We start from the raw sequence: 118527 nt of genomic DNA, 5'->3' as shown, positions 1-118527 counted from the left end.
AGTTGGTACTTTTTACGTAGAATATTTGTAAATAATCATAATTTAAAATGATACTGCCTTTGTTATTATCTAATGGTACAATTAAGCGGACCTTGCGCAGTAAACCTCACTGATGAGTTAAATGGATGTTTTCGACCCAAAAGATATTGAATTGAAATACCACATTTCCACATGCAATGTAGCAGGTTTGCCACAAGATGACAGTAACAGGGCTATACTGTCCTCAACTGAGGAACATCCACAAGGCTTTGCATCCAGACCGTGCCTCTGATCTCGCCTCTTGATTTTGATGAAGGCCTATAATGGAATTTACCCGTATCCAAAACAAGACTTATGTATTGTGCTGTGTGGATATTCATTTTTAATTTGCCTAATAAACAATGTGAAAAAAGTATTATAATAATAAACACATGCTCTCTGACAGTGCTATAGAAGAGTTAGGGTTGTCTGTCTGTACTGTGGCCACCTCAATATTGATTGAATAAGCCCTTTGGTCTACTAAACAGCAGGCTTACATAGATTGCAGACGGTAATTAACTGAAATTTATAGATCTTACATTGAATTGCGCTATAGTAGTAGAATAGTAATTATTCGCAAAATTGTATTAATGTGTTATTAGAGTATTTTACCAATTGCTGTGTAATTACATGGTTATGACATTTCAAAGTGTTCTTTCTTTTCCTTAAAATAAATCTTCCAAATTTCATCAGTTGGGTCCACAGAGACCTCCCCAGTACCCATTACCTTGTCCTTGCTCCAAAGTGAATAACATGCAACCTAAAGAGACAAAAAATATGTTGGTTATTTGTTGGTTGTTACATAAGTGGAAGTAGGAACAGTCCCTGGTCCACGTTTGTTACAACAGAAATGCTCATGATGACTATGATCGCATGTGACCAACGCATAAATCTGATATCAGTGGTTTTCACAGGTTCCCTCACGTTTGATGGACATGCGTAACTTGTTTTTGTGAGAATCATTCATTGACGTCAGTGGGAGATTTGGGCAATATGTTGCGTTACAGGCACAAATCTAAGGTTAGCATTTAGGCATAATAGCATAATGTAATGTCATTATAATGAGGGCTCTGAAACCAATATGTTAACAAGAGCGTCTGAACTCTTGTGAAATTAGAATTATTCAACTCATCCACAAGGCTGCTCAGAGACAGGCCTATTACACATTTGACTCAGAAGACAAGAAAAGCCCCTTTTGCCAGCTTTAACATCACTTAATCTTAGTCAATTATATAAGGAAATGCAACAGAAATTATCGGTTTTAACATAGAATTAAGACTAATCATTGGATCATTTAAAACATCCTCTAGTCTCCGAATTGTTTGCCATTAGCCTGTCATTAGCCTCCTGACCTTAAATAGACATGTACATGTACAGTGTGTGTTTTTGGAAGGCTTGCCATTGCTCCATATTGCCATCGGGTTTGGGATGTGTACCCTGCTTACCTGAAATGCCCTACCATCCCAGCTACAGGGGTGAAAACACATTTCCTTGTGATGACCCCGCGTCTTGGGGGCCACATCCACTGTATGCGCATAATTTGGGCAGGTGTAGTGGCAACCATGAATACATAATGAGAAACTGAAACTTCGATACATCGTTAGGTTTATAAGCTCGAGAAATATTAATGGTAAACGTCCTGTTTCTGTAATTACACTACAACAGACGGAGACATTTGGCATCTTGCATCTGGTAATCAGGTTCTGTCATATTTATTGCATTAAAGCACATTACAGCAGATACAGCTTTTCACAAACAACAATCCATGAAATAATGTCCAAGAAAGATTGGAAAATTAAAACATCGTTTTCCCCCCAATGTAGTAAAAATGCTTACACTAGACATTTATAACGTTTATTTCCACATCTATTAGGCAATTCATTCTAATTTGATCTTAATATGGTTACGTCGTCAAATGTCTAATATCTGGATACGGTGATAGACAAAATGGGCTACAGAAATCATTACCAAGCTCCCGCTGCCAACAGCGAAATTATGCTACACAACGAAATATACAGTAGACTCTCAATAGTTTTAACTAACACGTTTTATGAGATCACTTGACTACGCTATTTGCGTTTTAAACACAACCAATTATTTTTCATATAAATATCAAAAAAATGAATCCAATAGTTTACATTCATATCACACAATATCACTAAATGGCTAAATATTATGTACAATATGTTCATAATTACAATGGTTGTGGATTAAAAAGCTTTAAAACTACATAAATAAAGTTTGTTAAAACAACATTAACATTAACATGTTAATGTGAGGAAAATAATTTCCCCTCAATAGGTCAATAGGTCCACCTCAAATCTTTTGTCAATGTTGGTCCAAGACAGGGTGTGCAACTGATAGATAGATAGATAGATAGATAGATAGATAGATAGATAGATAGATAGATAGATAGATAGATAGATAGATAGATAGAAAGAAAACACATTGACATGTTTCATGCTTTTTGAGTTATCTTATTTTCTAACTGTGTGGATAGAAACTATAGTAACCAATGTCCTTGGCGCAATTTTTCTCACACTCTCTTGGTGCCAGCATCTCTGATTTCAGCGGGGACACTGTCTCCGAAACCGGTGTGGCAGACGGTGAAATTCTTCTCCGTTTGGCCTGCTCAAAGATTCCAGAATCACTTGAATCTATCGACTTTATTGAAGACGGCGTCTCTATCCAGCTGGATTCGGACAAGTCTTTCGGTTTTGTCTCCTCTGGCACTCCGATTGGAGACCTCTCCGTAGGGATGGTGTCCCCATCCTCCGTCAGGTAATTGGACGTGCCTGTTCTGCTTCCAACAGCATTTGTGGGCCAGCACGAGAGCACTGAGCTGGATTTACTACAGTACTGAGGTGGTGTGCGGGTGCCCCAGCCTGATGGGTCGGCATAATAACCCAAAGGTCTATTTGAACACCCAGCAGTGGGCAGGGGAAGTGCTTTTACTCCAGCCGCTGCGTAGGACAGCAAGGTGGCCGCGTTACCGGCAAAATCAGCAGCCGCGGCGGCATCGTATGCCGAGGCGGCAAAGTCCAGTCGGTTATTGGCAGGGGTGACAAACCATCGCTGCGGGGAAGCAACTGTGTGCTCTTCGGTTTGTTGCGGGGATAGCAAGCTGTTACTAAGTGGGACGCTGCGGTCTGTGCCAGGACCAGTCCCTACGCCAGGGTGAAAGCGAGATTTGGCATACGTGCTGACAAATTGGTCCTGTAGGAAAGAACCAGTCATGGCATATCTCGCACCAGGCATGATCTGAGAGCGAGGCGAGTCACCCGGTGATGGCGTTAAGCGGTCAATGTCGCAACCTGTGTAGACACTGCAAAGACAAGAGAACAGACAAACACATGATAAGACACGTGAAATAGTTACGACTATCAGAGGCAACTGACGCCTGACATATGCACAGTTAGATTAAATGCATTTGCATTAGAATGGCGCAAGTAACAATAATCTAATAATATTGTTTGCTGTAGACTAAACCAATCCCATGCCTATCTCTAAAAAGAGATGGCCAAAATATTTCAAAACAACAGCCAAAATATGTCAAAACGTCATTAAATTATCATTGAAGCACGATTATAAAGTCAAATTGGTGTTGAATAAAATTTGTGCCCAAAATAATGTTCCTTATTGTTAAACGTAGCCTAAATTTAAACCTTGAATTATTAGGATAGTTGAAATGTCGGTCAGGTTTAGGTTAAATTAATTTAACAATTAAGCATTAAACATATTATAATCCTAGTTCCAAAGTATCAAGAATATTTCTATTTTTTTTCTCTCTAGAATTGATAATTATTTTGCCATTCGTTCTTAGTTCATATTTTAAATGTTTGAAGAATACGTTTTATATTTGAATTTAACATTACCAATTGCGTAGTAGGGCCAATAGGAATTGCACTTCTGTGATATTAACACAACCCATCACTTGTTCTCAATCTGTCATTCATTAGGTTACAGATATAGGCCTTACATCTGTAGGCATAATCTGGAAGAAGTGGAGCCCCAAAGGAAAATATTCCCTTTCATTATAAAACAGGTGACAAACATCCTGACAAATAGCCTTACGTGTCGTAGTTGTCCCGAAACCCTTTAGCAAATGGATTGTGGTCGATTTTCAATTGCGTAATCTGAAAAAATAAGGCAGATCGTGAGAACAGCAGTTGTTTGTTGGCTAGCTGTTTTCAACAGTTGCAAATCCTGCCAGATTCATGATATTTCAGTAGGCTACAACTCGAATTTCATTATCATCAATTTTCTTACATCGGTATTCTGGTACGCTGTGACGGCGATGAACACCGTTTCAGGGAAGGTGAAAGTCTGGACTCTTCCAGGTTGGCTCGAGTCCTCTGTTCCATCTTCGTTTACTTCCACCACATGGAGCCTGGGCTGGTACTTGTGGAGGGACTGTAGAACCACCATCTGGAGGTAAAAAGAAAAAAGATGTTTAATAACTTACCAATCAATTTGGAACTAGGCTTAGAGTAGGCCTATTGGAGCACTGTTTCCTGGTGTAAATAACCAAAACTGAAAACGGCAAAGTCATTCGTTTTTTGTTTACGATAAATTAATAAATGTGTGTATTATTTGCTGATAATAACCAACATGAGAAAAATAGAATAACAGTATTATGCCATGAGTGTGAATATTCCTTGCGCGTAATGACTTCAGTGCATTGTTAATATACGAGGGTCTTCAATGGCTTCTGAGAATTATATTTAATTGTGCTCTCATAGCATTATCTAAAAGACAGTATTTCGAAAAGATGTGTGCAGCTGACCTGTCCCGTGTTGTTTGAGGCTCCTTTATTGTTCGTTAATTTCAGCTTTCCAAATGATATTTCTTGGCGCATCCAGTGTGCACCGGTGTTTGGTGAGTCGGGGTGCATGTACACCCTATTTCCTGTAGAAAATGAACAAATGCAACGCATTGAAATGAATTATCATTTGGGCAGGTGTATTATCATTATAAAACAAAGTAAATAAACAAAATATAGTTTTTAATTTCAATAAATTTGCTGATGTGTCTGTAGGCTACTTTATTCGGTTGCGGCTTGGAATTAAGACAATCGGCTAAAAACAACAACACCCTTTTTATTATTAGAATATTATTATGTTAGGCTACTCTTATAAACATGAATGTGCAGGAACGTACCTGTCACATTTGTGTCCGCTTTGCCACATGGTACCCACTTGCCACCTTGAAATCGCCAGTGATTGGGATCAGCAAGAATAACATCCACAAATATGTTGTAGTGCGCCGTAGGATCGAGACCAGAAATGTTGAAACTTAAGAAGGGGAACATTCGTCTGTAATAATAGAAAAATATGATTTAGATAATGTCATACATAGAAATAGCAACACCAAAGATGCAAAGATGCTTTCACCTTCCCAGAGCAACACCAAAAATGCATACGGTACTTAATGTTATGCGCAACAGACCTTGCAAAACTTTTTGCAGTGTATCAATAGACGTATGTGAAAACATCATTAAAAATAAAAATCTAGTCAATTCAATATTTTCATACATACATCTATACCCCAAATATGCCTCTCATTATGAAAAATGGGTCATGCGTATAACGATGGGCTGCTCCACAACCGTTGCCTTAAACAACAGGAGTGTAAACAGGATGAAGTTATAAACACTTATCTTTGACAATGTAGCTACGGATACATACCGTCCTTGTTTGGTGATGATCATCTCAGTTTGATGTCTGTGAAACTTGAGCCATAGGGCCCTGTTGCACAGATACACCTGCGCTTTCCCAGGCACGAGCCCAGCCTGCGCCGAGGAGAACTGGTAGAACGCCGCTCCTTGGTAAGTGTGTCCATACTGTTGCGCGTAAGGGTAACCTGCTGTTGGGTAGCCTTGCGGAGAGCTGTTGGTCAGAAGGCTGTTGTATGCTCCATTAGTTATTACTGGATGATGGGCCATATAACGACTCGGACTCCCAATAGAAAAAGCCGGGTGCGTTGGTCCATGCTGACTTGGATATGGGAACATAGCACTTGGAGTTGCTGAGACTGACTGAGGTTGGCTAGATTGAGAAATGATATACCTTTCTCCTGCAGATCCATCGAAATTATGACGAATTTCAGAGACTCCGTGAAGACCAGGAGAGAGTTTGCCTCTCTGGACGTCCCCTGATGCGTCCTTGGAGTCGGGGAAATTGTCTGCCTCTGACTGATTCGTCATCCCCCTGGAGTTTTTTTTCAGAGGTGAACTTCTCTCCAGGTTGTCACTTGCAGATATAATAGGATGGTCCTGCAATGAGAGCTCAGATCCATCAGAATTGGAGTAGCCACTGCCCACATTCATAAATTTCTTGGAGAGAATACTTGCTGGCGAAATGCAATTCTCGAGCTGCATAGCTCAATGGCAAACTGCTCTTAACGCAATCTATATGAAATCACAGGCTTTTGCCCACGCCTAAGTAATCTAACTCGCAAAAAACCGCCTTCCTATGGTTTGAGGTACATTGAGTAAGGCAGTAAATGAGCCAATTGACACCATCCTGCAATCAGGAAGGATTTGCTTTTCATCACTCTCACTGCATTGCTAATGAAACAAGTACTGCCATTGGTTAGCTCAAGACAGTAATTTAATTAGACAGTTCTCAATAAGGATAATCATAAGGGCTGCGTGCGCATACCTGATTTGCTTGTAGAGACAATCAAGACATATCATGTCATCATCTGATACAAGCTATGCCTTTATGTGATAGATGTGTGCTATTATCATACATTTTGATTTTATGATACATACCACTTGCATTTCGGCCTTATAAACTGTATCAACATGATTAGACGTAGGCCTATCGGTAACATACATTTGAAAAGAGACTTGTGTATCCCTGTAGCATTCCCACAATAATACATCAGCGTTATTTACCTATTAATGCGATAAGAGTGGTAAAGTGTGTTTACCGGAGAAACGAAAATATATTATTAACATACCAAAAATGACATGCAATGACAGGCAGTGCACTCGATGCTTTAAAATGTTTGTGATATAGCGTGAAATCATAACGTCCTTCTGAAGATGTGTTTATGAGTCCCATGCCAGGTAAATATTTCATTGCAGTGGTCTAAAGTTATAAATCAAAGCACTCATGACAGCGAATGCACTACCAAAAAAACATGCACATAGGCATGAAGACATTTCAAAATGACCAATTATGAAAAGTAATTATAGGTCTAAAGAATTGATCAAAAAACTGTATTGTTGAGGGAAGTTATACTATTAAAAACTATCAAATTCACAATCCTTACAATTCATGTGATTGATTGAATGATAGATAGATAGATAGATTGATTGATAGATAGATAGATAGATAGATAGATAGATAGATAGATAGATAGATAGATAGATAGATAGATAGATAGATAGATAGAAGATAGATAGATATCATTGCAGTACTTGAAATAGCGCACTTTTATTTGACTTTTATTGCGTTCATACTCTTGAAATGCGGGCGGCAGCCTTATACATTAATACGACAGGGGAAACGTAAGTTACTTTGCATAAACGTATAGCCTATAAGTTATGAGAGGAAAATATTCTCCAAAAAGAGTCAAACGTTCTCAGCATGTCTTGAGCAATTATTTTTCAATATGGATAGCCCTCTTGATATGGGACAATATGACACCGTCATTGGGCACCATCCAAGCGTGCCATGAATAGTGTGGTCCTTAGCCAAGACCATATTTTGCTGTATACTCGGGTGGCAACAACTCAACTCTTTACTTCTCTCGACTGAGAGACAATAAAATACAATAACAAAATACAGATTAACTTTTGATAAATACCACCTGCAAAATTATATATTGCTTTTTATTATAATTTCGTTTGCAAACCTAATCTTAAATGAGATAAAATAGTGTAGTCTTTAATTCTTAAATGAGATAAAATAGTGTAGTCTTTATCTGCAATGTCCAATATCAGCACTGGCAGATACAATTGGGAAATATTGTACAATTTCCATAATATTCATCCAATTAAAATCAAAATGATGTACCTCCCTTTGACTTCAGTATACACAGCCAATGAACACCTCAAGGTACAGCAGTAGGCTCCTTTAAACTCTTCCTACAAGTTCAATACGTGGAATAATCCAATGCCTAGCTTGATTGAAAGATGCAACAATTTGTTTCCACTGCACAATAACAAGAACATTAATTGACATGTTCTTCCAAGTTTGAGTATTATGCAGCCCATGGTGTAGAGGTCGTATGTAACAAGCAGGGGTATATTCCAACTTCAGAGCCAGCTGTTCGGCTGCCATCTTGTCCTCCTCTTCAACATCTAGAGATGGAGAACTCAAATCAGTGATGGTCACAGCTATGTCTTTAACTCAGCAAAGCAAATGGTTTAGCGCGTATCACTGTTGATACATCATTGTATTTATAAATGAGTCCCGGCATCCCTGTCACAATAGTACAGTTCAGCCTTCTTGGTAGTCTTGCTGTAGTTTGGCATCTGAATGTATGTATCCCATCTCGTTCATGATTAGTGAGAAAAACAACACAAAGTCAAATGGAGTGTTGTGGAACTATAGTTCCATGTCATGCTTCCAAGCAGAGGCTCTGACTGGTGAAATTGGGAGGCTAAGCAACTAACTTAGCCCAGCTGAAAACCTATGGACCACTGGGAATAGCACACTGTACACTACAGTATGAATGGACATAAACATTAAAACAACAATGAACTAAACACTTCAAGGAAGATCATGTGTTTTCGAGACATAAAAATTATATTTCAGAGCATAAAGCAAATGTGTTATCTGGCAAAATATGCTTATCAAATTGTGCATTGTGTTTCAATAAAGTTGCATAAAGTGTATGTTATAACCTCAAAACAAGCAAATTTAAGGGTGCCAAACAAAACCTATCTCTGAGTCTGGTGTTTAGAGAGAGGTGAAAGGCTTTGCATTCTAATGAAGAGGTTTGCATCTGTGAGGTTAACAAGAGAGGTCATTACAGCAGGGCAATAGGGTCCAGTAATCTATTCCTGTGAAACATACAAGCATGGGCTTGCCTGTGCCCAAGCAGGAGCGCAGGCCTTTCCTCTCCTCATTACAGGATTATGGTTCACTTCCATCAATGATCTTTAATAAGCAAACCGGGCTCCGCTTTTCTGAACAAACCAATTGTTGAATCAACCGTGCAGCGCAGCACCCTAGTTTGTTTCCCCCCTGTGATCGACTCCCTTTTGTTGTTTATTAGCACCATTACTTTGCTCTTATTATCCCAGCTAGTGGCCATAACCACAGAGGGACTAGCCTGATTAGCCAGACCATGTACCATCTAGTCCCCCAGGATGTCATTGTGCAGGTTAGAGAGGAGCTCTATCTTAGGCTTGGCACAAACGCTCTGCTGACCAGATAGTATGAATTCATACTGTAATATGGGTATATGTTTTAAGCTCTCTTGAACAACACCCACAATGATACTAATGATACTAATTCAAATTTGTGATTTAGATGTCCAGGTGCAATTGTTCATTGCCAATTTAATTCACTTGAGAAACAATGTTTTGTAAGATACCTATATGGACAGTTTGTGTAATAGTTTTGCCCTTGGTTATGTCTACAAATCATCAAAATGATTTTGATCAATTAAAGGTATAAATGTAAGGATACAGTAGATAACATCAGATCAGATCAAACATCAGATCAGATCAAACATCAGATCATCTCATATTATGTACTGAAAGATGACCGTTGAACCAACTAATCTGCCTGGCAGGCCACAAAGCTTTGAAAAAATCATTTAAAATATGAAAACAGTTTACAATAACAGATGTACTGCACCAACACACCCGCATGGCGGGCAGCCTGGGCTGTTTCTAAGCCACAAAGCTTTGACAAATCATTTAACATATTAAAACAGTTCACAACAACAGAAAAGTTCTAACTTTAAATAGCGTCAGGAGCTAAACAGGGCACTTTTTAAAGAAAGGTATCAACATTTTCATTGTTGTGCCAAAGGAAATCTGTTTGCCACCTGGGTCTAATCTAATCAATGTGAATGACAGGGAGAGAAAAAGCCTGAAAGTGAGCACCAGCTCAGGGACTTTACCTAATGCCCGGCACTGTCACATCAATGATGTGATCACAGCACATGAAATGACAACAAAATTATAGCCAGCAAGGATATGGGGACAGAGTGTGCTGCCCCAGTCAGGTGCAATTGCTTCTACTGACTATAAAATAGCTTGTCTCTTGTCGGATGGGTAAACATTTCCCTGTCAGGATAGTAATAAGGGATGAAGCACACTGGGATGAACTAAGAGGATAGGAACCAAGGTTATTTGTGATTCATGACAGGTAGTGGCTTATATTACAGTGGCCCTAAAAATTTAATGGGAATGCATTTAAGATGGCCTTTAAGTTATTTATATGTTGTTTGCTAGACGTCACATTGGAATTTCCATCAATAAATCAAGTTGAAGTATTTCTATTTTTTTCTGGCTTTTTTTAATAATAATAAAAAAAAAAAAAAGGAAGGAAATATTTTTTATTGCAAAACTTTAATTAGCCGGACTAATTTGTCTTAAAGGTGTGTGTGCTTTGTTTGTTTGACGTTAACATGACTGTTGTCCCCTGTGGTCTCTGGCGGCCAGACCCCTACTGTCAGAAGGAATCAGGGTGCTCTCTTGAAAAGACGACAGCTGGTGGTCTGCTAAGGGGCGGCGTGGACAGTTGTGGCTTTTAAACCCTTATTAGGCCTCCTCCCTGGACACAGCGAGACACTCGTCCATGTCATCCCAGAAGTGCACTCCTACACCCCTCATTATTGATGTCCTTTTAGGTCCTCAAGCCAGAGATCCCTCAGATTTGTCTTGACCACAAACCTGGCAGTAAATTATGTAAAGGGCAGATGACATATTGTAAGGGTTTAAAGATCTCCCTAGAACTGCCATTGATAGTGAAGTTCATAAAGTGTTAACTAATGCAGGGTTTAGAATATCTATTGATTATCAGATAATTGTTCAAACATGTATGATTCTCAGCGACTTCCTGTCTGATTTTACAAACCAGGATAACTCAAATATAATAACTCACATCCAGTAAAGTATTCAATATCTATCAAACAAAATGACAAAAGAGGTTTGTGTTTGGGTTTGTCATTTTGACAACCTTAAGCCAGTATCAGAGGCTATACGGTTTGAATGAGGCCTGGTCCTGAAATCATCAGCTTGCAACCCTTACACTAAGCCTCTTCTGCAATTCTCTTATGTCCCATTTAGACTATTAAACCAGTGCAGTAATGCTGTTTATTAGATCTGAATAAAAATATGTTTTTGTGGATTTTAAATGGTTTCAAATATTTGAACTTGAGATTGTAAGCCACAGTGGAAGCAATGGAATAGTCTCAGAAGTGCAAACCCTGCATGCAATGCTAGCTAGATCAAGCACACCTACATTTAGTCAAATATTTGAAGCCATTACAAATACGTATTTTGCCCAGGTCTGGTAATTACTCTAGTAACAACAGGTATGACCATGTTGTTACATCGTAATAAAGTAATTCCATTGTAATTGTACAGAAATTGTTGAGTGAGTTTATTATTACAGTGGAATAAGAAACAGCCCCTGTTCTTTGTTTGATAACAAAACTGCTCAAACCTATTACCATACATTTCCATAGCAATTACTAAATGACAATCTAACAACATGTTAATGCTATATTGTCACAAAGGTAATTCAAGTGTTAATACAGGTACACAGATATAGGAGCAATAATGTAATGTGTCACAGTTGATCAGACTGATAGAAGGCTCAACCTTTTACTGCAACTATGATTGGTCACTAATCACCAGGTTACCTCAGGACATTATCAAAGTAACATGTTTGAAGGAAAAGTGTGAATGAAATAATTGTATTTGTATTACACTTTTATATATGGCCCTAAATCTAGACAGAAGTCAATGGACACATGGTCCTGTTGGTTGTTTATGAACTGCTCAAGACCATGACTTTTATTGCAATTATCACATCGTCAAGGTGTGAGTATATTATTTCATACTGAGCATGCTGAAATGTATATTAGTATAAACAATACATAGTCTTTAGGGAAAAAATAGACACTGTAACATAATCCATATATCCAGATTTCAGCACATAGGAAAGATAGCTCTCTGGGTGGATCACTACAAAACAGCTTTGAAATAAGGACAAAATAATGACATGAAATCTCAGTCTTGTAGGGCTTTTTGTGGCATGACAATAGAAAAGTGAAATACGCTGGAAAGATGTAAGCTATTCCTCCGGGTGCCCTGGCCCCTACAGTGCATCTCCACAATTGCTTTGCAAAGCTAAATCACTGATGTGTATTATCTGGGTTATCAAATGGCAGGGATATAATGTCAGAAATCACAAAGTGTAGAAAAGGGCTAATGTCCCAACTAAAACTTCTTTTATCACCTGCGAGTGACCTGTTATCAACTGTTCAGTTTGCTGCTAGTCTCTTTAAAAATTAAGTGGACTGGGTGACCCTGGGAGTGCATCTGGGGTTTGTGACCATTTTGTTATTTCTGCTGCCATGCACTGTCAGATGTCTACAAATGAAGAACATCAGCCACTGTCCCTAGTAGGCCCACTGCATAAAAAATTCAGGCTAACTCTTCTTTTTAAGCCATTTCTGATGAAAAGCACACAGGAATGAAACTGACTTATGCCAAATGAATATCACTGGATCGCTGTGATTGTGGGGCTGATGTTTGTAACATTGAAATTATTTATAAAACATCAATTTCATCTTAAGAGTAGCGATGCCATGAACTGTGCACATATTCCTCTTCCTCCTCAGTGAGTTTCCATCCACCAGGCCTAAATCCTAATGATGAAAAAATATCTCCTCCAGATCCTCAACATTGCCCTTCTAAGACTGTAGATAATAGTAGATAGACAAGCTATCTACAGTTTTTCATACCAATACATTCTACAACTTGGATCTTCAAGAGAGAGTGTTAATTATCTTGTGATAATACTGGAAGTTACCCTGCAATGAATCAACATCAACATTGGTTTGACATTTTCTAAAAATGCAAAATGTAAATGTTTAGCATTTTCTTTAATGAAAAACAAACTAAACCACAACTGCAAATCCCATTCATGGCAAATTAGAGCACATTGTGTAACAGATCTTGTGTACGATTTTAAATTATATAACATTAACAACAACAATTCCCCTCTCTACAAAAAAGACAGTATTCTCAGGTAAGTGGTGAAGAAAGGATATTTGGAAAATGGGAGCAAACAGGCGATTGTCGTGTTACAAGAATAATCTTCATTAAAGTCGCAGGCAACAACAGCAGGCCAACATGCAGCTCATTGGAAATGCAGTGTGAAAATAGAGGCCCACAGATTATCGCTGTAACTCATGTTTAATTTATCCTGGAGCAATACAGTCAGGCTCCCTCCCTTTTCAAAGGAGTAGTGGCTGATAAAAGATGATATAAAACCTCAAAAAGGCAAGCCCAGAAATAACACATAGCCACACAGTCACTCACCGCACAAAATGGCTGAGTGAACACTTGAGAGTGAGAGCTTTGGAGGCATCTTCAGTATGTTTAGCACTGCTTCACAGCAGCGTAATATCACTGGTTTATGTCCATTAATATTTCAGGATGCCCACCTCTCTAAGTGAAGTTAACAATGAGGTGTTCACTCAACTACCAGACATGATATGTCTTAATCTTTGTGGTAATTTCAAACTTTAGAATGAATATCTACACCGGCACTACATACAATACAGTACATTGATGATGATGGGGGGGGGGGGGAGAATAATGTCATGATTTGCTTAAAATCTAAGCAAAAAAGCAGAAAAACAGTGTATTTGCCATTCAACTATGAGAAGTAGCCCTCAGCCAATTTCTCTGTGCTGTGTGATGTGCCTCTCTCCTCCTCCCCATGGCAAAGTGAAATGGAATTGCCTCTCACATTCAAAGACAGCTCTGTGGAGGTGATAATAGAGCTACTCCCTGCTGTCTGCAGGCAGGAAATAGGAAAGTGGCATATGGGGCCAGGAACCAAATAGAGTGGAGATGTAACCAGGCAAGGGAAAGAACCAAAGGAAAGGTTAATGATCATCCCTGAATTCTACAGGGAAAGACTATGCTCCACGTTGAGAGGATAGAAATGTGACATGATTTACGTCTCTGCGACTTACATCTTCTTTCAGCACACAAACAAACACAGGTGAAGAGCATTATTATCTTCATGACACTTTATGACAAACTACGACAACGCTGTAGGTTGATGCTCAACAGACATCTGATGGGAGTGAGAAATGAAATTACCTGTAACTGAAAGATCAACAGAGAATCAAATGTAGCATTCTCCTACTGCTGCTCACTACCTATCACTATGTTTAAAAGGCATACATCATATTGTAGAAATGAAACAGACAAAAAAGGAAAAATGAGACCCCGAAACATCGTTTCTCAGGTGGACAGGTGAGGAAAATGACCATACCTCGTACACTCTGGATGAAATCCACCGTCACACCAGCGTGCCCCAACATGACTCTAAACACTCAGCTTCTGTAGGTGTTAATATGGACCCCAGACAACCAGCAATTACAGGCCTCCTGGCTTTGACACCAGCCGACCACCATCTCAAGCTTGCAGCACAACCTAGAGTTATGAGGAGCTCCGCAACTTGTGAAATGACTAGGCACCTTCACTAGAATGGGTATAAATTGGGCAGAGGGGTGAGAGGAATCACAGGTGAGGAAAAAAATAAAACAAAGGTAACTAGAGAGTGAAAACATGAAAATGAACGCTGTGAGTGAATTATGGAAGGTGTGTTAACATTAAGGGAGATGTACAGTAGCAGAGGAAAAACTTGCTTTCAATTTTTCACCCTGTTACCACACCTTGGCTGAGGCAGTTTGTACCCTTTCAGCACTTAAGACTGGATATCCACCCTTTAAGTATCAATTAAATCAGCAGTGGGACTAAAGAATCCATCATGAAGCAATTTGCACTGTGTTGCCTGGCTGCTGAGCTTTTGTTCACATTCATTTAATGTTTTTTTCTTACATCAAAGGTATTTGGAGGAGAGGATGATAACTGTTCAAGGGAACATAATTCTGAATTACAACAGAAATTGTGGGAGATATGCTTTTGTTTTTTTCTCTCATACAATGCATAGTGCTCAAACAAATACATTATACTCACACACATAAACATAGATTGTCCAACCATGGAAAAATGCATACACATAAACACACTTTGATAATCAAATATAAGGTAACTTACTTGTGTGTAAGTTGTGTGTACAGCCAATCCAGGCTGTTTCACGCTAGAGCACCACATCCGCTTACAGTAGCAAAGTAAAGTGAAATGATATACTGTACGTATCGACAATGATAAAAATGTCATGCAGTATTTCAAACTCAAATTTAAATTCTGATGGATTATTGGTGCACTGCAGTAACAGATGAGTTTCAGTGACACAAAAAGACGTCACAGAGATATCTTTTTCTGAATCTGACGGGGGGATCATTTGAACCTGACATGATAACACTTAAGCACAAAGGTGATATGACAGTGTCTTCAGAGCCAGATGGATCAATACTATAGTTAGCTTGGGTCATGGGGATTTGAGCAGTTGTACTGCAATATATTTCCACTTCAATATCAATGAGTAATATAAAATAACAATGTGGTTTAGTAGCAGTTTATGCCAGTGGCAGATTACATTAATATTCTCCTAATTTATCAATACTAGTATGATTATTGTTTAATCACCAAACATGTAAAGTCCCATGTAGACAGCCATTGGGGTACTTATAGGGGCAGCCTTAAGCCATTACTTAAATAAAGTTCTTCTAGAAACGTTGAATAATGTGTTCAGATGATGACCAGATTACAAGTGACTTTACGTGGCCTGCGTGATTGCACATCACCAGTACATGTGTAGGATTACTTGCACAGATGAATGTGAGACAGACAGAGCTGTACAGTAGCATACAGAAACTGGTCATTCTGGGGAAAAAATACATAATGTGTAAATGAAGTGCATGGAAATATTGTGACACATGACCAACATGATGCAGTCCATAAATAAAAAGCGAACAAACTAGAAAACAGAAACTCTTTTATATTGAAGCACTGTGCAGCTCTGTCGAGAGGGGAGCAAAATGTCTCTGGACAACTCAAGATAGCACAAATGGTGAAAACCATCCTGCATTGTCTCTACTGATACTGTCACTGTCTCCCTTCTTTCCCCATCTAAATCTATATTCTTAAATAAGAAATAAAATATTCCTTTCAAATATTCAACGGTCCCTTTTTCCCTCAGAGAGGTATGGGAGTATAGTTTAATAATGCAGCCAGACAGGGATCTCCCAGTGCAGGTCTCCACAGACATGGCAGAGTAGCTCTGAGTCCTGTAGTGGAGAGAGTGTTCCTGGACGACGTCGTTGTCTTGCACACGGATGGTGAGATAAGGCAGTAGTATCCGATCCCACAGCTTGAAACCACTCCAAACTAAGCAGTTATGTTGCACATACTTACAGTAGCTAGATCAATCTATTGGCCATCTGTTGATTCTAAATCATGGTTTAACTGCCAGTTCTAAATGGAACATGATCAGTGGGCTTGTATTGTTTGATACAGTAGCAAACACATTTGTTGAGAGAGAATAGCCTGAAAGACACCCACATGCTCTCCCGTATCTTGAGTGATTCTATTGGGTTTGTGTAAATGTAAAAACCACAGGGACAAGCAGCGGAAGAAGAAAAAAACAACAACATCTCCATACAACAGCTGCACAGGGTCCATAACTTGCAGATTAGGGCACAGGGATCACTTTGCAGGTTGTTGTCACAAGCATGACGAGGGAGAATTGCGCTTACTATCCCCAGGTCGAAAAAGGTGTGAACAAAATATGCAGCCAATTTGTCTTGCACTGAATTAAAAGAGAGAATAACATGTTCTGGATCATCCACATTTGTCAAACATTAAGATTGGCTACATTGGCTACATAGTTTGCAACCTTTTATGATTTTTTTTATTTTTGACTTTTGTATAACTGCATACACATTTCACACACCTAAGGGAAAATACAACAATTATCATTCTGTGTTGAAGTAAGCCTGTGTTCTTTTTTCTTTTTTAAATTATTATTATGTCAACCAATATATCGCTAACACAAATCCAGCTTCCACAAAACACAAGATCAAGCATATATAATAAATAAATCAAATTCATGAAGTTCAATCAAATCCCAAGGACAAAGAGAGAGTGTGAACATTGGCACAGGAACGGCTGATCTCAGGGGAATTGGCAGGGCTAACAGAAAGCAGGAGCATTACATATGGTGTGCCATTTTCACAGCTTTGACAAAGAGAAAGCAAGAAGTGCTATCTCTCACAACCAGAGACTCATCAACAATGAACTGAATGTACTTGTGATTAACGTTGTAATAAATGCTCCAGGTAATACGAAGCACTCCTCCGAAAGAGCACATTACTGTATGTAACGAGAGCAGGATGATTCAACAGGGTTGCAATGTGCAGTTTTCGTCTGTGAAGAAGAGCAGAGAGACCGGGCATTAATGAAGCCGTCCTCCCACTAATGCTATGAGGTGTCAGTCAGGGAACTGGCCTGCCAGAATGACTTTCAATTCTACCCAAGCCAGATGGTTTCTTAACACTGAATAAATAAATGGATTTGTGTGTAGCCCTCTATAGCAGGGTTCATGTACATATATACAGGACAACAGGATGGTCATCAGACAGATAAGAAAGCTATGATCTGATAACCTTGAGGGAACACAACATGTGTTACAGAGAAAAGGTTCTCAGTGATTCCTGCCTCTCTCGAAGTTGACTATCGTGTTCACAGTATCTAAAGCTGTTATGTTGACAAAGTGTTAAGACAGGGCCTTTGTCATCATAACTGTACACAGCTCACACCTAAAAGTGTTATGCACCAAGTCCTCCTCCACTACAATTAGTTAACATCATTAGATAGATCACTCCACCTTTCCCTATGGTGTGAACTGGTATCAATTATTTAGCTGTCTTTCAATTATTATATATTGTTAAAATACCTGCTAATGAATTGTGAAAGCAAGTGTAATGGTGTGATTGTGGCTTCACTATAACTATTCATTGTACATTTATGGTCATATGCACTAGGCACCTTTTTCAATTATTACATCTTTAGTCGTTTTTATTCATTAGGCCAATGGCTGGTGTGAGGACATAGACAAAGGTGTTTCTGAGTTTGCTGTTTGCCCCCATCATTACAGTCCCGATGCAACGCCACCTCTACCTGTAAAAGGACTCGAAGGAAAACAAAAGAGTGCCCGCTGTGATTTTCACCAGGGGCTTGAAAATTCACACCCATATGAGGTGTTGTTTAGAAGTCTGATAAACATGTGTGAAACTTAAGGCGTGGACTGGTATGAATACACCATCCAAAAACAGTCAAGATTTTCTGACATCAAGAGAATATTGTAATCAAGAGAATACTAAACCTCTAGTGTAAAACCAAAAGCGGAAAGAGAAAATAAATACCATAGAGCAGTGTATCTTAGCTACCAGAGTCGTGAGTCTAATTGAAGCTGCACCATGGCCATATGGGCAAGTGCGAAAATAGAATGTCCAAGAAGTACATAAGGATTTATGTGGCACATGAAAAAATACAGCATATCCAATATCTATCCAAAGTCTGATAGTCAATGGCCAAATATCTCATCAACTGATGACAGAATTATCATGGCAGCTAATACAGTACAACTATAGTTTGGCAGAGCATTTATTCAGAATCTTTGTGTAAAGACAATTAAAAAGGAGAAATGGTGCGGTGGGCAAATGATTTTTCAGTACATGCCGAATTCCAAGTACAAAATATTACAGGATCAGAGGCTGAAAAACAAAGTGCATGTGAGCTGCTCCTCCTCTCCCCGCTTTGGTGATGTTCAGAGGCAGCCTATTATTGGAGGTGTTAATTGGCAAATTCAGTACAAGTCAAGAGCATGTTCCCTGTCGTCATCGCCCAGCAAGGCTAGGTCATTAAACCGAGAATGGATTCTTTCATGCTGCCTTAACCCTTGAAAAGCAAGTTATCGTTTTATTCCACCCTCCCGCTCCCCTCCCCCCAAGCTCCACCTCTCCCCCAAGTGTTATGATGAAAAACAACCTACATCGATGAGGCAAAGGAGTATTAAAAGAGAAGGCGTTTACTCTAGGCTATAGGCTTTCAGGCTCTGGGCTATGATGCCAAATAATCAACCACTCTGCAGACTCAGACTAAAGTTAATCACTCTAGGCCATGAGGCCTTTATTTTGTATATACTGTATGTAGCAACATACAAAAGTATATTGTTTTAAGAACTGCCATGACTGTTTAAGCTGTAAACATGATGTTTAAACGTGAAAGATTACACTTAAATCACAGAGTCACAGAGCAGTGTGTATGTGTGTTTTTGAACAACTACAGCATGATCAAAATTACACTGATCACTGCTTCTGCAAACTGTGTACCATCCAGCCTCCAGGTCCCCTGAAATGGGAGGCTCCTCTGGGGTTCTGGGTGCGATCTCACCACTGCCTCTGTCATCACTTGCTGTGACTGCCAAATCTCTTCTCCAGAAATCAGGGCTCTCAAACCAGCACAGAAACAAACACACCATGGAGAGAGGGGCTGTTCTGAGACTTTCCAAAGGCAGCGAAGGCTTCAACACATTTAATCTAACACAAGTAAATCCTAACAAAGAGCAAGAGCAGCCCAGCGCATGGCAGGAAAGCTGTGAGGTGATACTCTCGGCTCCCTATGCCATGAGACTTGGCAGTCTCAAGTGCCATTGTGACCAGACCAGAGATAACTGAATATGTTTCTCTCATAAGTTGTTAATTGTGAGCATGACATTGATGTTGAGACGATGTTCTGGCTAGGTGGCCTTATTACAGTGGCTATACAGCAGGCAAGCTTGGACAGACATCTAGACTGCAATCTGAAATACATCAGGCTTTTATGGCTTAACATCTTAAAATGTTTACACTATTCTATGACCTGTGTAGTTACACTGTAATTACTCTAGTTACATTTGATCAACATCTTGTTACATCATAAATTAGTGATTGCTTTGCAAGGGCATTGTCAAGTGGTTCCCTCTTCCATTTGTGAAATAACAAAAAGTTCATTAATATGCAATTATAAAGCACTTACTAAATGACTATGTAAAAACATGTTAGTACAATGTTAATTATGTAATTATAACTTGATATTGCCTTATAAAATACCACATGTCTACCAGAGGGAAAAGTAAGTATGTTAAACAATCTACCCAACTGGTAGACAGCACATTCCAAGAACAGCATACTACATATTTTCAGCATATTAATGGTATTGTTCAGTGACAAGAGAGAGTCCAAGACTAGATAGAAGAGTGCACCTTTCATTGCATTCCCACCCCTAGTGCGCCAATATGTCCATCCACGTCTGTGAAGAGAGCAAATCCAGAACAAAGCCTTTGTAAACAGTATTACAATTCTATTCATTAAAGTTCCTTAGTGGTAATTACAATAGTTGATGCACATTATCAAACTTCCTGTTAATCAACACTTCATAATAATTCTACAATCTGTCTTCCTGTCTTTTTTAACAGAGCTGGTGAGTCCACAGTAAGCTTTACAGAGTGACTATATCATATGTACTATGGTTCAATCAAGTGACAATATCAACATTTTTCATGGTGATGTTTCACAATCAAATATATTTTCTATCCTTGTGCAACATCTGTACATAATGATGAAGAAACATTGCCCAATATTGTTGATTAGACCTGCTTGTCCTCATTGTAATCTGATTAATAATCTGATAATGATTATCCAGTGACAATATAGGTAGATAAGGGTGTACACTTAATGACCACAATGTCAGGTAGGTCTTCTCTAACACTCAGTGCTTTCGGATTCAGTATTCAGACCCCTTCACTTTTTACACATTTTGTTGTGTTATAGACTCAATTTAAAATGGATTCAATTTCAAAGAATTTGCCATCAATCCACACACAATACCCCAGAATGACAAAGCGAAAACACGTTTTTTGAAATTTCAGTACATTTATTAAAATTGAAACACAGAAATACCTCATGTACATAAGTATTCAGACCCTTTGCAATGACACTCTAAACAAAAATAAAATTAGCTAAAATGCAAAAATGTCATCAACAAATCACTCAGTAAGTTGAATTGAGTCCATTTTAATGCAAGGATAATAGTTAATGTAATTTTGGAATAAATATCTTTGTTTTTATAGGGTCTCTGATTTGCATAGGAATCAATTACACACTACGTACGTAGATTAGGATGTCACTACCAACTCAGCAAATTTCATAATTTTCTCTTGATCCTGACAAACTCCCCAGTCCCTGCCAGTGACAAACATACCCATAACTTGATGCAGCTACCACTATTCTTCACACGAGAGACGGTGCAGAAACTGCATTGCATGTGCTGGATTTGCACCAAACGTAATGCTTTGTAGTAAAACCAAATCAACACATTTCCAGCCACTTTCTTTGCTGTATCACTTGAATTCATTGTTCCAACCACAATTATGGATATGAGATAGATTATTTTCCATTAAGGGATTCTTTTTGGCCACTTGGTTATAGACTAATTTTGTACAGTGACTGAGATGATGTCCCATCGACTGTGCTTTTTCCATTCAACCACCATTCAACTTTGTAGATTTTTTTAAGTCTCCCCAGGCCTCAGGGTTGCATTCCTGACAAGTTTTGTTCCTCTCCATTTGCTGAGTTTGTAATGACAACCTATATAATAATAATATATATGCCATTTAGCTACATGATACATGTAGACTGTGCTGCATTTCAGTGTAGATCATTGAATTGAACATGGATGGATTGAGCACATGAAGCCACAATACCAGTACCATTCTATCCAGATACAGGACCATTCTATCCAGATACAGGACCATTCTATCCAGATACAGGACCATTCTATCCAGATACAGGACCATTCTATCCAGATACAGTACCATTCTATCCAGATACAGGACCATCCTATCCTCAATGATGTGTTAGTGTGGTGTTAAACTTGATGGTAGACTGACATACGGTCTCAGAAGGGCCATGTTTTATTTGTTTCAAGCTTAGTTTACTTCTCACCTTAAACAGGTGTGAGAGCCCTTAAGTAATGTCATGATTGCATTTCTATCTACTTTCCTCCCATCAATATTCAACTTTGGCACTAGGGGAATTTGTTTCACAATGAAACATCATTTTACAGTAATGAGGATTAAATTGTTCTATACATACACAAACTGTATAATTAAAATCTACAGCAACATATATAAAAAACATATGGAAGAACTTATTTAATATAAGCCATTTTAATATGTAGACAAAATTGCTGACATTGTAGACAATTGCATTTCTAATGGCAATAACCAATGTGTTTTTTTATCCTTATTGCTCGATGTTAGTGCAACATATTCATGCTGTGACTATCTTTTTATAGTCATTATACACTCACCGGCCACTTTATTAGGTACACTTGTTCAACTGCTTGTGAACGCAAATATCACATGGCAGCAACTCAATGCATCTAGGCATGTAGACATGGTCAAGACGACCTGCTGAAGTTCAAACTGAGCATCAGAATGGGGAAGAAAGGTGATTTAAGTGACTTTGAACGTGGCATGGTTGTTGGTGCCAGACGGGCTGGTCTGAGTATTTCAGAAACTGCTGATCTACTGGGATTTTCACGCACAACTATCTCTAGGGTTTAAAGAGAATGGTATCCAGTGAGCGGCAGTTCTCTGGGCGAAAATGCCTTGTTGATGCCAGAGGTCAGAGGAGAATAGCCAGACTGGTTCGGGATGATAGAAAGGCAACAGTAACTCAAAGGTTGGTGGTGGTGTTGTAATGGTGTGGGGGATATTTTCTTGGCACACTTTGGGCCCCTTAGTACCAATTGAGCATCGTTTAAAAGCCACAGCCTACCTGAGTATTGTTGCTGACCATGTCCATCCCTTTATGACCACAGTGTACCCATCTTCTGATGGCTACTTCCAGCAGGATAACGCGCCATGTCACAAAGCTCACATCATCTCAAACTTGTTTCTTGAACATGACAATAAGTTCACTGTACTCCAATGGCCTCCACAATCACCAGATCTCAATCCAATAGAGCACCTTTGGGATGTGGTGGAACGGGAGATTCCACCACAGATCATGGACGTGCAGCCCACAAATCTGCAGCAACTGCGTGATGCTATCATGTCAATATGGACCAAAATCTCTGAGGAATGTTTCCAGCACCTTATTGAATCTATGCCACAAAGAATTTAGGCAGTTCTGAAGGCAAAAGGGGGTCCAACCCGGTACCAGCAACGTGTACCTAATAAAGTGGCCGGTGAGTGTATGTAATAACAATACAACTGCATGTATAGAACAAACAGGTGAGATTCATCTATCTCTATACTTGCTTCGGAAGACACACAGTAAGGTGACAAAATGTATGTTTGTGGTGCAGTTGAAGTGCAAGTTAAACTGCAACAGATGTTTCACATGCCACTCTTACTGTATGTGCAATTATTTGATTTAATCTCATTGTTGTTGGATTTAAGATGACAATGAATATGTACACTCACTGAACACTTTATTAGGAACACTATACTAATACTAGTAGGGCCTCCCTTTGCTCTCAAAACAGCCTCAATTCTTTGTGGCATTGATTCCACAAGATGTTAGAAACATTCCTTTGAGATTCTGGTCCATGATGACATGATTGCATCACGCAATTCCTCCAGATTTTTCAGGTGCACTTTCAAGCTGTGAATCTCCCGTTCTACCACATCCCAAAGGTGTTCTATTGGATTCAGATCCGGTGACTGGGAAGGCCACTGAAGAACACTGAACTCATTGTCATGTTCATGAAACCAGTTAGAGACGACTTTTGCTTTGTGACTTGGTGCATTATCATGCTGGAAGTAGCCATTGGAAGATGGGTAAATTGTAGCCATGACGGGATGCACATGGTCAGCAACAATACTCAAATAGGCTGTAGCATTCAAGTGATGATTGATTGGTATTAACGGGCCCAAAGTATGCCAAGAAAACATTCCCCACACCATTCCACCACCTCCACCATGAGAAGGTGTACAGGTGTTCCTAATAAAGTGTAGTGCACACTGTATTGAGAATATTAACAATCAACATTGGGCTATGTATTTATATCTATATACTACATTTATATTAAACAAAAAAGTGAAATTGAATAATGTGATTAATGTCAATTACCCAAGACACAAAATTCTTGGATACACTGTTTTGTAATGTATTGTTGTATTGCATTGTATTGTACAAGATCAACACTTTACTCTTACACTGGTAATGTACAGTAAATGGCAGGAACACCTTCTACGGAGGTTCAATCTGTAGATTCATTTTCTAAGGTCATTACCACAGAGATGTGAATGATGATGCAGGCGTACAGATCACCTACTGCCTATGTCCTAGGACCTTTTGGCTCGCTCATGCATTGAAAGAACTGGTGCCAGCTCAAATATGTCATCCCCCTCTCTTCTCCAGTTGGAAATGACTGCAGTCCCCTGAAGTGACTTCCTATTTTCCCCTGAACTCTCTGCAGTTCAGAGTGGTGGTGCAGCAGCACTGCTGATTAGCATGCAGTAATGATGGTGAGCTGGGCTCCATTGTTCTAACACCTCCCCTCTCCTCCGCACCAATCTGTCACCGTTCAGCAGGCTAGCGCTGCCTCAAATGCTGCTCTCCACAAATGAGATGGATAATTAGTTGCCCCTCACGAATGCTGCACTCTTCTCACCCCTGACTGCTTTCACCATTTTGCTCCTGGCAATTTTTACACCTCGTAATCAGCCTGCTGCTTCTCCCTTTCAATCCATATCCTTCTTCCTCCTCCTCTTCTTCTTTTTTTTTTTCTTTTTTTTTTAAATATTTCTCAAATGTTCCCCTCCCAAATATACCTGCCACATCAGAAAAAAATCCTTACATTAAACAGGATGGCCTATATTGCTCAAGATGGAAGCCACAAGGTGGCAAACAATGGACTCCCAAGAGCAGAAATGCAGTTTTCATCTTTTGCTGTTCACATTACTTTATTAACAATTGAGTAAACATGTAAAAGAGAAAAAAAACATAGACCTAGCTGTCAGTACAGCTTCCCTCTTCCAAATAACAAGCAATGACAACATAATTATGTGCAAGCAGCTGTCGATGATTCCAGAGAGAGAACCATGCAGTCTGATTTACAAGGGAGAATCATTAGGGAGATTGGTTATTTGTATTTGCTACATTTTTCAGAATAAATTCTCTCTCTCTCACTGTCCATAATTTGATGTGAGATGTTTTGCAGTTTATACTGATCCAAGTTAGATGTACATTATGCTTGACACATTGTACATGATGAAAATGTAATATTCAGTTTTGTAAATACAACAATGACATGATGCTTTCTCCCCCTCTCTCAGATGATGGGTTGTGTTTGCGTATTTGTGTCACTTGTCTTTCTCTGTCCTCTGTTGTCCTCTTGAACACCAACAAATTGATCTAATAACCCATTAGCATAGGTCAAGGAGTATGCATAACATGTGAGGCTCTCCTCTCTCTTTTGATATAAAATCCACCTATGCCACTGTTAATCCTAATGATAAAGAGAATTACATTTTTGGAAGAACCAAGCTTAAGCTTATCAGTTAGGCATGTCAATGTTCTTACAAGTGTAATAATAAAGTATTCATATTGGTGCTTGTTTTTGCAACTATTTCTTCTGGCAAATGTTAATTGTCATTACGTCACTGATCACAACGTTGTGTTTGTGTACAAGGAGATAGGGCATAATTTATTTATCTAATTATAAAAAAAAAAAAAAAAAAAATGAAATGTCTATTGAAGTATTTACTGGACTCATGCAAACCATGCAGGATGGGAATTATTCAAACATCCTGTTTGCAATGTTCACACCAGCTCATCTACCCAGCATAAGTGTTACCAGCCTGTATCTGAAGGGGCTGCAAGGTTCTCACTACTGTTTTCTAATACACATAGTGCCCCCATTTCCTTAACACATCATCACACAACACAATGAAAATTATTGCAATTGTTTGCAAAGCTGTGAATTAATATTGCCGAAGTCAAACGCTGTTTGTTTTGCAGGCAAGACGCTACTACATTGATGCTCAAGCATGGAAAAGCTTGTGTAATTAATGTGCTGCAGCTGGCTGCTGTAACTGCTAAAATAATGAAATACTTACTTGCGAGAACTTTTACAAATAACATCACTATTTTTCTTTAAAAACCTCGAGGGATAGAAGAGGAGTGGGGGAGTACGAAATAAACAATGTTAATTTGTCTATTCATCTGCTAATAAACCACTACCAATCACCTAAATATGTATAAGACGAATGTTTACCAAGGCTGAAAACATTAAACTACAAATAGTAAGATAATTGTGCATGTAATTGAACACCAAGCATGTACCTGATGTTATGTGTAGTAACATTAAGTTTTAATTAACCTGAAATACCTGCACAAACCTGCTTTCAATGACCAGATGGTGTTATAACTTAAAACATGATTTAATTAACTGGAATGATTTCACATTATGGTACTACACAAACTATACAGCTGCTCAAATTATAATGTCAGATTTAGCCCATTAGTATAAGTCTAAGACTGAGATACTTTTAATGAAAATTGCTGGGACCAATATTTCACTCATCAGCATGCATTATCTTTTAAATGATGCAACAACAAAAAAAACCTAACTTTAAGTTGATTTCTGACACGTTATGTTTGCTTTATACATTTTTTCATGAAAAATACATTGCTTCTCAATAAACCCCAGTCAATGAAATGGCAGTTTGCTTGTACAGAATGTAGTCATATGTATTCTACACTGAAGGGGGTTGGACATGCAGGGTATTGCTCATTATCTCACATCAGTAAAGTTTCTGCACCACAAAAAAACATGCTAACTACTTAGCACAGGCACAACTCACCTACAGCATGTCCAGATAAGCTCAGGTAGGGCATGTTAGAGACTCCTCTTCAAAGCTGATTCAGTGTTCCCCTGAAAATAAACATCAATGTTACTGCTTTGGGGAAACATTAGGAAGAATTACATATATTTATCAAAAACATAGTGACTCAGGGTTGAAAAATAAAATTATAATATGGACATTCATATTCTGAAATCTCTGAAGCAATCTCATCAACACTGTCTTTCAGTCTTCAATGAGCCGCTATCAGAGGATCACAATGTATAGATGGTGCTTTTGTATGTGTACAGATTGACTGTATTACAGTATGTGTGACTCTTGCACCAGACCTATGTCCATAGTCCCTGGGTTCAATAAGACAATAATGTACAATAGTAAATCACACAATAACATAAATGAAAAAAAGCCTGACACGATTAAATGATTGCTTTATTACACTTAGACCTGTATACTGTACAATATCATTCCATATGTCTAGATTACAATTTCAAAGTAATGTTTTTAAGATAGAAAGACAGTAAAATGTACCATTCAACTCTTACAAATTAAATAAATGTCTGAGAGTGGATTCAAGTCGCATCACAATTGCCAGTGTCGTTTGACATCCAGCACAGCGCATGTACTTCATGGCAGGCAACAAAGACATGAATAAACCATGAATGAATGAATCAATCCTAGAGGCGTTGTTGCATTGGGCAGCCAGTGTCTGCTTTTAGTGTCTATCGCTGGCTTTACAATGAGAATAAAGATGGCTTGTCATGATGTCTTGAGGAACTACGGCGTTGCAGAAAGCACAGTTATCTGGACTGTTATCTGGGTTGCTGCTCTGTGACGCCTCCTCACTCACTGCCTGTGCTGCAGTGTCACACAGCTCAGGGCTCCACAGTGGCTGTACGGAAGGACAAACACATAACACTGTATTGTATTAATCACAATACATACACTTAGCATTGCTTAAACTTGCCCACTTAAAAGTATACTGCATGGTTTGGTCTTCTTATACGGCATGCTTTGGAAAAATAGGCTCAATCTGTTGCTCAAGGGAATACAAGTAAATCATTGTCCTACTTGAACCCACTTTCTTAATATCCATAGCTCCTGCCCGACTATGTTTCTATGATTGAATACTTGTTACTAGCATTGTTTGTGTCAGCGACAACCCGTGAAAGTGTTATTAACAAAGGAATCAAATCAAATCAGAAGGTTGAAATTATTCCTACTACTATTACAGGCAGTGTTTGGTATGCTATTTATTAATCTAGTGTCTAATCATAAGCAATGCTTTGAGGCCTACTGGGTTACAAAATGATGAACTCATTATTACTTTATTTACTCTTTAAGGGACAATTCACCCCAAATTACAAAATCACACATTTCAAAGTAATTTAAATGATGTCATTGAGTCTTGTCAGAGAATTTGGGATGACTTGGGCATGACATTTCGAACAACTTTTAATTTAGGGTCCATTGACTTCCATTGGTTTTTGTAAAAAAACGCTAACAGTTAGCGGTTAGTAGGAGAGCCGAGATAAACAGAGGAAGTGTGGATTGAAGTCTTTCCTTGTTCATAGACTCCTTTCTGTGACTCTGGAAAAGGTGTTTGTTTCATGGAAATTAAAGAGATGCTACAGGATTTTGACTTCACGTCAAAAATGTTTACTGTATGATTCATGATCTAAGGTTAATCGATTCCTTATCTCATTAGATGACACATTCCTTGGTCTAAGGTCAACAAACTTTGGCAAAATAAGCTTTGCTCATGGTACAGCACTGGGGAGGTGTACCTCTCTCTGTCCAATCAGGTCATTCTTCAGAATTTTTTTTTTCTATTTCTGGGACCCATTTTTGGCTCGTGAGGGCTCATTTTAGAACTAGCAGTTAAAAATATACAAATATCCTGTTGCATCTCTTCAATGCTCCTGTAGTACAAAAGGACAACACAAAGAACAAAAAGGTAAAATGAAATGTATTGAATTGAAAAACATTGAGAGGAATGGAATCGTAGGAATTAATGTTCTTCTCTGCTCACAAAATGGCTCAACTCTCACAAAATAAGCATTAGTACAAAAATAGCGCAATTCAAATTAGTTCCATTGCAGTTGTATACAGTAGGTCGAGGACATACTGTATGTGGAATTTTGTTACATTCAGTAATACGGATCTGAGATGGTCGAAATTCATCTGGACATAGTGGTGTTTTATGAAAAGCCTTAACAAATACAGGAATACAGAAAGTAAGAGGAAAAAATACTGTTACTATCTATAGATGTACTGTTAATGGTAGTCATAACAGATCAATTCTGACATCAACTTACATAACAGATTTAAATATTGCATGGCCAAAAAGCATTTTCATCCATAATCATTGGTGTGTTTTATGATCATATGTTGATTCTTTATCTGTGGATTTTATGTGAATGACAAATGGTGTCATAGGAGCACTGTAAAAAGCATGATTGTACACATACTGTATTGTAGATTTAGAATATCACAACTCAGTGGTGAATAGTTTCATCAGACTTGGACCCTGTAATTTCATCTTGGACATCCTCTCCTTAAAAAACACTCTTTGGCAGATCGAAATTTACGAAAATGTAACCAATTAAAGGCATTTCCATTCAAAATCAAATTTTGGCTACCACTCTTGTCTCGTGATCAGGGAAGAATAATTGCCTCTTATCATGATTAACAACACCGAGAGACTTGTCTCACTGTGCCAATGTGTCAGGTTTTCTTCTACTACTTTTACACTGACTCGACCATCGATTTGCATGAACTTATCAAGCACTGAGAATTTGCCAGTTTTACCTCCAAATAAAGGGAGCATTTCTTGTCAATCTCACCTGTTGGGGTCCACACACACTCTCTGGTGAGAGAGGGACTGATGGGGAGCTGGGGTGGGAGGGAGACGTAGGGTAGGGGAATGGGATGGCCAGCTTTGCAGACATCTCCTCTGTGACCACAGCAGGGAAACAGCCCATGGGCCGTTTCTTAGGCATGACCAGTTCAATGTGTTTCTCCGGAGCGCTGTTCAGAAACTCATATTCACTGTCTGTAGAGGGGGGGAACTTGACGCTCAGTTTGGTGAGGGAGTCCACTAAGTCCTCTGGGCTGGCCCCACGGGACGCCAGAGACGTGGGAGGGTTCTGGACAGTGTCGACCCCTGACCTTAAGGCCGAGGGGAAGGTCCTCTCTGCGAGCTCCGCTGTCACGTCGGTGCACTGGATGGGCATGGAGAACTGTTGCTCTGTTGAATGGCAAACACAAAGATCTTATTGTATTACTGTAACATCATTCTCGCTATCATTTACTAAATCATTAAGCTACTGAAGTATGCCATTGAGTACATGTGGTGCTGTCAAGCAATAATGAATGCACTTAGAGGGCATTCAAACTCTGCATTTAATTTTTCCATCAGTTATTGTGTGTCTTGTAATATCACGATAAACATCTGAAATGCAAATGACTATATTTAACATAACATAATGAATGTGGAAATCCATTGCAGTCATCATATAATCAGTAACCGAGGCCACATCACTGTATTTTCCTGTAGAATAATTAAATATGTTTATCTGTTCATTCTATTTTCACACAGGTGGAGGGTCATGGTACAGGAGGGCAATGAGGCAGTAGTGTATGGTTCTGGTTAGGGTGTTAATATATAATTGTGTTCGGGAAAGCTAAAGCTACCATATATAATTACTCACACTGTGTTGTGACAAATCCAAAGTAATTGTAACTCAACATATGTTCTCCCTTGGAAATCAATTCAAGCAAAACTGTACTTGAGTTCAAGTCTTGTGTGACTTTTGAAATGTAGTAGAACATAGTAAGCAGGCTCTAAAATCCAAATAATGACAGTTGTGTAGATTTCAATATTACCATTTGCCATATCATTTCCTCTGTATATTTTCCTTAGGTGATCTTTTTGTCTTCTTGTTAAAGTCTGTATTTGCTGGAATTTCCCCTGTATTGCTTCAAAGGCTTCTAGAACATCTTTACTAAAGACAAAGACAGAAAAGTAAGAAAACAGAGTTTTTCTTTGCCATGTTGCCAAGAAAATAATCAGTGCTCTGGTAGACCTGCATACTTCTCAATACTGCTGGCTACGGGCAACGTATGAGGTCCAATCACAGCAGTTGCCGTATTCTCCTTCTGAAAAACAAACACATAACATTGAGGGTTTACATGACATGAAGTAATCCAAATCAAATTTTGTGATATTTTCCTGCATGATGTGTTCACTTCATAATGTCACAGATTGATATAATAATAAAAAATCGTAATTTCGTTTACCAATAATGCATCGACTGAAAATAAATGATGCCTGTGATCGATGAAGTAAATAGTGCTGAGCAGAGCAAAAAATACCCTACAACATGATTTTTATTTTAGCTTGATTGTAACAATGGTTTTGAGACAACTGTAATTATTCAAATCTGAGATTTAGAAAAGTGTGAAAATGCATTGCATATCATGGAAATGCAGTATTCAAAACTTCCATTGGATTATTTCTCATTGGGTCTATTAGAAATATTAAGGTAAAGATGGCCGATTTTGCCCCAATTTGCCAAACAATTTTTTGCACATGCAAATTGGGGCCCTGACTCTGCAATGTTTGGTGAAACAAAAGGTGACATTATCCTCTAGCGCCACCTGTTGATGAAAGCTTTTATGTTCACTCATGTATAAGGAGTTAGGATTCAATTAGATAAATTGCTTTAGAGAGACAGCAGTGGTTAATGAACAAAAAAAGACTGTCATGAGTAACTTCCTCACTGATGAATAAAGTACTACGACTGTGAATATATACCATGGCGTCATAGGTTCAGTGAAGAATCATGAAAACATTAAAGTTACCGAACATAAGTCTTTTCAGCTAAAAATAGAGCTTGTGACATTTATAACAGGAACAAGATGAGAGATGTCCTATGTGACACAGGAAGTGAAGCTATTGTATTGTGCTTTGGCATGTGCTCTATGGTAAAGAGCATGAACTGTCTTATCAGGGCCTACAGATACAGTAAGAGGAACTGCAAAACGCATGTTGAAAAACTGATCAAGAATTTGACAAGAAAAAGTGTTTTTTTTGGGATAGAAATAAGTCCTGCTTCACCTTTGAGAATAGGAGGAAGATTGTGGAGGCAACGCTCCTCCCTGTCCTCAACTACAGTATGATGACACAATTTCCACAAGCACAGCAGCCTCAGTTCTTAAACCACTAGACTTGTTTTATCACTCAGCTCTGCGGTTCATTTCTAGGGATAGTTTCCGCATCCACCATTGTCATCTGTATCAGTCTCTGGGTTGGGAGTCTTTTACTTAAAGAAGGGCTTATCATGGATTTTATTTGTATGTAAAGCAGTTATTTTAAAACTCCCATTTTACCTCACATTGTTGCTTTTATGACAGACACATTCTCCAGAGCACCAAACCAGGTTCCAAGCTTGGCTAACTCTCAAAGTTTCCCGCGTTTCGTCTGAACTAGGTAAATCGGCCTATAGTTTTATAGTACTTGGGACGACTTTCAAAACATACTCAAATTAGATTCCCTAGTGTCACTTGGCCAGTTTAAGATCTTGATAAAGGATCTGTCATCCGACAAATGTACATGTTTTAAATGATTATATTGTGTAAATTGATATATAATTAATGAGCTGTGTATGTTTGTAATTCTGAAAGGACATTTATGATTGTTTCATGTCTGTAAGCAGAGCTCCTCTGAAAAAGAGACCTCGGTCTCAGTAGGACCTCCCCAGCCTAAAATACTAAAAAGCAAACAGACTATGAATGTGTGTGTGTGTGTGTGTGTGTGTGTGTGTGTGTTATGCCTGAAAATCCTTCTTACTCTCATTTGAAAGATTCATTTGAAAGATTGTTTTGATATTTCTCTGCATATGTGGATTGTAATTTTGATTTCGTTGAACATACCAGGTAAAGCATTTTCCTAAAGGAGCTGGTGTTGTCAAGGAGATGATTGCAAGGTGACAAGGTTTCTTCTTCCTGCTTTCTGAGAGCAGGCTCACCTTTCACTTCTCCTAAGAGTCAAACAACCAAGTCAAATACATATGTAGTGCATTGTGTGCAAGAAAATGATTATGTGGATATGAGAAAGAGATTCATCTTGCGTGTCTCACTAACCTGAGGGTTGTTTTGTTGCTGATATCAACTGAGCTTCAAGTTTTGAAATCAACTGTTGCTGGTCTTCTATCTGTTTCTCAAGCTGCTGAGTGTACCGTTCATAATATTCAGTCTGCAAAAGTATGATTTCTGTTACATTTGGTAACTTTTTGACAGCAATAACTGATAACCTAGTAATCACTTGTTAATATCACATTTCTGTAAAACACGATTGGAAATATCTAAATGTATATTTCTTAAAACGTCAAGTGAGAGAACTGGCAATCAAGACACCAGAATTCACTGTTTTCACTTTATCAGTGAAATCAATTTCAGCTTAAATGGAACTGTTTGTTATATCACCAATGTATACTACCTTCTGCTGTAGTTCCCTTTTGGCGTTGTCTTTCTCGATAGAGGCCTGGCGGTAGGCTTCAAAGGCTTTGTTGAGCGGGTCTCCAATATTCCTCTCCATGCCTTGTGCTCCACAATCATCACTGACACGGCAGTCATGAGCCCTGTGGTGACATATCACAGACACAGTGTTTTGGGGCACATTGGGGCACGTTGCAGGCCTACATTGAGTCTCATATGTTTGGCTTTGAGAAAAAACTATTCCTCAAATGATTTGCTGATGCTGTGTGTGGTAACTGTCAGACCAGGCAATCAAAGAGCTACAGCTAAATGCGCAACACAATGTTAGTAAGTACCTGGTAATTACCTGGTAGTTAGGTTATTATAGTGTAATTAACATTTGAACATATCATTTTGGAGTAAGACACCTTTACATGCACTGTAAAATGGGGTGCTACACAAGCATACTGATTATATTGAGTTAACACATATTACTATTATATTAGTCTACACAAATAAGTTAAGTCAGTAAATGGATGCCTGAGATGAAGCGATGGCAGCAGATATCTGTGAGAGTCCTCCACGGTGATATTTAAGGTGTAATTAATCATTAACAATTGAATTATGTCTAATACTGTACAATGGGACAGGGTTCTGTTTTCTATCTAAATCAGAAGGAGCCCATATAGAATGAGCTCATATTAGACGATGTAAGACATGAATGCACATCACTCTGAAAATAATATGGTGTGTAGGACCAAATATGAATAAATAAAACATGAATAAACATGAATAAACAAAACAAATAATCCCGTTTTCAGCCCTTTCTCTTGTTAACGTCATACAAAAGGTTTGATAGCATATTACAGTGTGGCTGTCACTGACTCAGATAATTGAGTACCAAGAAGTAAAATAACAAAGCCACACGTATCTAATGTATTCGGCTTCTTGAAACATTGTGTACTACATTGGAACTCGTAGAACATGAAAGTTCATAAACTGAGGTTGGTGAACAAAATCCGTCTGACCTCGTTCCGTTTTCTCTACCGAGAAGTGCCAATGTTTGACAATTTGACAGCAACATAAGACACTAGATAACTGAGATCGACAGATCCACAACTTAAATACTGTAGTACCATATCGGACTTATAATGGCGAGTGTCTTACCTTCATTCGAAAATTGCCACAATATTGTTTTAATACCACGGCAACTTCTTGTTCTTCGTGTGACCTACAAATGTTACGGGGTGGAGGAGAGGATATGGTGTATTTCGTACAAATGTACATTTTACATAGTTTATAATGCGTTGGGAACTTCCCTCGGGGAATCCCCCGCGCCTTAGACTTCCGCCTTGCTGGATCCTGACCAATCAACTTTTAGGTAGGGAGTTCGTGCTGGGTGGCTTAGCGAGTTGAGGGTTCTTCTTTCTGCCTACACGTCTGCACAGTTGTGCATGTGTTTAAAAAAAAAAAAAAGAACTCTGCTAAAAACAAACGTTAATCGACAGATGCATGTGTTGATTTATTACCCTCTCAGACGAGTTGTTTTCTCACACGGTTGAGCATTTGCTCAATTTAACATTACCCAGCATCAGCCTTTCACTTTATTATATTATTCTACACTTTAAAGGTGTTATGAACATTCACATAGAGAACATTGCACTTTGCCCATACAAATATCACGAAATGCACTAGACATTATAGACACTAGACCTGATATGGTAACACAAGGCCTGTGCTTATAATTCTTACTAAATGTGATCATATTAATAACATGAACACAACTTATACTGTAGATGAATACTTCTTAATGAATGTTTTAAGTGATATTGTAGACCTACCTGTGAGGCAGCTACTACCACAACTAAATTCACTCTCATATTTGTTCACTATAACTGCTTATCACATTATCTCCCTCTAGAATTCTTTGTCTTCAGTGTGAGAAACCAGTTACTAGGGTGTTTGAGGATGCAGACACTATCACAAGAAATAAAGGATTCAAGCATTGAAACAATAAGAGTGTTCAACATCGGTAGGCTATTCATGGTTTAACAGGTTGGACCAGCCCCTTGTTTTAGGGTACCACAATATAATTCCTGCATTCCTAATTACTGCAAACCCTGCATGCAGTGTACAACTCTCATGTCATACAGGTTGATAGTGAAACATCATGTGACAATCAGGGCTGTGTCAATTCTGGTTCTATTTCACACACCTTCATAATTGTAGAGAAAATTGGACTTCACAAAAGTGACCAACAGATGGCAGCTATGTGCTTCCAAATACATTCTGTTTTATAAGATCATGTCCCAATATCAATACCATCAACATTTACGAAGCAGGTTTAGTATTTTGTAATTGATGGATATTATCAAGCTAATCAATTCCGCTAATACACCAAAGATTCTAAAATAATTGTGTAATAATAACATAATTACCGTAAATACACTAAGTGTGAACTTCTTTGTATGTCACTCTGTGTAAACAGTCTGTTAGGGGAAACATCGTTATTATTAAAATATTTTTGAATGAGGGGCTCGTATACATAACTAAGCTACTACCAGAAGTCATGTTTAAGACATCTCCTCACCTGTGCTATAAAGTTTGAGAAAAAAAAAAGCATAACAAAAGACAAAAATAAAAAATCTTCAATAAAGATAAAAACTCGTCAATATTTGGAGACAACAGTACTATCATGCATTGACCAATCCCATCTCTATATGTTAGAATATCTACACCAATAGGGTTCAGATGACATGGGCATGAATGAGCAGTGTGCTAAGCCCTCAGTGCTTGCCCTGCATGTTTTAACACCGGCCACAAGGATATGTGGAGATGTCTCCTTGAATACCTCACATTCTTGTCAGCTTTGTCTGAGAGAGGGCCTCACACTTGCGTCTGCTGCTGTAGCAACCACAGCCAGAGGGGGAGATGCTGGGGCTGGGATTGACACATTCATTTAATTCTCGTGAAAGAAAAGGACTAGTAGGGCCTATAGTGGATGAGGTGAGTTACCCCTAAAGTACTTAATACGCTGAAGAAAATCTCTATATTCAATCAGCTTATTTTTTTTCTTTTCTTCTAACAATTAAGGCATGTATTTGCTGTTACAATAGGGGCAATAGAGTAGAAAGACAACTTATAGCTGATTTGTACTACATTTAATAAAGTCTACAAAAGAGAATGGGATAAATGGATTAGCGGGCCGTGTCTCCGCACTACGTCTGAAAGGACAGGCTCAGCGTGTATTGGTGGATGACTGGGCTTTGTGTGACCAGCTTGGCACAGAAGGGGCTCCCCAGGCTTGGCTCCTCACACCCTGGGGATCCACCTCTCAGGAGCCCCCGCTTTGAGGTTGTCATTCCAAGGCTGACCTCTTCACCTGGTGTGGATGACTTAACACATCCAGCTTGGCCCAAACAACCCCAGACAACATCTCTGGTGTTTCCTACATGCAATAGAATGTGAGGCTGTGTGAAAGGTGGTGCTCTATCATAAACACCATTTATTTGACGCTTTTATCCAAAGCAAGTGCATAGATTTTTCAGTATGTATGGTCCCAGCAGGAATTGAACCCACAACCTAAGCATTGTTAGCGCCATGTTCAACCAACTGAGCCACAGAGGACCACTCTACACTCTACAATTCAAAACAGGAGACATTTAGGGCTGCAACGACCATGGCATGTATGGCAATGTTGAGCAATGGTTGCCTTAAAGAGATTGTGGGATATTGAGTAACCACTGACCCAGAAATTTGCAAGGATTTCAGATTGTGGCTCATTGAAAAGCATTGAGTAGAAAATATACAGTATGAGAGGCACCACATGCATAAATAATTTTGTTAATGTTAATCCCAACTCCATTGAGTTCCATTGTGACTGCTTCATCCTCTGCTCTGTGATCTACACCCAACTCACACTTTAGTAAATAGGAGATGGGGAAGACATAAACTAGGGAGGAGAACATTTAACAGAATTGATTGAAATAATTGACTGGTCTGTGGGCTCAAACCCATCACTTTTACATCAAAACAAATATTGTTCTCATCAATATGAAATTAGATATTTCCTGTCTTCACATTACTAATCACAACTATGAATAAAGTCCCTGGTTTCCTGCTTTCTCTAATTATGCACCAGGAAATATTTGGTGTTCACAAATTAACAAGATGGAAATGTATTCAGACAGTTTCGTGAGAAAAAATAATTGGACAACCCTACATTTTTTTTGTTCTTTTTACCATCCTTAAAACTCAATCATGCATGCTTAATGCATTGAGTACGCTTTTTATTAAGTCTGATAGCTATTCCTTAGTTTGATTCAACCCACCTCTTGGGTCTGAGTGCACATTGTAGAGGAGCAGGTGAACAGGTCTGCTGGGAGACATGTAGAGTACTGTAGGTCTACAGATTCACAGACTGATAAGCAGAGTGCCAGAATCAAACAGGAACACTCTGTTCCCTTTCATGTGCATGTCTGTCCTGTTTGATCTACCTCCGGCTCAAAGAGAGAGTAGCTGACGGCCCTCCACTCAGGAGCTATTTGGTCTGTAACTATGCAGCACAAATATGGCCATCTGCCTGTCTCTTGTGCCTCTGCCCAAGGGACTTGTCTCTCTCCAGCCCCACCCAAGACCAATACGCATATGCCTGTAGCAAGGTTGTCTGACAACTAATCTCATGGTATGTACGCATACAGTATATACCCCTGTGCTGATGACGTTGTCGAGAATGGCCTCCGTCAGATCTGCTCCCCCTCAACTTCACTATTTACTTACTATTTTGCTACTTCCAAGATTCCAAAGCATTTCACTGTATCAATTACGGCTGTATGCAATGTACGATTTAGATTTTAAGAAGTGACCCAGAAGTCATCAACACACTTTCATTTTGCCTTTATAACACCTGCAATGCTCTCAGCTGGGCTTTCCTCATTGAGAGGTTTTAACAGTGGGAATTTCCTCCAGGCTATGAGAGACATGACTGAATGACACTTCTGTAAAACTGTGACAAATCACTTCCATTTTGGGAGCTATAATCTGATTCATTATCCTTCACACCTCTCCTTCTTGCATTTTCACACCTTTGTATGGGATCATAGGGTTACTGAATCATTGTTTCGAGTCAGCTGATAAGTTTCTTCTGCATTTTGACATTTGATATTTCCATGATTATACTATCTCATTCTCAATGTAATTAAATGTGTCATAGACACTATATACAGGAGATGAATGGCACAAAAGGGTTCACGAAATGCATTAAGGGCATATTTGTCAAAGGCTTGTTGGATGATCCCTGACATTCCTCAGAAATGATTCTCCCTCTCATGTCCACAATCAGTCCCTGGCATATGGGACCAATTGAAATAGCCATAAACCCACAATATGGATCATAAAGTGAATAGTCAGAAGTAGTCACATGACTGGATCTGAAGCAAGAGTGGTTTTCACATAACATCCTGATCTGCAATACAGGAAGATAGACCCCATAAATCTTAGTTGGAAAAATCTATAGGGAAAAGGGGGTCCTCTTTAAGGGGGGTCTCCTACAGTAACTCAACCAGGAGAGGTCATATGGGGTTCATTTTTGCCCCTTCCCCTCCTGGGAAGGAGATCATGTGGTGTCCTATGACAGGATTGGAAGTGAGAGATACCTCTCAATGTGGTATGTACAATGACAGCAATCCCCTTTGACCTAAATTAAAAGGAGGCACTGAATGTAGACCACAGTAGACCCACCACTCGCTTCTTAGCAAATTACTCCTTTGAAACACCTGAATGCCTGGACTTCCTCTGGTTGGCTGAAACAAGACAGGCAACTCCAAATACCTTGTTCTTTACAAGTGTGTGAGCCATGAAAGCCATCCATGTTGGCGTGAAAGAGACACTCGACTTCCAGTCGTGAGGGGTCTGTCCTGTCGGATGCACAGCATTCTGGAGCCTGGCTTGAGCACACCAGTAAATCTTGGCCCATCGGATGGTTTCCCCCCACGTCTCCAAACGCTAGCAAAATAAACAAACTGTTGTAGGTCTGCAGGAGCGGGAGATCAAGCAGAGGGCAGAGCAGAGAGCTCTGGCATGTCGGGGGAGGGAAGAGGAATGCAGAGAGAAAACTCACAGATCAGATTTCAGGAACCTGGAGAACAAGCGGCTGAGCCTGAGGACCTGTCCTGAAACCAAACTCCAATGTTAAATTAAATCCATAAGGAGTTAGAAGAAACCGAGAGAAGCATGATGCAATTTCAATATTTCTCTCTCATTATTATCTGTCATTCTTATATTGCTTGCATATTGAAGAATTGCCTATTTTCGTCCCCTGTATTCTCTTTGTCAAAATACATTTTAACATCCCTCAAACAACTCAGTTGTTTCAAATCATGTTCAGTAATGTTAGCTCTCTGCTTATGTGGAGTTGGGAATACAAAATGGCTACCTACAGGAAGTCAGACCACCCCATACCAAAGTTCCCATCAGTGACGGAGGGGAGAGCTGCATGTAGTATTGTTGTTACAGTGGAGGCTCTGTCCTCAGGGGGTTCCTGCTATTAGAAAGGGGATTTGGAAAGATAGGTTGATGGGGTGTTTGCAAAATAAAGTAACCTGAGAGAATTGTATCTCTAAGAGAACAACTTGCAAAGAGATGTCACTGTATTTCATCTGACATTTCCAAAATACTGTCATATCCAATGTATTTCATTATTTTACAAAGCCGGCATGTATGAGTTAAATTTGGACAATGTTGGTATTGTAGAATAAAATTGGGATTTTTAAGTGGTTTTGAGTTCATAGTAAATAGAACCATAAACTGACTAAAGCAACACATGTAAAGATTTCTGTATTGAACCAATACCTGATTTGGTGGTACTGTTTTCAACACACACACATACTATTTCACCAAGGTCAGTGAATCAGGTTCAGAATGAGGTTGAAACAGTTGAATGGGAGGTCGATATACAGGTAGGTAGCAGCAACAACGCAAAAGCTTCAGTCAATACTATGATTCAGACAGCTCCTGAGACTCACTCAACACTCTTTAAAATCTTAATAACCTAATGTATTTGAATACTTTTACCTTTGTTCAGACAATGAAGTCCACAATGAATTTCATTATTTAATTCAAACTTATATCTGGTAGGCTTCTGTGATGACATTGTGAGTCTGTGTCCAGCATGAGGACATTGATGGGGTATGGGCCACTTTTTCACCTGCGTATGTTTTACTCTCACCGCGTCGTGGATTATTCTGCTTGATAAATGAGTGTGTCATGCATGTACATCTGGAAGTAAGTAGCAGGACAGATAGACAGCAGATAATGAATCGACAATGAGGGAAACACTGGGCCCACTGGTGACCCGTAGCAGACCCTCTTGAGCTTTGAAAACAGAACTCTACTCGAATTTTATCTTTTTAATAATAATGTAAATGCTTTTTGTAGACTTTATGTGTCAGGCAAGGGTTGTACTAGCCAGAGACCTGAGGAAGGTTTGATGATTCCACACAGCTCCAGCTTGCTCTGATTACTGCTGGGTCAGGGAGTGTCTAGGTGTTCCTCATTTCCAATGATGCATTCAAAGAGCATTTTGCAACAGACACCAATACCATCCCCGGTGACATGCACAAACGACCATCAGCTAGTGGCCTGCAATTTAATGATAATTAAGTGGAAGATATTTAAAAGACACTGGGGATAATAAAAATGCTTTGTTTTCATTGTATGTGAAATGGGAGAAGATGCAGAAGTGTAATTATAATGAGGTTGAGTTAGTGCTTTTAATCAGAAGCCTCCTACAGTAAAAGACCCAGCCCTTCCTTTTTGGGCGCATGGAGTTTCCTGTTTCTGAGAGCAGGAAGTTGTCCCATTGGTCCCTAACCTTTCCCTCACATGACTGGATCTGAACTTCTGAAAGGTTCCCCACAGTGCTAAACAATCAAGAAGCAAAATGTCAGGGCTTCATATTCCAGAAAGGAGTGAGCAACTGCCAAACTAAAAGACTCTACAAGAGTAATGATGTTATGTATGCTGCATGTGATGTTTTTTTCTCTCTGTGGTGTAGCAGAGAAAAAGGAGATGATATAGTTCCTGTTGCCTAAAAATAACCTCTCTGAGTTTACTTAGGGCTTTGTGTTCTAATGCTGAGTCCTGCACCACACACAACCTATTCATTTCTCCTTTAACTTCCTTAACAGTTGCATTAATAACATTATAACCACACACAAGTTCACTATTTATTAAGCCCCAAGGTCTAAGTCCTAACTTGCCCCAACTGAAGTCAAGCTCACAGTTTCTTAGAATTTGAGTTGTTCATATCCTAACTCTGACTACGCAACCGCTTATCTCAGTATATGGGAGGTACCAGCAAAGTATTGTTCATGTGGTTTGACAGGCCAACCACAATGTCTTGTGGAGTTTTTTGTCAAGAACCTTTTCAAGTAAGAAGTGTCAACCTGACCTTTAAACCACATGCTCCTTTAATTAAACATACTCTTCACATTTATGTTGAGAATCATCTGCAATGAAATTCAGCGAAACTGAAATCCAATAATGGGAGTAATAATTGTCTAGCCCAGTTACAAGTTAATTTTTTTGTCAGGTTATATACAAGACACTTTTTCATCAACGAGACTTTGGATATACGTGGAAACATCACATCACTCTGTTTGCAACTGAATACATTCCAATTAATTATTGACTGTAAAGCCAAAACCAAGGTGCTGTCCGTGAGATTGGTGCTAACGATGCAGATTGCAATATTTGTGGTGCTTCGAGAGGGTACAGTGATAACATGTTTCTTGCCTTCCCTTAACTTTTGTATTGTGGACTTCCAAGCTCATCTCATTTTATTTTGGTTAGTCCAGCATAGCCATACCTCCAAATCGCATTGTTTTTACGCCTCTTTTGGAGGTCTGGGGAATTTAAGAGAGCAGATCTGGCTTGGATTGAACTGGATGGAGCGATGGGAGAATGTGCTTGCAATTTCATTGGATGTTACATTCCAAGAACCCTCCCTGTTACTATTAGAACTACTTGTTGACAAGAATATGACATGAAACAGCACTTCAATAGTAGGACTGCACCCGTCAATGCAGCCAGGCATACTCAAAAACAGCAGCACAATATCCAACAACAACCCAAATCCAACAAAATATGGCTTCTTGCTATTTGCATAGTTTGTGTGATGATACAATGGGGAAAAAGCGAATTATATAGAATCACGCTTTTTTTGTTAATATTTTTAGTGTTGTTGCTCCGAATACATGTATGTATTTGTGACAGGGTTGTGTATTATAATCTAACATGCTGTGTTGCTCTAATTAATTGCCCATACACAGTAATTTGATCTGTGAACGTTTTTACTTATTTTGATAAACCCTATAAATCCAAGAGATTTGCATAGCCATATCTACTGGTCATGAAAAGTGGCCTACATCTTGTCACCTCTCTTGTCATCTCTTGAACCAACATGAGAACTGCACACAGAAGGAGGCACATCGATGGCAGAGTGAACTTCTCATTGGCACATGCTAATGTATGTATTACTAGTGTAAAGGAGGGGTATCATTGTTGACATATGGGACTGATGTTCTATGGAAAATATGGAATTAGTCTTCATCAGTGATTCAAGTTCACATTATTATAGACTATTATTAAAGAGCCTGATGAAAGATATGAACAATATTGTTCCAAACTGTTATAATGATATAACAGCGGCCAACTGGTCATCATTCATAATCACCACGAATCTACATAAATCTGACCATCAGGCTACCGGAACAGGTCCAACGCCCACGCAGAAACGCAGTTCATTTGTATGGAGCATAAACTGGTACAGTACGGAGGCTCGCTGTTCTATTCTACTGTGCTTCGCTATTGGGTGTAGGGTGAGGTCTCTCCGAGAGAATAAATACTGTGGAAAACGGAATCGACGGAAATACTGAAGTAACCTTCAGTTCCTGCGCGACTGGCTCAAATTTCTAAAAGTTGTGGAACCAACAGATGTACCCCCAATACTCCTATTACTACCCCCAATACCTGCAAGCGAAGGTACAGTAAAACACTGTTCTGAAGTACTGAGTTTCTGGGATTGCCTCTATGGGTTCTTGATTTTAGGGCTATTTCGTTTCATTACTGGATGTCATTTGAAAGCGCATATAAAGAAGATAGATTTAAAAAGATGAAGAACAGCGAATGCAGAACCTTTCGATTTTTCTACTATATTTGGCTAAGACTAATGCACTTCAACACCTGTCCGAACTGTCTTTTTTTTTTACTTGTGTACAAAATGTTGGTTTCACAGAGATTATGCTGGCTTTCCAGGGATTCCTAGAAAGGAGGTGCATGTAGAATAGGAATATCGTTCTATCCAAAACTCTATACGCTGTAATATAAAGATGTATTCAAATAGCCTATTATGAATTATTGTTGTATCATATTAGTCGTTTCGTTTTTTATAGATTTTTTGGAGAAATGAGACTACATAAAACATGTTTGGGAGTACATCAGAGCATATCATTAATGTATTGATGTGCTTAAAATGAGAGGGCAAATGAGGGTCAGAGGACAGCCCTTAGTTGACCTAGAGGCATCTCTAACATCAAGAAGCTCCTGCAGAACAGTTTGCATCACTTAAGCTCATAAATGTTTAATCAGCTTGGCTGCCTATTGGATGCCAAGGTCCCAGAGCAGCAGCCCTGCTGGCTACCTATTATGCTGCAGTGAATGAGAAGTATTTCAAAAAAGGAAATAGATATTGAATATATATATCAATCCAATATAATTATTATATTAGACAGGATTAAAGTGGGCTTCATGGGATATAGTATCTCTCTTTTACAGAGATCTGTATTGTTAAGATACAGCATATCATTAGAATTATATATGGTTAATAAAAAGAAACTGTTAATGTAACATCTTGATAAAGTTTGCCATATGAGAAAACATTACCATCTGTGAAAAGTAAGTCAAATTTGTTTGTTATGCTGATGTTATGAAGCCCAATAAGGATCTCTAGTAAAATAGCTCTTCATAACCAGACCTTCATTCACTGATAAGTCTTTGAATTTGATTCAAGAATAGAGCCATTCATGTGATTTAAAGGGATGTGCCCTTTCACTATGTTTTATGTCACACTTTGTATGTGTGGGGTGGCCTTAATACAGTAGTGGCTTGTTAGCATTGAACAGATCCCTGCTTATATGTGGATAGCTGACATGGTGGTACACATTAGCATTGTTAGGCCATGTCCTGCTGGCCCCCCTGCTTTTATCCAAATCAATTTACCCCATTATTATCCTATAAAGGGGCTTGGCACAGGGATTTCCGGTACAGCATATGAACATGCTGTGTTGTACTTTTTTCATGGCTTAATTGTGTTTCTCTACTATCCAGTGTTAGAGTGTGTAAATAGTGTGTACATTCAGCCAGAGTTGAAATTGTGTAATTCATTATTTGGGCTTTCTTACTATCATTGATGTTGTGTTATGTTTTGAGACATAAATAGCATTAAACATGGCAAAAAAAAAAAAATGTTTTTCAAGCAGCTGGATTTCTGACTAGGCTGAATGCCAGCTGCAATACTTGATCTTGGAGACAGTTTTTAGATTATAGTCCTTAGTTGTATTTGTTGGTGGGCTAGCCTTGTCAACATAAGCCTCCAATCAATGGACAAGGTGAGCATGTTAACTGCTATCGGAGGTTACACGCAGAGACTGGGAACAATGGCATTATGCTGAGGCTGAAAAAGCCCTATACAATGTTTACAATAAAGTTTGGAGAGTTGCCTGGCAGCGGAATGTACACAATGAAACAGCACAGTGGTGTTGCTCTTTATGTTTGAGCAGGGCTGAAAGAGCTCCCATTGTGTTCATATGATTCTCATTCTTAGGACTTTTGACATGGGGAAAATGAGGGCCGAGTGCACAATAATAGCCTCCGTGCTATTGGTTCTCTCTGCCAAGTGGTCCTTTCATAAAAAGAGAGAAAACATTAAAACGTCCCATCATACCTATAAAGGTGTCAATGGGACACATGTCCATCATGAATGTAATCATATCTTATTCATGGCTGCGCATGTAAACAGTTTCAAAGGTGTGATGAAATAAAGCATCAGGAGCTATGATATCAATCGTAATTATGCAATTATTTGTGTTGTTTTTTTGTCTTTGCCAGGTCAGTTATCAAGAGTATAGTCAGGGTTGAATGAAATTACATTTTCACTTCTAATGAAAGCCTTATATTATATTTCTTACCTGAACACATATGTTATTTATGAGGAAAACAGATAAGCATCTCAAATCAGGCCATTTCATTGATAATCAATTTCCGCTTTCTTGAATTATTTATGAAATCTCGCCTCGAGAATATGAAATGTAATTGAAAATTGGAATATCAATCATTATTTATTTCAAGCAATATTAATATAAGTTATTTCTGCATATAATGAAAATGAATATCAGAGAGTGGATATGGAATATTAAATGTTCACTGTTTGCCTACAAGTTTACAGTATGGAAAAAAAAAATATATATCTTATGACAAGATATAAACTTTTTCCAAAAGGAATAAATTAAGTTATAAAAGGTATTGTGAAATACTGTAGGCTCTTTTAATGCATTTGTTTTTATATGAAACCTAAACAAAATGAAAACTACACTTGCAATGGACTATGATAACCCTTAATCCCTTGTAAATAAGCCTCAACTGAACACCAGTAAGCTCTCTCATTGAGCAATGTGATGTTGACAACCAACATCAGTGTTTGATATTCTATCCCTCTGTGCTATAAGTCAAACATAGATCACCTGCCACATGATCAGATCCCCAGTGCTGAAATCACATGGTCAGTGAATGCTTGGGACAGATGGGCAGACTGCTACCTGTCATGTGGATGCCTACTACAGCAGTGCCCTGTTAAAGCTTCACTCTGTTTTTCATTGGAATTACAACACTCTGCAAAGTTCTATTCATTTTGTAAGGTGAATTAGAGGTCTTAGTCAAAATTACAACTGAAAAAAGATTTTATCTATCTATTTTATCGACTTATCTACTTATTTATCTACTCCTAATCATGGATAACTTAGGAGAGCTGTTCCTACCCCGCCCCCATGCCACCAGCCCTTTTAGAGAGAGAGTTGCGGATTTGTAGCCTCTCTTCCTGTGTGACACACACATATTGTACACACACACACACACACACACACATTGTACACACACACACACACACACACACACACACACACACACACACACACACACTAACTCACACACACTCATATACAGCTCTCTTTTGTGGCTGACTTGTTTCCACCCTATACGTACACGCTGAAAACCATCGAAAATGATTCTGTCTCTACCTCGGAGGGGCTTTGGCCCGCGACCTCACCCCCTCCATCCAGTCAGGAAGGTAAATACTGAACTGTTTTTTAAAGCTTCCTGGTGCTGCTGGAACCAGGGTGTAAGTTCATGGGAGAGCAAGATCTCAGCCTTTTTTAGAGGAAGTGTTGTTAAACCACAGTTACTGTTAAGTCTCAAGACAAAACCAAAGGCAGCATTGTCTTTCCTCTAGGTTTTATGTGTGTCTGATTCCATTTAACTAATGAAGTCACTGATTTCATTATTGGCAAAGGAAGGGTGTTTTAGAGTTCTACCCAAGTGTCTAAAAATGGATTGTATCTTTGTCATGTCTAAGTAGCTAGTAGCTGTCATCTGACATATAGCCAAAGTGAAATTGAAAGGGTTCCACTGCAGGGGAGGACCAAGCTTCCTGATCATTTGTTTACTCTGCCGATTCAGCAGAGACAGCTGTATCATGTCAAAACAGCCTACTTGGGGACTGATTTGTGAAAGTGTGAGATCTGATAGCCTCACTGATGGCTTCCCTGCAGGCTTTTCGTGAGGTTCACTCATAAGTGACATATTTGTTATATATCATGTCAACAGTGAAGCTCAAGCACCAGACTATAGGACAGTAGCTCTAATCTTTTCCACTGTCATTATATACTGTATCAGCTAAATGATGACAAACAGACCTTATTGTCCTTGTTTAACAGCACAAGCTGCTCAATTAGTATTAATTAAAGCAATTACTAATGTTCTACACAACATCAGGTTAGTATATTGTCGTTACTAGAGTAATAACAGTTACTACACAAGAGGACCGTTAGAAAAAGATTGAGTGAGGGTGAAGGAGGCTGAAATGGATATACAAAAAAATATCTTTTAGGGACACAACATATGTTAAACAAGACAGGATTACAGATGACCTTTGACTCCTGTATAAAAAGGATAGTTATACAAAAAAGGGGTCGTTACACTGTCTCTCTCCTGGTCTGGTCCCCTTTCACTGAGTGACCTCAGCAGAGTGCTGACTCAGATCTCTCTGTTCCCTTTAACGGTGACCTATTGACACCACGTGGTGGCCTGAAGGACATCTCCACATGCACATGACACCCACAACTATATCATGGTAAAACCTCTGTATATATTCAATCTTCACTCTCGCTTTTAACTTTGAATTGTCCATACAAAATGCTATTGAGGAGAAAAACAGGAAGGAAAGACTCAGTGGAGCTTCAAATAGATCAACAAGCTGCACTAATCTGCTAATTCTTCTGCTAATCAAATGAATGAATTGATTAATTTTTGTTTTTAGGTTGATTTAGTTTTACACCAATGTTGACATTGCTCTGTTTGCAGTGGTCAAAAGAACAGATGTTGCATAATCTTATTAGCAGCTGGTTCAAAGCCCTTGACACAAAAGGGCAAACAAAAAGCATGCCGAGGATAGGCTCTGACACTGTGAGCCTGGCAGAGTGGAAAAGGGAAATCACTATCACAGCCCATAGCAGAGCCTGGTCCTATATATGTGCTTTAGCCAATTCACCTGCCTGTCATTGCCATATGCAGGAACCAGTTTTTGTGTTTAAGCAATCGAGAAAAACTGTAAAATAAAGCTGCGTTAAATATGCCTTGTACTCCACATTGCAAGTCTTAGGAAATCCAGATTGTGAGTGACAGTGTGACCCAGCTCAATTATTATAGTAGAACAAACAGTCCACAAAGAGGGTGCACTAGGCCTAGACTATAAATCAAAACCAATTCACCTGCCAGTCTCAGATGCATGAAATAGAGGTGGAGAAAGTAAATTAATCCTGACCTTCAGCAGGTCACCTATCCTGGCGTTTTTCTTGTCCGGCCATTATTTCTTTAGCCTGCCATTCTTGTCTGAACACTCCTCCTTACCCCATACTGCATGTCCTGTGTTTACAGTTTTTCTCGATTGCTTAAACACATTTCCCATAACCGTAAACACTATTCACCTGTTTCCACACATGTTTCAATATTCAAAACTCTTTCTGCAAAACCTTACACAAAAATGGCCAAATAAATCATTCATTGCACTATATGTTCATCCAGCAAACACATGCTCTCAAGTCATCACAATCTAAACTCAAAGAACACACCTTTCTCCAGGTGCAAACACTAAGCCTCAAAATTGTCACCAAACAGAATTGTAGGGTCAATAAATAGGGCCTAGAGGCATGTCCACGTGCTTTGGAACAATGGATCCTAACAATGCCGAAGTTACAAGACAACAGAGAGGACGAGGACGAGGACGAGGACGAGGACATGGACGAGGACAAGGACAAGGACAAGGACAAGGACAAGGACAAGGACAAGGACAAGGACAAGGACAATAAAGACAAGAAATCTCTGATGAAATGCCACCCTAGTTCATCATGTGCTCATACATGGGAGGACTATGAGAGAAGCTGGACAGCTAGTGCAACCCAATCTAAACCGTTACACGGTTGCATCCATTGTCCGTACTTTCAAGAGGGGAAAACAGGTAATTTGCCTTATTGTTACTGTGATACATGTAATGTTGTAGTGCATATAGATTGAATCTCCACTTTGTTCTCAGTGTAGTTTTTGCCACAGTAATGGATGACCATAGGTCAGTAATGGTCAAATTTCATTTCTGAGAACTGAGAGGCGAAATTCAAATTTCAGAACTGAGAGGCGGCCATCTATTGGAGGTAGGCGGAGACTTTTCACAGCTGAGCAGGAGACTGCTCTGGTGAATATGGTGATTGCCAATAATGCCATCTGTTTGAGGGGAATTCAAACTCAAATAGTTGAAGACCAGGTAGTCTTCCAAGGAGTTGACAGCATCAGCATTTCGGACCATTGACCGGATCGTTCAGAAGAACCACATATGGACAAAGCAGCTGCACCGTGTACCTTTTGAAAGGAATTCAAACAGAGTTAAGGAGCAACGATTCCAATATGTGGAGGAAATTGCTATACTCTACAGAATTTTTACAGTATGTAGAGTGGCCCATCTCTCCAGCATATCAATACAGTACTGTATAGTAATGTGTTACAGTAACTGCAGTACACAATCTTTCATTCCAGTACACTACAGTACTGGATTTGTAGTACAGTAAAATTTGTGTTTTTTGACTTCTTTGAGCTGGATGCCATGGCTGACCCACATGAGTACATCTTCATCAATGAGGCAGGGTTCAACCTAACAAAAAGGCGCAAAAGGAGGTGCAACATCATTGGTCACTGTGCCATCGTACAAGTTCCTAGCCAGAGGGGAGGCAACTTCACCCTATGTGCAGCCATCAGCAATCCTGGCATCCTCCACTTCCATGTCAAAGTGGGTCCATACACAGCACAACTCCTTCAATTTCTAGATCAGCTGCACAATAACATTCTTCAACAGGAAGGGGAGCCAGGGCAACCAGAGCAAGCCCAATATGTTGTCATTTGGGATAACGTAAGTTTCCATCGGGCTGCTCTGGTTCACCCCTGGTTCAATGACCACTCCAGGTTCACCTTTCTTTTTTTGCCAGCATATTCCCCATTTCTGAATCCGATTGAGGAATTTTTCTCAGCATGGCAGTAGAGAGTGTATGATCGCAACCCCTACGCACAGCAAAACCTCCTGGAGGCAATGGTGGACGCCTGTGGTGATGTGTGTGGGGAGTCTATCCAGGGTTTTCTAAGGCACACAAGGGCATTTTTCCCACGCTGCCTGGCAAGAGCAAACATAATGTGTGACGCTGATGAGATATTATGGCCTGAGACAAGACGATAAGAACGCTGATGCTGATGCTGATGATGATGCTGATGCTGAGTAACCTGTACATTTGCTGCATTTGGAAATAAAGCTATTGGAAGTTGGGTATTTTACTGTGCATGGACTCTTCCTTACATGTTTTGTCAGTGTGACATTTCAAAGGTTTTTGACCAAAACAGCATATACAGTATTCCCTTATCCACAAATGTAAGAGGTATTTATTACAGTACTGTTTTGAATTTCTCTTTCCAGGGTGTTCCTAAAAGGGTTATCTGGATAGTCAGTGCTGTGATTTTACAAAGTAAAATCTATTCTAGACATTTTGGTAACAGTGTTTTGAATTAATCCCTCCAGTGTTCAACAAACAGTCATGTAGTCTGTGTTTTTGACAGCTTCTGTGTGTTGTCTGATGGCAAAGTTTGAATTGGGACCCAGAAGTTAGATGGTTCTACCATTGGGTGTGAGTTTTTAAAATTGTGTGTGAAGATTTGAGAAAATGGTGAGTTGTTCCGGGAATTGTGTCTCAGCAATTGAGAAAAACTGTATCAGTGCATAATCTCACTATTTGATTCTTTGGTAATTTTATATGCCTTCCTACATCACGCAGATGAATGGCTTGCGTTAGAGAGTGACGTTATTACACATGATTATTGATCAATGATTATTGACTAAAGAAGTGTCTTTTTGCTCAATTGTTGTTTATCTTCACATTGAAATCATTTTAAATGCACTGGTGTGTTGGCCAATGACATAATTATAATCACCTCTTGTGAAATTGTCAAATAAAAGCATAAGGTTTTTGAGCACTGAATTGGCCAAAAATATCGTACTTCTCCTTTAACTATTTGATGGCCGCACTGTGGAATGTTAGGTATGCATTCCAGATTAGCCGAAGAGCAGCAGAAGGGGAAACATTGTAACATTTACGCGTTAAGACCATACTGACAAAAAAAACATCCGCATTAGCTTCTACACATTGTTTCAGTTATATTGAAGAAGATTATATCGGTGGAAGTTGCAGAAATTAATAACAAATTATAGATTTGATGCTACACTGTGAGGTTGCCATCCCTATATCGGATAGCAGAATGGTTTCTCCCATCGTAGCTGGGGCTGTTCTGCGGAGGACGGACTGCAAATCAATGAACTCACTCAAACAAACGGGGTTGGGCAATCGAAGTTGGGACTAATTCACGGATACATTGCTTTTGCGTTATGGTATAGTAAACGTCAAATACAGTATAATATAGGCCTATGACAACCTAGAAGTCAACATTTTTGTACAATAAGGAGAAGATCTATGTGATCAAATTTCCAACTTTACTCAACCAGCCGTTGGATACTACAAATAGTTAGTAATCAATTACTAAGAAACAATCTATCTTGACTATTGGGAAAATCGACGATGATTTTTGCGAATACTGGTAACCCATTGAGGACTCCGTATCGTAAGGTAAACATACATGTCCATTTTATTATACAAGAGGTAATAGTTTTCGTCATCATCAAGCTGACTGGAAGTCGCTAAACAGGTCTGATCCAGCCGTCTGTTTGACGGTAACTTGAACCCAGATAGAATTGCATAACAGAAGTGTAATGTTCATATTTCTAACAAATTAATTTCTCCAGGTTTTTGGTGCGACTATAACTGTGCGTCGGTTATGGCCAGGGATGTTTCAGGTCAAAAAGCAGATGGGTAGTCTCTTGCTCATCAACTTTATGTACTGGAGTCCTATAAAAAATATATTTAGATATTTATGGTTGGTAATCAAATTACATTCTGTCACATTTCACATCCCCAATCTGCCAGCCATGGCAAGTCAAGCACACCCAGGACCCCTCTCTAGAACTCCAGTTAACATTTTTACTTTGGAGATTTAGGAGCTGTGTTCAAACACATAATAGGTAGAAGTGTCTAAAAATGTACATTTGTACCTTATGCTAATGTCTATAACAAGTTAATAACAAGGTAATAGACCTCAGATAATATTGAGGTCATGGATAATAAATGACCTTGTCATAATGAATGATAGCTTGGAAAACACTACTGCACATCTAGCTGTTTTTTCTCGTGACACATTTGTGTGAATCGTGGAATGTAATTCAATCATGTATCCAATTTACCTCAGTAGATATGGATTTTAATTTCTAACAGGTGAAAGTGATTATCGTGTTAAATCCCTCAGACTTAGTGTGCAGTCATCATAACCGCACAGTTTTAAGTGCTAGGATGGGGCTCTAAGGGCGAGGCCTGTTACTGGAAGCTCAGTGTATTTCCAGCTCGGATATGACGGGCTCTGCTGGTCTGGAGCATGCTGATAAGATGCTGGGCTCTCCTCGCACAGTCGCTCAGAGTCCTGGAGCTGAATAGGCAGGCAGATGGATTAAAAACAAACAGGCTTTCAGAGCCTCAGAAAGGGAGTCGCACTCCTTGAGTGTGTGGGTTTAACCAGGACTGAAAACTGAGGGGACTGTTGGCAATGCATTCTCCTCAAAGATCGTCTTTGTCCATAGCTAGTGGAACCTAGTCGTACACTTCCTAGTTTGGATCCTGTTCCTTTCCAATGGTGTGTGAGAGAGAGAGAGAGAGAGAGTGTGTGTGTGTGTGTGTGTGTGTGTGTGTGTGAGAGAGAGAGAGGGAGAGTGTGTGTGTGTGTGTGTGTGTGTGTGTGTGTGTGTGTGTGTGTGTGTGTGTGTGTGTGAGAGAGAGAGAGAGAGAGAGAGAGAGAGAGAGAGAGAGAGAGAGAGAGAGAGAGAGAGAGAGAGAGAGAGAGAGAGAGAGAGAGAGAGAGAGAGAGAGAGAGAGAGAGAGAGAGAGAGAGAGAGAGAGAGAGAGAGGAGTGTGTGTGTGTGTGTGTGTGTGTGTGTGTGTGTGTGTGTGTGTGTGTGTGAATTTATGTGAACATTCAGCATACAATCTCAACCAATTATGCCATGAGCTATAACAGACACTAGAGATGCACCGATCTGATACTGATAATCGGTATCAGGCCGATATTGGCCAAAAATGCTGGAATCAGAGATCAGCAATGCTATTTACCGATCTGATGCCATGACGCAAACTGTCATAAAAAAAACTTGCCAAACGCACGCGTCGTCGACTAAGGCACAGCTGAGATGACACGCAAGTGTGGTGACAACAATAACAACCATGTCTGTGTCTGGAATTACTTTACGCTTGAGACAGACACCATAAAAACTGCTTGTTGCAAAATTTGCAAGGCGAGGGTTTCAAGATGGCAGTAGCATTTCACATTTCAAAAAATAGCCTCTTATACTCGGTATCAGCCTATTCAGTACTCAGAATCGGTATCAGTAATAAAAAGGTGGTATCGGTGCATCTCTAACATACAGTAAATCCCCCCTCCCTCCCTGTCTCTCTCTCTCTCTCTCTCTCTCTCTCTGACCAGAGCCAGGAGATCACAATTGATCATACCTAGAATATAAGGAACCGGAATTCCATTTCACACCAAAGACTTCCTTTTCACTGTCTTTCCAAATACTGCATATGAATATTGAAGTATTTCAATATGTGACTACTTGGCGGATAACCTCCTTTTGAATGATATTATTTGGGAAGTGTTTCAATAAGTCTCAGTCAGGTTTCTCTGTTACTGTAGACACAGGCCAGCCATGACCTTCTACCTCCCCTTTCCAATCTTTTTCATGCTATGCATATCTATTGCATTGTTTGGCCAAATCAATCGGAGATTGCATCATGATATACATATTTGTTTGACTACTGTTGTAGTACAGTACACAGAATAAGATGTGCTCACCCCAGTCAAGCCTCCTACACAGGGTCATTATATTGTAATGACCCTGTGTAAGGCCCGTTAGCAGCTCTGCCAACCCTCTTGGTGTTATAGCTAGTGTGGCCGGTTTGTAAGCTAAAGATTGTGAGTTCAATACCCGCTTAGGGCAAGCTGCTCTACCCCGCCGTTTGCTACAGTATCAATCTGACTCTGATATCTTTATTTGCGTTGCAAAGCGATATTTGATCGATTTTATTATGCTATTGAATTTTTTCTGCCTGTCGCAATAAGACTGGGCAATAAGACTGGGCAATAAGACTGGGCAATAAGACTGGGCAATAAGACTGGATCGGGGTGATCAGAGTCAGGCTGGGGGATGTTAAACCATAACTGGACTGTTCTTACTGTATATAATGTTTCAGATGTCTGTTTTATTCTATTATTCTATTGTTGTTGTTGTTTGTGATGTGAGCTGCTGTATCGCCTTAATTTCCCCTGGGGGATCAATAAAGTACCTATCCATCTATCTATGATACTCCTTTTCCATTTCAGATTAGTCATTTCAATGCACCTCTCTGTGGTAGCCCTGGTAATACTGGTGTGTAGCGATTAGCGAAAAAAAGTGAGAGGATGACCGTGTGAAACGGAAATTCCTGTTCTGTATAGATTCCTGCATGAGATTTATGCCAAGGGGGTCAATAATGTGGTTAGAGTGCATAGCTGGAGGACAACCCTCAGAGTTAATTGTAGTGGCTCTGCAATCCCTTTGTGGAAAGGTAGCAATATCATTTGTGGGGGTTTTCGTTCACACCATACAGCGATATTCTCTCCCAAAGAGTAGTATGTGTCTGAAAGAAAAATGATGATGAACTACTTGTCGCCTTGAAAACAGCAGGTCAAGTTGGTTTCCGTGGTGGAGGCATGTGAACCAGAGGAGAAAGGATCTCTGGCTTGGGACGAGTCCAGGCTGAGATTGCTTAATTCTGTCACCACTTCATGCTTGGGATTCCATCAGCTTCCTCTCTCTTGCTATTCCAAAGAGGGGGAGGGGGTGGTAATCACTGTCAGAGACACAGAACAGCAGACCCACAGAGCAGTGGAAGGGGAGAGCTGTTCAGATGAGGACATCTGTGTCCATACAAACAGGAAACATGGCTCTTACTCAATCACACAAGGGGTCTTTATTGAGATGTGGAGAGTGAGCTGTTTCTCGATAGTGCCATGTGATCTGGTTTTACTTAGAAATTGAGGATATTGTGATATTCTGAAAATACTTCTGAAATGTGATGATATATATATATAGTATCATTAGTGTTGTGCAAGAGACAGCAATTGGGCGGTGCTTGCCATTTTCCCAATCTGAAGTCTACTTCTGCATGGGAAGTCCATTGGGGCAGTCAGTGTGAAGCTATGCTAGGGTATATGGTTGTTGAAGCTATGTTAGGGTATATGGTTGTTGAAGCTATGCTAGGGGAAAATGGTTGTTGAAGCTATGCTAGGGTATATGGTTGTTGAAGCTATGCTAGGGTATATGGTTGTTGAAGCTATGCTAGGGTATATGGTTGTTGACGCAGACATGTTTGTTTGGGAGTCACCAGAGGGGTTGTTGGTAACGAGAGGCTCTTTCACACACATACAGTCTTCACACGCATACAGTCTTTCACACGCATACAGTCTTGGTGTTAGGGCTGCAGAATGTGTCCAATCAGGTCCAATCAGGAAGTTACAGTGTCAATCAGGTCCAATCAGGAAGTTACGGTGTCCAATCACGTTCAATCAAGAAGTTACAGTGCTGACTGTTGATCTCTGAAGGAGATTGCTCTGCAGATATGTATCACTTCACTGTGAAACATTAATCCTCAGACTGGACACCAACTTGATGGAGACAAATGATAGAGTATCCGGACAGTTCATTTTTAGCATGCAGGGACATGTGAGATTTAGCTAGGCCACACAGTGATATGCGTGTGGTGAGGCCAGATGGTCTCTAGTCTAGCACCTTGAAACACTGTTATTGGTTACAGACTCAGTTCAAGACTTGTTTCAGTGGTAAACAGAGGAGACACCATTCATAGACCGAGCTATCTAAGAGGGTTAGAATTCATATGAATTTCAAACATGCTTTGTTAACCAACTAATTGAATTGAATTGCAGCCTTTCAATTAATATTTACTTTGAGTGTAAGGCAGTCACTATTCAGTTGCAAGGCCATTCTATTTCGTCTTTTTGGTCTGTCTATCTCTCCTTCTGTTCACCCTCGCTTTAGCAACAGAGAGCAGTATGTTTGCACTTCACACTGAGACGTTGTATTGTCATGGACTGACTGACACCATTTTGTTTTTTCCCTCCTTTTCCCAGCCACCTGTTGCCCCCTCCTCACACCCCATGGCTCCGCCCAGCCCCAGCACCAACAGCAGTACCAACAACAGCAGCAGCAGCAGCAGCAGTACTGCAGGCTGGGAGCAACTCAGTAAAACCAACCTGTACATCCGAGGGCTGCCCCCGGCAACCACTGACCACGACCTGGTCAAACTCTGTCAGCCGTGAGTACTAGCCTACACTTCTTCTTATGATTACAAAGCATTGATTGGGTATTGATTTTTTTCTTGGGCCTTGAAAGTGGGAGAGTTGGGGTTCAAAGCACTTGTTACTTATTGGAAGCCCAGGTGGAAATAATAACTGCCTGTTCAATGAAATCTTCATGACGCATAGCGAATAAAGTAGACAGAGTTGCTGTTAAATGGAGGTTAGCTAACAAACTGGAAACAAACTGGAAAGCCTTTGTCTCCAAACTGTCTTTTAAATCAAACCATGACTAGCTATGTCCAATCATTGGGAGCAGGGCCAGAAAGCGTTGTGAGCAAGGGGGAGGGGACTCCGATATTTCAGAAGACGATGGCAAACACTGCAGGCCTAGGGTTAGAGCTGACAGGAGTGTTACATCTGAATTTAAAATGATAAACAACCTTGAAGACTACAAGGGCACACCAGAGTGCTGTGGCAGCAGACAGTATCTGGAGTAGAACAGCAGGGAGTTCATATATTTATTGCAGTGGATGAAGGGGAGATTTCAGCCTGCTCTCCTCCAAAGCCCGTTATGTTATTGTATACCTCACGTCTGCTGAGCCGAAAGACCACCGGGGGTGACTTTGAGATCTAATTTTCCCAGACCCCCCGCTCACCACCAACCCTCCTCCTCTTCCACAATGTGATGTTGACTTTGCGACACATTCAACCCCTCTCCCAATCGGCTGGCACTGGCAGTGACGCATCCCAGCTAAGTGTTCAGATAAAAAAGATGGTAACAAGATAGCTTCCGTATAGCAACCTACACCATCACACTAATACCATTTTTCTCCCACAGTATCGATGGTATTAAAGCAAACTGAGAGGGGAGGACAGGGAAACTAATTGATTGAGAAAGCAAACGTGTATATTGTATGTATTTGTTCAGTGAGGGACAGTGTGATGCTCATACTATAGTGGAAATCATATCCCACCAAGTCTTGCACTGTTGATGGGTTGTCACTGAACAGCCGGTGTTGGCATTTAATATTTGGGATTAGAGTTAAGAGCTGAGATTCAGGGTCAAGAGTTTGTGATCTTTTACCCTGTGTTGTATTTATCTTAATCCCTTTCTGGCTGAAATCCACTTTTACTGTTGGCCATGTAACTCACCCTGAACACTTTCCCCATTGTCAAAGCTTATTTTCAATGAATAGTAAATATTGGTATAAGGACGCGGTTTAGTTATACCATTTTCTCTCTAGAAAAGGATTGTCACCAAAGAACCAAATAAACACTGTGAGAACCTCTATCCCATGAACTGCTTTTAGAAGTAGGAGCCTCATTTTCAGCCCTCAAAACAGCCTTTGCAATGCTCCTTTTACCATTACTCTTTTATGTTTAAATTTAGGGATTAGAGCATATACCACTGATTTGCCTTAGAAAGGGATAGTTATCAGAACAGATCCCAGACATACTGGATGGGTAGATGTATCTGTCTTCTTCTAAGTGGTCCCTTTCCATCATCTCTCTATCACAGCCTCTCTCTGGTCTGATCTGTCTTGCCATGTAGCCTACTGCTTACTATAACCATAGCTTAAGTTTTCAATCTAATGTGATCCAACCTCTCTAACACCAGGAATTACAGTATATTGAGCTGGAACAATATTTTAACGGTGGAAGCCTGGACGGATGTTAGAGAGTATCATGTAACGGAAATTAGTATCTTTTTTAAATGGTTTAAAAACAAAACATGTCGATATTTTTCCACCGTCTTCAAAATCCTAATTCAACTTGAAAACCTCTAGTAGTGTAGTTTATGAATTGTGGGCAATGCTCTTGTTATTTCTCTGATTGTGTAAATAATGTATGTACAATTTTACATACCACACAGGAGCACTTAGCCTCTCTGCTCATCTGACAGCCTTCAGTCAACATCAGGCTTTTCCTGCAGGCTTTAAACCAACCCCTCTGTGCAGACAGAAGCATATCCCCAGTGGTGTCTACACAGGAATCAATAAGCATACAGGGAATCGTAACAGGAGCCCTCTCAGCCACTGTAATAGGATAAAGGCTGAGAAGAGAAGGCAGCTGAAATTGGAGTGCATTGTTCTCCTGCATGCCTCTCTTTCAGGGCCGACATTCTACCTGATTTAGGCTGCTCGTGTCTGTCTGACTGCACAGCGGCTCCCAGCAGCTCAACCCCACTGTGATAGGTTGTCAGTGCTAACTAATGTAAAAGGAGCAGTCCTAATAACTACAATTGTCTTAAACACCTGGGAGCTAAATTTAACACAAACACAGACTAAGATCTTCATCAGTTTTTGTGTTGTAGTTCTTTGAGGCACCATACTGTTTAGTGTCCTAATCCACTATGCAGTCTTATGAAATGAGTTAAACTGTGTCCTCAGTCACCTCCCAGTGCCCCAGATTAGAGAGCGAGTGTCATAATCCTGTCCCTTTTTTTAACCTCTTACTCCCAAGCTTTACATTTTGCGTCCCCTTGATGGTGAGCCGCTCTGAGATGTGTTCCCTGGTTGGCTGACACAGTGGTGATTCCTGTAATTGATTAATATGGAGACAATTAGTGGAAACCCTTTATCCTCCAGGCTCTTTACCCAGTGGAGCGCAGCATAAGGTCACGCCAGCCTGGAGAGGCACACGCACACACACACACACACACACACACACATATACGCACATTATACAGACCCACACATACACCCACATAGGCCACACACACACACACACACACACACACACACACACACACACACACACACACACACACACACACACACACAAAGTCAAACCCTGTAATTGGATTTAAAAAATCATGGAGACTTTTTTGGTTGTCATTATTAACCCTCTGCCTACCTAGCATTAGTGGCAGAGGCACTGTGACCTTTCCCTCTGTAACAGCGGGTCTAAAAACATGCCACACGTTCTATCTATGCCTGGGGGGTCGTGATGAAGGCCTCATTTCCACACAGCCACCACCTGCCCACCTCCCAGAGCAGGTCAAAGCTCAGGCTTCCTCCTCCATTTGCAGAGAGCCAAACCCCTCATTAATCACCTGTCCTCTCCTCCGGGCTGGTTTCATCTACTAGCTGTGGGTCTGTGGTCCTATACGTGTTGTTTTCATCATTGTAAAGAGAGAAAGCGGTCATGTATGTGCTCACTATCTGCTCTTTGCAGGCATTTTGTGTTCATACTAAGTGGGGTAGCTTAGTGTTGAAAGGAAGTGCAGTGCTGCCAGTGTTTAGGGGGTCAATGCTGAGTTCATTTGTCAAAGCTGGCAGCAACATTCCATGCTGCACCACATAACTGTTAGAGCACAGGATGAGACTGTGGAATGTTATCAAGTCCCCCCCTAACCCCTGTTGTCAGGGGTTAGGGGGGGGAGATACAGTAAGTCAGTAAGATACAGATACAGTAAGTCACGTTTTATTCTAGTTTATTACTATGCACTTTTCAGATTTTCCGAAAAGTTTGATTACCTTTTCAGTGTGTTTATAACGAGTTCGCTCCAGCATTCTGTGTGATGGGTAGTAACAATAGGCCTCCAGAATACTGTTGTGTTTCATGAATCATGGCAAACTTTGCTCCGGCGCTGCAGAGACTCTCAAATCCACATGGAAACGACTTCCTGTTTCTCATGCTTTCCTGGTGATGTCATAAATTCTTGTGCAAGCCTCCCTCTTTGTGTCTTTTAGAACAGACTGTCTCTGTCTCGTCACCCAACAAACAACACCTCTCTTTCTGTTCCTCTCCTAGGTATGGCAAAATTGTATCAACAAAGGCGATCCTGGATAAGACAACAAACAAATGTAAAGGTGTGTATGTTTTTGTAAAGGTTTTACGACACGTTTTCTGGAACGTGACGGGGACGTTGTGGGTACAGATTTGGACCCTCTCCTTTCTGTGTTTTATGCACAAAATATGCACGCAAATCAAAAAGTCATGCTCATAAAGGATCTCCAGTCTTGAGCAATATAAAAGCCCCATCACATGTGTCCTCCTCGAGGGGATACTGCGTGGCTCATACACAATGACTCATTGTAAGGCAGGATAGCAGCCTTACAGCTTCAGAGCTTTGACTCTGGTGAGGGTTAGACATCCAGTCTGAGATAGGACGCAGAGGACCTTTTCCATCATCCTCATAATGCTATTATACTGAAAGACAATAGCCACGCTGAGGAGGGAGCCATGAGTCTTGACCAGGGCCTGTTTGACTCATGCCGTGGGTTTGGCAGCACAGCCCGGTGATCTAACTGCCTCTGCCTTGCTGAAGTCATCCAGCAGCTATGCGGCTCCCAGAAGGGCAGGGCTAATCAGGAAACAGACAGACAGGCTGGCTGGCTAAAGGCTACCAGCCCACTTGCTGTTATTTTAGTCTCGGCCTATGACTGTTTGTTGGGCTCTGTCACTGCGATGGGCGGATCCCATGGAGGAAATGACAGCTCGGGCCCTGCCTCTCTGGAGCGTGACAGTCTTGGCCTCAGGCCCTGGGCCCCGGCAGGCAGGCGGGCAGCACCCTATCCTGTTCTGGACTATAAAGGTGAACGCTGCAGCACAGATGGGCTGAGGAAAGAGCTCTGCCACTGTTCTATGGATTATTTAGAGGCTAACTAATCACACTCATACAAATTTGACACTTCTGTCAAACATCCTGTAGACTTCGTTGTGGACGTTAACCACAACTCACAGCTTCAAGTTGGAATGGCCTATTTACAATTTACAAAAGAGATAAGATTGGTGCTTATTGGGAACATGACTCGTGCTTTTAACAATATTAGCAGATATGAAAGCTCAGTATAATATTTGACACTACCTGTACATTCTGCATCATGTTCATTTGGGCTGTCTATCGCCAATATTTGTTTTCATTGTGCACACAGAAAGGCTGTAAGGTTGTTTGATAGTAAAATATAGCAGTGCCAGCGGAGAGAGCAGGGGGGACTGCAGGTCAGGCCTGTGCGTAGCCCCAGGGGACACAAAGAGCTGACCTGAGCCCAGAGTGGCCTGAGAACGTCACCACTGTTATATGCAGCCTCAGCACTTTCCTCCCCCACTACCTCACCGCCACCCTGGGCCACGGAGAGCCTCACTCAGAGAGAGTCTCCACAGCCTCACTGTGGTGACTGTCAATCACTTCCTGTCGCTTGCGGTTGAGAATATGAGCACAAGCTAAAGTTGCACCTCTAATATACCATAGGCGTGGTGTCTGACCTAATTGTGTTTATACTGCAAATAGTTATAGATACAGCTTCAGTATATCATAGATTATTATCAGTGTTCATTGTATGTGTTGTTACCAAGTGTTCTTGTACCTCATATACTTTGTAATTACATTAATTTATGATTTATTCATTATTCAAGTACAACATGAACAAAAAAAATTACCCTTACTGTATCCAGAGCTTTGTCCAGGTAGGTTATACAGTATATTATCCAGTAGGAAATATGAATTGACTGTGTGATGTTTTGCTCCACAGGTTATGGCTTTGTGGACTTTGACAGCCCTGCTGCAGCTCAGAAAGCCGTCACAGCTTTGAAGACCAGTGGGGTCCAAGCCCAGATGGCTAAGGTGAGGGTATGCTTCCAGTCTAATTCTACTCTCCTGCACTTACACATTATTCACCTGAAAGTGCACAATGGCCTATTGATCTGGGTAGTCTTTTTACTGGCGCCAAAAACCTGGCATTACTTTCCTGGCATTACACAGAGGGATTGGCATCTCCCTGCCGGGGGTGCATGTGGACCCCCCAAGTTTGGCTTCTGCCCCTGTGTGACTCTGTGGTCGCTGTGTTGTAACATGAGCCCACAGGCAGAGGGGGAGTGAGTGTGTGTGCGTGTGCTTGCGTGCATGTGTGAGCGCGTGTGTATGTGTTTGCGTGTGTGTGAGTGTTTGCTTGCATGAGCTTGCGTGTGAGTGATGTATCCTAAAGGCATCCTGTCAGTTGAGTGCTCCCAGGCTTTGGAGGAGGTCCATCAGTGAGCAGCGCCGACAGGCAAACTGTTGAGAGGAGAGGAGAGGTTGGGTGATGCGCTTCGATGACAACAGGGTGACGTGTTGGAGAAGGAATCCACCCTGGGGACGTGTGTCTAAGCCTCTCCAGGGACAGAGAGGAGTCAGTGTGTCCTCTCTCTAAAACAGACCAGGCTCATCTGTGTGTTCTCATCAAAGAACCTATTCACACCCGCCTTTCTAAAGCTGCTTCCGGAACCGGGTATATGGCCACAAGGCAAATATGATGTGGAAATTGACTTCCCTAGCTCCCCTCCCGCCACACCCAAGGACGTTCTATACACAAACACAGATATGTTTTGTGTGCGCTGGCATTTCAGAAGGGATAGTCTAAATGTGCGACAAGCGCAGGCTGATCTGTCATTAGAGCCTAGCCTTAGGCAGGTATGAAAAGGGCTTGACTAAATGCTGTTGAGTTATGGTCAGCATTCTTGCAGCTGCGTAGTCGATGTCGTTTTCCTCTTAGATTGTAGCCTTTACGTTCCCGATGAGGACTAAGTGTGGTAGGATGTCTTTTCAAAGTCTGCTCAGTAGTGCTTTCAACTGAAACTGACTTGAGTTTCTGGTGGGAGTTTCTGGGGGGCAGATATTTCACATTGTTGGTCTTCAAAGGGCAGCTGGGCTGTAATAAGTCTGAACAAGGTAGTTTACATTCTTGGACAAGAAGAAAGGGAAGTAAATAATTGGAGGTTGTCATAGCAATAGACCCAATAAAAAAATTGTGGAAATCAGACCAGTAACCAGCCGAACGAGGACACTTCAATTCACTTCACCCAGTCTGTGAATCTCTCTGCAGCATCTTGACATACCTCTGTGCACTTATTTAACTTTTAATTAAAATAGTGCTGTTTGGTGGAGCGCCCAAGGTATTGTTGAAGGTACCAGGCATTTAAAGAGTTGGAGCCTTTCAGTTGACTTTTTCTCATTATTACTTCCACGGCTTGCATGGGCTTAATGGACTCTTCTAACAAAGGTCCTTTTTCCTCAGTGTTTCTTCTCTGCCCGGCCACCATTTAATAGGCATTCAGTCATTATTATTTCAAAGGCAGGTGGGTGGGAAGTCAGCAGATAAGGGATTCCTGTAGGGCCGTTGGTTTCACCAAATGGTGTTCCCGTGAATGAATGCCCCTGTGATGTTCAACTAGATCTGTTCCTTTTCCCACATGCATACAAAATACTTGCATTATCATTCTAACATGTTGCAGAAGTAATGCAATATCACGGACAAATAGTCAACATCATTTTGATACGAGAAGGCTGAGACCCATTGCTATTTGTCCACACTTGGAATGACCAAAGTAAGCCTGGTAATTATGGATGAGAGACATTGACTTTTCGACATATTTTTTACTTAAATAGATGACAGACAGCATTTCCGCAGACCAGACCAGACCATGTGTTAACCAGGAGTGAGTCCCTCCCTCTGAGGCTAGACAAGCGTTTGGTTGCGTCCCTCTCCATCATGCCTCTCTGGCCCTCCTTTTGCACGCCTGGGTCACATGACATGTAATGACTGACTGGTCCGCTGGTGACCCCATTCACGGCACAAACAGATGTCTTATCTTGCTGCCAAATTTCTGTCCCTGATTTTTTAAGAGCTGTTCCACACGCACAGGAAAGGCTTTTTTCTCTCTCTCTCTCTCTTTAATTTCTCTCAGATGATGTCAGTGTCAGGCTTACAGAGGAGTTATTACCCTGCATGACTCATGGGCAAAACATGTGGTAATTACCCCACACTCAACCTCCCCCTTTGATCCACAAACTAAATGAGTAGTAAAATTCCTTTTTGGAATACAGGCTCTGTGTTGACCAGGTTAGTTTTATTTTCCCTCAGCTTTTTTTCAATCCATAATTCACATGTTTGAACAAATAACATTGGCTACTGTCAAAGGGTCACTGTTGTTAACATTATATCTGTGGCTTCTATGATATGGCATTTGTAATGCTCATTTAACTGGATGAAAGCTTTGCCCCCCGTTCTTAGAGGTAACCCATAAAGGGTAAAACGGTAAGGCAGACTATTTGCCCTTGAATATAATTAGTGCGTGTGTGTGTGTGTGTGTGTGTGTGTGTGTGTGTGTGTGTGTGTGTGTGTGTGTGTGTGTGTGTGTGTGTGGCGAGCGGGGAGGAAGAGTGTTACTGATGGCCGCCCCCTCTTCCCTCAGAGCTCTTTAGAGTTATTAGAGCATCCAGAGCACCGATGCTACTCAAGCCCCCTGCTCCGTTCCCCTCACCTCATCACCCCCTCAACCATCCTTCTGATTGAACACCTTCTCTATATGCTGTTCTATGTAAAGGGGCCAATTCCTTGTCCTTAATAGAGAGATGTTGATTTTTCTGTCAGCGTATTACTTCAGTAATCCAATCCTGGCTCTGTAGCTTGGGTCTGAATGCGGCAGGACGCTGATGAATATTAATGGGAGCCGGCCTCTCCCCGGGGACCCGTAGCCGTGTCTTATGTTTCTGCTGATGCTATTGAAATACAGGAAGAAATCAGCTGATGTAGGTCTGAAGGAAGCGGCCGTGAGCTGCATGCAAATCACTACTCATCACTATTCATGGTTACCCTTTATTAGCTTAAAAACCCCTAACCAGAAGGGGACAGGACGGAGAGAAACAGAGACATCATGGGCAGATTGAACCCCATAGAAGGGGGCGTCAGTGTACTGTAGTCAGACAGATATGGGACAGGGAGTAGGCATTGTTCTAGTTATATCACTGTGTATGCAATGTTGGTGGTGAAAATCCCCCTTCATACACTACCTGAGTGTCCGCAACTGAAACCGTTTTTAAATGTGAAAATAAAATGAGTCTTGCTGTTGTTCCGTCTTATTTTAATATTTATCTTAATATATGTATCGTTATAAATACGTCGGAACGCATGAGGAAGTATTGTGTCTCTCTTTTATCCCCAGCAACAAGAACAAGACCCCACCAACCTGTACATCTCCAACCTGCCCCTGTCCATGGATGAGCAGGAGCTGGAGAGCATGTTGAAGCCCTTCGGCCAGGTCATTTCCACACGTGTACTTCGAGACGCCAACGGAGCCAGTCGAGGAGTGGGCTTTGCAAGGTCAGCTGCTGGCATGAACACCCTCACACACAGAGGTCTTTACCTGCAATTACCTGGTTCTTTGCTGGTACCGGCATCTTATTAGTGACGTCAAAGTGGTCATATACTGTAGTGGTAAGAACAGGAGCCACAAGACCCAGCTATCTATCTAGTCGTTGTGTAGACAATCTGGAGAGAGTCCCAGGTCATGCATTAGGTTTTATAAGCATTTTATTTTTTTGAAATGCGCACTTCCTCTTGTTTTGATTCAATTCATAGAGAGAGAATGAGGGAACACAATGCGTGGTTGATTCTAGGGAAGCTACAGAGCATGAAGAGTTAAATGTATTGAAGTGTCTTGTTGAAGAACCGTTTCGCAATGACTGGGCGGTTTAATTATAGTGTTAACGTGGGCTCCTCCTCCTGTCATGCCTACATAACAGGACACTTGACTGGAGAACCTGAAACGGAGGCCAGGGACAGGACATGCCAGGCCCTCCCATTCACAAAGCAACACTGTCAATTGTAGGAATGTGTCTGTGTGCATTGACACATGCATGCAGGTTCCCTCAGCGTGTAGAGGGGAGATATTAACCTCAGGTGGACTCTAGGGCTTTGTTCCAACTGAGAGATCAAAGTTCAGGGTATTGATCCTTCCCAAAAAGGAAAGAAAATATTTGTTTTGTGTTCACCTTCAGCACAAAGCACAGTTCGATGCTACGGTAAAGTGATCTATATTTTGGGGAACTAATTAGATTTGTCACTTGTATGTTTTAGGATGGAGTCGACAGAGAAGTGTGATGCAGTGATTTCTCACTTCAACGGGAAGTTTATTAAGATACCGCCTGGAGTTCCGGGTAAGAGACACTGACTCATAATCCATTCTGTGAGCAGCAGCATCCGCTCTCTGTAATGACTGGAGTACTCAGGCAAAGGACTGAAACACACGACTCGGAGACAAAAACTTAAATCCAATCAAATAGTCTTTACTTTCAGAAAGGTTCAGGACAGAGGTAGGCAGTCAATGGGTAGGCAGATAATCCAGGAAGGGGGTAGGCAAAGCAGGGTTTGGTACACAGGCAGGCAGTTCAAAAAGGCAGGCAGATAATCCGAAAAGGGGTAGGTAAAAAGGCAAAGTCGAAAACACACTCAGGGATCCAAAAAACAGGAATACTTATCACTAGGAAAAAATCGCTGGAACGCTTGACACAAGGTACAGAGACAAGGGAACACACAGACTAAATACACAGGGAAGGATGATGAGGAACAGGTGATGCTAATCAGGGCGTGGTCGACAGTCACACAGGCGGAAAACACACAAGGGCAGGTGGTGAAGCGTCTGAAACGAGAGACAAGGTGAGGAACACAAAACAAAGATGAAACAAAAAATGAATCACATGAAACAAAGACAAACATAAACTAAGAAACCCGACGAGACGTTACACTCTCAAGTAGCGTCTTATCCCCTCTAATTTCTATTAAATTAATTGCAATAATGGTGGCAAGTGATGGCTATGGTATCACGATGATTACACAGCTTCAAATTGCAATTTAATGTTTGCGTTATTATCGATACATTGTGAGATGTGATGAAGCTTGTATTCAATGGTGTTTGATTGTACATTAGTGTTCAGGCAGCTGCTCTCTCTCTGCACCCAGAAGGAGGCTGTGCTGTATGTCTATGGTGAAGGGCCCTCCCATACACTCAGCACTAAGAGGCTGCCTTGTGTGGCCTTCTTTCCCACCCATAAGCTTTTTAATTGGATTATTAGACTGAAATAGTCTCCACTGGCCTAGCCGCCTGTAGGAGAGGGAGGGGATTACAGTCACACAGCTGCCAAATGAGATGTCTATGTCCTCAGCCTTCCCTGTTAAAGACCCACCCTAGGCTCTGTGGATGATTGACAGTACAGTAAGGAATGTCAACAGCCCCGTGCATAGAAAGTGTTTGTAAAGCCCTTCTCCTCCTTTTGTCAACCCTTCCTCCCCCTCTCTCTCTCCAGCGCCTCCTGAGCCCTTGCTGTGTAAGTTTGCTGATGGCGGGCAGAAAAAGAGGCAGAGCCAGAATAAATTTGTGCAGAATGGCCGTATGTGGGCAAGAGACGGAGATGCCAGGCTGGTAAGTTCTCTCTCCTGTCAGCACGTATGTGACTGAGGATGGTGGCATGGATGAAGAAGACGAATCGATTCATTGAGGAAAACTCACATGAAGGCCGTGTGTTTGTGTGTTTGAGAAGGATATCATGACTCAAGGTCAAAACATAGACCGTAATGGAACTAGTTGATTGAAAGTCATCTATGATATATGAGAGTACACAGGACACTTATGGTGCCATGATAGATTGATGAGATGCAGACTGTATGATGTCCACAGGTGCCAAAGCTTGATGCTAATTAGTTTGATGCTGATGTGAATGTGAGGTGTTGCTGCTTCAGGCGAAGGGTTAGCGTTAGCTAGCTCATCTAATTACCTCTCCACTGTTCCATTGTATTCCCCCAGGCAGGGATGACCCTCACATACGACCCCACCACAGCTGCTATGCAAAATGGGTAAGAGACACAGACAGCTACGAGACCATGGTGGTCAGACAGTATTTAATTGCGATATCCGGGGACGTTTTAAACAGTGTCATTTCCCTCCACAGATTTTATCCGTCTCCTTACAGCATTGCAAACAGGATGATTGCCCAAACGTCCATGTCTCCATACATCTCCCCTGTCTCAACGTACCAGGTCTACCATCTACCTTATCTTTTTCATATTTATAGCCAACCAATTTATAAACTATACATACTACGAGTATTACAGCATGGCATAAACAACATTTACAAGCATCATAAGAATGTATTTGTTAACCGTAAGTTACACCAACCTCAGCGTTGTGTCCTTTGGGTTTTGGGGGTTGCGTGGAGCAGCTGGGGAAGGGCACTGAGGCCTTTAATGCCTACTGTTGAGCGCTGAGCCAACACACAGAGGCGTGTGAGCTCCAGAAATAGCCCTGTGCCCTGTGTCAGTGTGCTGACACAGTGTATGTGTGATGTTCCAGGTACAGAACCCCTCCTGGATGGCTCACCAGCCCTACATCATGCAACACCCAGTAAGACCAAACAAACTCTTCTACTGTACCTTTTCTCTTGACTCCAGTTCCTCTAGTGTTTCTGTCTCTTAGCATCCCTTGTCCTCTTTTTCTCTTCCCTCACTTTTGGTGTATTTTATTCTCCTCTCCGTCACCTTCTCCCTCTATTTCCTGCACTGTTTACTTGTTTGTGTGTCTTCCTCTATTAAGCTGCGCAGTTCAGCGGTGTTCTCCCTGTGTTGATATCAAAGAGAAGGAACTGCGAGAAATACAGGAGTAGTGAACTAGTGCCAGGCCTACAGTGTGACTCAGTCCTTTGGGATTTACTGGCACCGAGGTGAAATACTAGACCCAGGATGACTAGCAGCCCTGCAGTATGGTGTTCACCACAAGCTCTCACCACAAAGACAATTGGAAACGCTTCAAACGTCCTTTGTTTGATGACTTATCCCATTTGTATTTCCCAACAGATAGTTGTGAGATGAGCAAGGGTTCTACTAATCTATACTATACTGTAGAGTAGTATCCAATTTCACATGGAAATAGTGGTGGTTCTTTAGTGGTGATTTAAAAAAAAAAAAAAAAAAAAAAAAAAATACTCCTTGTCTCTGGCCTGTTAGTAATGGTCAGCCAAGCACAGAGATACAGTAGAGCAGACATCAGCCTATCTAGCATTCTATATCTATGCAGCCAAGATTGTTAGTGCCTTTTAAAGCCTTTGTTGGCTACTGACTAGCCTTTAATGTGGATATAGGAAATGAAGTGTGACGCACTGTGCTTAGTTGATCTCCCTCTCTGTCTGCAACACAAGACAAGCCCTCATGATACATGATTCAGAAGGGAAGGGTTTTATCCAGTCAGCCAGGTATTATTCCCTCTCCATCTGTCTGGCCTATATAGCCCCAGAGACTGAAAAGGAAGTCTGATCTGATCTGATCTTCTTTCTTTCTCTCTCTCTCTCTCTCTCTCTCTCTCTCTCTATCTCTTTTTTCTCTTTCTCTTTTTTCTCTCTTGTCTGTCATTTTTAATCTGCATGATATCTCTCCCTCTCTAATATTTCCATGATAACTATGTTTTTGCTGCTCCATCTAACTAAGTACAAAGAAAAAAATATACTATTGTAATGTTTGGATAGGCCTACCTTGGCTTGCTCTCACACTCTCACACTCTTGTCCCAGGGAGCGGTGATATCGCCCTCTATGGACCACACTATGTCACTGCAGCCTACATCCATGATGAGCCCACATCTCACTCAGCAAATGAGCCACCTCTCCTTAAGCAGCGCAGGAACGGTGAGAGTTCTAGGGTCTTATCTTGAGAGAACTATATTTGATGTACTGCAGGAACCTTTTATTGTGTATTGAAGAACATTAGATGGATTTGTTCTAACCCAATTCTGTCCTTCATCGTGCAGTTTATGGCTGCTAATACAGCTATGCAAGGAGCGTATATACCCCAGTATACACACATGCAGACTGCATCTGTTCCAGTGGAGGTTAGCTATTTGTGTACTTTTGTATTTTAATTAAAATCAACAGCCCAAGAAGCTACACATCACTTAGCCATCATATCAGTGTATGGCTAAGTATTAATAACATGGTAATTACAGTCTTCATTTTCCTTTCCAGGAAAACAGTGCGCAGCAGCAGTTGGAGACCTCTGGTGACCATTCCCCATACACCTACCAACAAACCAAGTAATGAGGAGGTACAGTCTTGGTTTGTTTTCCATCATGATTATATGTCTTCCAGACCTCCTGATGAGCCTGTATGATTTTGGGTAAACGTTGAATAAAACTGTGGATAGACAGACACTTGATATCAGTGTTTGGAGTGCATACTCATTTGTCTGTGTTCTCCTGTCAGGTATGTGGTAGGAGCCCAGAAGACAGAGTGGGCTGACAGCTAAAACAATCATGGCTTCCTTGGATGGATCGTGCGTTAAAGGATTTATCACCATTTTGCACAGGTTCTGCAATTATTTACTTATGTTTGTATGAAAAACAAGCAAAACTATTTTGGTATAAGTTCCATGAGGTGAAAATAAATAAATAATTTCGTCAAAGGATGCTAATTGTCTTCTAAAAAGAAGAAAAAAAGTTTTATTTTGATAAAGAAAAAAATATGTTTATTTTTTACCAAGGATTGTCACATGGTTGTAAGAACCTAGAGGATCACGTGACTTGATGTTTTAAGGTGCATGATAGAAAAGATGTCTTTTGTTCATATTTTCTATGATTTTAATTTTGTTTGCTCTTATTTTGTACTGAAATAGATTTTTTTTCTGAAGATTTTATTAGCCAGACATCTTGAAAATGATGTTTTGTGCTTGCTGTGTGAGTGTTGCTATGGTGAAGTGTTAAATGTTTTTTCTTGTAAAGTGATTTATCTTAGTGGTCTAGATTGATCTTTCTGTCTTATAAAATATGCCTTAAAAGTTTCCATACAGTAGCTGTATAGGCAACCCAAAGGCTAGAAATGAGGAAGAAATGTTGAGAGCTATTGCCTTGTAAATCAGCTGAATAGGGCTTTTCTTTGGATATAGCTAATTAAATCTGCTGTGTTTAGGTGTTTTTGCTTTTCCCCTCTGAACTAATCTAAGTAGAAGTTTTAGGAAAAAAAATGTTTTGAGTGAAATGACCCTATGAATCTTCTGAATTTTTAATAGGATGTAATGTTTGTATAATCAGACGGCCTTCCATGTCTCTGGTTGTTTGAATGTGGTAGAAATTCTGCTGAATGATCACATTTTGAATCTTGCCTTTTTTGATTACTTGGTGTTGTAGTTTAGCTGAAAATGAACTTATTGGGACTGGGGGAGAATGGGGACAGGGGAGGGTTTGGTTTTGTCTTTTATGGGGGATGTTGTTGTTCTCTGTCAGTTTGACAGGATGTGTCTTTTTCACTTTCAGTTGAAATGCAAACAGGCAAATTTGGATTTATGATTGTGCAAAAACTATCGAAGCCTTCCATTACAACAGGCAAAATTTCAATGGAGTTTAAGTTGGGAAAAAGCTGAGAGGAATATGTAGATTTTATTGCACCTATCTCTTTGATAGAACACAAACAAGCTTGGCACTTTCAATTATAGTTTACTTCACCAAAGACTGTGAGCTAGTGAATTGAGGATGTAACCTAGTGTCATTTTTCTCTCTAACCAGGATGTAATTGACTTTTACCAGACTAGATTGCAGTTTGGAGAATGTGCCTTTTTTGTACATTTGCATTCAGTTGTCGTAGGTTTTATGAAAAAACGGACACAAACAAGCATGAAGGAAGATTTGGATCCAACAAGTGCCACATATGGATTTCATCACTACAGAAACATGGAAAATGCAATGTAAAGAAAATTAATAAACCAGGAAAGAAGACAGTTTGAAACTATGAAATGACAGTAATACAATAATGATCTGTTTTGACATGGTGCAACACAACAGATAATGTTATTGCTAAAGTTTGATTATTTTTTATCATAGTAGATATAAACAGGCTTCATGATTAAGTTGTCTTCCAGAAGCCTGTGTTTAGACCTGGTGGTCGGACTGACCAATTATCTACCTCAGTGTTTCCTTTCTCCTCTGTATTGGGCAGGGTTAGCAGGTCCAGCCCGCCCTTCCAGACCAAACGCCACGCTCAGGAGCTGGCCACATATATACACATGTTTCCTTTCAGGTTGTTTTTAATACTTTTTGATTTTTCTTTTTTTTTTTATGACGTATTATTCTAATCATTATGAGGACGATGTGTGCGTTGAGCGTGTTTTTAGTTGTGTTCAGACATTCAGTTTCATAGTTTCAAAAGTAGAACTGCTGCTTCCATTACAAGAGATTCCAGAGGCTAACAACGTTCTTGAGGAGAAATAAAGCGCAAAGCTGGAAGTTGTGGTATTTACTGGATCTGTGCTCCTGATACATCATTGTTGCTTTGTCAGGGTCCAGACAGACTTGCAGCAGCATGTCCTTTGCAGTCAGCTTGAGTCGAGTTACCAAAGTAAAGGGCCATCGTGACTATACTTGAGATTTCTGTGTAATGCCTGATACTGAAGAGTAATACTGATGAGTACTTGTGAGGGTTATGCTGCTAGTAATGTCTGAACCAAGTGCCATACTACGTCTGGGTCAAGAGTTGGGAAGGTGCATCGAGAAAGAAATGCTCATTTAATTAACCATCATGTTAAACAGTCATTAAGTTATATGAAAAAGTAATAATTTATGAAGAGAGAAGTTTTGTACAGACCGTTTGAAGAAATAAAAGATTTTCATAGAGATATCTATATGAGAGTTAATTTTTTATTTTGTTTTACATGTGCCACACATTTGCCAGTGGTAACGTGTATGTCCAGTTTAAGGAAACCTTCCTCTGTATTTTTGTTTTGTAGCATTTGTTAAAGCCAAAAATACTTCTTTTTTTTTCAGTAGATTGTTACTTAAGCTTTATTTCTGTTCTTTGACATTTTTTTGAATAAAAACTTCCATTTGATATGTTCTGTGTTCTGTCTCTGTGTTAGTATGGGAGAGGGTAGATCCCCCCCTTTTTATTGTGATGATATTGATGTGTTGACATGACTCCAATGTGTTCACTGTTTCCCCAAGCCCGAATTCTCAAAAGTAGCTGTCTGAGTTTTTGTGTGGTAACATTCCAGTAAGCCTGCTTCATTCATTGTGGAGATGAAAATAGAAAGAAGAATTGGCTGACAAGTTTCAATGTCCTTGACTCCTCCCACCTTCCCTCTGAGCAGCAGCCTGCCCCACCCACACCCTCAGCAGTCTGTATTTGTAGTACTTCATTTCACCAATGGGAGCAGCTCTAAACCAACATGCTTGCAGGGATTGAAGAGATTCATCTTGATAAATTGTTCATTTCTTGAAAAATTTCCCAATCACTATATGATTATAAAGTAGCCTACAGATGGGCTATGTGAATATTATTTCATAAGTGAAATCTTACATTTTTGTTTCTTACCATGAAATTGAAAGGTGAACATTTGACGCATCGGAAATTCAGCATTTCTTTGAAGAGTTTATTATATTTGAACCCTGCTTTGTGGCTGATATTGTACATAAATGATACACATAACCTCTGCCTTTTACAGATAAGGTGCTTGTGGGAAACAATTTCATAGCTCTTATCAGCTGCCCACTGTCACTGCCTGTGCAGTGTACTTATGGAGCTTCTCCACAGACTCAAAAGCCTTCAGGAAATGATTGGAGCAACAGAATGGCCTGCGGTGTATATCTCCTTACCAGCCAAAAGCTCACCAATGCCAGTGAGTGAGATTAATCCTGGCAATTTCCTCCGACCAGATGAGAATTCCAGTAATGTGTCTCTCAACACACTGACACCGACCTTTTCTCACACAGAGTTGAGATTGACACTACTCTCTCATACAGTACAATGAAAAAATATGTGACACATTTCCTCTTGCGACAGAAGGGAAAAATATTTCTGTGATTATCTGTGACAGTTGTGATGACCCTCATATCATTGCCATCTACAGTACATGTTTCAGAAAGCCATGGGCAAGAGGAGAAGAATTGGTTCAGTGGAGTAGAGGAATTCATTATGGTCTAATATTCTCCCTAACTGTTCTATGATATAATCACATAGATATAAACTATTAATATACAGTATACGAAATATTAAAAAAAGAGGAAATATACATTTGCAAGATGAAAACAAAATAGAAATAAAAACATAGTTGACTTTCCATATTTAAAAAAAAGTATTGGTGAATGAAGAAAGGAGGCAATCTAGAATGCCTGAGCTGGCCTTACAGTAGATGACACCTTCTGTTGTGTTGGACTGACTACAGTGCAGTATGTAGGCCTACAGCATGGAGCTAACACAGTCACAGCCCATGAGAGCCTGGGCAGTGTAGAGATTACACTAGTTCCTGGTTGTGGTGTATGCAGACCTAGCCAGGGTGAGTGGGACTGGGGGTGGGATGAAGCACGTTGAGGGACTGGGGCTTGGATAGGGGCATGGCCAGGCCACGGAGTGGCAGATGGGTCTCCCCGGTATCCTGCGGGGTGTGGTGCCACCCAACGGGATGCCACTGAGCTCCAGACGAAGAGTGAGATTCATGCTGCAGCTGTCTGTGGCAGTGCCACCTGCGTCTACAAGCCGGGCAAGCAGGCACTCCCTGTGCCTTACACCACGCTACCCACTCTGTCCCTCCCCCCATTCCTCTTCTCCCTTCCCCTCACTTACAGGTAGGTTATACCTTCCACAACTACTCCTGCTCTCTGCTAGCGAGCACGTCTTGGAGACCCTTTGCTTACTATTATGATGGTCTTTGTAATAGGAGAGAAGGTTTCCCACTTCGGTGAACACCAAAAAATGTGTCTCTCTGAGCAGGAGCTGTGCCCAGTGTCATCTTATGTGCAACAGTCCCCTAAAGAGTATGGCCACAATGTGTAGTGACACTTATTCAGCTGCAAATCACACCTGATAATACATTGCACTTTTACCTGCACCAATATTGTAATTAGTCGAGTTACAGCACTGTATGTTGTTCCTGCTCCGCGACACTGGTCTGGGTATAAAACCTAATAATGAGTATCTTATTATTTATTCATTTAGAAATTGATTGAATGAACGGTGGTGTCTATACAATTACAAACCAATTACCAAACTTCTCTATTACAACATGTTGATAACACTGTTTATTATAGAGTAATTACACAGTTACTACAAAAGCAGGTAGAGGCAACATAATAAAGAGGGCAGGGCAGCACACCAGTTCTCCAAGGTGAGCCATCTCCACAAAGGTCTGTTTGCATTGTGTCATCTTGATTTCATGAAATGATCATGTCTTCAGTTCCACATCCCAGTGTAGTCTGTCTAATGGAAGAGTAAAGGAACACAGAGAGGTGTTGATCTCTTGGGGTGTGTGACATCTGAAACATCAAGTTCCTTGTCAGTGGAAAGTGTTACCATTCTACCTGTCCATTGTGTATTATTGTACCATGACATCCAACAGTCTGCTGACTCTGAATGGCTGGGCCTTGATGATTACTGATCCCAACTTCACTCACACATGAGGATTACATTAGAAATACTTTAAACACAATTTTTAATTAGTATAATTAGTACACAAGTGTAATAAGAGCATCATAATACTATTGTCATTACAACTCCAAACAATGTAGATTGGCCCACAGTATTTCTGGCATTGCTTAACAATTTCTGGAGCGGATATACAGACATTGTGGCTATGTTCCCTGTTGGTTCTAAATGCAGTTTCTAATCTTCTTTTGTCTTGAGCTGTGGCTTTCACATACCCCACTGAGCAGTCTGTCATTCCTGCTCTCACCAGCATTCTTTTCCCTTCCCTGTGTCTCACGCCTTTGTATTCTTCCGCCATATTTCACTGACTGGTAGACTGAACAAAATCACTGGGTGGTTCAGATTAATCAGAAGATGATTAAAATGTATGTTTCCGATATTTGTTCCTGCTTCGCGACAGTGGTCTGGGTATAAAATCTAATAACGAGTGTCTTATTATTTATTACACTTTTGAATGTGTAATTTGTCAGTAATTCTCAGGAGAGTATGTATGCTTAATGTATTCCTGCCTTTCTGTGTGGCATACTGTAGTGCCCCCATTACATGGAATGTGTGTCTGGGCTGCACTCACTGAAATGAAATCTATTGAACTGATGCAGTTATAACACCATCTAGAGGACAATAATGTTCGAATACTACTTATTTTGTTTTCTTATTTTTGCTCTTCTCTTAGGTAAGAGAAAATGTTACGAGTGGTCGAGGGCACTCTTACCAAGATAAGAAAAAAACATCTCGTTTTCACAGTCCACACATTGTTTGTCCAACGCAAGGAAATGTACGTTTTAAATTTGAGGAACATAAAAAAAAACTGCAAGGATATCATATCATCAAATTTAGATTATCATACGTTTTAGAGTAATGATTGGATTATTAAATTCGTGGCCTAAAGAAATATTATTGGTCCACTGATCCCAATTAAGACTATAAAAGCCCTTGGATGATATTGCGTGCGTTCAGTTTACATACTGCTATTAGATGCTTTGGCCATCCAGGCCTTACGCAGAGAACGCGTTTTTAGAGATCGCACAGATCTATTTGATGAGACGGATGAATGGCTGCTGAGCCGTTTCAGTTTGCCAAGAGCAGTGCTTTTAGATTAGTGCAATACTCTGGAGCCTCAATTTAGTCGAAACACACGCCGGTCAAATCCCGTGCCGCCACACCTGCCCTTATATAGTGTTTAGGGGGCGTTACCTATGCTAATAACAAACAATCGGCCACGCGTCTCCAATGTATTGTAGTGAACGGGCAGCTCGCCCTCAGCGGGAATCGAACTCACAATCTTCCGCTTACAAACCGGCCGCGCTACCTATAACAACAAGAGAGTTAATTCCCTTGGCGGAGCTGCTAACGGGCCTTACACAGGGTCGTTACACTATGATCAAGTGGGATTCATCATTCAGCACACCTGGGTAAGAGCAGACTTGGATGTTTAAGAACGTTTGGTGCATCTGGAGTTGACTTCTCTTTTCTTTTTTTCTTTTTTTTTATCTTAACAGAAAATTAAGAGAAAATATAAGAAACATTTAAGAGAATGTTGCTGCATGAGGCCCAATGTGTCAGCAGTTATATCATGTTAAAAACACATGCAATTTTGGAGTTAAAAAATAGTGTTAGGTTATAGTAGGATGTTTGTGTGTTTGTTTGAACAAAACAATACATCTTATAATACTGGACACTGGACACAATACAGGAACTTTCAACTCATTTACTGTTAACTTTTTTTTATTTATTTTTTATCAATTTTTCAATTGTTCATTGGGTCATGCACTAGCTCTTAAAGAGGAGGGCACCGCTGTTTTAGCTGGGGGTGGGATTTCATTAGCACCGTGAAGCTGACGTATGAAACTCGCTGTAAAAAACTTTGGTGCTATGATTTCTGCGTCGCTAACATGGAGTCACTAAACATATGTCACCTTTCCCCCTTCTCATTATGCCATATCTTTATTGCTGTTATTTACTGGCAATCTACTCTCGCTGGTGGTAAGTAGAGAATAAACTTCGTTCGTTTATGCACTTCACCCCCTCGGTGTTGCTTGAGAAACATGAAAGGATTGTTTGTTGTGCTGTCGATTTTGTAGCTGTGGTTGCTGTTTTAAATGCAGTTTTGCTTGATTGGACGAAGAACAAACACATGCCATGTTTACATTGACAACACTTTTTTCGTCGAAATAACTTGCCTCCCCCCCCCCCATAAGCCACTATTTATTAGTTGACACGGTCGCAAACCTGCCCTTGTGATATGGTTTGTTGCCTGTTCGTAGTTTTTTGTTGACATCACGAGGTAGGACTGAAACAATAGCAATGTCTGAAACATTTCTAGAAGAAAGAAAAATAAAGTGCATTCTTCAACATAACCTCCAACTAGATACGTTGCGCAAGTGTAAAAGTCCATTCGCGGCCCTGTCTTTGGGTCGTTTATACATCCTTGTTTACACATCCTTGTTTGTCGGTCACATCACAACTGATATCAGTGGAGTTTAGCTGACTTGTGTAGTAACAAGATGGGCGAGTGTGGTGGTCTTGCCCGGGGGATTGTTTGTTTCATGACTGTTTTCCCTACAGACTGTCCTGCAGATGGTCGCACCTGGGTGCCTTTCAGACAAAGATGTTACCATTTTGTGCATGGAGAGGAAGATATTAGCAAAAGCTATACTTTTGAGGCTGCAAAACACTTCTGCAATGGATATGGTATTCAGACATCTCCAACAATATGAATTATTACATTGTTGTAATGTTGTTGTAACTTTCTCAATATATTCTTATCTATGTAGTCAATTATTTAATTGAAATATGCAGTGTTTGTACGCTTTCAATCCCAACAAAATACAGCTCTGTTGTCCCTTTCAGAGCTTTTGAGTATTCAAAGTGTGGAGGAGAATGCCTTTATTGTCGACTACAGCCCTGAGGTGTGGAAAGGCAACGTCAATATGTGGTTGGGCATGTACTATGACAGTGACAGTAAGTGCCTTTGGATGTATTGGAGGATTACTATTCTTTTATAATATGCAGCTGGTTAATTTATTTAGTTGGGGGTTAAGAGTTAGAGCTGGATAGAAACAGTATATTAGGTTCCAGAGGACAACACATTAATATATTTTGAATGTGGTCTTGATGGGAAAAGACAGAGGACTAACCAATACAAAAAAAGTCTTGCTGTACACAATATTGTTTTGGTAAGTTTACTTTACCAACCCTACTAATCCCTTGCAAAGCAGGCCTTCAGGTCAGACATGTTTATTAAATGTTTAACATAATGAGCATTATGAGCACATTTCTTTGCTGGCAAGATCTGTTGGGTCTTGAACGTGTGCCCCAACACACACACAGTGACGGTAAGGAGGCCATAGAGTCAATAATAGAAACTTTATCTACATGGAAAGAGTTAACATTAGCCTCTTTGGTTTAGTCTCATATGTATGATGCCGTTTCCCATTCGGAACTCCACAACACATCCTGTTTTTATGAATTTCTGTTTCGAGGAAGCAGAAGCAGAAGCAGGAGGATAAAAAGACTCAAAGAAACACTGATTCACACCCAGATATATAACAGCTTTCATGTGTAAATCTTGTGGGGACATTTTCTTTCTTTGAACAAGGTTATTTTGAGTATATGTCTACAGCTTTATTTCAGGCAATACTCACTCACTTACTCAATTATGTTTTTTTATTTGTGACATATTTGTTTTGTTTTTTAGATGATGGCTTAAAGTGGCTGGATGAGTCTAATGTGAGCTTTACAAACTGGGAGAGCGGCTCCGGACCGTCAGACGAGATCCCCATGGACACATGTGCGGCCTTACACAGCAACACTGGGAAATGGGAGGTTGTCAGCTGTGTTGTTGACATTGAGAATGGAGTGGTCTGTGAAGCTGCTGAGAGTAAGGCCCTTGTCCTTCAATGACTCAATCCATTACTGTAATATGCATTATATTTGCAGTATATTATATGAATACAAACATTATATACTGAACTATTGAAGCAGCCGTCTGTGAGCCAAACCCTCTCTAGTAATAGATCACTTGATGTAGACTGCTGGCTTGATGATGGCTTGTTCTGTCAATTTGACCCACAGGTCAAATCAAATCAAATGTTATTTGTCATGTACATCGCATACAGCCGTAATTGACATAGTGAAATGCTTTGGGATCTTGCTCCACGCTCAACAACAGTCGACTGGTATGTGTTAAGGTGTAGCAAAACTGCTGTAGTTAATCCTGTTCTTTTTTTAACGTCATGTTTCATGTTTCATTGATGCTATGCTCCATTTCTTTTTCAGAAGCAGAGGAGGAAGGCAAACCGGGTAGGTTGAACTAAGCCTTTGTTTACCTTTGCTTTGCTCTTCAGATAGCGACTGTAACTAAGCTCAATTGTGACCTTCCTTGCATTGTTTTTCTCCCCTCAGCTCCTAGTCCACTGCTCTCGGCTCTGGTCATACTCAGTGTAGTGGGCATTATAGGGATCTCAGCAGCCATTTGGTTCATGCACCAGAAGCACATTGACGGTTCCACTACCCTCACGTCCTTCGAGTACCACCCTCCGTTCAGGGCCCCCTCCACTGATGAGGCCTGCCTGGTGGAAGCCGAGGAGAGCGATGACACGCCTTAGACCAGACCCTGCTCTCTGATTCTGCCTTGTAGTCCCTCATAGAGATTTGGGGCCTTTGAGAAAAGAAAAAGCGGATTCTCTCTTCTTAATTGAGGTAGGGAAGTGTTGTCCATAAGGTGAAATATGGAATGATGTAGCTAGACTGTTACCACTACACGAGCCACCACCTGCCCCATCCCTTGCACTATGGCCTAACCGGATGGGCCCTCATCATAGGTGTTGGGTCAGTCTGCTTTCACAGAAGTTTTATATTTTCAATCATGAGAGTTTGCAGGATTCTAAGAAATGTGTGTGTTTTAAAATGAAATACTTGGCTAGTCGATTGTCCCGGTCACCATCAACATGAATGGCCAAATCAACCGTCTTCTACTAGTTCTTCCAGATCAGGTCACAGGGTCAGGAATCTCCTGTCCCTTCTGTGTTCTTACATTGTAAGCAGAAAATGCTTTCCTACATATGCATGAACAGTGGGGGTTAGGGGAGTTCTGTGTTCTGCCCTTGCAAGTCTGATTGAGATATGTTATCAAAGATTTGGTATTGCCCTTGTGAGTGCTTATACATTTCAATGATATTGTCTGGTCCCCTAGTGCCAAGGCTTTGAAAGTGTTAGTTATCAATAATAGATCAATGTACCAAGTAATTGAAAGTACGAGAATCATCTTTCAACAAAACAGATTAAGCCTTGCTTATACACACATTGTTCAAGAGCCATATTCTAACATTTGTTTCAAACATTTTCTCAGCAAGTGGAATCACAGTCATCCAATTGTATTTTGTGTGTTGTGACAGATACTCTTTAATTGGTATAAATCTTCATGATTGTGAATGTACTGATGAGCTTAGAAAGACGATTATATGCATAGTTTTTGTGTATTAGTCTGTAATCACTTGCATAAACTTGTATTCATGAGGAAAACATTTTAGACAGAGGATTGTCTGTCTTTGCTGCCAACCATCTCTGTGATTTATCTGAATAAACAAGCCGACCATATATGGCCGAGCAACCAGAATTAATTTCATGAAGCTGTTAATCCAAATTCTAATTTACTAATACAAATATGTTCAGTGCTTTTAATAATGCTTTAACGATAAACAGTGTGAGATGAATGGGGCCTAAAATGGGGTTTAGTTAGCACTGTGACCCTTTGAAGTTATTGAATTGGACTGAGCTGGGACTTTTTTTGATAATTAAGGGTGTGGTTGATTAATCATCTTGACACATTATGATTTAAGGATGTGCTGCTGAACAAAGATTGACAGGAACGTGCTATAGGTTCCATTGTTTGGCATGGCTTTGTGTTTCTCTAGTTTTTCAAAAAAATCCTTTTCCTAATCACTGTGCAATATCTGTGCATTTTATCTGACTTGAGCTAAGAAAATGTTTGTTTCTTTGAAAATAAAATGCATTTGGCCATCACTTGAGTCTGGCTTCTGTCTTATTCCATATTGAGTTGATCCATGTCAGGAAGTGTACCCGCTGCTCCTGACCTTGTTTGATCCAAAGGCCAATTATTGGAGATGCCTCTAATACTGCAGAGTATGAGCAGTACGGTATCTCACCTCTGACCCCACAGTGTGGTGACTGCAGTAGGCCTACAGTTGCAAATTCTGAAGCAGCAAAGTGATAGCTACCATATCAGCATTCTTCCATCCAGTCTTATGATCCATACAGAACATTACAGCTAAATATACATCTGTCAATGTATAATTAAATAGAAGGTGATGAATTAGGACACCAAATTGAGGACAGTCTAATTACTCCTTGAGAGATGTATAAATCACTGTCATCTTCAGGAAGGAGGGGTGTCACTCCCTCCAACAGTACCTGTTCTGGCTCTGTTGTCCTTGGTCCTTACTTGGAGCTGTAGGCTCCCAGGGAAGTAATCCTACAGATGTGTCCATTACAATCATGTGGCCCCTCCAGTAATGGTGATACAATATGGTGATATATCGACAGTTACAAATCCAGAATTTATAAGAGTAGATATTTAATAACATTATTCAAAGAATAGCTCTAAACACTTGTTTAGGATTTTTTTAGGTGAAAAAAATAGGCTTGGGTACTATGCAGCAAATATTATTTGGTAATTTATGCACTATAGCAACATTTATGTTTTATATATGATCATTGAGAGTGTACAGATTTCCAGTCTGAGCACATCCCTAGTGATTTAGGTCCTTGGCCACTAGGCGGGACAGTGAATCACATTTCTCTCTCATTCTCAGCAATGTCCTCAGCCTGTACTTTCCAGGAAAAGAAACAGATTGCACATACTCCTTGAGGTAATCATGCGATGTGAAGGGGTTGTTTTTAAATGTATAAGATCTGGATAATAATCTATTGTAAATTTGTAGGCACTGGGCAGGGTAATTAGATTCATTCAATTAGATAAATGCATATGATAACAGATCAAGGGGTTAGTACACAACAGATGAAGAGGAAATATTCCTCACTGCTGCTTGTTCTGGTTGATTAATTGCACATAGGCATAGCTTGTGCGTTTGTGTAAGAACCTGCTATTGGAATCCACCCAATAGGCTGGATTGATCCAAATTTCATATTTACTATTCAGGATATTTCATTTTTGTGATCTTATGGTATGATAGGTCGATTATTTTTTTGTACATTTATGTTAATATAAGATCTTTGAACTTCAGGATATTTGGGTCTCCCCTGTGACAGTATACGTCTGGTTGGAACCACGGGAAGATCAGCTAAATCCCCTAAAATACAAGGCTGTTCTGTTTCTTACATATACAATAATAGCTACCCATTTCACGTAATGTTGCATGAAAGTAGGCTACAGGGTGAATACAATTTCAAACAAAGTCACGTGAGCGCAACATGCAGTCATCAGCAGACAATACAGATGACTCAGAGAGTATGGTTATAGTGTAGAAGTGTGCTTTGCTCATCTTGACTGAAAGTTCAGTTTGTAGAAACAGTCTACCAGAGACCTAATCCCTGTAGATCCAATGGCAACAAAGAAGAACAAATGAGGAGGTCAGAAGAAACACAAGGCCTAGTGACCCCTAAGGAGGGTTTCTCTTGTCATGTGATCCTAGACCCCCACCAAAGTTCTTCTGACTGGGATGCTGAGGGGAAAAGTCTACAACCGTCCTTCAGAAAAAAAGAAAAAAAAAAGATTTGATAGAGAGGGTGCATTCCACACAGTATTTTATACAAGATACTCTAGTATTTCTTTGGGCACTTTGGAGATGTTTCAATATTGGAAATGTATGTTACCCTGGTCATTTAGTTTAGTAGTGTGGAAAAACTGATTAGCATGTTTTTAGCAGTCTTTCTATATCTCTTTGGAATCAGCACGGCCCGTGGTGGATAGTTGCCGAGTCAAATTCAAACTGTCAGTCCCTGTTCTTTCCTTTTTGGGCGATTGGTTACATAAAACAACAATAGACCCTAGAAATAAACTATGTTCAGACAGAGCATAGAAATGGCTCTCTGTCTGGATCTCAGCAGATGTGTAATCACAGAGGAATGCTTTGTGACATATCTACTTGTTCAGCCCAACTTCACCACCATTTTCCCAGGACCCAAGAGTCTGTCTCACCCTCCTCACCCTGGACAAGGCATCCATGAATATGCAACAAAGCATAATTTATTAGATAGGAATACAATAGCAGCTTGCTGTGAATGCAGTTGTGTGTGAATGGAACCTTGAATGACGCTTGAGCAAGAATGGTTTGAGTGTGTTTAAAAAAAAAAACTATTTTCACCCAAGAGTTTAGGCTCAGCTTTGTTCTGAGCTAAAGAAACTTTCAAAAAGGACACTCCTTATGTTTGTCCTTTGCAGAAATATGACAATCAGTTTCAGTAAACTAGCTTTTTCTTTGGTTTCAGTAATGTCTTGGACAAAACATGTGTTTGGCTTCTAAAATTCACAGATACCATTACATCATTTGTTATGGAAGTGGTCACGAATTTACACAGCTTTGTGCTACTGTGAACTAGTTCAGCAATAAAGTATCAAAGAAATATCCATCTCCTAGACAGTACGAGCAAGGCCAGGTCTACTGAAATTGATGTTTGTTTTTATGCAGAGGAGGTGATTATCATAATTAATTGTATCGGTAATGTAGGCAAGAAAGCCTCGCTTGAGTTTTTTGAAAATTATGGGACCTGCTTACATTATAATTACCTTGTATGGCACGGTCTTTTATTTATTCCAGATAGATCTCTGATTTTGTGTTTCATCATGCATTTCTAGGTTCCCCAGAATCTTACAGTTTCACTCCAAGATGGATCGTTTCTGGAGAGCATGCATTACACAGGGGCTGCCACCATTATGATTATGGTTGTAATGGCCTATTTTTGATCAAATAACACTCAAGGCATTTTTTTCACACGTCTGCCTTGCCACAGCCCGGAGGAGGACAGGGTTTTCACTGACCTGAAATTGTTAATTAAAACGGACAGTGGTATGCATAAATAAGATATGACAAAGAGTGACAGTTGGCATGAAAATGGGATGCACTGCAGCCAGTGCTGTTCTCAAGACAGGTTATCTAGTCTGAAATAATATGAAAGATTACAATGAGTCCACTCGGCTACATGTGAATGTTATCTCACTGTAAAGCAATGCTGTCATCTAAACCATTCTTTTCCTCAGACTTTCAGGTGCTTCCTCTGTCAAATCCAGGTTTCTTTTCAAACTCATTGTTTCATTAGATATCAACTCTCTATTCTTCATTATTCCCCGCTCCTGCCTTTTCAGATGGAGGTGCCTGTAGACAGAAGTGTGGAGCATCTGTTTCTCATCTTCTGGAAGTTTCATGTTTCCCCTCCATTCACTGTCCTGGAACATGCTCCAATTAACAGAGGAAAAACAAAGGGTACTATTTAGATGGCCGCCCACTAGATGGGTGTTTTAAAGAACATCTATTATGAGCCAAGATTGGACTGTGTAATTTAAGTCTTGTGATACGAGACCTATTCATGTTTTAATAAATGCTAGTTATCCATTTATGAGTTGGATGACTTATGCTTCCTTGATAGCACATTCCATGCCATATCTTGATGTTTGGTGATCATTTGTCTCTTTCTCCTATTGGTCTTTGATATTCTGGTAATGTTTTTTCAACTGATAAAGCCATTTAGGCACATCTAGGCTCTTGAAAAGAAGTGCAATGTTAACATGTCTAGCCAGAACTTTCAACATTTTCAATCATGTTATATGTATTGAATGCATTTTAGCATATTGAGTTGCCTTATCTCCATTAGAAAATATACATATTCCATGGATAGATCTACATTCTACCAGTGCACTTAGTATTTTATCATAGTGGATGTTTGCCTTGATTTACCATGTCATTTTTAATGCAGGGTGACTGCCTATTATGACTGTTATTGTGATAACTATACTCCTACATTCGTATACTCCTTTGAAATATATTTTGAGAACACAACATAAAGAAAATAATTAGACAGGAAGGGGGCGAAGCAGGGGGCAAAGTGTTCAAACTGTAGAACTTTTCTCATAATTGTTACCTTGTTTTCGGAATAACACATTTTATTTGCTATTCTATATTCTCACAAGTCATCTACCTCCCTGGGCGTCTGACACCCCCTGCAATAAACTTCTGTCAGGGTGCGGATGTCTGATAGATAGTGTGGAGCCCTGAGGTGCCACTGTTGTCACCCTTGTTGTGGTTGTTACACCACTATTGTTACTTTAAATGCACCATTCGTCTAATATTTATGGGTCTCACAGCAGACAATATGATGGGCACTATAGGGTCAGTGTTGCCAAAAGTTTGTATTGCAGAATAAGAAACTATTGCAATCTAGTTTAGCTAGAACAAGAAGTTGTGTTTCAAATATATTCAAGCTCTAAGAAAATCACTGAGTTGACTGTTTTAATAAACCAAAGTTTAATTGGTCAAATTGTTGTCTTTATTGAAGATATTAGTTCAAGAGGTGCTTAGTGGGATGAGCCTGCATTTAATCATGTATAAAAACCTTGGGATGCATTACCTTGTGTTTAGCTCCAAGAGAAATGTGTGTCATTTAAACTAAATGTATGTGTAGTGCTGGAAGGCTCTTGTTTTAATGGAATCATAGGGTGTTATGCACTGAGATGATTAAAATCTGTACTCTTTGAATGTGTCAGGCAAAAAATCAATACAGGCAAGAACAGCTCCAGTGTCTGATGGGAACCTAAGGCTTGCCGTGGACTGATAGAAAAATAATAATTAAAACAAAATCACCACATTAATTTGTTTTCCATCAGTCTCCTGAGAGATCATCTTTGCTGTGTTTTTTGGTATCTCATTATACTTTCTAATCAAGAGTCTTAAAAAAATCCCTTTTAGGGGGACAGTCTGTTTGCCCTTCCCCCAGTGTGCTGCTTGCATTGCAGTCATTCGACTTCCACTTATTATGTTACAAATGACCGAGGTGAGGCTGACATTTTCATTGCATGCGAAAAGGCCTGGCCAGTGAAGCCTCTTATAATGATGCAGCTCTGAGCTCTTTCATCATTCGCTAGCCCTAATGAAGATTCTCCAGTACAATTAAAATCCAAGCATCGCTGCTGGAGTGACAAAATCATCAAATCATTTTTCCTTTCCCACCATCTTGTCGATCTCAGCCATGTCGATCCAGGCAAGCTTGTTTTATCCAGTCCAGCTCCTCTGAATGCAGTGTCTGAATTGACCCAGAGGAAGGAGGAAAATCAATGAACACAAGGGATGGTGAACAAGCAAATAAACCTGTTTTAAATTCCAAATGCTGAATAAGGATTTTTTTGTCCACATCTTTAATTCAAGAGTGGCTTTGTTTCTTAATTACTGTATCCAATTATCTATAGCGCAAGTACAAAAAGTCAGTTCTCTCAAATAAAAAGCATTTGGTCACTGAAACATTCAAACAAAAGGCGTTGCTACTAATTTGCTTGCTCAGAATAATGTATTAGTATCTGCAAAGTAACATATTGTACCTTGCTTAGACAGTAAAAGCAACAATTGAATGTAATTCACATCTACATTTTACAACTACCCATAGTTACATCTGAATTCCTCTGACATGAATAATAGTGTTATACTCTTGAAATGTGTATGGTTGCTGTTGATTGAAACAATGCCATATTTCCTCATTAGTCATCTCCTGTTGAATTGAACCACTAACCTATCTTTATCTGTAATCTCTACATCTGTATCTGTTATGTTTATCTCTACACTGTCATTTGGTTGATTTATCAAATCTTCTTTTTCTCTGTCTCTGTTTGAGAATGTCCAGCATATTGTTCTTCAGTTGTTTGTTGTTGAATGTAATAATATGCACCCCATGTCTAAACCCAGACTAGGTCACAAGGTCTCAGCTCAGCCTGTTGCTGATTGTCTGCTCAAAGAATGAACCAAAAAAAAACACAATTAGGCACAGATGGCAGTCTTTGCCTAACTGTAGTTGGTTTGCTATTAGATAAAGGAGAGGTCTTGAATGTTTGCATCACCGCAAATTACACAAGCTCAACTCAATAAAAACATCAATGGTTTGCCTATTCATCTATGATGCAGTGTTTAAAGATTCACCTCTCTCTTTTTCATGTGCTGATACAGTATGATCCAAGACAATAACATACTAGAACAATAGCAATCCTCATCAAATGAAATAAACTGTTTAATCTCCTCCTTTATTCAATTGATCATGCATTTTGTATAATTGTTATAATTGTACTGACTAATTGTACACGAATTGTTTGATAACACTGCTCTACTCCTAGTTTTTGACATCTACATTCCCTCATTCCTCTTCAGCATACATTATTAGCCTAATCACAGTTGATCACAGCTATAATTTACATATTGTAATATTGGACTACTGTCAACCTTTATTTCAGAGTCCATTAAACTTTGTTATCTGATACATTTAGAAATATTATAGATGGCTTAACAATTGTGAGAAGCCACATGATATGATAATAGTGGAGTTAACAAAAAAAATCTATAAAGTGTTTTATTTTATTAATTAGTAGTTTACAGATTTTCTTTTAATAGAAAAAAACATGGCTGAATGACATATGATATGAAAGCCTACGGATCATTTATTAGATACCAACCATTTAGACCCACTGTCTTATAGGCAATATACTTTATTATGAAAGTGTGACAATAATAATAATAATAATAATAATAATAATAATAATAATAATAAATTCACACGTTGCTACAGTATTGTACTTCTGCTTACAGTAATATCTAGCCCAGGTTGAATTGTCTTTAATCATAGACATAAGTTGACATTGTTGGAGCTTTTAACTGACGTCACTTCGGTTCCTTGAAGTGAAGCTGAACAAACCTTGAGAAGAGAATCTGCCTCAATCTGCTGTTGGTAACTACTCACACACTCTCCCCGAGACTCAATTACTGCCCTATTCTCTTCTTTATCATCCCTGCCAGCGGACAAACAACGCGAAATCGGGAAGGAAATGAACATTTGGCTCTTATAAATAGTAACTCGAGGAGGATACGTTAAGTGTCGATAATAAGGTGAGTTTTCATAGATTGAGCCGTGGGAAGTTAGCGTACGTTATGATTCATAACAACGTTCAGTTTTTGCCATTTCGTTAGAGACTCGCTTCTGGTTGGCTAGCTAAGCTAGCTAGCTAGCTTGTTCTAACGATACACTGTCCAGTGTCTCATCCTGTAACGTCTGTTACATTATTACCTCGAGAGTTGTGCATGTTGATACAGACTTGTCACTCATGATGACACGAAGTCTATAGATACTCGTAGCACTCCGGTTTTGTTACTTTATAACCAGTTATAATTGTATTGGTAACTTAATGATGAGACTGTCCTGTCACTTTCACGGTAGACTTTGAGTCGACTGTCATGCAGCTTGCTAGTGCGAAGTCTTGTCTTTGTCCATACCCTGTTTAGTGCTCTTATCAAAAGCGTTGCAATGATCTGTTGGACGCTACATAGAATGCAACCATACGAAAAACAGTTTGGAGTTCCAGTTTGCTTATGAACAGTTGAAATGTGTTCCTGTATCATGTTAGAAATGTTTAAACTGTCAGGTGGAAAGTACGCTAAGTGCTCCTGAATAGATTGAGCGAGGAATCTGGTGTCTCAGACTGCCGATGACAAAGTATAGTTGCTCTTGACCAGATTAAATACAAATAATACATTTTGTTGTTATATCTTAGGTTGTTTGTGGCTGTAGATATGTTTTGTCAAAATGTTTGGAAGTGTTAGTGGAGGAAATCACATCCGTGTCAGACAGTCCGCAGCTTGAATCCAAAGCTCTCTCCCTCTTATCTTTTGTGTTGCTTCCCTATAAAGAAAAGCAGCTGCTGCCCGGAGTTGTTGAAATGTATCCCTTTGTGTATATTACAATATATCCACCATTTTTTCTGCCCCTTTAAACAACAAGCCACTCGCCATCTTGGCCAATATGTATTTTCCCATTTAATTTATTTAGGAAGATCCAGGAGGCTTTCATGACCAAAAGTTATGAAATGTTTCAGAAGATGTGACGTCATGTGAAGTTTTGTTGATATTTCCTTTGTAACATTTTCAACACTTTTTGTAATTTGCTCATTCACAATTGAGTGATGTTGACAGACACTTTTCTATTCATTTGATAGAGTAGGTCTGTTTGGACAATGCAAAGGCAAGCATCAAGATAGTGATGGGGGGGGGGGGGGGGGGGGCAACAGCTGATGGCTAAACCTGTTCTATCGTCTTACCAGGACTACCGCAAATCACTTTTAATAATAATAATAATAATAATATTATTATTAAGAATAATAATAATAATAATAATAATATATTCATTTTGATTGAATAGACTAGTAGGCTATTGCTGGTTATTAGATTATTAGGCTAACCTATCACATCTCTGAACATCTCAGCCAATCTATGCTATTAAAAGCACCAACAATCACACAATGTTAAGGGCGTTTAGCCTAAAATTACTTATGAAATAGTATTTACAATGAGGCAATGAATTATTAACTGTTGGCGATGAGGCCGAACTGTTAATAAAGGGTAGGCCTACGTCAAACGTGTTTGCTACCTGGAGTGGGTTAGCTAGTGGTCATAATGTGAGTCCCACTATTCCCCAGCTTCTTTCGTGTCCAGTTGTCTAGGTACTGAACACATGTCCTGTATTTCATCACTCGGCTCGTGTCTTCTAGTCGTGACCAAAACCAGAACAATGATTGCACCTGTACTCACCGACCATGGTTTCTGCAAACAATTAGGGTTTTCTTTCCAAACTGTCCACCAAAAGGTTTTTTTTTTTCCCCTTCTGAGAGCAGAATGCCTCTGCTCTAGATGCTAATTGCTCCACCTCCCATTTCTTTGTTTGGATATTCACAGCAAAGCTAAAATGTAAAGGAACAGATGTTTAGCCAAACATCCTGATGTGCAGCTCTCTCTTATGGGAATGGCTTCCACTTCTCTCTGATGCAGAGACTTGACATCTGCTTAATTTTGTTGAGATGCTAGGGAACCATCAGTAGCAATGAACTGAACCCACATCAAACACACACACACACACACACACACACACACACACACACACACACACACACACACACACACACACACACACACACTTGCAACTACAAGTAGAATAAAGGCTGTTTTTTCCCAAGGCCTAAAAAACTGCTAACCATTAATATAAATAGGCCTCAATTACAATGGAATAACTAGATTATAATAACTAGTGACGGTTGTGCCTAGTACCCTGTACCCTTCTTAGTGATCAATAATTGGAATTCAAAACGTTCTTAGCAACACAACATGATCACCTGGCTCGGACACACAACAACAACAACAACCTAGCCACCCTTGTCTTGTGTGTCTGAAGCATGCAGAAGGCAACATTTGGAATTAGTTTCACTTAAACTAAGCTGCTGCACATTGGGAATGTGATTATTTGTTGGGGGCATTGATTTCACATGCCACATCCGTGTTTCCTTTGGCAGTGCTTTGCCTTTGCTAGTGTAATTGATTTGTCTTTGTAAATAGTTAATTGATAGTTCATTACTATTGCACACAGTCTAAGTGAAATGGCAATAAACATTATTCCCCTTAAGGTCCATCATTTAAATTACTCTAGCAGTCAAGGAAGCACGATAAATCAGATTACAGCCTTGATGTGTTATGCATGCATCCAGTAACTGCCAATGAATCAACCAATAACCAGATACACAGCTAGAAGGTCACTGAATTTGCCTCATATTTATTCAGAGCTCATGTCCTTGAAAATCGTCGCAGTATGAGGGAACAATAATGCGTTGCAACAAATCACAGGCATCTGATGTGAGTTTTTAACATTATGAGAAACAGCAGCGTGGCATTTGAATGTTTGTAATATTGCAGGGTATTGTTCTGCAAGGATGGAAAGTCTTACCACTAGCTCTCAAGGTTACCCAATTGCTTGAAACAGCACTTTTAAATGTTAAGAGCCCCAGCGGTGTGATTAATACAGTTTATTTTCAGCTCAATCATTATTTTCAGCGATTCATTTAGTTGGTCACACAGACCCAAGTAGCCTTAAACACAAAGCATTTTCTTAACATTAATAGGCAGCAGCTTATAGTAGGCCTAAAGCGAATAGGTTTAGACACAACCAAAGTTGTGACATACTGTAACTTGTAGGCCTAACTACTGTAGCAGATTAGATTTTCTTCTCTTGACCAGAATAAGTAGGCCTAGTGTTATAGCCTCTCGCCAAAGATTGCTTTTAAATATTGTGATTTTAGCTAAATGACAGACAGTGTATTACATTGACAATGTGCTTTGCTATAGACAATATCTGCAATTTTTCAGAATATAAAAAAATACAGTGAAGCTCAGAGCATCAGTGACATCAGTTAGCCTGTTTTTGCCTGGTTGGTGTTATTATTTATGAGTTGAGTTGAAAAGGTGTATTGGAGATTCAGCTTATAGTTAAGTGGGCTAGGCCTAAATGTTGCGTTTTTTTTATTGGGGTTAAGAGAGTCTTTTGTGATTGTTGGGCTTTGGTTTTTTTGTGTGTTTTGTTTTGTATCATTTAGGGTTTCTCTGAATTAGTCACCATTGGCATCTTGAGGGTAACCACTAAATGAGGCTGGGGGGTCAGTCAACCTCTTTTATATCTTTTGGTGGGACGTGAAAGGGGCCCAAGTGTTTTTTGGCTCTTTTTAAAGGATGAACTAGACCCATCAGTAATTATGGCAGCCGTCCTGATGGAGGACTGGCAATAATTGTGCGTTTTCACCCCATTTTTCCCCCCCCTGTCCCTCCCGTTCTTACCCTTTTCCACAAGCTTGCACTCATTAATCAAAGACGCTGAACTCCTGCTGAGGGCTGAGAGGTTCATCAAATTGGCAGCCAGTTCACTGTAAAGAACAGCGCTGAGGCTCTTAACACACAGGCATAAATAAATCTAAGGTCTTTGTATGCAAACCCTGGAGGTTAATACTGTATAATTCAATGTCCTCTCTTTGTTTTTATGATTGATGTTTTTAAACATTTAAGGCTTGACGTGAGTCCTTTTGTAGGTCAGGGTTGACACTTTCTGATTGGGTGAGCTGGAGGAGAGGTATTAGGGAGGTGGTTTATTAGGAATATGTCAGGAAGATTACAATTTTTTCCCTCTCTCATCTTCCTCCTGGTCTATTTTCCCCCCTCCTGGAGATGGTTGTCATAATGCCTTAGCTGAAGCAGGAATGCCTCAGTGATTGAAGTCCTCCTGCTGTGTTAATGGGGTTGATGTTTGAAATGCCAATAAGTTTGGCCTATTTGTTCGGCTGCTTACCCGCTATTTGAATCCTTAGCTGGAATTTCATACGACAAGTTTAAAATGTTGGAGCAAGAGAGAAGAGTGGGATTTGGTGAATATGCTCCGGGATTCATAGGCCTGATTCAGGGACAGCTGGTTGCAGGAGGGGCGCAGACGTTCAGTGGCTATTATAAACTATTCCACTCACACACCAAGATTGTGCTTCAGCAGCCCCCTTTTATTTATTGATCTTCCTGCATTTAAAATCTGGTCACTGCTGGCACAAAGGCAGGCCATTTTAGCTGTGCTAGCAGCCTGCTGCAGCCACAATTTTGAATATTTAATTTTCCCTGAACACTGCATGAAATGACAAGGAAAAGGGGAAAAAGCAGTGGATCCATCCTTGAAGAATGTGTTTGGCTCAGCAGAGGCCAAAATGCATCAAGATGCATCAAGCTTTGTTAGGCTAATTCATGCGATGCCTCTTACGTGTCTCTCACGATGGGGTTGGGGGAAGGAGTAAAAAGGACCATGCCACTCCACATGATTGTATGGAAGACAGATGATATTGTGCATTTAGAGTGACGCTACTCCCTCTCAGCCTCTCTTAAAAGCTCCCAGACACTTTCTCATTTTAGAGTAACACATCTTGTTAAAGATATTAGGTAACAGCACACTGATCTGAGGTAAGATTGAAAGGAGATGCGGGCCACTGTAAACAAACTTCTCTCTATTGGATTATGCTACCAAGTTCAGGACCCTGCTTTAGCTGAGTGGTTTAAAAGGATCCACAGCTTGGAAGGAGTGGATTATCAGGAATAATCTGTATGAGCACAGAGGTGTCTCACAACATGTAGCCTACAGTAGGATTATTGCTAAGCCTACTCATTTCTCCTTGTGCTCCATGATTTCTGTAGTGCTGTTTCACTAAAGAGATGAAGTTGATTGCATACACTCTTAGAAAGAAAAGGAAAAGGTTCTTATTTATACAGTATAGTTTTCACACAGAGACAGCCGAATAACTTTTCTGGAACCCTTTTTTTTGTGTATACATGTAATTCTGGTGAACAACGGTAGTTGAATTATTAAAGAATGAATTATTAAAAAATGATAGGCTTGGCTACTTCTAAGAAATCGAGTAGATGTGTGTTTGGTGAATGAAGCAAAGATGTCGAGGGTTGCTGTGAATCTGACAGACAGAATGTTCTTCCACTGAACTTACTAGTCAACGGTGAAACTCAGTAATCCATCACAGCTGTGGGAGAGGATGGAAAAAGGAAACCTGCTTGAACATAAACTGTTATTTATTACTCATTACTGTGCACAGCTTTCTCTTGAGGCAGTCCCATGTCATTGTCTATTCTTTAAATGATGGCACGGAATAGACAGCTGTAACGTGAGGAGGTTCAGCCCAAGCTGCAGTTCAAAGAGCTGCTGGGAGAGACCTTTATTTGAGGCCGGGGAGTGACCTTTTTCGCTCCCAGCGCTGGATGAAACATCTCAGTATAAAAGAAAGTAATATCTTCCCTCGACTGATGTTCACACCACAAAATGGCAACGGATGGAGTGTCAGGAGGAGCCTGTTGTAGGCAAGGTATTTAAACGGTGTGTTCTTTGCACTTTGCTGAGGTTGTTATTGATGTGTGAGTTGTGTGTGTAGATGGAAACAGCTCCTCCAGGCTACGGCAAATCCTCTGCGAGTGCTCCCTTGTGTAAGCCAAATAGTTAGAGCTAATTTAAGTGTACAACATGAGCAACAGCATCTTTTAGGAAACATTCGGACGCCCTGGGAACACCACTCAATCACACTCTAGTCAGAACTTATCAGTCCTCAAGTGGATTTGAATGGATTTTAGACTATTGCTGATTGAGACATGAGATTGCATTCTGGGAACTCCACACAGCCAGGGATCAAAAAAACATAATCATTCATTCCCCCTTCTACTTCTGTCCCAATGAACAACATCTGACAAGATAAGAAGCGTCAGAGAATAGACAGGTCACGTTCTAGATCAGATACATTATGGAAGAAAATGATTTGTCCAGGTTTGTCACAACTGTACATGTGTGAAAGCCGTTCAGCTATGTTGGAGTTTTGATCTTTATGCAGTGTAGTGAATTCTTAAGATCTGTGGCTGGCTCATGCTGTAGAACCCATTTCCTCAATCTTTCCATGGTGATGCATGCTGTGGCCTGTAAACCCTCTCCATTGAGCCTGAGACATGGTCTGGCTCTGTATGTGTACTCAAACAAGATCATTGGTTTTCTTAACCAACATTTAATGATGTGCATCGTTCACTCCTTGATCAGTAATGTATGCAAGGCGCATTGTAGGCCTTGATCTTGGCTAATGAATTACAAACATTTTTGTCATTGAGTAGGTGATGGGTCGACATCAGTTTTTCAACATGTGTTTCCTCAGATGTTTTCTTCATCTGGTTTTAATTTCCATAAACATCACCATGGATGGAAAACACACAGGATGACCTGGTTTTGCGTAATGACTATCCTCTTTTCTCAGAGTTTACAGGCAGTGAAACCTTACGATATGGCGTGTAACCTGAGAGCCTAGGTCTGGTACCGTATTTTAACTTGTGCTAAATCGGACGAGAAAAGGGATATCACACTCAGAACGTGTCCTCGTCAACACAGGATGATTCCGGATCTGTAACCAAGCCGAAGCAGGCGGCATGTTTCTCTAATTAGTGTGTGAATGATACCCCTCCTTTGAGTGAATGAAGATGGAGGCACTCTCCTTAGATACCATTTATTGGCTTGAAGCCATTTTGCGTGAAGCATCTGGTAGGATAGGGAAATGGCATAGCCTACAGCAGTCATCACAAGATTGCATTGAATGAGAGCAAATAGCCGGAGCTGAGTGCGGTTTTAATAGTATCCTGTTTGCCTCTCTCAGTGGTACTCAAATAATGTTAGATGGGAACAGTTTCTACAGAGGTTTATTTGAGATGGATCACAGGTATTCAAGGATGTGTTTCTTTCCATCCATTGTGTGACTCCTGTTTGGTGAATGAATTGTTCATACTTGCCTGCTTCATCAAAGACTTTGGTCAAATAACCTAGTTTGTCTTCTGTATCAAAAGTGCACTCCTGAAAGCTCAGTCTCTATCTACCCTAAAAAGAAAAACCACACTGTTTGCCACATGGATCACTATTTAGGTTCTCTTCAGTACAAAGACAGTGGTGGGAGAAGAACATAGACTAGCCTTTCTCTCACTATGAAAGTCACCATTCAACCAATATGTAGTGCATAGTAGATTAGATTGGGTATTGAATTGTAGACTATCAAATGTAGGCCACATAGCTGATGATGATGATCATTATCAGAACATTACTAGGCTTTTCAGTGTATGATCACATTCGCTGTTGTGACTGTATCTGTTGTAGTGTTTCATGTGTCTTCCTCATCCTGCAGTTGTCTTTTAGACAGATTGAGAGGACTAGGAGATTTTGAGTGATGTGTCGAGGCTGTAAATCATGTGTACTTAAGTCTGCTGCTGACACTAGTGTTAAACTGCCGCAGCCTTTGTTTCCTTCACATTCCAAACGAAACAAACCCAGATGGAAACGTTGTAATGAAAATAATAGAAATTTGCTGGCTCTCCAGAAATATTTGGGCTGCTTATGCAAGTGCTGTTGTTTCTGGTGATCAAATCTCCCTGGATGTGTGCTGGTGGAGGGGGTAGATTTGTAGAGAAGGCTGAGATTAGTTACTGTATGCCTGTACTGGGCTCATGAGCAAAATGACATGACTAGGCTAGGAACGTGATAGAACTGACACCAAGACCATGCCTCGCACATTTCCTCCTCTCCACTGAGAGATGTGCTGTTAGACTCATACTGCTTTAGGTAGGCTAGGTAAATAGTCTGCATTTTGAACAGTTGAGTCTTGCTCGCTGAGTGTAAAACGTTTTGTTCCCAAATACTGTAACATACAGTACCAGTAGGTTTGACAGAGTAACAGTTGGTGCTTTGGCTGTATTCCAAGTATTGTTGAATTTTGAATAGTCATGTTTGAAACCAACTGGCCTTTGTTTTGTTTGATCCAGCCATACTGTATGACCATTGTGCCGCAGTGCTTTGACTCCCTGTCGATGTTGGAATGGATAAGGTATTCCCCCTCAGGGCATTGAGCTGTTCTTAATTAGCATTTTTATTTTATTTTCATGGAGCTTTCAGGGAGGAATTATGGTGAATGAATAAATCAATAAAATAAAGCAATTAAGCTGACCGTTGTCTTCTGTTTCAGTTTGCAGAGCAGTGATGTCACAGAACTGAAGATACTCTCCAACAGTAAGTGTTTGGTCACATTGACTACACTCTAATCATTCATCGCTGCTGTAAACAATCTGCCCTTACTGGTTTGAAGTCCCTGTTTTAATTTTATATTAGTTTGCTTTGTTCAATTAGAATCTGAAAGTCATGAAGGGGATAGGCTGGACTAAGCAGAACTCTTTTAATTTAAAGCATTATTTAGATATAGGATTAGAATTTTCCAATTAGGACTAGATTTAACAATGTCCTCTTTAATGGAATTAGTTTGTGCTACATTACACTTTGCTCTCAGTTTGTGAATTTGTAATTAGTTCCCGTCTTGCATAGAATTACCATGTCAAAGTTTTCACAACATATTAATCTATGAAAAGAAGCATTTTTACTTTTGGGTGGTTCAAAATAAATTACTGTCAACCAAATTGGGGTAATTGGTGGAGTTTGAGCTGTCTTTTGCCTTTGTTTTGAATTTGAAAGTGAGCCACTTTGCATAGGCTAGCTTTGAACAGTGGTTGCATGGCTGCCTCTGTAAATTGTAGTGTTACCCCCAGACAATGTCAGGAGGGATCTCCAAGCATCAGCTCCACTCCTATCTGACTTATGGCCTTCCTCCAACTGCAATTACTACCACATGGTGTGAGAAGCCCCTGTCAGAGTTATTTGCACTGCTTTATAAGTATTTCTAACACATGTTTACAACATGCAACCACACAAGAAACACCTCCGTGTTGGGACCGTGCACACCATTGTGGTGTTACTATAAATATAACAGTTATTTTATTCGTTTCCAATCTGTTTGTTCAACCATCAGACACTCTTTAGAAATATCAGGTATCTGTATGTCACTGATAGCAGGACAATGTTATTGCTGGACTTCCTCTTTTACAGTTGGCTGCCTGTCATGTCCCTGGTAGGGCTGCCAGCAGAGAAACCTTAACTTCCACCAAAGTCAACTCACTGCATTACAGACATAAGTCTTTCCTCTGCAGCATTTCAAATGTGTAACATGAATATTGAAAGTAAAACAGCAATGCAACGCAAAATAACGGATGCTCTTGTTATCTCGTCGATATGTTGAAATTCAGGCGCAGTGACATGTATCAGGCTACCTCTGTGTCCTTCTTGAGGGAAAGCCTGTTAGACTCTTTATGTGGCTGACCCTGGCAGGAGACAGGTCATCCGTAGCACTCTGGACAAACAGTGCGGGAATGGCAATGGGAAATGAGCAGCCTGGGCCAGGCATAAGGAATCCCATCATCTCTGATCCTCGGCAGGTTGTGTGTAATGGAAACCTCCCAGGATTTACTATGGCAGTCATCAGTAACCTTCAGTTTACCTATGAGCCTGACTCTCCTCCTGCACCCCTGTTCTGTTGAAGAGGCAAGGCTGAGGAGACAGGAGAGGAGGAGGAAGAAGGGGGCATGAAAAGAGGATGAAAAGAGGGAAGAATAGGGGAAGAGAGAGATGAGAGGAGGGGGGAAAAAAAGATAGGAGAGTAGGGAGAAAAGGGGAGAGGAGGGCTGTATTGACTGGTGTGTTTTACTGAGATCCCTGTCCTCTGTGGGTGTGGGAGTGTGAGAGGGGAGGGGGGGGTTGAGCTGCTGAAACACCAGTGTCATTTTTCTATTTCTCCTTTTTTAAATATTTATGTCCTCCTACAGTTAACGGTGTGGCTTCAAAGAGTGTATTCTGTGACGGGCCTGAATGGCTAACAGATTGCTGTGGCTGTGTAATATGATGTGGTAGTAAATAGTGGTGCCCCACTCCTCCTCCTCTCTCTCTCTCTCTCTCTCTCTCTCTCTCTCTCTCTTTCTCTCTCTCTCTCTCTCTCTCTCTCGGAAATGGTAATGAAAGAACTTCAAACATAAGGCTGTAGTTGTATCCTATTAGGAGTAGGCCTGACAAGCATTAAATCAGTTGACTGATCACAAAATCAGTGATTAGAGATAAGATCTCAACACTTCCTGTGCAGAAGTAGCCTGGCTTGTTTTAAACACGGCTGTTAAATGAGATCAGAGGTGAACAGACCAAATGTGTTAAAAGCAAGACTTACAATACAACTCTTTAGGGATCAGGATGCTGAACTGTACTGAAAGAAAGGTTCTCCCTAAGAAGGAGGGTGATGCAAAAGCAGAGAGATCCACCTCATTCGATTTGGAAATGAAAGTTGTTTTGATGACTGAAATCGTCAATCCCAGGCGAGATCAAGGAGGAGAGAACAAACACCCCCAAAGGTCAGGAGCAGTGGGCGGCTGGGACACTCGAGGGCTGAAACCTTACAGTGCTTCTTGGAGGCACATCCGTGCTTTAGACACTGGTGAATAATGCAGGCCACTGGTAACCTCATCTGGCACTGAAGATCTCTCTCTTACGCTGCCTTGTAAATGTGCTAATTGTCAACAAATGTGGTCAGTGGATGTCCCCTTGATTTAGCTGGGGACAGAATCAGGCTTTTCATCTGCTTTCACGGGGACTCATCTGCCTTTACTCCTCTGCGAGCGCATTTCTGTTCCATACATTCCCATAATGAATGCATCCTCAGATCTGCCGGAGACGGTGTATACCGTGTGTCATTGAATGGGTGTAAACCCCCTCATCGCACCCTCCCTTGTGTGACTCGGGCACATGCCTCACTGCTAATTTGTGCCACAGACAGAAAGGATTATTTATGTCTCTTCTGAAGGGCAAATATAGAGGGAAATAATGCACCTTAATGAAGCATGCACCATGATTCATTGGTTTCACAGTTGCGCTTCAATTTGCCAAGTGATTGTAGGTCATCGGCAGCGAGCCGTTCATCTGCATATATAGAGAGGGGACATTTTGAGACATCGGGGCTTAGGTGCTTTTGTAAAAACAGGAGGAGGATTGCAGAAGGGTTGTGCGGCAGAGGCAAGGGGGCTTTGTGTGGTGCTGCCGGGGTAGCTAGGGTCAGGGTGTCTCTGCTCCACAGGGATAAGACTGGGGGATGGAGGGGGTGTTGGAGGGATGGGGGTGTGGGGGTCATTCAGGACCCGCTCTAAGTGCTATCTCACAAACTGATAGAATAGATCCCACTGACCCCTCTGTTAAAACCCCCTGCCTCGAACAGAGCCCTGCCACTCAAGGGTGCTACTTTGCTCCCCCCCATCCACATCCCCGCCCCCAGCAGCCCCCTGGCGAAGGTAATGCCCACTTGAAACAAAGCCAGTTGTAACATTTAGCTACAGTGCTTGGTACAAGGCCCAGTGTGGCCCCTCCTCAGTCATGCAGATGTATGCCTTGAGACCTCAAGGACAACGAGAGATCATGACAAACGGTCCCATAGACGCCATTGTGAGCATCTGGGAATTTCCATGTCCCTCTGTAATGATTTGATTTGCGCTGGTTTCCCCCCTCTTTTTTTATTTTTTTAAGAGTCCTTTTTTTTTCATTGCTTTTTTTTAAAAGCAGTGTTAAAGGTATAAATGTGAACCTGAGGGAAGTAATTACAGAATCAGTATTTAAAGCTGAGGGATGAGCTCCGGCCAGCTGCGCCCACAGAGGCTAATTTGTTGTCAATAAACTAGAACTAATCATGGTGCTTCCCCTCAGGGGTGAAAGGTCAGGAGAGCCCGGGTCTTTGGACAGTGCCCGGCATTGGTAGATGGGGACTTGTGTTGTAAATGGCAGGAGTGAAGGCCCATAAGGGCTTCTCTGTGGTTTGGTGTGCAGATGGTGAAGGGGAAAATTAAATTTTCTTTAGTATCATTCGGTTGTTATGGCCAGCTGCCTGCCTCTCCCTTTAATGCTGGCATTGAGACTTCAGCAGAGGCTGGGGGATTTTTCCCCCTCTCTGACTTCCGAGGGGCTAGCAAAATGCACACCAGACACTTTGCTATGAAATGAAAATCCCTTTCACACACATTTCCCCCTGAAATCACTGCAAACGCAGGTAAAGAAATGGACTCTCTCGTTACGTCAGCATGATTACAATCTTCCCCTTTCCCAGTCACCTCTTATCATTATTTGAGTGTGAACTCAAAAATGTGGAAACCTTGCAGCCCCCCAAAAGCACGCAGATCTAAAAGGGTTCCAATAATATCGATGCTAATAAAATGCTCTCCTTCCAGGAGCTGCATAAATGCCACTTAGCGGGATGAGGGCTGCGCTGGCAGCCCGCGGTGCCTACAGAGAGAAGATCTGTACCGTCAGCGCTCAGATGAGTGTAGAGGTGATAGCAAGGTGAACGCAGACTTGCAGAATGGTTGGAAATCATTGATATTCTGACTTGGAGTCTGGAAATGGCTCAGTGGCAGATGGAGTCTTTGTCAGGGAAGAAAAATGGCAGCTCGGGAGCATCGGCGCTGTTTTCCCTATCAGCTCGGCTGGCGGGCGGTGACCTTCCACCACTCAGAGGGATCCCTCGCACTTTGATCAATTATCCTGTCTTTGTTTACTAGGGATGTGGAAACGGATTAAAATGTCAATTTTTAGGGGGAAGATTGTTGAGACAGAAAAGGGGCAGGGATGAGAGAAAAATGCGTTCTTTGACACACATTTTTTAATCGTTACTGAGAGCGGCCCTATGTTTAATGAATATTACCTGATTGCTGTTTAGTAACTCTAAAGTGTACAGCCAAGCATTCTCTCACCTAATTAAAGTCCTCTACTTTTTAGAGTTCAATTGATATTATTGTGTTTCTCAATGGCATTGTAGACAAGTTTACCAATCTTGGATCTGCAATCCAACATATTTTCTATAGATTACATTACAAACAACGCTAGATTAATCTCTGATGAGCAAGCTAAAGGGTTCATTCCTCTCACTCATATATGTTTCCTTCACTTGACGGAATAGTAGCTGAGGAATCTTTACTTTCCCAAAGCATAGAAAAAGCAACACTGATAGGCTGACTGCATCTTTTTTTATTTTACTTTCATGGTAATTGACAGTTTCACTGTTTACGCACATTGTAGACATTTAGTCACATGGTAAGTCTAATCACATAAGGATTTAGCCTGTTTTCATTTAGATATTTTGACTCTTTCTGTTTAAATGGAATTTAGTTATGTGCATTGTTTATGCAAATAATCTTAATATGGTTAGGAATGGACGCTGTCCCTGCTGCAGAGAATGATGTACAGTACATGTCCAGAATAAAACAGTGATATGCAATCATCATTCTTGGCTGAAAGCAAATTCAAGGTAAGAAAAAATATTGAAAGGTCAGGGAAATGAAATGAGAAAAAGAACAAATGATGCAAAAAGCGAATGACACTGAGACCCTGGTTTAATATGTATGTATTTCAGCTTGATGGTTGATTTCATTAGCGAGTCTCATTGTTATGCATCGACTGTTCTCCTGCAGCAAAATGAATATTGTATTCACATGGCCTGAATATTCACAAGGAAATGTTTGGATTTAGATGGCATCCTTCAGAAAAAAAAATAAGAGTTTGCTTCCCTGCCCCTCATGGTCACAATTAATACAATTCTAACAATTGTCATTCACTCCAGATGTCGTGTAATTTGTAGAGTGATGTTAAGTTGCTCACACTAATTTGGCCTTGTTTTCCAGCCATGGGTTTGGGGTTTTCTGTATAGTCAACCAAATGTGTTTGTTGTAAGGGTGGTTGACATATGCTGTCAGTGCAGTTGGTTTCTAGTCCGTTAGACACACGGCTCTTGAGCAGCAGGCTGGTATGAAACTAGAGAGAAACCTATTGTGAGGTAGCCAAATATGTAAAGAGAAGAGAATAGCCTACTTCTTGTATCGTCAACTGATACCTAAGGACTTCCACAATGGATGAGAGTTTATGCTGATACAGTACAGTACAGTGTCCTGTTCCACTGCTGTAGTACAGCTCTCTACCTTTACAGAGCCATTAACCTGCCAGCTAGCAGGACTCACTCAGGTTTACAGTCCCATTTACAAATGCAGGGCTGTACCCAGCCAAGCAGCAGCCCTGTCTCTGTCCAAAAGCCAGCAGTCTCGTGAAATGGATATTGCAGAGATCTTTTACCCACGTTGGATGGGAATCAACGCCAGTTTAAGTGCAGAAGTGACTCGCCCTTGTTAAATGTATTCCCGGCCAAATTCCCCTCTAAACCTTGTGCAGTTGCACAAGGTTAACTGAATAAGCATTGTGTGTCAATAAGACTAAGCAAACAGGAGTGAATGGTGTTGAGTGGGCACATGTGGTGTTTAGGGAAGGCCATCTTGTGTCCTTGTTGAGAGAATGATAACAGCCTTGTTCCCTTGGCCATGGATCTGATGATGCTGTGAAAACCCAACAGGCTTCAGGACTGTTTGTTTATTAGACAAGAAATGAAAATGCCAGCTAGGTTCCCTTGAAACAGCATTCAATGTTTTCACTTTCCAATTTAAATAAAGATATTGTTCATATTTGTGGCCTGCAGAAAAATGTTATAATAGGAAAAAACGCCTTCGTAACAAGACAGACCCGTGTTGAAGTACAAGAAGGCCTGGTCAAATTACTTCATCCTTGAGCAGGTTGCGAGGTTGTCCTATGTGAAACCAACTTAAGAGCAAGTTGCCATTTTTTCGTCTCTGCATTGAGGGTGAGATTACCCTGTGATGCCAGGCATCTGTCCTCCCCTGTTTCAGGCCCTACTGCACACAGCTTTCAGAGGGCATTGGCGTGGTGCTGTAACAGGAGCTGTGTGGAGCATTTTTCCATTAGCGAGGCTCTGTGTGCAAGGTGCTCTGTTTCACACCATCTTTATACACCTGCCCCTGCTATGAAAACAAAAACAGAGAAGTCTCCTAGACGCGGGCCTACTGCTCAGAGGACATACAGGTGGTGCAGATGTCTTTACCGGAAATAGACTTGCAGTTTGAGTCACGTACAGTATGTGACTTGAAATGGATAGTGTTGTTATGATAAACAATAGTTTGGGCGGGGGTAATCATAATTGTCATAATTTGATCAGTAGATTTTTTTTAATTACATGAATTAAGCATACAATGTAGCTTGTCAATGATAATGGAAATTCCTCCTTTTACCAGTTTACCTGTCTTAAGTTTAGCATACTAGCCTTTACGGGATGTCTTGCCTCAATATCTTGTGCAAGGTGACAGCACTGATATTTTGTGGCAAGCAAAGGGTTAAAGTGGGTTTTTGCACTGATAGCGGTAGAGGCATCGAGTGAGACTTGACAGGAATTCTGAGGTCCATGTGGTCACAGGTGACAGAGGAGCCAGGCTGTGTTCTTGCATGCAAATGAGCGTTCAGCGCTTCCTGTGACTATTAAGTTAATTTTCGCCTTCCAGTCTCCAGCAGACTGTTAGTCATTTCATTTTCATAGCCTCAGTGTTGACTGTTAAGTAAGAGACGGAGCAGTGCGTGCGTGCGTGCGTGCGTTACTGTGGATGAGCAGAGAGCCATATAGCCTACGTAGAGTTTGGACACCTTTTACGCTGGTTGCCATTACGTTAGCGCCTTTGAGTGTTCCATTTATCCATCCGTGTCGAGTATTTGGATTCTAGTTCTGATTCTAGCAGTCTGGCCAAACTCTTGGTAATTCTGGCTCTGTGTGAGCACATCATGAGTCCCAGATCACTGCAGTCTGAGTCTGAGTCTGCCCAGACATATGTGATGTGAAGAGGGAAGGTTGTGGGCTCAGTCTGTGGCCAAATCAGTCATTGCGCCAAACACTACCAACACAGGCTAAAACATGTTCAGCAACAAGCCTCCGTCAAGCTACTGGGTTACAAGCTACAAGGTTTCTGGTATTGGCAACACTCACAACCAACCAACAATGGTTTATCTGTGTACAGTAGTACAACTGTTTCCTCTGAGTTTTCATGATTTATAGTTAGGTCCACATGTGGAAATGATTTGTGACTTTTTGCTACAACAATTAGGTAGTGTCAGCAAGTTATATTTTGTCCTCCTGCTTGTGTTGCCCAAGTCTACCATGTTGATGTTGCAATCATTTTGGCTTATTTAGCTGTATTAATCATTTAACATAAATTATGATTTCTATGAATTAGGCTATAAAAGCTGTGGAACTCAGACAATAAAGGATGTGATGACCAGAGCATGAATTATAATACAAAGCAATTAGCCTGCTCTAGGTGGGCACATACTGTACAAAATGACAGATTTCTGTTGTCCAACATCAATGTCCCTCACAATAAAAAACAACTTTGGGAAAATAATCAGATTTCAAATATGCAGTGGGTGCCCACAATAGCCTCCAGTGCAGGAATAATTTATGAAACTCCTATTAAAATGGACATTTATAGCTTTCTAAGGCCGTTGAGTGGTCAGGGGTCCTCAAAGCTAAAGATAGGCCTACACTATTACACATTGAGCCCTTCATGATACTGTACAGGACCAAGTGGAGCACGCCACGGATGTGAAAACTGGGATGATGGAAACGTTCATTTAGCAGAGAGAAGCTCTTTTTTGAAGATGGCTCAGAGGCAGACAGGAAATTAGTTATTTTCTGAGAACATTCATCAAAATAAAAATAGTCTGATGAGTATCCCAAGTGACTCTTTCAGCCCTGAATACACTCACTAAAGAAGGCACAGCTGCACACACGTCATGCGCGTAGTGTCAATTCTCCAATGAATTTCAGGTGTTTTTGAGTAATATTAAAATCAACCCTCTGTTCTCTTCTCAGTAGTCTCAAATCTTTTGTCCTCTGTTTCTTCCTGTGAATAATACAGAAGCTTGAAAAACATGGCCTATTTAATTTGATAACCTGGAAAAATTGTCTGACCACTGTTTTGATAGGCTAGGCATATTGCCAAGTATAAGAAATTCAGCACAGATGACAACACATAAGCTTGTGACACTGCTGTCTGTGATAACCTTTCATTTAATGGCTAACAGAAGCAGAGAGCAGACAGAGGTTGCATGTGCCAAATGACTCCATAGCTCTTGTACAGAGACAAATGGAATCCTGAGTATCTGAGCTCAGATAATGGAGTGTGTTTTTATTTGTACTGTCTTCCTTTCTCAGTGGCATGATGCGTGAAGGGTGTTTGTGAAAGGTGCACAACCATTCTGCCTGTCTGAGATCAGGAAGTGCAGTGCATTAATGGTACGCTGGCAAGCTTATTTTTACCCTATCTTTGTGGGCACAAAGACTAATTCTAAATTGACAAATGTCCTTTTTAAAGATTCAATTTCAGTCTTTGGTAGAAGATGGGCCTAAATGTGATTTTGATTATCTGTAGCGTGCTTTCACACTTCCTCTTTGTTGCCCAGTGATAGTTAATGATAGACTAGACTTGCTTATCTCCTCAGCTCTGACTTATTACCAACATTTGCTTAGCTGAGCTATGTGGGGCCTACACATACCATAAATACTGGACTATGTGGGGCCTACACATACCATAAATACTGGACTTACTGAGCAGTGAAGCAGTGAGAGATGCAATGTTGAAATGAATGGGATAGATAACTCACTGTACCCACATTCTCTACTGCCCAGACACAATGTGATGTGATGAAGAAAGGTTGTGGGCTCAGTCTATGGGCCCAGCCAGTCACTGTGCCAAACACTACCAACACAGCTTCAAACAGGTTCAGTAACATGCCTCTGTCAAGTTAGCTAGCACTAGCACAAGTCTACTTAATGGTCACAGGAATACAACGGTGGGTCTGAGCAATTTGCAAATATGCCTAGCTTGACTTTCCTTTTGACGTCTTTGATTGCCATTGTAAAGCTGAGCTGTCTTGCTGAATCTTTACAACGAAGAAACTGTGATTATTGTTTTTCAGGTTAAAGTTTGATTCACAACATCTGTCTTTGACAGGTGTGAGGAACCTTCAAGGCCGTACCCTGAGTCTGTACCAATCCAAGAGAGCCAGTGCATGGTTGTGCCAGAGATTTGCAAAGCCAAGAGAGTCAATAAACGATCACTTCCTGTAACACTCTGGAAGCTGACTTTCTAGTGCATACCAATACATGCTGCAAATGAATAATCGTTGGTTGAGTTGTTCAGCCTTGCATTTCTCAGGGCGCAAGCACACATGAGCTCAGACAGCACTGTAGTGTGCAAGTACTATGGAGAAGTCCCCTGACTACACCACAATAGAAATGTGCTTGATTGCTAAATACCCATTAGTTACACCAGCCTTGACTCCTTCCTTAAAGATCCAGAGGGTTAAAACAGTCACGACCTAGGCCTACTGCTGAAAAACACATATCCATTTGGGTTGTTTTTTAAAAGTAGTCTCTACTTTCTGTTAGTGAGTGTAAATGTTCAAATGGTGTTCATAGGTTCTAAATTGTCATTTACACTTGGCCCTGGGCAAGCCTGGGGCAAACCTGGGATCTGGATTTAAGTGGCTCTCATACAAAGTAGAAATTAGGCCAAATGTGAGACACTCCATTTTATTCATCACAGCTGAATACAAATTGCTTCATTGTGTGACTTTTGCCCACAAACATCAGAAGGGCACATGTTACTTTATAATTGAATTCCAAGGAAATTAAAAACATTAAAACCTTTTTTTGTGGTAATATAGTCATACTTTCACAGCCAAGTTATCCTGGTGTTTTAGATGTGTCAAGCAATGTGTCTCCCTTTCATTGATATGACTCACTGCTAAATAAAGGCTGAAGCATGACCAATCAGAAACATGACATTTGATATCATATAAGTCAGGCAACAATAAGACACTGGAAAAAAATCGTAGATGTTTTATCTGTTTATCCATCTTGCATGTTGTTGCAGTAATTTTACACTTATTACTACAACTCAATGGAGCTGAACCTTCATGATTAATATCAGATTCACACTCTGCTGTAATTAATTGGAATAGAAATGGAGAAGAACTATGTTTTCACTTCTCATATGTCCTTTGTTAAAGGGTCTGAAAAGATTGCCTGCAGTCAATGCAATGACCTTCAGAGTTGTTTTGCACGTAATTGCATTTTTTTTTTATTTTAATCAAGCTCTTCAAGTCAGACCTGTGTATTCTTTAAGGCAGTCCTATCCAGCAGGAATTCAAAAATCCTGTGCAAGGTGTTTTTGCCCGTTGCTGTTGATGGAGAGATCTCTCTAGAGTAAATCCCCCCCTTGCTTATGAATGCAAATTTCTCACATTAAGGGAATGTGTTTAGTTTAGGGTTATGCTGGGTTATATGCTTAGAGATAATTACTCACTCTTTCTTCACATTCAAAAACAGCATTGATAAAGTGATTTTTCAAGACTAAAGACCAAAGAAGCATTTGTTCAGCGTATTTGTTGAAATAATATGTTTTCTGTGTCCTAATTGGCATACAGTGTGTCTTAGTGTTACGTAAATTCAGTGTGGAGATACAGTTTAGCTATCATTTAAATTATGAAATGTAGCTTGCCCAAATTGTCTCAAAGTAACTTCCCTACATTGCAAGAAGCCCTCTCAATGTTGCTCAAATAACTGTATCATGGTGGTTTCTTTTTAATGTTATACTCAACCGTGAAGGTATCTCCTTGCTTAAAAAGTTGGCATTATTAGGCTATAGTTTGACTTTGGCATGTTTCTGTATGGTAATGCTAACAGGGTCCTACTGCTCTGCTAATTCCCAGCTGTAGCACAACCCCAAATCTTCGGTCATTGACTCTCTTGGTTCATCGACTGATTTCTAGGTATTCTTAGCTGAAATTAATTATGGGTGACCTATCATTTTAAGATGCTGACTAACAAGACCTAAATGCAGAAAGCAGCTTGAAATATGTTTTGGTAATGAGCAACATAGTTCTTTGCGTTCCATTCTGTGAAATGGTAGGTCTAGGCTAAATAATTTATTCAATTTGACTCCTAAACAGTTTATCACAGTAGGCCATATTGTAATGGCCACATAATAAAATATCAGTTTTGCTTTAGAGGAAGAGATTCAGGGGCTGTGTGTTTCTTCAGGGTTCATTTAGGAAATATGTGCCCCTCATAATTAGAAGTCAATTTTACAAAATGGATTAGATTATGCTAATCGTGGAGGATAATATCTTTAAAACCGAGAGTAAAAACGACAATGCAGCTGCCGTCAGAAACTGTTTGTTCCCTGTGTGTACCTTGAGATGTCAGTGTGTATTTCCCAGATGAGGGGCACAAAAATGGCTGTGTGTGAAACTGTCAGCTCACCACAGAGTGTTAGGAGGAAGATGGGTTGCAGTGTAGGCTATTTATTTGCTTCTCCTTAAGCAGAGGACTTTTGCTTTCCATTTGCGGATCATCCTCTGGTCACAGATTTGTTTTGGTATTCTGTTATTCTTCTATATAAGTTTTGTTTTTTGTTTGTTTGTTTATTTCATACCTGTTAAATATACTGTTAATCTGAATGCAATAGGATATATTAGGTTTATATTTTGACTTGGTTTAGTTGTTCTGCCAAGTTTTCTCTTTCTTTCTTTCTTTCTTTCTTTCTTTCTTTGTGTGTGTGCATACTTCCACGTGCAGCTCTAGCGATGTGAAGCCTGGACTGAGGGTGATTGACAGATTAAGGTGAATGGCTGTGTGTGTGCAGCAGATGAGTGGGGGGTTGTGTCGTGTGCTGTGACCAGCCAGGGTTCCTTTATTTCCTTTGTGCTGATGCACGGACCATGGCTATGCTCTGCTGGAGGCAGAGTGAGATAGAGATAGAGAGAGAGAGTCACCGCCATATCTCTCACATTACCATCCCGGACCTCTCAGCTCAGCCACCCACAACAGTCTACCGACCAGCCATCATCTCACGACTGCTCTCCATTTCCCCTGCAAAGTACTAACAGTTTCTGTCAGGATTAATTTTTGATAGCCCCTCGCATGATAGGAAGCAGAATGTTAGCCTAAACAAAATCAAGGCCTCTGTTTTACACAGAGCAGATTTCTTCTTCTTTCTTTTTTTTTACACCGTAACAGCTGTAACAGCTATGGTTTAATGTTGTTTTAAACCAGAGTGTTGCACTCCCTGTTGAGTTTGAAGAATGTGGCAGGAGGCGGCTGGCCTCTCCTTGTCCTATGTTGCCCCCGTGTTATCTTAATCATGCTCTGTCCTATCTGGAATTTCTAGGGCCTCTCCTCCAGCCTCTTTTGTGGGACAAGAATTTGGTTTCAGGTTTTGGATCCTAATCCCATACCACACTGACTGGTGAAGAGAGGAGAAACCGCTCTAGGCCTAGGCTCCACATTTAGAACGGAGAGGTACATGTACCGTGCGGTCTACTGTACGTGAATGTGTTTGCCTGGACCTGTGAGAATGCATGTCATGGGTCTATGAGGTGGTGTTTCTGGTACAGCTTCTTTGTAAAAAGGGATTTTATCTCAAAGTATAAAGTATGAATATGCCTAACAAATAAAAAGGGCTGTCACCTTCTTTTTTTTGTCAAAGCTTTGCTTTTTTGTTTTTGCTCTGCAAATATGTCAGTGATCCGATTACTGAATTTATAGCCTAGCCTACGGGTGAAAACATCTCACAGATTCAGCGTTATTACCTTGTTCAAGGCCTAATTATTTAGGTTTTATTGAGAACGCGTTCAAATGCAACATTAAAGTAAATGAAGGGTATCCTTTAAATAAGATTACACATTCAAGAAGCAGCAGTATCAAAAGCTTCCTACTCCCGTTTCTAGAAGTCAAGTAAAGCAGGTTGTGCCTGTCTTGAAAAGCCTGTAGGATTTATGTAGCCACAACAATGCATGCACTCATTGCTCAAAACTTTTTGGTCCACCTCTCATTTTCCGATTGCAGCATGTCTCTTGGATGGGAAATAGGACTGGGCCTACCCATTGCGGAAATTTAATTTCGCGTACCCTAAAGCATCATTTCCATCCAAGCCATCCCACTAACTTAACTCTGTAGAGGTAATGTAAAATGTGTATTTCACGATGCTGTGCAAGGCTCCAGACCGAGCCCAGATTTACACACTCAGGAATTGGAAGTAAAACTAAACGTAGCACTTCAGCGGCTGAGTGTGTAATATTTCCTCTCAGTATTTCTGGTTCCCATCTCCCTCCTCTTCACTGTAGCAGTGGACATATGGAGGGTATGTGACGAATGCTCTGTCAGGGACGCTCTGGATCTGTTTTATTGCTTCATTCAGCTCACTGCAGCCCACTCCCTATATGTGCTGCTGATAGGGAGGGAGAGGGAGAGGGAGGGAGGGAGAGGGAGAGGGAGAGAGAGAGAGGGAGAGAGACCCCCACCCCCCTCTGCAGGAATGAAAAAGCCATCATAGTGATGTTTACCTTGATCCTGGCTGCCTTTTTATTTCAGCCTCAGCCACCTGACAGCGTTGGAGAAATGGGATAAAAGCTGTATTTGCCTCTATCGTTCCCTCTACATAAATAGCAAGGAGACACACGTTGTTTATTTGGTCATCCGGAGAATGAAGGTCACTGACATGGCTGTACACTGCCCTAAAGGCTGGCGGGAGCCTTGGACTTTGTATCCTCATTGTCTCTGGCGGTGGTATTATTAGCCAGTGAAATAAGCAGTGTGTCTGACATGACCCCAGAACCTGAGGACCAACACACTATTGCTACTGCTGCACACATTGACATGCAGAGGCCTAGGACCCACTCAAGGGACTAGAACTGTGGCCTGATAACAGTAACAAAGACTTGGCACGACTAATCTTGAATTGTATAGCATTGGTGAGATGTGTACAAAGTCTAGGCCTACTTTGTTTTACCATGCACATTTTTTTCCCATGGTACTAACACCTACCATATCAACTTGTGAAAAAGTTATTCATCATCGGTCTAATCTCTCTTACCTAATTAGTGATTGGCAATGAAGATGCCTTTTGTGTATATTTTTACTCTTGAATTAACAGGGAGAGAATGCCCTTGGGTCTGATGTGTTTTATTTAGCGGTGCAGAATGAAGGATAACCTTTGCTCTGGCAGCCTAGTCTCATGTTTAATTTGTAGCTCTGTCTCCTGTCAGGTGATTGCTTCCTATTTATATTCAAGCTCTTTCTCCTGTTTACATGCAAATATACCTTCCCCCCATCATATCAGGCTGAGGATACTGTTATGCTGAATTTAGGTTTGAATACTACCCATTTTTGAGTCACATTAACACCTTGCTTTGTGTGGATAATTGAAGTTGCAAGTTAAAGCTATGCAAATTATGTTTTCCCGAGAAGTGTTGCATTTTTATCACCTACATAACACTTGGTGGAGCTCGAAAACATATTATTTTAGCAAAGAAATGTGTGAATTCCAACATAAACAGACCTTTTTGTGTAATTGCTAGCACTAGTGTGTTGGTCATTATTAGCTTCTATATCAATGTTTCCCCAATTTTTTTGTTCATGGAATAGCCAAAGTCAAATTGCACATCAACAAAGCTCTTAAAACCCTTTTGAATGAGAAAATATCTTTTAATATTTTTTGCTCTCGAAACTTTGGTTTGGGAGAATAACTATATTTCCGTACGACTGATAATTGATGATTCTCGTGCGGTACAAAAGGCAACAAAAGGACATGAAATAGTCCTGTTAAGGCTATGTTGATTACAAAATATGAAAGGTTTTAGTATTTTCCTCAGGTCCTCCGTATAGATCCGGGTGACAATAGAGTATTAGGCTGAGCGTGCAGATGCTGTTAGGGGCCCTCATTGTTCCAGCCTGAAAGCAATAGCCATTTTCTTTTTGTCTTGCCGCTCACATGCGTGTCATCTGCATTATGCATATCATGAGTGAAAAAGGCTCCAATCAGACCACTGATGGAGGTCTCTCCTGTCTCCTCTCTCCTGTCTCATTCTACCCTTTTCCCCTCTCTCCTCCACCTCCTCTGTTTCTGCAGATGAAAACATGTGAATGGGAGTGTGTGTTGTCTTTGGCAGTGGAGGGTCTGGTTGGCTGCATCGCTCAGCTCCCACAACCATATATTTTATGTGTAGTCAATTAAGTATTTGTGTGTTCTGAATTATATCGATATATTTTTCTCTGTATGTCTACAATAACAACTGTGTTGTTCCAACAATAACACATTTCTCATGGTGTGGCAGGAGCTAATGTGGAACATTGACTTTTTTCACCTAACAAGTAGGGCAGCTTTTTGTTTGTCTCTGTCTTTCTCTTAATCAAACATTTGCTATTTTTGTCATGACAAAAGAACAACCCATTCTCTCAAAGCTCTGTTAAAACGATATGGGTTAGGCCGTTCCCAATTACAGTTAGGTTTGGTCAGGCTGAAATAACAGAAAGCATCAATTCATGGCTAAGGCCTGTTTAGAATACAGTTCTTGGCCCGTTCTGTAGTGTACTGGAATCTACAATGTCTAGATCATCATTTAGCGTCACATGATGTGACACCAAATAATGACATTTCCTGCTTTTTATTAAACAGAAATTGAACGTTGACACTATTGTACCATGGCCCGAATTTAGGCTGTTATTTCCTCATTTCTTCTTATCAGCAAGAGATAATCATTGTAATGTAGCCTGTGGGAAAAGAAACAGTTGAGCAAATGATTCAGGAGTAAACAAGAGGGGCAGGATGGGAATTGATGTAATGTACAGTAATAACAGAGAGTGATTATCTCTAACAAGCATTGGCTTGCCGTACCCTCTCTCCCCTGCATTTGGAAACGGCACATTAAGGACAACTAGGCTACAGTACATGCACCATCGCCATAAACAGCGTCTGTTGTAATAGAGTTCTCCTAAATACATCCTGTTACGGATTCATGGGAGTAGTCTATTAACATGTAATAAGGGAGACATTACCTTTAAGTGAACTACACTGTTTCCCAATGTGGAGATTTAGGGTGACATTTTGACTGATTAGGGAAGCAGCACGGTTGTCAAAATAATCCACCATAAAGGTTCACATTTTTTGGTGCATACTGCATGAACATCACAGAATCAGGCTTAGGGTTTTTAAAAGAAAAAAAAGAAAGAAAAAAGTGATCAATACAAAGTATTGAGTTGTTTGAAAAACGTATCTGTAGTTGTTCTAATAACCACTCTAATGCGTGTCTGTTGTTGCCACTTTGTCACATTGCCATCACAGAGATTAGATAAGAGTGGAGAAAAGGTGTGAATGAACCTTTAAACTATTGGCACTGCCGCAGAAGCCCCCACAGATTAAGTGAGCAAGCTCTGTGTGATCCCTTAGTGGTGTTATTCCCATAGGCACCAACATTTACTTTTACTTTGTCTCACGTCAGCCACTTTGAGAGACCGGTAGCAACAGATCAAGGGACAAATAAAATGGCATGTCTTTCTCTTTTCCTCTCTCCCTCTCTCTCTCTCTCTCTCTCTCTCTCTCTCTCTCTCTCTCTCTATGTGTCTAATTAAAATGTGCAGGGATACATATTTTATGGCTAATGCCTGGTGTTGACGGGCCAGGAAAGGCAGCAGCTCCAGGAATGTGTCTGTGATGGATGTCAGTCCGCATGGAACATGTGGGATTCCTGTTTCCAGCCCCCAACGTTCCGCCCCTGTATCACTCGGAATGGAAATGATCTGCGTGCGCGCTCAAACTGTGCTACCGCTGCTGTGAAGGACAAATGTGTTTCTTCAAACATTTGTCATACTGAACTCCCACATCATTCATCAGAGTTCATTTGCCTCCCAAACTAACCCCCCCCCCCCCCCCCTTCCTCTTTTATTCACGGTAGCATTCGATATGTGTTTCAGCAGTCGATGCGAACAGAATTACTTTTCGGCGTGAAGGTCTCCCCTAAAAGATGTATGCTCCCCAAGGAGTGATGATGACAGAATGCCTGCCTTTTGTGTTTTGTGGGTCATTCTTAAGAGCCAAAATGGATTATTATCCTCATATTATGAACCCAGATGGATCCCTGCGTTGAGTGTGATATGTGTGCCCTTGTATACTAGGTCAAAGATGTGATTCCAGCCCAAGCCTGTGAAGGGCTTGGTGCTCTGTAGTTGTTGTAGTAGGCAGCCAGGCAGACAGAGCCCTGAAGTGGTTGTAGTGGGAGGTGTGTTTTGTTGGATCACGGCAGGCTTTGGGATGCAGTAGATCACTGTAATGTGGCACAGGGACACCCAATGTGGCAATGCCAAAGTGGTCTGAAAGGCTGAGGGATGCTGTCCATTTTAACTAACACTGCACTGCCATCTGCCACCCAAGACTCCATAAAGCAAATGGGGTTTTGTTGGGGGGGGTTGAAGTTGGAGTCCCTTCCACCTCACACCGGTGCTGCTGCTAGTATTACCGGGTTTTTGCGTGTTAGGCAGTATTTAAGATTCTGTAATTAAATGATTGAAACTGTTTGTAAAAAAAAACACTTTCGTACTTTGGAGTCAATGGCTGTGTTAGTTTGATTAGTTTGATCCCTGTGAATCATGTGTACACAATGTGATGTACTTCCCCCTTCATTACGAATGGCATAGCCTGCATCCATGAACATAAAACCCCAAGAAGCACATGGTTTCATTTGTCTCCCAGCATGGGGCATAAACACGGGGCCTACTACAAACACACAGGCTGAGATGAATGGGAAACCAGACTTGACTACTAAAGTATCGGGGGCAATCATTGCAACATCCAGCATGTTGTTTTCTCTCCGGTTTATTCTGTTAGTCTACAGTACATCCTCTCACAATAGCTCTCTCTTTTCTCTCTCGCTCTCTCTCTCTCTCTCTCTTTCTTTCTTTCTCTTATGACCCCCTCACAAAAATTTGAACAAAACTGTTTGATCATGATTGGAGGCGTTATCCGAGTTTGGGAAGGCAAGGAAAGGTGTCCTCATTCCTTTCATCATAACGAACCCTGCCTCCCTCCCTCCAATGTTCTCTGTCAGATGTGTCCCAATCTAAAGTTTCCCCCCATTAAGAGGGCTGGAGCAGGGGCAGACAGGAGCAGTTCATCACTGTCCTGGATAGGTGCAGTAGTGGGCGTCTGAGAGGCTCGAACAGGGCCCTTGTCACTCAGCATGGCAGACGCGGGCGGAATGCCATGCTGGTCTGAAGCTCGGGGGAGCCTGGCATTTCAGCTGAACTGTGGATGTACCAGTGAACTTGTGGTGCACCCGACCAACGCCGACCTCAGACACTCTCCATTTCGACCGTCCTCAGCAAGTATCAGCCAGCCAGTCCCCACAGGGGGTGCCTCCTCCTCACAGACACACACACAAGTGAATGAAAAAAAGAAAAAAAAGAAATCCTCACAAATAATTCACTTCATTTCGGTCACTGGTCTCCATTTCCGCTGGGTGAACTCAGAGGAGATTGCAAGCGGGGTGAGAGCTTCTTTTTTTTTTTCTTTCTTCTTTTTTTTTCTTTTTTTCTTATCACCCACTGGGAGGGCTCAGCCTCCTCTCTTCCTCTCCTGCTTTTTACATCCCCTTTTTTTTTTATCCCTCCATCCTGCAAATCATTTCGGCTAAACAGACTGGCATGCCTGTTTGTCTACTGTAGCAAAAGCCTCCCTAATTGTGGTTTAGCGGGATCGGGGGGCATTGATGGTGAATTGTGTAGGTAAAGAAGGCCGTCGGTGTCACCAGGCAACCACGCAGAGTGCCAGGCGGGCAGGACGACGCGCTCGTGCTTCGAGAGATTGACTCACGACTTGCACAAATAATGTCAGGGTTCTGCAGCTAATCATTACACTATTAGGCCCAGAGACGACGAATGCACACGCAGTAATCATTTACCATAATTATGGGCGAGTGCGTTATTCATTTGTTTGTTTATTTCACCTGTGTGTGTGTGTGTGTGTGTGTGTAAAGACACAGGGTGATGGGTTAGTTGTTGTGCTGTGACAGCGGGGATGTAATGAGTGTGGAGCAGGTACAGGAGTAAATAGACAGAATGGGAGAGAAGAGAGCTGGGAGAGGATTGCGCTACGCGAATGCAGCTCTCTGACTTTGAACGGGGTCAAGGCATTCTGTATTATACGCTTCCTCTCTCTCTCCCCTGCACCTTCCATTAGCTGAAAAGACATCATGTCCGCAGTCTGAATACTGCTGATCCATGCTGATGACTCTGTTGTGGGATTATCACTGTTAGCATCAGCCATCTGTTACGGTGGAGGATAATAAGACGGACAAGAGACCCACACACACACGCACGCGCACGCACGCGCACACACACACACACACCCATGCACACACACTGATCAACACAAGGACACAGCTACCTGAAAGACATGCATACTGTAAACATACATATACAAACACACTCACACACACACACACACACTGATCAACACTGCAAGAAAACAGCTACATGAAACACTCTCTCACACACACACACACACACACACACACACACACACAGTCACATTATGGCATTTTCACCGTAAACACCAATCCTAATGATCCCAAGGCATTTAGGTGATCAGTGGCATTTGGAGTTGTGCAGAATTTTGCACATTGTGTTGTTAAAAAAAGCTCTGTTTATAACCCCATCAAATTCCTTTGAACGGAGTAGCCTTTTCTTATTTGTGGGATGGCAGCTGCATTGTGTGTGGAGTCCTATCTATGGACGTGACTTTGATTCAGGCAGAGCCATTTCTCCTATAAATCATCCCCCTAGTATATTAGCATAGATCTGTGCTTTCATGGGACCTGCAGCCTGCTGTTAGGAATGGCTGTGTTGTGTGTGTGTGTGTACTGCGTCTCGCATGCTGTCAGGGGCTCAAGATTGGTTGCACACCCTAAGTCAAATTAATTTAGCCGCTCGTGCAGGTTCTACAGGCACTCACAATATCACCACTGTGCCATACCGTTAATTAGCTATAAAATCAAGCTAACTCTGCCACTAAGCCCGTTTTAATTTCTGATAATTAACTCAGGATTGGCTTCTTAAATGCAGAAAATGCTCTATTATTTTTGTAATTATCAGCTCCGCCGCTGTGCATTAAGCTGTTTGTGATGCCTGTTTTGTTTTT

At 40.6% G+C, this 118527-nt stretch overlaps 4 protein-coding genes across 10 annotated transcripts; 2 read left to right on the top strand and 2 right to left on the bottom strand.

Annotated features, from left to right (window-relative positions):
- Window positions 1-2502: 2502 nt before the first annotated feature.
- tbr1b (T-box brain transcription factor 1b) lies at window positions 2503-6397 on the bottom strand (the record flags this gene model as incomplete). Its single annotated transcript, XM_083682711.1, has 6 exons — window positions 2503-3343; window positions 4093-4154; window positions 4288-4446; window positions 4805-4926; window positions 5179-5333; window positions 5706-6397. 6 exons carry the CDS (start codon window positions 6395-6397, stop codon window positions 2503-2505), a joined length of 2031 nt encoding a protein of 676 aa, XP_083538837.1.
- A 21076-nt stretch (window positions 6398-27473) lies between these two features.
- On the bottom strand, window positions 27474-34872 carry tank (TRAF family member-associated NFKB activator). Its single transcript, XM_083681789.1, has 8 exons — window positions 34707-34872; window positions 33562-33703; window positions 33207-33318; window positions 32997-33103; window positions 31156-31220; window positions 30948-31066; window positions 29906-30309; window positions 27474-27951 (listed from the first exon to the last, which is right to left on the bottom strand). Exons 2-8 carry the CDS (start codon window positions 33658-33660, stop codon window positions 27775-27777), a joined length of 1083 nt encoding a protein of 360 aa, XP_083537915.1. The 5' UTR covers window positions 33661-33703; window positions 34707-34872; the 3' UTR covers window positions 27474-27774.
- Window positions 34873-43532: 8660 nt separating this feature from the next.
- rbms1b (RNA binding motif, single stranded interacting protein 1b) lies at window positions 43533-73524 on the top strand (the record flags this gene model as incomplete). Of its 7 annotated transcripts, none has more annotated exons than XM_083682405.1 (14): window positions 43533-43580; window positions 56739-56923; window positions 60663-60721; window positions 62384-62475; window positions 65832-65989; window positions 66746-66825; window positions 67972-68087; window positions 68469-68518; window positions 68614-68701; window positions 69015-69065; window positions 70268-70336; window positions 70459-70539; window positions 70673-70751; window positions 70910-73524. In XM_083682405.1, the coding sequence occupies 13 exons, from the start codon at window positions 43533-43535 to the stop codon at window positions 70742-70744; spliced, it is 1149 nt and encodes a 382-aa protein (XP_083538531.1). In that variant the 3' UTR covers window positions 70745-70751; window positions 70910-73524. The 7 variants fall into 7 exon arrangements, with proteins under 7 accessions (XP_083538531.1, XP_083538526.1, XP_083538529.1 ...); XM_083682400.1 differs by having other exon boundaries at window positions 70223-70336; XM_083682403.1 differs by lacking the exon at window positions 43533-43580 and adding an exon at window positions 51791-52078 and having other exon boundaries at window positions 60663-60715; window positions 70223-70336.
- A 4437-nt stretch (window positions 73525-77961) lies between these two features.
- On the top strand, window positions 77962-82135 carry cd302 (CD302 molecule). The gene is made up of 6 exons (XM_083681926.1): window positions 77962-78094; window positions 78677-78802; window positions 78962-79072; window positions 79809-79991; window positions 80390-80413; window positions 80516-82135. Exons 1-6 carry the CDS (start codon window positions 78004-78006, stop codon window positions 80716-80718), a joined length of 738 nt encoding a protein of 245 aa, XP_083538052.1. The 5' UTR covers window positions 77962-78003; the 3' UTR covers window positions 80719-82135.
- The last annotated feature ends 36392 nt before the right edge of the window (window positions 82136-118527 follow it).

This window comes from Argentina silus (assembly GCF_951799395.1).
Source record: "Argentina silus genome assembly, chromosome: 12".
Taxonomy (NCBI): Eukaryota; Metazoa; Chordata; class Actinopteri; order Argentiniformes; family Argentinidae; genus Argentina; species Argentina silus.
The sequence above is the reverse complement of the archived record's forward strand: the minus strand, read 5'-3'. Positions and strand labels throughout refer to the sequence as shown.

What these genes read in the sequence shown, in the direction of transcription:
- tank (XM_083681789.1), bottom strand. Translation starts at nt 33,660, where the DNA reads ATGGAGAGGAATATTGGAGACCCGCTCAACAAAGCCTTTGAAGCCTAC. An exon ending in AGCAACAAAACAACCCTCAG is followed by an intron (nt 33,104 to 33,206) that starts GTTAGTGAGACA and finishes TTTGACTCTTAG; the next exon opens with GAGAAGTGAAAGGTGAGCCT. An exon ending in TTAGGAAAATGCTTTACCTG is followed by an intron (nt 31,221 to 32,996) that starts GTATGTTCAACG and finishes TTTGTTTTTCAG; the next exon opens with AAGGAGAATACGGCAACTGC.
- cd302 (XM_083681926.1), top strand. Translation starts at nt 78,004, where the DNA reads ATGGAGTCACTAAACATATGTCACCTTTCCCCCTTCTCATTATGCCAT. An exon ending in CATGTACTATGACAGTGACA is followed by an intron (nt 79,073 to 79,808) that starts GTAAGTGCCTTT and finishes TTTGTTTTTTAG; the next exon opens with ATGATGGCTTAAAGTGGCTG. An exon ending in GGTCTGTGAAGCTGCTGAGA is followed by an intron (nt 79,992 to 80,389) that starts GTAAGGCCCTTG and finishes TTTCTTTTTCAG; the next exon opens with AAGCAGAGGAGGAAGGCAAA.